Here is a 110,671-nt window from a genome sequence, read left to right on the forward strand (position 1 = left end):
CGTCTTCACCATAGTCCGAGCATTATTCTTTTTCTACCATAGCTGATGACTTTGCCCAATCTCCTATTGATGTCGGCTTGATGACAAAGCTGAAAAAATTGGGGTCAGCCAATATCTCCAAGTATGACGTTGCTCTGTATTTATTTTGTTTATCTGGTTGGGACTTGTTTTGTAGCTATGTAGGATGATTTTTGCAGGTGATTGGTGTGTGTTTGCTATCAATAGGAAGGACTTAGGAATTGACATTAATGAAAGAAAAGTATGAGGTAGATGAAATTACCAAGCTTTAGAGTGTGCTGAAGATTAAGGATGAGTTGTTGAATAGTTCGATAGAAGATTTGAAAAACAGGGAAAAGGAGTTGAAATCTGTTGAGAAGAAAATGGCTTTGTTGGAAAAGGAAGTGAAGGAAGGTGCTGAGGAGAAAGAAAGATTGGTGACCCAAGTTAAGAATTTGGATGTCTCATTATCTGCCAAAGAAAATGAGGTATACGAGGTTTTACTCAAGGATTTGATCGTGCAGTATTAGCACGATGTGTGATGGACGTTACGAAGGTCGCCATAAATGGTGAATTGATTGATGATGAGGTACTAGAAGAGAAGATTGATGATAATATTATTGAGCAACAAAATGATTGAATTGTAATAGTTTTAGTAGATTTATGATTATTTTGAATTTGGATGTGCTGACTATGTAGGTTGGTTTAGATTGTTATATGACTGTTATTTGGTGCATCGAGATATAGACTCGGTTTTAAAAATAGATTTTGAACTTTACAGTAGGTATTGCAGTATTTATTGTTGGTTTATGATTGCCAAAAAAGGTCATGGATATTATTAAAGGTTAATCCGAAAAATAGCAAAGGTACAAACAAATTTATTATGAAATATTGAAATGTGTTCCCGCTATAGTAGCAGGCAGGAGGCGGGATGCCTCGTTAAAACTCCTCTAATAAAAAACCCAGAGTGGGAAAAAAATTGGAGTAGAAAAAAAGTACATCCACAAACCTCCCTTTTAGTTTACTTAGTTGTAAATTGTAATACATCTTCAATGAGGACACATTCCATGTTCCACATACATTGGATTCTTCTAAAGCTTCCAGTTTGTAATCCCCCTTGCCAAGCACTTGTCTAACCCAGAGAGGGCCTTTCCATGTGGCTGCAAGCTTTCCTTGTCCCCTTAGTTTCCTTGCCTCTTTAGTTTTTTTAAGCACAAGGTCGTGAATTCAAAAATAAGGGTTTGACTCCTTAATTGTACTTTTTTGGATGAAGAGTTATATCGACCGTTGTCACAATAATGCAATGTCTCTGCCCTCCTCAATTGTATCCAACTCTGATCGTCTTAAGGAAAAGAAAAGATTGTTGACCCGAGTTATGGATTTGGAAGCCTCATTATCTACCAAAAAAAATGAGGTATACGAGGTTTTTACTCAAGGATTTGATCGTGCAGTATTACAAATTAAGACTTTGCTCCCCGAGGTTGATGTTACCGCGATGGACATTATGAAGGTCGTCATAAATGGCAAATTGGTTGATAATGGGGTACTAGAAGAGGGGGGATTGACGATAATGTTTTGAGCAACAAAATGATTGAATTGTAATAGCTTTAGTAGATTTATGATTATTTTGAATTTGGATGTGTTGACTACGTAGGTCGGTTTAGATTGTTATATGATTGTTATTTGGTGCATCGAGATATAGACTCGGTTTTAAAAATGGATGTTTGAACTTTGTAGTAGGTATTGCACTATGTATTGTTGGTTTATGATTGCTATGATTTTCAAAAAGGGTCATGGATATTATTGAAGGTTAATCCAAAAAACAGCAAAGGTACAAACAATTTCTTTTATGAATGTGTTCCTGCTATAATAGCAGGTGAGATGCGTAATGCCTCGTTAAAATCCCTCTAATAAAAAACCCAGGGTGGGGAAAAATTGGAGTAGGAAAAAAGTACATCCGCAAACCTTTTAGTTTGCTTAGTTGTAATACATCTTCAATGAGGACGCATTCCATGTTCCACATACATTGGATTCGTCTAAAGCTTCCAGTTTGTAAGCCCCTTGTCGAGCACTTGTCTAACACGGAGAGGGCCTTCCCATGTGGTTGTAAGCTTTCCTTGTCCTCTTGGTTTCCTTGCCTCTTCGGTTTTTCTAATCACGTGGTCATGAGGTCGGAAATAGGAGGTTGACTCCTCGATTGTACTTGTTTTGGACAAAGAGTTATATCAACCGTAGTCGCAATAATGCAATGTCTCTGTCATCCTCAATTGTATCCAACTTTGATCGTCTTTTGTTGTTATTATCGTCATTGTTGTAATTGTCGATTCTAAGAGATTTTTTGATATCTCTATAGGGAGCATTTCCTTTGCTCCATAGACCAGTCGAAAAGGTGTTTTTTTTGTTGTAGAATTTATGGTGGTGTTATAACCCCATAGCACCTTTGAGATCATGTCGGCCTAGAGTCCTTTGGCCTCATCTAATTTTTTGCAAAGAGCCTGTAAAAGTATTTTGTTAGCAACTTCTACGAGCCCATCAGTCTAAGGAGAAGTGGTGTTGTATATGAAATTGTTGTAAAAATGTTGCTATGTTTTCATCAGTAAATTGTCTACCGTTGTCTATAACTATTTCTCTAGGTAATCCATAACGGCATATAATGTATTTTCAAATAAATGGTTGTACCTTGTGTGAGGTTATTCTGGCGAAGAGTTGTTCTCTGATCCATTTAGAAAAATAATCGATCACTATAAGTAAAAAATTTTACCTGCTCGGCTACTACTGGAAATGGTATGAGAATATCTTGCCCCCACTTTTGAAAAGGTTAGCTTACCTCCAAGGTATGCAGGAGCTCGTCTGGTTGATGTATTATTATAGAGAGTGTTTTTGACATTGATCGCACTGTTTGACTTTGATGATGCAGTCTCTCTTGATTGTGGGCCAATAATAGCCCGCCCTTAGAATTTTGGATGCTAGAGTTCTTCCTCCTAATTGATTTCCACATACTCCTTCATGTGTTTCTCATATTGCTAGGTTAGCTTCCTTTTTCCTTAGACATTTTAGTAGGGGTCTTGAGAAACCACATTTATATAGTGTCATCGATAAGTGTAAACAAACATGCTCAGTGCTTGAAGAGTTTCCTGTCTCATACACTTGGTGGTAGGGCTCTTGTTTTAAGGTATACAATGTAAGGTGTCCTCCAATCTGCATCCTGTGAAATTGCAAAGATAGACATGGAGCTGATACTAAACTCAGCTAAAGTTAGTTGTAAAAGTGTGGAAGCATGTGTTGTCTCCCTTGTTGTTGCGAGTTTTGATAGAATATTAGTTCTACTATTGTCTTTCCTAAGTATGTAAATCATCTCAAAAGTTTTGAATTTGAAAGTAAGCATTTTACCAATGTTAAGTATTGCTCAAAGAGAGGATCTCAGACTTGGTATTTCCCTGCTGGACTACTAACAAAGAATCATAGTGTATTAAGATATGGTGAGCATCTAATTCACAAGCTAACCTTAGGCCGGCTAACAAAACTTCGTACTCAACCTGGTTGTTACTTGCCAAGAACGAGAATTGGAAGGACTGTTCGAGGATGTAACCATCGTCATTTTCTAATATTATCACAGCACTGCATCCCTCTGTGTTGGAAGCTCCATCTACATGAAGTGTCCATTTTAAAGGTGTTTGCAATGTCTCCGATGTTGTGAATTCTGTAATGAAGTTGGCCAGAAATTGCAACTTCAACGCCTTCTGGATTGATATTAGATGTCAAATTTCGACAATTTGATTGACCATTTTATCACTAGTCCTGCCAACTCTGGTCTTGTTAATACTTGCTGTAGGGTTGGTCAATTCTGACTATAATGGCGTGACTCTGGAAGTAATGGTGGAGCTGCGCGAGCTGTTATGAGCAGAGCTAACGATAGTTTTTCTAGCTTGGGTATCTAAGCTCGCCGCTTGCAAGCTTTTACTGATAAAATAGATCAGATGTTGCTTTTTATCTATTTTTGTGACAAGGACAGAGCTAACAACATAAGTAGAAATAGAAAGATAAACAACTTAACATATGGGTCTTCAGTAGGTGCCAAATGTTTCGTGTTGTTTAGAGCCTTTGAGGTATAGCTCGGCCACGAGAGCGATAACTCACCTTGAGCCGATCCTTCCGTCTAGAATGCGCTCTGAACTTCTCTGAACACCAGGCGAACGGGATACCTGAAAAAATGATTCTGAGACAAATCAATAAAAGAATCAATAAATTATTATTATCGAATGAATATTCGAGCTTATAGTGATTTGTTGAGTTGTGTTTTATGATTTATCTTTTCTCTGTGTGTGTTTGGATATATAATTGTAAAATTAATGTTATTTTGAGTGGCTTGCGCTTTATCAGGCGCCAAATTATTGGCGTAATTGGAGAGTGGACTTTGGATAAACGTTATCTACCTAGAATTGGTTTTCAAATTATACTGAGTTACCAAGCTAACAAGCTTATAGGAAAGGGATCAATTCTTATTAATCTCTTTTTCCTAGCTTTTTAAGGAATAAATTAAGACAATATGATATTATGTCATAACTTTAATAAAATTATTGAAAAAATTATTAGTTTAATGTACAGTAAAAAACTAAACATACATGAAAAAGCATAGAGTAATTTTTATGTGAAGATAACAATTAAGACTATTAGATAATTTAACATACTTAATTAAATTACTTAATATAACCTGTGTTTATATTTTAATTATTATTTTCACATTAAGATTACTTTAATCATTTTTATGCAGAGAGTAACCACCTTTTTCACTCTCATATTTCTCATTGATTTATTTTCCTCCACAACAAAATGTAAATTTTATACACATAAAATAAGCAGGGAGATATAATGTTTGTCATTCTTTCTGGTCACTTTTCTACTTCAGTGTTTCCTTCGAAGCCAGATTCATTAAAGTTTATAAAAGATTGTGCTTGTTCTTGTAGCAAATTGTGTTTGAAACAAAGATTTTTCAATTTGTTCGTAAATTGTGGTTTAGACCGAATGTACATTGTTTAAACTTTAAAGTCATAATTCTAAATCCTAAATTCTAAACAAAATCAAAATATAATATATATCTATCTTATTTTCAGATAAGAGGCAAAAATAAACTTACTCTAGATTGTTTAAGGACGTAGGAAATAAAATATTAGAGATGGTTATTTTTATGTAAAATTAATAGTTAAAAATTATTAAATAATTTAATATATTTAATTAAATTATTATCTAATAATTCTCAATTATCAACTTCACATAAAAATAATTAGATGTGAGTTAACAAAAAAGAAAAATGAATATATCGTCAAGTAAATAATGATCGCGAAACTTCGGAAGCTTTACAAATTTTTTTTATAGATATTGTAAATGCCTTATGTTTCAACTTTCAACAGATCCTAAAGTTAGGTGGTGTACTTGCAGTTCCACAGAAGATAAACTTTCACAAACGTTACTGGGTCGAGTCGAAAACCATAATAAGACCCAAAAAATTTAAAAAAGAAAACCATAATCAGCACTACAAAAATGAATTGCTATAACGAGTGGGTAACCAGTAGATTATGCACACGTAAAAAAAGATTCGAACCCCAAGCAGTGATTGGAAATTTTGTATTATCACCAAAACTATATTCTTCCAAACAAACACTAAGTTCTACATGCTATTGCACATAAATGAATATTACACTTGACATCAGAACCTAAAACATCCAATACTTGTTTATCTGATGAATCCATATGATACCAAATTATCAGCTTCTGCTGGGTCTACTTATATCCCCTGGGATCATGCTTATGCTTGAATCAATCGTTGATAGGAGTTGTGGCATTGACATGCCTCCAGAGACGACAATTTCTGCAATTTTGAAACAAATTCCAAGTTCACCTTAGCATATGTTAAAACTAGTGATTGAATTAGATCATCATTATTTTATTTAATGGCGGTAGGATTAAGGGCTTGTTTGGGTTGAGTTTCTAAAAAAAAGTATCTTTTTTCAAATTATCTTTTTTCAAAAGATTTTAGAAAAATAAAAGTAATTTTATGTTTGAATATCTCATGCAAAAAGTATTTTTTTATCTATCAATACTATTTGGATACAACAATATAAAAGTACTTTTTGTTTATTTATCATGTGAAGAACATCTTTTTTTAAAGAAAAAAAAATATAAATTGTAGCTTCTCAAAAAAGGTTTTTTTTTTTTTCATTTTTCTAATACTTTTTACTTTTACTACTAGAAATTTGCCAAACATACTAAAAGATGGAAAAAGATATCTTCTTAACTTAATAGCATCCAAACAAACACTAAGACGAAAGTTCAATAGTCTTGATTTTTAAAAGATCAAATTAATTTTTGACAAATCAAAAATGAAAGAATTATCATAACCCTACAAGGTTGCATGTTGAAAACAGGGTTAAACAAACAACAAATAAGTTTTATCTCACCCACATGGAGTTGAATACATGGCTTAGACAATGTCATGTTAAAAATCACATTTACATTTTGAAGATGGGAAAAATCAGTATTACATGATTAATACTATATTGTAGGTCTGAAACAACAAATAGTATGAAACAAAAAAGAAATCCGAAAGTGACAACCTATTATGCCATTGAGCATACACACAAAAGGTCATCTCCCAAAAGAAAAAGGCATACATGAAAATGTTTTTCCCTCTGCAACTGAAAGTACATAAGATAATGTAACAAATGATAGTTTCAAATGATAGTTTTATAACCTAATGCCATGTTAGAAAAAGTATGGAAGCAATATGTGACTGAGTGTATTTTTTACTAATAGTACTCATTTAATCCCTATCTTTAGTTAACCCCCAAATATTCCAAGGCCAAAACCCAATTTGCTCCAATTTGGAGGAATCATAAAGTAGATGGAGGCCCTGGCGAGGAGACTCGGAAAGATTATTTATATTCACAATATTTACGAAGTTCACTCTGAATAAATAAGTTTACTTGAGCTTACCTATTCCTTCACGAACTGATAAGTTTGGCCTGATGACATCATTGGTATTGACAAGAAATATATCACCAATATAAAGATGGTTTGTTGGAACATAGACACAGTATAGCTCTTCATCTCCAGAGTAGTTCTGCAAAAGTTTAGTTAAAGAAACAATCAATTTCAACAGGTAATATTGTGTGAAACCTCAGAAAAAAAAAGGTGATTTTTTATTATTGATAATAAACCAGTCTTACCAAAGTAATACAACCATAATGAAATTTTTGCAATTAGTAACTGTATATGGCTTACAAAACACAGAACAATAACCCAAAACAATAATTTGCAACTGACAAGAATAATGGATGTATGGTATGGCAATGATAAGGAGCAGTGATAACTGTCGCAGCCATCGAATGACTTCTTTTTTATATTTGATGGTCAAAAAGTAAAATACAAACACATATATTCACAAGTGTTAGCTATTCATGTTCAATATGATTCACAAAAAAATGATTAAGTGATCCTGTATATCATAAAAGCAATACATTGATTACCATAGGATATAACTGTGAAGCAACAAAAAATCTAACTATCCCATACAGAATGACACAGCATAATCAACAAATAACTAAACAGTATTATGTGCACTAGAATATTAAAGTAGTAGCAGCAAGGCATACATACAATACTCCAAGTCAAGCATTAGTAAAAATCTTTTATAAACCTGAAGAACAACAGAAGAGGTGATGAATCCAAACGCATATTCCCCAACACGTGGATGCCGAATGATGGCTACTTCTTTGAAGGCTTGTGTATTTTGATCTGTGAGAATACATGCATCAACAATTTATTTTTTTGGGATTGAATACATGTAGACTAAGATGTTGTCAAACACATACCCGGTGAAATAGCAGCGCTGATCTGCTTGGAGGCATTATAAATATGACGAACAAGTGGCATTCGCTTGATGAACCACTCCCCAAGGCCGAGGACAGATGCACCCACCCATGAGGACATGAAAACGCCAACCAGGAAGATGAAAGTTATGGAAGTTATGAATCCCAGACCTGAAGAAAAAGTATTAATATCGACGTGTTAAAAAGGTAGGGAAACAACAGCTAATGATAAATCTATATCCAATATATGCAATTGAAGTACAATAGAAGAGAAGAACTCACCAAAAATATCAATTCCAAGTTGAGCATAGATTGGAGAGAAAAATCCATCCACAAAATGAATAAACCACCATGTTATATAGAATGTGATTGCAATTGGAAAGAGAATGACACTGCAAAGTAACTAACAGTGAGCTATCACCAATTCACCATAAGAAATAAAGGATCTCTTGAATTTGAAAAGACCAGAGCAACAACTGGTCCTAATAAAATAAGGCAACCATGAAGCAGAAATGTAACTCTTGCAAAGTGCAAACGTTATATATATATACAAACAGAGTGGTCAGTGTTAGAAAAGATAACATTCTTTGTAGCACATATTCCACATAGAATTAGAATAATCTTTTTTTTCTTGGTTACAAGAGAGCATATAGTGTCACGATTAATAACATATAAATGATCTTTTTTCACATTACCTTATCTTTTCAAAACAGGCATTTAAGATAGTAACAAGATTATTACATGTTTCAGCTGTAATTATCTAGGACACAGTTGTAAGGGATCATAAATTACTTGGTTAAAAAAGTTATTTGAAGATTTATGGTTTAGAACTCAAATTTTTCATTTCAACATAATTTCTTAGTAAATAAACTGCATCACAAAAGGTGTAATGATTAGCATACTAAATATTCTCCTAAATACTAAATGAAGTAGATACTAACAACATTTACACCAAGATGGGCGTAGGAATAAAATATGCACAAACAATTCTAGAAAATACATTAATGTTTTAGAGAATGTAAAACATGCAAAAAGATGTTTGTCCTGAAAAATAAAACAACAATTATATGTTTGAATACATAACATATTGTTTGAATAGAAGAGATTGAATTGAAGAAAGAATTGCGCACCATCCAGTCATGAACTTGTGGGATGCCCAGCTCCTAATAACTTTGTAAAATGTCTACAAAATTGAACAAACAACAAACAGCAATCTGTCAAAGAAAGAATAGTTAGAAGGCACAAAATTCTTGCATGCAAGTAAAACAGAGATAACTCTACTTTTAGTATTCAAAGCCATGAAGAAGTAAGAAAATTCTCCCAATGTAAGTGATTCCATGTATACAAATCTAGATGAGAGCACACCCCCTGCCCCATTCTCAATTTACGGGTGACAATGAGTGTCCCATTATAACCAGCACTTCCTGCTTCCTTTTCTTACTATTTTAGCAATCCATCTTTCTTATTTTCCCTTTTTTCCTGGAACAAGCTAGATATATTATGAAATAAAAAAAGATGGTTTATCTATATTGAAACCAACATTGCTATCAATTTCTCAAACCAAGCTATAATGTCATAAGATAGCACGAGCTCAGTCATGCATTGCAAATCAAACTGAAATGATCATCCATCGCAATATATCTTCTGATTCCAGCTCCTACCCCATTCTTGATTCCTTCAGCATTCACAAGCAGCACCCCAAGAAAACATAACTAATCCCAATCTAGTCAAAGGAAGCTTCAACATTCAATCTCCAATTGCAACAAATTCAACCATAATTCCGGATAAATCAAATCAAGAACGGAATAAAGAAAATAAAGAACAACAACAATGACAATGATTCCACTATTTGAATCAATCATTTGAAAGGAAAACCTAATTGAGATGAACAAGGAGAGGGATGAATGACCTCGCGACCGGAATGGTGTTGGGAGGAGGAGGAAGAGGAAGGCTTGGAGGATGTTGCGGCGTCTTCGGCGTCGGGGGAATCGCCGACGGGGATGAGAAGCTCTCGATCTCTGTCTCTAGGTACCATCGCCATTGGAGGTGATCTCTCGTCGCCCATTTAGCAGCTTCAAAAACGCAGAAACAAATAACTTCTTTTTAATTCTCTCTCTCTCTCACACACTCACTCCCTTTTGCCGCCACCGTCACCGCCACCGCCACCGCCCTGTGGTGTATGTCCGTCGGAGAATCCGAAGAAACTCTTCAAAACAAAACACCAATGCCAATGGGTCTTCCCCTTCCCCCTCTCTCTTTTTTCTCTTTCTATATTTTTTTTGATAAATTAAGTTTAAGTGTTTAATTACCACTTAAATAGTTTCATCTGTAGCATTATAAAATATATATACTACTCTTCCGTTTTACCAAAAGAACTACACACAATAACATGATAATATGAAGCTCTTCTGTCTAGAAATTTAATTTAATGGATTTATTATTGGTTTGGTCTTCTAATCCTGTTTGATGTGATTAAGCTCATAAATAAATGGAAGCTAGTTTGTATATATGGTATAGTATGTACCGTTCTGGGCTATGAAAGGATGCATGTGTTTTTCTATTTATTTTTCTTTTTTGAATAAAAACCAAATTGAATATTAAAGAATTTTATATTGATCATTTTGATTTTTAGCAATTCTTTATTATTTAAAAAATTCTTCAGATGGATTTTTCTTGAAAAAATAATTATTTTATAATAATATTTTTATCTAACAAGTTGCCAAAAAGATATTTTTATCTAATTTTACCAACACGGTCAACATTAAACAAACTAATTTGTGACAAAAATGATTTTTCAACACTCTTATAGCAATAAAATTTAGAAAAAGTACGAGGAGTTAATGTATGTTTTATACAATGTATACAATGAGATTAAATTGAAATTAGAATTAAATTAGAGGCAATTAATTAATTTTGAATAGTTTCCAATTTAAAATTTGAATCAAATCATGATTCCGTCAATTATGGAATCAAATTAGGATTACCTAATTAAATTAGAGACAAGTAATTAATTTTGAGTAGTTTTCAATTAAAATTTGAATCAAATTATGATTCCCGTCAGTTATGGAATCAAATTAGAATTATTTCCCTCTTTCAATACGGTGTGAACTTCTTCTCTCACTCTCTTCTCGAAGCGAAAATCGGTACAATGCCGCCACGGTTACCAACTGCCGTTGCGCCAACACTCTTTTGCATGAATTTGCAAAATAGTTACAACTTACACCTTACCACAAGAAATTGCATATGGAAGTTGTTTCGACTGTTGATATTTAAGTTTTTCTTCATTGTAGCTTCTTATGCGAGAGTGGCTACATGTACTTGCACTTTTGGCAGGATTAATTTCTATCAAGACATTGATCATAACAGCAATCGGTCCTTGTGTTGGGCTTAGTTTGCAAGAAAATATGAGAATAGGATTGCTTCTATCCCAAGGAGGCGAGTTTGAATTCGTTGTTGACGTCTAGCGTCTCCGTCGCAGTCGGTTTGTGCCTTGTTTCCGTCGCCGGATGTTCACTTTCTCTATGAACGTGGATGGTTATTCTTAAGTGCTTAGTTATAGACAATGATTACTGGTTATGACTTATCTGACTATCATAGTTTCAAAATATTTTTTTACACGATCATTTGGTTGGTAGCTAGTCATTTTATAAGGTAAGTACGTTGTTATTTATACACGTTCACATTGGATGTTCGTTTTTGTATGATTTTGGATGTTCACTTTCTCAGTTTTCGTAAATGTTTATTTTTCGAGTAATTCAATAAGACCCAGGCAGCAGGCTGGCGCTGGGATGACGCGAGCGCGGGGGGTTCGGGGCTGCAACTCACGTCGGCGACACTGACAGTTGCAGGTCACGGATGTTCGGCCATGTGAGGAGTGACAGAGGTTTTTCCGGCGAGGGCGTTGGCGCGAGGAAGCGGAGCGCGACAGTTCCGGTCGGCAAGAATAGAGGCTACACGTCGCGCAGAAACAAAGCGGTGGGATGCAGGTTGCTGCGCACACGGCAGGGCGACGGAGAAAGGGGGATTTTTCTACCGAACAAACAATGGAGTTTTTTAGGGGGTAGGTAACGATGGGTGATGAAAGGTTAATGTGAAAGAATTTGGAGTAAATTGGGGGTAGATATCATAAAACTAAATAGGCAACTAGAAATTAGAGATAATGATGTTTAATTTACATTATTAATACATATTGGGTCAAATAAACAGTTCATTATACATATTGTATAAATATCTTATTGTCTCTCTAGTGGGACTCTAAAATTTATTAAAAAAAATTAATTTAAACTTCATTCAAAAATCAAAACCAATTTTAGTGTTTAATCATTTTCTAAGTAGTTAAACTGCCAACTTGCCGCATATACTCGATATGTTAATTTTTTTAATTTTTATTTTTTTGGGGTCGACATGAAGTTCTTCTTGTCAATTTTTAATCTAACTGTAAAATTTACTAATTTAGCCCCCTTTTTTGTAAATATTATAAAGTTATTTTTTCTTAATAAAAAACTGAATAAAACACTGTCATAACTTATTTGACTCTGTCTCAAATATTTAGAAAATAATAAAATAAGAAAGTGTTGGCTTGATTCATCCTTGGAGGCTAACAGCTAACCTTTTTTTTTTCTTCGCAATATCTTTTAATTTGGTAGAACAATAATTAATTCGTTGCGGATCTAAACTCTATTTAAGAATTTGTCATTGATCAATAAGTTGTTATATATACAAAACGAAATTTAAATTCGCAACACTTATTTAAATGGACTAATAAAATAATAAGAGAACAATTCAACTTGGTTAGACTAACAGCTAACTAATATACCGTTGTGAACACGCGGGTTTCTACAGCACATGCATGCCATTATTCAAGAAAGAGTCACAAGTCACAACAAATAATAAGTCTCCAAAATTGAGGAAACTAGAAAGAACTTTCATTCATTTAATTAAGAGAGGGACATACATGCTCCACTCCAATGGAACCATCCTACGTAAATCGTTATTAAATCAAAATAATAATGCATAAATTAATAGTCCAACACTATAGTTTTGTTAATGAGTAAAGTTTGGCTGCTACCATACCAAAGCCCCACATGCTAAAGTTGTACCCCCCACTTCTTTAATTCTTTAATTCCAATTAATAATGTAGCATCAACTTTTTTTTTTTAATTCAATCTGAGATGGCGCCTTTTTTCCACCTTAATTAATCTTTTACTAGTTCATATGTTCATCACGGTGTGCTATTTTCTCTGACCAGGTTGCAACATTTGGCTGCTCCAATCACAGTCAATTTTTTTGTCTATCAAAAAAATGAAAAAATTAAATGATACCCCCACTTTAAAGTTTAAACAAACCATTGCAATGGCACCGTACCATGCATGCTATAAGCTGGTCAACTCAAATTTGTTCTGTACATAATTTTAATGTAAGAAAGAAAATAAAGATTCTAATAATGTATGGAACTTTGAATTTTATGAGAGACTTACGAGTGAATGTAGGAAATTAAAGCAAAGGGACTAGACAAAAACAAAATGCAAATGTAGACAAGATAGGTGCAATTAAAATGTTGGTCTATGATTACGTGCCACTCTTAAAGTGCTTAGACTTTCTTAATCAATCACTTAATTCCAAATGCATCATTGTTGGAACGTGAGTTCCTGCTGCTAAAATCTCAACCATTGATTTCTCCACTATCCCTTGCTACATAAACCTTATATATACAACAATAATAGGTGTAGAATCTAGAATCATTTGTGAGAACCTTAGAGAAGAAAAAGCTAGTTAAGCAAAGATGTTGGAAGGAAAAGCTATGGTGAAAGAAACAGACATGCCAGGGAAGATGCAAATCCAAGCCATGTCCTTTGCTTCACAAGCCCTTGATCTCTATGATGTTCATGATTGCAAATCTATTGCAGGACACATCAAGAAGGTGCATATCATCGTCACTTTTATCTTCATTTTTTTAAATTTAATTTTGATACTAGTAAAAAATTTTACACTATCATTCAATTATATTCATTCGTTTAAATGATTTTTTAAATGATAAAAATTTAAAAATTAGTTATTTTTACTAATATGATAATACCCGATTAATTAGTTGTGTTTTACACTGATAGTATATGAAATTTTTTTTTTAACATGTGTTTGTTTTTTTAATATAGTTGCAAATTTAGGTTTAACCTAAGATCTTAGGTTAAACTAATACAGTATCTTGCCAACTGAGTTATGTGTTTGTTGGTTGATTCTATTTTTAGTCTGCTCTATGGTTTTAATTATTATTATTATTTGCCTTTTTTCAAATTGATTTCATAAGATGGTATATGATTTTTTTTCTTTACAGGAATTTGATAAGATGTATGGGAATGGGTGGCAATGTGTAGTAGGTTCCAATTTTGGATGCTTCTTCAGCCATTCACCAGGAACTTTCATATACTTTGCTCTTGAGACCCTTAATTTTCTCATCTTCAAGGGTGCTTCTTGAATATTTTTTTTTCCTTCATTTTATTTTTTTACTATCATATATAATTAACACTTCCTTCAACTGAGTTTCTTGTATGTACTAGCGGATTATGTTTGTTGTAATATTGTATTTTAGATAAAGTCATAAAACAGAGGAAATATTGCTCTAAATTTTGATCAACACATTTGAACTTTCAATTCACTGTATTTTGTGTCATTATTAGATTTTGATGCAACTCCTCTATTCTAATACACAATTTTCTCATTCACCTTTATATCTTTATAATGTTAAATAGACATCTACTTTGTGAAGTTCAAATAATATTACTCTATATTCTTTTGTATTAACAAATAACAACAATAACGGGGTAGCATTACCAACATCTATAAGTCACACAATTTTATTAAAATAAATAAATAAAACAGTAAATGACAATAAAGGTATTGCATAAGCTAAAACCCTTAGACCCATCTTTCTCAATCTTAATGTTATGTTTGGCACCTATGTCAAAACAAGGTAATGTTTACAAGGGTATATATATTTGATGATTTCAACTTTTGCATGCCATAAAAAGCCTAAAATAATTCCTAGTACTATTAGAAAAAACTGTTAAAAAGTTGCAATTATAAGTGGTGACTGGTGAGTATCTCAGAATCTTTTGTACCATTGTTATTAGCTGACTAATTATAGTTCCTAAGTACCTGACATTTTCATGATTCGTTATATCATAGTACTCATCATGCAATGTTCAGAATCTTCTTCGATGAATGTAGAAAGTATATTTTTGATTTCCATCTCTTGTGGTTGCAATTAGCATGCAAGGTCAAAGAATAAATGCACTATATAAACAATCCAAATGTATTGGTATTCTTTCCTAGGAACTATAGCTTTTCATAGCAAAATTATGTGACTTCTTCAGCCAAGTATTCTTTTCTTGCCCTTAATCCACATGAAGATGCTAATATCTAAAGGCTATGGATTCATAAATTTCCATGTCTCAAAAAATGTAATGTTAATCATAAATTTACAAGTACCTCCTCAATTAATCCACTTAATACCAAGCTCTCTACTTCACTCACAACTTGTTCAGCTTCATCTGCAGAAAATCCATGCCTCCAACCCCATTTCCATATTCCATTCATCATTCCATAATTGCAATTTATATCTCTTTCCATCATTGCATAGATATTATCCGAAGCAAGTTTCTTCCCAGGTTGAATTTCACTGTATGATGACAGATTCCGAATGGCTATGCAGATTTCCTCAACCAAACTTCCTAAAGAGATGTGAAATCTTGAGTTCCCTAAAGAGGTCAGCAACAACAAAGGGTGGACTACTTGTGATTCTTGAAGGCTTTTGCGCTCTGCGAGTTCATTCGCGCAGTCTAAGTAGAGTCTGGGATTGGCTATTCCATCTGTTTCAATTTTTGGTAGCATCTTAGGACAATCCAAATCAAGATTGAGGAGTTCCTCTGCATGGTTAATGAATGATTGATTGTTTAAAAGAAAATATTTCAGCTCAGCTTCCTCTTTGTTGTCATGCTTGTTGCTATCGGCTTCACTGCCATTTTCATGTTCAGACTTTAGCATCATAATATTGTCTGCTGAAGAACTCTGGCTCTGATTACAATCTTCTGCTATATATCCAAAAGGGAGGGGAAACAAAGCTGTTATTTCATGATTCATGCAGAAGTGACACAAGTGATTGCTAGAGTCTAGAGAGATTTACCTGTAATCTTATTTGTAGAGGAATCTACTTCATCTTCTATTGTAAGATCATCTGCTATGATATCGATGATTCTAATCTCGGTGCAGTCATCTTTATACTGCACATCAATGGTCTTTTCTTCTTCTTTCTGTGCTAGTTGTTCATCCTGTGCAGAAGAATAGTGAAATTAAACTCCAATTGAAGACCTTCCTTCATTCATTGATAGTTAGTTCAAAAAAACAATTACATGTAAGTAGACTTACTACTGGTTTAGCTGCTTCAGGCTCAGCAACAGACCTTTGCTTCTTCATCTGATTCTTAATCTGTTCTTTGGAACTATTAATTCTCTGATTCTTTGTTTTGGAGATGGAGTTTAAAGAAGTACTCTTTTTGCCAGGAATGTCATTCAGGTCAATTCTGGATCCACTTTGTGGCTTCCTCAACTTTGTGGAGCTGATTTCTCCTCCTTGATCCTGAGATTTTGTCACAATTTTATGTTTCAGAATCGCCTTTTCCGGTGGCGTTTTGCTAGCAGTCTTGGCCTTAACCTTTTTATCAACTGTTTCACTTTCCTGTGATTTGTGATTAACATTGCCATTCAGTTTCACCTTTCCTCTTGGAGCCTTCTCATTTTCATTAGGCTTGATCTCTTTTGCTTCCGGCTCCACGATCTCTCTGAGTAGCTTGGTTCTTTCTCCCTTGGATAACCTTTTGGACACATGTTCTTCCATTTCCTTTCCCATGAATGTTCCAGAAGAGACTGGTTTTGCTTTTAGTTTTCTGAGGGATAAATCTTCTGAAGGAACCGGCTCATGGACTCTGGCAAATTCGTGACAAGGACTACATCGAGGTTTGATTAGCACAATTGGGGGGTAAATCATCAAGTTGCTTGTAATGAGGCATTTGATGTTTTCTCTCTGTTGCAGGACTATTTAGAACTCCATTGAAGTGATTAGTCTCAAGGATTTCCCTCAGAGTCTTACTCTTATGTCTTTCTGGATGAACAATTGGATTAGTCTTTCTTACCTTAGGCATATCTACCTCAAACATAGGCCTTTTTTGATTCACAATCTTTTCACTCTCCAACTGCTTTTGCATCAGAGTTGGAAACGATCTTGAGGTTACTTCTTCTTCTTGTTCTAAACCCATCAGCCTCGCGACGAGGCTCGGCCCTTTTTCCTTCCTTGCATTCATTGGGGAGAATGAAGAATCAGAAAGCCTATCATTCTGAAACATCGAAGATTGGCTCGAGCTTGTTGAATGCATTTCTGATGCCGAATCCAGTGCTTCAGTGCTTGTTCCTGGAAACAGATTTTGCCTAACCAAACTCTCCTTAATCACTTTCTTAAGTTCCTCTCTGCTGCTACTTGAATAACCATCAGCACTAGGCCAAGGTCTTTGAAATCCTATTGAATTGCTTTGTTCACTGAATCTATTGGAATGTGCACTATCATCAATAATTCTCTCATTCTCAGGTTTCTCGCTCTGTTTTCGCCTTGCACGAGCCACATCTCGGGAAGCTTCTTGCACCTTCCTAAGCATTACCAGAGACTCTTGGAGATCAAGAGCACCTTTCAACAGATCTTTTGCAATATCTTCAGACCTTCCACCATAACTTAGGCCTCTAGACCATGAATCAATCATGTTGTTCAGCCTTTGAGCTCCTCTTGATACCTCCATGAGCTGCAAGGATGAAGAATCAAAAGTTCTCTCTATGGACCCTTTTGAGACCTTATCTTCTTTGTCTGTTCTGATTGTCAATGATTCCTCCGTGTCCTCGGCCGGCCTCCGGCCACTGGCTTTTGTCTTGTCCTTCTTCATCTTCTGTGAATTGGTCCTGTATTTCCTAATTGACCCACACTCCACAACTCCTTTTGGATCATCACATGAAATGAAAGGCCTATACATGACTGAGTCCTTGTTTTGGGATATTCTGTCACACAGGAATTTCATCAAAAACCTTAGAGGCTAATTAACTAAACTATATTCTAAGCAACCACAACAAATACCAATGCTTATATTTTAAAATAACATAGAATATATATATACTTACATGTTGTTTGTCCTCTTGGATCTCACAGTTTGTCTACATTAGACAAAAATAATACTTATTAATCCTGTTGAAAACATATGCAATTAACAAATTAGTCCACCAAAAAATTAGACAGATCAAGATCATGCACAGAGAGAGAGAGAGAGAGAGAGTAGAGGATCTGTAAATGATGTCAAAAACTCAAACTTTAATCAACACAAAAGTCATAATTTTCATGAGTACATTAAGGGAAAGAAGAAGCTGGAATATATTTTCTCATTCTCAGTGCCAATTTTCATTTCCAGAAAACAAAAAACAAAAACACATTTTGTTTCTTCTACTCCCCAGTCCCAAAAAATGGTTGGAACTTGAACCACACGTTCAGCATCCAATGATTTTTCACCTTCAGGGAAAAAAAACCCAAGTAGACAGAAGAATCCAAAAAAGAATAAACAAGAGGTGTCAAACTCATAATTCTTTTTTTTTTTCTTTTTCCATTTCTAAGTTTTCACACAAGAACATACACTCACCCTTGTTTTTCTCCAGCTGTTCATTCTCAGAACCAGTTCCAAAACCATTAAAAAGAAAAAAGAATAAGCACCCCAGATGAGAAAAGTTGAAAAAAAAAATGCTTTGAATTAAGTTTCAAGACATGCCAGTGTTATGTGGTTAATGGTGATGAGCCAGGAAGACTAAGGCTAATGAGAAGGTTGATCCATGGTGGAATGTGGTCATCAGATCCACGTGGGAAGTTCATAGCAGTCGGTGTGAGAAACTAAACGAAGAGGGAAGGGGAAAAAAGGATAAAAAAAAAGCAAAACAAAGCAGAAAAACTAGAAGTATAGCAGTAAAATAATAACACAGTTTAAGTGTGTTGGTGTTTGTGTTTGTGTTTGTATTTATTAAGTGGTTAAACGGTTTTGTTAATGAGAGACAGTGAGATCGTGTGTGATGTGATGAGATGAGAGAGAGAGAATGATATTATGGGATGAAAAAAATTGCTGTATTGTGTTATGGTGAGATAATGAAAAACAGAAAAGGGAAGTGGTGCAAAAGGCAAAGAACACTTTTGTTGAATTTCACAAAACAATTTTTGGAACTTTCCTGATGCTTCATTATTGTGTCATGTCATATACCCAACAAAACTAATCTAATGTAATCTAATTTTTACTCTCAAATCTCAATACTCACTGTTCAATACACAACAGTAAAACAATTTTGTTAACACATTCATCGTATTTTTTTTTTAAGTTTTGGATTATAAAATTAAAGTATCAATTATACGTATAAAATATATATTAAAATATAAAATATATATTAAAAATAAATAAAATAATATATATTTATACACATATATAATAATTAATTATATATATATATATATATAATATTTTTATAAAAATATTTAATTTATATTTTATATAAATAATTGATTTAGTAGTTAATTTATTTAATCTACTTTTGGTCTTTGGGGGAATAATATTGGATGCCCCACTTTTATATATATATATATATATGATGATGATGAGATCTATACACTATGTATTAAGATAAATAAAATAATCCCCACCAAATAAAGTTAAATAAAATACCTTATAAATCATATGAAAAATTGACATAAAATATTCATCCACAAATGATTCTTCTGAGATTTAAATGAATGATATTGCTGTATATAATGACAGAGAATTTATAAAAATTAAATTACTTTTAGAGAAAATTTAAGAGATATTATTTTTATTAAAATTTAACTAGTACTTAATCAACAAAAAAAAGTAAATAATTTTATATTATAATTTCACACTGGTAAAAATTCTAATAATAACTAATAAACATTCCTCTTATTTTTAAAGTGCTAAAAGAAAGTTAGAGTCTAGTCATCAAAGCAGTTACTGTTACGACAAATGCAGATGAATGACATTGGAAAAATAATTAATTAGTAATATTTAATTAGTTAATTGCTGACATACGTACTAATAAGCTTGGATTTGGAATATGACGTGATATGAGCCATATGCTAAATGCTAGTAGCATACGTTAATAGTAGGATTAAAAAAATATATATTTTTTTTAATAATAGTTGATTATTAAATGGAACTATGCATCGGAATACTTTTATTTCTTTATTTTATTCTTATAATCTTATGTGAACTATTATTATTAGAGGTATGTTATGTTTTGTCACGTAGCCTCTTCACTCATCAAAAGGATATTGCATATTACTGCTGATTGCTGAGAGTTGAAATAATAAAAGACAAAAAGCTGAGGAATTCTATAAATCCTAACTATGGAAGTAAAGACATTACTATTGGTTCAACTAATAAATAAATGTGTCACATATCAGTGTGATGTGAAAACGATGGTTTAAACATAAATTAAAATATCTGTGTTTAAATTTTGGGGTTTCAAGAGTACTTTGTTGTTTTAAATTTGAAATTTGAATGTAAACACATATTCACCGGAAGAATTTTTTTGAAATTGAGGTGATAAAGACAAAATGTTTTTGCAAATTGTAGCAAGAATACAGGGTCTCTTTAATACTTTGGCAACTATTGATTCATTTTTTACTCTTGTGGTATATAATGCATAACCATGCACATAGAAAGTTTAATTTCTTGTGTCTTTTTAATATATGTCTTAAGAGCGTATTTTGAAAACATTATAATAAAAAAAGATTTTACTAAAAATTGTTTAAAACATAAGTCCTTTTTGTTTCTAATGCATTGAAAAATTAAAAGATAATTGTATTATTATATTTTTACATTTGTTCTTAGGGCATATTTTACCAAAATTCTAGTTTATTTATTGTAAATTTTAAATTCTAAAATTAAAGCTAAATTTTGGCAATATCATATATATAGAATTATTCAATTTTTCAACTAGCTAAATCTTATTTTTTTGTCAGAGATCTAATGTTAATTTAAGTAGAATATTTTTTTCTTCTAAAAAGCCAAAAAATTTCTTTAAAAGTTATTGTACTCATTGTCTAACATTTCAAAATTTTGATATTGTATTTTTCAAAAAAAAAAAACTATAGGCAATTATTTAATGATGTATGGCTGCATAATTTAATTAGTTCGGCTCTTATTAAATTAGTATTTTAAAAGTCATAAAAACTGTATAAAAGATTTAATTGGTTAATAATGTAAAAAATTTGTTATCTCATGTTACTATATATAATGTAAATATCTAAATTTTGATAGTATACGCAGATTTTTAAATTTGAATCTCATTATTATCATCTATGTATGTCAAGAAAAAAAAGAAAAATAATATGAAGATCAGAAGATATTTTGAGCTGAATTATGTTGAAAAAGTGTGTAATAATAAAAACTTTTTAAAAGTAAAAAATATTACTGATTCGTATGAAAAGAAAAGTATGATTTTATTTACAAATATCAACTTTACACTATATATAGGTCAGTTTTTACCATATGTATCGTTGAGTGGGTTGAAGTGTTACTGTTTGAACTTTGAAGTAGTTGAATGGGCCTAGCTTTATGGGGTCACTTTCTGCTTTTGTTCAGCGGAAAAAAAGGAAGAACTTCTGTTCATTTTTCACAATTCACATATCTCATATGATATCTCTTAATATTAATTACAACTATTCATTATTCATTGAATGAAGGTAGAGCTATTAAGTATTGAATTTGTTGAAAGGCACATAAACCCCACCTACCTTTAATGTTGAAAAATTTCTGACTGCATGCATATGCTCATGTTTTCTCTTGGTTAGTAGCTTGGAAGTTGGAAGTTGGAACTATATAATTTCAACCTATGCCACTTGTTAATAACATAAGTAATATACAAAGATTTTATTAAAAGCCTAAAAGTTTATGATGAACCGTTTTAAATATTTCTATACTCTAAATATATAATTTAAAGCTAATTAGCTACTTCAATCATTTTGATTTTTTGCAGTGTGGGCATTGAATAGCAATTGGCAATATCATTTTTTTTTACGGGGTAATTGGTATCATCAATTGGCTAAACCGACCAACCAACTACATACGCATAATTAAATAAATATGATACATAGTATACCACGGGTAATTTGCCGGCCAAAGTCCCTTATTAATGCGAAGAGAAACGTTACCTAGTTATATATAATTTTAAAGTTTTTGCAAGATACATAATATGACTATATGATTGGTAAAGAATAGTTAAAAAACGTCAAATTTGTTAGATATATCATATGAACTATGAAGTGATAAATGATATATATAGTCTCTTTTCAAAATGGATAAAGTACTAAATTGGTCCTATGTTTGGGCGTATTTCTGTTTTGGTCCTTAAGGTTTAAAGTGTTCTATTTGAATCCAAAAAAGTTTCATTTAGCATCAATTTAGTCCACAATGAGGTCAAAGTTAAATAATTAACGAAATGTCCTACATAACAACATCACAAGAACAAAATCGTAATCTAGAGAATAAGTACAAGTTTTAGAGGCACAAAATCAACCGTGGATGTATTATCAAAAATATACTCGAATAATTTTGTTGCTAACAAAAATACATTCGAATTTTACTATCGACAAAAATGTTCTCAAATAATTTAAAAACGCAATAAAATTATCTAACATTAAATATATATTTCTCAAAAAATACTTTAGAGATTTAATTTTGATGCGATTTTTTACAAACATAGTTAGAAAAATGAGATATTATTATTCTTAAAATTTGGTGTTTTTTGCTAAATATATATTTTTTGTGATTTTTTAAAAGTATTATTAGTTATTGACAAAAAATATATGCTTAACTAAAAATCACCAAATTTTAAAGATAAAAATACATCATTTTTCTAATCATGTTTACAAAAAATCGCATTAAAATTCAATCTCTGAGACATTTTTTAAAAATACATGTTTACTGTTCAGCATTTTTGTCGCGTTTTAGATTATTTGAGGATATTTTTGTCGATAACAAAATTTAAGTGCATTTTTATCAGCGACAAAATTATTCGGATGCATTTTTTGTGATTTACCTTAATACTTATAAAGAGTATATATAGTTATATACTTTCACTATTAGCTTTCATTTTAATTTTATTTTAAAATTTACAAAATATTGTATTAGCATTTATGAGTATATTATAATATTAAATTTTTTAAATTAAATGTAAAAATTTTTAAATTAAATGTAAAATTTTTCATTCTAATATTTGGTCTTAATCTAATTTAAATTAAAAAGTTATTGAAAAAGAGTAGTTATACCAAAATAAAAACTTAATTGATTCTTCATCAAAATAAAACTGAAATTGGTCTCATGTCATTTATTATTTTTAATATAAATTTTAATTTCAAAACAATTTATTTCCATAAATGTCAGAAATAATATTATAAAAATAATCAATTAAAATTGTTCATATACTTTTTACTAAACTAACTCGTTTTAACTTTTAAGTTTTTGTAAGGTATATATCAGAAATAACATGGAGACATGGTGTAATAATCAAGACATGCATTTATTCTCTACAAATTCTATATTGTTTTATTCTAGTTTGAATTTGAAAATTTTAACCTTTTTTTTTTTTGGGTCCTAACAACTTTATGTATGCCATGCACTATATATATACACGCTAAGAGCCTAGTTTAACCTTAAAGCATTTCATGTGACTAGAATATCATAGAAAATAAATAGGAGAGAGAGTTGCATATTTTATCTTAATTTGAAATATTAGTTTCTTGGTTATGTTTGAGGGTGCCGGAACTTGCATGCAATTGCAAATATCTTATGAGTTATGACCACCATTTTTTTTAATGGTTTCCTTTGTAAGTCGCTATCTACAATTAATTCATAGTCTCACCCTTTAAGATAAACTTTATTTGTTTTTTACACCTGTCACTTGGTGTAGTACTTGCGAGTAAGTTAAAAAGAGAATAGCAAGCAGGAAGCTATTCAAAATGGCCTTTTTTTAAATGCATTCACAGGTCTCTTGTTGCATGTTATTAGCACCAATATACTTGGTTCCCATCAATATCATTAATGGTATTGAATCCTCACCAGAACTCTTTCCTTGTTTGGTTGTTAATTTGAATGAAGCTAGCATTTCATATTTGAAATAAATTAATGTTCATAGTTTTTTTTGGAGGCCAATGCTACCATGCTGAACATCAAAATTTTCAACATGTATGGAAATGAGGTGGATACTTTTTATGAAGGACGCGTGCTCGCGTTGATATGATAGAAGGAGACAGGGACTGAGTGGCAGTAATAGCACGCAGGAATTTGTCCAGTATTATGAGGCAATTAGATGAAAAAGCTTGTTTAAATTAAGTGCTTAATCATTTACCTAATTTTAAAAAGAGTTGGGTTGGTAATTTTTTATGAAGTTGGGTTTTTTTTGCTAAATACATGAATTGGGCTGATATTGTATGAAAATGATCCAAATTAACTTATACTCTTATATAAAATAAATAACTTAGCTGTGTGCCGAAAAAAAAAGAAAAAAAAATTAGCTCATAAATTCTAGAGGAAAAAAACGACTTACTTGATAAATTATTGTTTAATAATCAGTGGTAACATTATATTCAAATAAATTAAATAATTTATTCTTCAAAATATTAATCTGTTAACAATGATTTATTTCAGTTAACCAAATAGTAACATTGTCACTCATTTAAGTAAACATGATCTAATTTAATTTATTTTTAAATCACAAAATCAATTTTTTTTACGGTATTTATTTTTAAGTAATTTAATTTATAGTCAATATTTTCAATTTAACGTTAATATTCACTAATTTAATAAAGCAAATATTTTTTTAATAACTAAATACACATCACTAACAATATAAGCATATTACATGCTATCCCGTCCCACCAAGCAATGGAGACATAGGCTGTGTAGAGTCAGAGGATATGCAGTCCGTGTTAGAGAAAGAGATTTATGTGGTTAGAGTTATTCATCCTTAATAATGATGATTATGATGTTGGGTTTTTTGGTGTAGGCCAAGCAAATGAATTTTGTTATGATGTGGGATGGGCTTTATGGTTCGATTTTTCGGTAGTTAAAATTATGAGTAAAATTTTTTGTGAGTTGGATAGAAAAGAAAAGTTTTGGTCAAAATGATTGATAATTATAAAAGTAGAAAACTAAAATACAATGGTAGTTGCTAGTAATTGGTTAATTTAGGAAAGAAAATATATAAGCCAATTCCAAAAAAAAAATGAAAAGAAAATATGTAACAAAAAAAACTTAGTCAGAAAAATTATGATTAGAATTTAGAATGTTGTTCAGAGTCAGTTTAAATTTGATAATTCGAAAGTTGATAAGATTTAAGGATTTAAAAAATTAGAAAATGATAACTTTGATTTAAAGAAAGAATTATTTCAATTAAAATATAAGTAGATGTTTATTAAACCAAGTAGGAATGATAAAAAAAAGTATCTACGTATTTTTAGAGACGATAACAATAGTTGCCATTGTTAAGTATGAGTTAATATTTTTTTAATTTATAATTAAAAAATCCTTGAAGAAGTTATGGTTGTTGTCCGTGTATTTTTGTGTATTCTTATATACTGTTTATATATTTATATATTATCTGGAGATGGTGATAATGGATTAAAAAGCGGAATTGAAAAAACTTAAAGCAGAGTTTGCCGCGGGGTTAGGGGAACTATATAAAATTTATAGAGTTTGCCGGAGAATAGGCGAAGTTGCCAATTTTTATAGAGTTTGTCGGGAGTTCGGCGAACTTGCTTAAATGCCAGGAAAAAAGAAAATCGTATTTAGGGAATTAAAGTTCAGAAATCATGTTGGGAAAAATAATACCCTTTTTTCATTTAAAAAAAAAATCCCCTAGGATATGCATTTGGTTAAGCAAAATGTAACGTTCAACACAAGACACACCTGGCAAGTGATTTGTGATCATATTTCGCAAATGCCGTTTGTACCGTGCTGTAGCCCTTATATTTTAGCAGGTGATAAACTGAGCTGGCGGCATCATCTAGTAGACGCGTATTGATGTACTCCGCACGTCCGCCGTTCTCCTTTGCGGCCTATTTATGCTTGAGACTGCATATGGTGCTTGACGCTCCTCACCGTGCTTGACGCCGTCAAATTGAGCACAGACAGCAGGGATGGTTGGTGCAGCTAGAGATTGTACTGGAGCGACGAGTAGAGGCTGAACGAACTGCAGAAGGGAAGTTCGAATAGGATGGGAGGCAGAAGGACGAACAGGCACACTTTAAGCGGACCTACCGAAGCTACCATCATGGGAAGTAGCTGATGGGTTCAGAGAAGTGTGTTCTGTTAATCCACGTCGAAGGGGCAGCTAACCTCTGTGTACAAAGTACAAGAACGACCGACGAATTACTTGAAGGTTGAGAAGGTTGGCCGGCTAAGAGAGCCTGTCCGAAAAACACCTGTTGGCGGTCTTCTGGACGGAGCAGACAATTTTTGGTGCAAAGAAGTTACGGCAGTTAATTCGGTCAGACGTGTTGTGAAAGAATTACCTTTTTGCAACCTTCAATTCTAATATACGGTTTCGTTCTGTCTAATTTGTATTTACTTGCAATGATCAATTATGTCGTTGTTAAGACAATTATATTTTGATTTCACAATAGTTATGTTCGTACCCTGACCTGACACCTACGCGCAGGTCCAAGTAGGATAAAAAAATATTAAAAAATTTTATTAATATATTTTTAAAATGTATCTTTAAGGTACAAGTTAGTTAAATTTTTTTTAAAGATCTTATTGAAAAATAAGGTAATTTTATATTTAATTATCTTATGTAAAATTATTTTTTTATTTAATAATTATGTTTAGATATAATAATATAAAATTATTTTTTATTTATTTATTATGTTAAAAATATTTTTGTTTAAGTGAAAAAATAAAAATATATAAATTGTAACTTCTAAATTTTTTATTTTTTAATATTTTTATTTTTATTATTAAAATTTTTCCTAATAGTGAAGAAGAGAGGGAGACCCATGACCAAGAGACAAAAAGTAAAAAAACGAGCAAGAGATTTGAGTTAAAAAATAATTTATGATATTATACAATTTAAGATTTAGGGTTTAAAATTTATTATTATAGATTAGAATTTATTGTTTAATATTGAGAATTTATGTTAAAGTTTAGGGTACAATTATATAAATAAAATAAAATATAAATTTTTAATTTAAAATTTAAAATTAAATTTACTTAGTATATGAATGTTATTGTAAAAATATTTAATTCACACGGAGGAATAAGTTTAAAAATATGGTATTTAAGAAAAAATTCTTCTACCAATATTTTCAAGGGTCCAATGGCTTTTAATATAATTTTATAAAAAATAAAAAATTTAAAAAATTTTGAAAAATACGATGAATACACGTTTTTTTTTCGAGTGGTCTTCTTTAAAATATAATTGTTTTTTTAAGTAATCTTAAATCAATAAAATTATTTTAAATTTTAAATTTTTTGTTTAATCAATTGTTTGCTTTAAAGAATAAGTGACTAGTATTATTTTTAAATTAATAATTTCAAATTAAAAAATTTACACAAACGTAATGGTATTAATCTTAAAATTAAAAAATTTTAAATTAAAAAAAAATTATGTAATAGTAATTTATTGTTTTTCTGTCATGATCATCGTCATCATTATTATTGCTATTTCGCTAAGATAAAGGGGCAGAGCCCAAAGCCCTTTTTATTGTTGTTATTATTTTGAAATGGAGCTGAAAAAATTTTAGCCCATAACCACAACCCAGCTCATTCCAACTATGATATACCAAAACTTCAATTCAGAACAATAAAGCCCAACTAACTGATCAGAAGATTATGTGCTAATCAACTGCCTCTAATTAGCCTCGACAATTTCTGTCCTTTCTGCAATTGTCACACAACTTGTCCGGGTCAATGGGAACCAAAACTACACGCGTATCCTTTTGGTGCATCCACGACATTTCTTCAGGTGAGGAAAAAGTTTTACTTCCTCACAGTAGCATGACCCTTTTTTGGAAAGTTATGCTTATTTTGTTTTAGATTTGGTGAAGTTGATGTTGTTAGTTGCAATGAAATAAAATAAAACAATTTTTTTTAAGTAAAAAAAACAAAAAATTGCAAGCAAAAGTTAAAAGAATGAATAAGTATAGAAAATTATTTTTTAATTCTTATTTTTTAGAAGATTTAGAACCTAACATAAAAGATCATTTCAAGAACAATATTGACCGAAAAAATTGATTTTTTTGTTGAATTTTTTTTTAAGAAATAGGTTAGTTGCAACCATGATATATATATATATATATATATATAACAAACAAGGGAAAAAAGTTTGACATTTGAGTAATTGACTTTGTCCCATTTGTCAATTATGATGTTGAATCCTAATAACAAGTGAAAACTTGGTTGATGATACTTTTTTTTTTCTGCTTTGTATTGTTAAGGAATAATTGATCATTTGTATCCATGAGAGTTCAGAACGCTGATATTTGTATCCATCGTAGATGAAAATTGACTTTGTAACTATGAGAGATGGGCTTCGTGTGACAAAAGTAGTCTGGCTTGGGTTGGCACTTGCTTCAGGTTTTGTAGGACCCTACGTGACTCTCCGAACCTCCTAAAGCCCTGTCCACGTGGATCTGAACGTTTCTATATGAAGGTAATACTTGAAATGAAAATCCTAGCAACTTGTCTTGCCCAATTCGAACCATACCCCAAAATGAAATATTGGTGAAATTCAAGCGCACCCAGAGATAACTCATAACCCCAGCAATGTCACCACGCAGATTTAACTCTGATGCAAATTTTGGAAGTCGCAACAATTCTTCAAGTTCGAAGAAGATGAAGAAGAAGAAGCTCGAGGGCAAATGTTTCTGTGGGAGGGATGTTGTGTTGATGGAGTCTGGAATGATTACGAACCCTAACAGATGGTTCATTAGATGTCCTCTATGGGCGGTAAGGGCCAAATGCTGTTGTTGTTGAGGTGATACAATTAGTTCTGAGTTTTAGCTGACAATGTGGGGCTTTTTTTTTTCTCAGACAAGAGATTGCAGATACTTTGTTTGGGTGGATGAACTCGAACAAGGATGGGAGGGCCTGACAAGATGTTTAGCAAAGAGAAAGTTCGAGCATTGTTATGCAACGCCTGATGATGGATTGACTCTCACTGCAGGGGGAAAAATCAGCAAGCATCCTCAATGATGTCTAGGAAGATAGACAAATTTAGGGTTGAAATTAGGGGTGAAATTAGGGGAATTAGAGTGTTGATTACAACCGTTGCACTGGGGGTAGCGTTTTATTTGTTTTGTGAGTTGTATTTGGTGATGAAAACATAAGACTTGTAAAATTGGAGATCTTTGTTGGTGATAGTTAAATTTTCGAATGATATTGGCATGATATGGATTGTTTCTAATCTATACTGGTTTGCTTTACATGTGATACATTGATGTAGATACACAAGGTTTGAACTTGTTGCTGCAATCTGAAATGATTTTGATAACGTCTAAAAGTAGACATTGCTCTTGAAAATGGACATAAATCTCTATGTCTTCTCCTTAAGGATCAAACAATAAGCTGGAAATTAGTAACCTGATGGTTTTGCTATTCAATATATGAGTTCAAACCAAATTGGATGAACAAAATGCTGTAACAATAGTGATATAAAAAAAAGGCAAAAGAAGGCAAGTATATAAATGCTGTAACAAGACTTTGTTCCTTATATATATATAGATGTTGTAGGTTCCAAACATTATGAAATAAGACAAAGAAGCCAAGTATTGGTAACTGAAATTACACCCTCAAAAAAAGCATTACTTAGTCATATCTAAGTAAAAGCATGAAAATGCATAACAAAACACAAGACTTATGTATCTCACTGGTGTAAACTAAAAACAACAAAAAGCAACCATAACTAGTCTACAATATTGGGGTCGAGTTACTGCTCCCGCTTGATAGGCCATTTTTTTCTCCGCTTGATCCACGTATCCTGCCTCGACCTCTACCTTGACCTCTCCCTGTATCAGATGTGCCTCGACCTCTAGCAGTTAGAGTCACAACTCCAGGTGTGGGCATGAACTGCATGAACCGGGTGCTTGTTCCTGCACTAGCACCTTGCAGTGAATGAGGTGTAGTTTGAGAGTTGTGTGTGGATGGAGTTGTAGCTGGCTGATTGGCAGGTGGTGTCGTTGGCTGCTGTCTTTGTCCGGTCGGAGGCGGTCGTTTAACACTTCTCCTTATAACTTGTTTTCTGGTTGTTGCATTGTTTGTTGGTGGTTGTGGTCGTGCAGTTGGTGGGGGAGGCATTGGGTGAGGCTGCTGCAAGCCAAAGAACAACGCAGTCATTATCACACAAGGATTACAAGGTAGCATAGTGAAATGATTAAAACAATGCACTTACTTGCGGAGTGTGGGCTGTTGCGGTTCTGTTTCCCTCTTTAGTGACCTCTTGTTCAGCCTCTGCAGCTTCTAATGTCTCCTCATAGTACATTTCAGCCAACATATCCTCATCCTCATCATCTGCTTGTGCTTGCGGTGCAGAACTCCCTTCACCCATAGCTTCCTTCCGCTTTTTACAACTTCTCTTATTGTGACCAGCCTAATGAAACAAGTATTAGTCGTAAAGTCAACTAAAATCACATGAATCAATAATTATAGAATTTATAGAATTTCATTACAAATTGGTTTACCATACCTGGAGGCAGTACTTGTAGATAATAGTCCCAATCCTCCTCATTGTTTTATGAGGATCACTCTTCTCTTTAGGGCCATCATTTCTCTTGTCTCTCTTGAGTGTAGGTCGTCCGATTGGTTTTCTATACTGTGGTGGCAGAATGGGGAGGGTTTCAAGGTGCTCCCAGTACTCCTGGCTTGGAACTGGACGCATAGAAGTCTGATAGGCAGTGTTGTATGCACCCATGGTGAGCCAGTTGTGTGCATATTCTTCAAGCCTTCTGTTCTGGTAAGCCAAAGCAGCACAGGCATGTCTACATGGTAGCCCTGTGATTTGCCAAAGTCGACAGCTGCATGTACCTTTGCCAAGATCCACACTTACCTTCACTGGCAGACATTGCACCTTATACACATTCCCTGCATCATCTCCAGTAGGCAGAGGCCTCCATTTGTTGCTCTCTCGCTTCTCCCTTTCTAATCTGCTCTGTTGGGTTGAAACTAACCTTCTGCTGTACCCAATCAAAGCTTTTTTATTCCTAGCCATAATCCTCATTACATAGCACCTCACTTCCTCCAACATCATAATTATCGGCTTACCCCTCATCTTCTTCACCTTGGCATTAAACACCTCGCAGTTGTTGTTGGTGTAGTTTTCCAACTTAGGGTATTCACTAAAATGAGCTCTACTCCATTGTTTAGGGCTTATCTTATCCAGGTACTCCCAAGCCCCAGCATTGATCCTTTTTAGTCTCTCCATGGCAGCATTGAAGTCTTGTGTTGTGGTTGCCTTGGCACAAGACCACAAGCACATTTTCAGCTGCAAGTCACTCCATTTCTTGCGAAAGTTTTGCCATATATGCATTGCACAGAATCTGTGGTTGGCATTTGGGTAAATTTCTTGTACGGCCAGTATTAGCCCCTATAGGCATGCATGTAAGTAAACAGCTATTAGAAATCCAACAACCCAGAAACAGAATTCATTATTTAGCTAAACCAGATTCCAACATTCCAATATCAGTCCCATTACAAAACAGAAATTGACTATTTAGCTAAACCAGATTCCAAATAATAAAGTATCAGTTTCATTCCAAAACATAATTAACTATAGGTAAACCAGATTCTAAATAATAAAGTATCAATCTCATTCCAAAACATAATTGACTATAGCTGAACCAGATTCCAATTATAAAGTATCAGTCTCATTCCAAAACATAATTGACTATAGCTAAACCAGATTCCAACATTCCAATATCAGTCTCATTCCAAAACAGAATTCAGTTTTTTAGCTAAACCAGATTTCCAAACTGTAGAATAGAATTCATAAAATAGACTGGCAACTACTTGCATGTAAGACAAAATTCAATAATAATCTAGTAATGATTAAGTAATAAGCTTTCAATGAAATTCTAAAACAGAACCGAACAAGTCCATACATGGAATCTCAAGACAACCCAAAATCTTAACCAAATTTAGACCTAACATCAAAGTCCCTAAACACATGAATCAGACATACATCATTATAACATGTTTAAATGGGGCAGTGCTATGGTGCTGAAACTAATATTTTTCAGCAGGTGCTGAAATGAGCTGGTCACGCTATATAATGAACGCGTGTTGCTGTTGGTGTGATAGGAGAAGCGGTTGGTGTGACAAGGAAAAATCAGAAAGTAAGTGGAAACATCATAATACAGTAATTGGTCAGGATGGTGTCGGGTAATTAAACAAAAAAATTTGTATAAAGTGAGGTGGTTATAGATTGTTAATTTTTATTACAATTGGATTTTTCCTTTTTTTGTTACAGTGAGATTTTTTGGTAAGTAGGTAGACTACTAGACTGGGCTTACATTGTGTAGGAATTAGGAATGATCCAATATTTTGAAAATAAACATTTTAATACTAATACATTAACTAATACTCTTACATAAATTAATTAGCTTAGTTCATAAATTCAAGAAAAAAAAATTACTTCATAAATTCTTATTTAATAATAAATGGTTAAATTGTTATCAAATAAACTAAATATTTTATTTTTCAAAATATCAACTGAAATAATATATTTACAAATCAAATTTTTAATTTTTTTAATATTATAAAATATTTTTTTACTAATTTAAATTGGTTATCCTCTAATACACATTGAATCAACCTGTTAACAATGATTTAATACAATTAATTGAATAATAACATTCTCGCTCATTTAACGAAGCACAATCTAATTAATTTTATTTTAAATTATAAAATTAATTTTTTTTAAGTTCTTATTTTTAAATCATTTAATTCATACTCAATTTTTTTTTATTTTAAATTAATATTTATTAATTTTAAAATTATAAGACAATTTTTTTTTTCAAAAACCAAATATACATCACTAGCAATATAAACACATTGTATGACTATGTTTATTTTCATATTGCGTACTTACTGCATATTACTAGTTTTAAATATTTATTTTTTATTTAATTAAATAAAAAATAAAACATAACAAATATACATCACTAACAATACAAGCACATTGTATGGCTGCGTTTATTTTCATATTGCACTTCCATTACACTATACACACTAAATGTCTTTGAAGGATTACGAGGACAACGTGAATGGCTTGTAAGTATATATGCCATATGCTCCTCTTTTTAACACCTTGATATTTATATAGTTGTAGTATTAATTATAAGAACAAAATTTAGAAATTTGATGAAAATTATAAATTGACAACATAGTTATTATATCACTCATTTTCTAACATAGTTATAATAAATCCTTGTAATGCTTCAAATATTTGTTATGTTTTATTTTTTATTTAATTAAAACTAGTAATATATATGCAGTACGCCAGTAAGTACGCAATATGAAAATAAACATAGTCATACAATGTGTTTATATATATTGCTAGTGATGTATATTTGGTTTTTGGAAAAAAAAGTTGTCTTATAATTTTAAAATTAATAAATATTAATTTAAAATTAGAAAAAAATTGAGTATGAATTAAATGATTTAAAAATAAGAACTTAAAAAAATTTAATTTTATAATTTAAAATAAAATTAATTAAATTGTGCTTCGTTAAATGAGTGAGAATGTTATTATTCAATTAACTGTATTAAATCATTGTTAACAGGTTGATTCAATGTGTATTAGAGGATAACCAATTTAAATTAGTAAAAAAATATTTTATAATATTAAGAAAATTAAAAATTTGATTTGTAAATATATTATTTCAGTTGATATTTTGAAAAATAAAATATTTAGTTTATTTGATAACAATTTAACCATTTATTATTAAATAAGAATTTATGAAGTAATTTTTTTTTCTTGAATTTATGAACTAAGCTAATTAATTTATGTAAGAGTATTAGTTAATGTATTAGTATTAAAATGTTTATTTTTAAAATATTGGATCATTCCTAATTTCTACACAATGTAAGCCCAGTCTAGTAGTTTACCTACTTACCAAAAAATTTCACTATAACAAAAAAAGGAAAAACCCAATTGTAATAAAAATTAACAATTTATAACCACCTCACTTTATACAAACTTTTTTGTTTAATTACCCGACACTATTCTGACCAATTACTGTATTCTGATGTTTCCACTTATTTCCTGATTTTCCCTTGTCACACTAACACCTTCTCCTGTCACACCAACAGCAACACGCGTTCATTATATAGCGTGGCCAGCTCATTTCAGCACCTGCTGAAAAATATTAGTTTCAGCACCATAACACTGCCCGTTTAAATGAGACAGAAAAGGTATAAACTTGCCCTAACAGACTTAACAAGTAAATATGCACAAGTACCTTCTGCATATCTGACATGAAGTTAAACCCATTAGCTTGAAAATCTCCCACATCCTCCTGGAGTATCTCCAAAAATCACTTGCAACTTTCTTTGTTCTCTGATTCCACAATTGCGTAGGCAATAGGATAGATATGATTATTTGCATCCTGTCCTATTGCTGTCAGTAACTGTCCCCCATAATATCCTCTTATGAATGTCCCATCCAACCGTATAAAAGGTCTACATCCACCCACAAACCCCTTCTTGCACGCATCAAAGCAAAAATAGATCCTCAGAGAAATAGGATTCGAATCAGGCATGGGATTCATGTGGATCCTTACTGTCGACCCTGGATTAGTCTTCAGTATCTCGTTAGCATAATCACGAAGTTGTGCATACTGTGCAATCTCAGAACCCTTGATCCTCTCCTTTGCTTTCTTCATAGATCTATAAATTTTTCTTTCATTGATTAGTACATCATACTCGGATCTGAAGTATTGGTCAACCTCCCTCACTGTCAAGTTTGGCTGCACCCGTATCCTCTCCTGTAACTCATCTATGACCCATTTTCCATCTGCTGACTTACAGTGATTGTCCCTGCTGCAGGTATGTTCATTTACGAATGTCTTTACCTGATAACTTGCTGGAAATGTTCTCTTGGCATAGTATATTTACCAAGGACAGTCCTCATCATAGCATATAGCCTTCGATCTTGTAGAATCACAACGAACAAAGAATATGCTCCTTCCAACATTGATATTAAACTTTCGGACAGCCTTCCTGAAGTGGCTTAGAGTTTCAAACTTCATCCCAACCTCCAACCGCACCTGCCTCACTGGGGCATCAGCATTGCTCTGAGGAAAAACTGGCGTCTGGTCAGTATCCTCGTCACTTGCTATGCTATGCAATTCCTCTGATTCATAGCAATGATGTCCATCAGAGAAATCATCCTCATCAACGGGAACGTAGAAGGTTGGAAGCTTGTCCAGATCGGGGTTTGGGATGAAAGACTGGCATGTAGGGGGCCTCTTTGTTGATCTCCTCTTGTTCACCTTTGGCCTTCCTTCAACCTCATCTGAAGGATTGCTCTGATAATTCTGGGGAGTCCTATTGGTCTTAGAGGGTGGGACTGTCTGAGGAATTGATTGTGAAAGTGGATTCCCATACGGATGTGGGGTGTATTGGGTTAGTTGTTCTAGTTCAAGAGGTGCAGAGACATTGGGTTCAGAAGAAGGGACTGAGTCTGAACAAGTAGTGTGTGTTGGTTGCTGATCTTCTTGAATAGGTAGCTGGGAAGGTTGGGACTGAGTTGATGGTGGTTTATCTGGTATGACAGGTGTTGGGGGAGGCTGAGAAACCTGTCCTGCCTCATCAGATCCTGAAAGTAATGGGTCTGCTGTCTCCTGGGCCATACTGATATTGTCCTCTTTTTGGGCCTCAAAACCAGCCTGTTTATGTGCTTCATAGGCTTCTTCCCTGCTCTGGGCCTCACTCCTTTTTCGGTCCTCCATCCCAACTTGCACGTTACGTACAATTTCAGCATCATCCTCATCTTCCACTACTATCAATCTTCTTTTTGGACTCTTTTTCGGAGTTGGAACCCTTTTAGCACAGCGCTTTACTCTCATCTTTGATGGAGTCATGTTGTTCTCCTCAACTAACACGGGCTCATCCACCAGATGCTCTGTATATACATTTATTCCGTTACTGTTCTTCACAGCTGCCTCATACATTCTAACTATATCCATGTCAACCCTTAGGTCCCTCAACCCCTCATCAAGCTCCTTCCCAGGTTCCAGCAAAAAAAAAAAATAGTAACAGATGTATATCCTATGTCCTTCAGCAAATCAGATACGAAAAAACTATTCAAGGTATCAACATTAACCATCTCTATCTCTGTGACTTCACCACCCACGTAACTAACCTTTCCACACGGCCCTCTCTCAAACCGTCCTCTATGATTAATACACAGTGTTATATGGATGGTGGTCATTCCTGAAAGTGAAATAAACCAACACATTCTAAGAAAACAGTACATGTTACTACAACTAACACAAACCATAAATCAACTAATTTAGCACCTAACATAAACCCTAAATCAACTAATTTAGTAATTCTCAAACAGGATTTGATATGGTAATGTAATCTGTCTAACTAGTCTCAATGACATTTGAAATTAATCAACATTGCCAACGACATACCTCAGCTCTCTGCCGACCAAAGGGAGTGACCTCTACACCGTTGACGACGAAATCCCTGGGTTTGAGCTCTGCGACCTATTCCTTGCACGTTCCTCTTTCACGTTCTCGTTCTGATGGCTTGCTACTGCTCCGAATGTCTTTTCCGACTTGGGAATGACAGTGTTGAAAGCCATAGCTTCAGGGTGATGGCTTGGGAGTGTTCCAGACGTCTTCTCCGACTTGGAAACAAAACGACGATCTTTGCTAGGGCATCAGCAGAGTCTCGTGAAATTTTCTTCAATCTCCCAGCCCTTACTAAAAAAAATTGTTTAATTTCACGTAGATTGGACTTTGGGAGGTTCGGAGAGTCACGTATGGTCCTACAAACCCGAAGCAAGTGCCAACCCAAACCAGGCTACTTTTATCACATGGAGCCCATCTCTCATGGTTACAAAGTCAGTTTCCATATTAAATATTGTGACTAAATGCATTACCACCGGCATGATATTATTACTAGTTTTAACAAATCCTGACCTTCACTGCAAAAACTTACCTTCCATCCATAAATAAATAGGGTATACTAGAAGAAAAGGAAAAATCATTGTTAGTAGTATTTAAATATTACTCATCTTATTTTTTGTGGAGACAAAATTTTAGTCGCAATTTTAATAATTGCCAGGAAATAATTTTTTGATAGTGACGAAAAAAAAAAGCCTCTATAACTTCTCATTAGTAATATATAATAATAATAATAAATATATAATTATTATAAAAAATTAAATTAACTAACAAATTATTATAATACTATTATCACTAAAAATATATTATTAAAATTATATATATATATATATATATATATATATATATATAACCTTATACATTTTGCTGGTTTTTAAATTTTTATTATATATCTAAACAAGAAAATATGACTCATTTAAGTTTAGTTCAAAGATAAGAACTAAAATGTTATGCGTGGAATAGGAAAAAATTATATATAATTTTTTTTAATAAAAATTAATTTGAACCAAACAAACAATCAAAAGCCAATTTTTTTCTTAATTTGTTGACTAAGGTTTTTTTATTTTTTTTGTAGAATAATATTTTTTATTCTTTTTTTTTTCACATAAAAAAAATATTGAAATGGATTAAATAAAAATAAATAAAATGAAAAAAATTTATAAATATTGAGTACATACAGTAAGGTACTCATGAATAGAAATATTTTGTTGAAAAGATATAATTATTTAATAAATTATAATTTAAAGGAACGAGATAACTTTTTAAATATAATTTATTTAGTCTATTTATATTTGTATACGTTTATTAGTATGTATGGTCAAAGTATTTAAATGAAAAAAGAGTTTAAATAGTAATGGGGTTTTTACTCGAACTTTTAAACATAACATTCTCATTGTACCACTATCATCGAGTTGGTATACGAAGAGATTAAAAAACCGAAACCAAAATATTCTAGTTATAATCGTAAATTTTCTCTGCTGTAAAGGTAATATACATACGATATGTAGTTTTATTTATTTTAGTGATTGATTATTTTGTTAAAATAATATATATAGCCAATATGTATAAATATATAAATGCATACAACTATTTTATACATACTCATAGAATTATTGAAATTACAAAAAAAATGTTTGAAATATTTTAGAAGAAATGAATACATGCAACAACGTATTTAATTATTTAATGAATTGCAAACTTTTAATAAATTATAACTTTTTTAATAAATTACAATTCATGAAAAGAGAGAATATTTTCAAAAATAATATATGAGGAGTGTTAGAAGGTTAAATTTATAGCCATCAATTAGTCACTATTTTTAATAGTGTAAAATTATATCTAATAGTATATAATTTTTTTTACTAATTAAATACCGGTCAAATTTTAATAAAAATGTGACCCAAAACTTTTTTATAATATATATCTTACAGTGTCTTCTTTATCTCTCTCTATCACCAGTCAGTCTCATCTTCGTCGCCCCTCAACTCCCAAACATATTTAACTGGGAGTTGATCCAAAGAAGAATAAATAAAAGATTTTCTTTTTCGAAAATTAAATCCCAAGGATAAGCCATGAAAATGAGAGAGATTTTTCTTTTTCATTTTTGCAAACAGAACTAGCAAAAATGAATTAGAAAAAAGTGAATTATTTTTGTTTTCATACGCAGCAAAATTGAGTTCGTTAGAATAGGTTGTTACATTCAAAATTTTAGGTTTATTTTCGTTGGTTTCATGTCCGAAAATGGGTGATTATTTTGTGCCACATCTTTGCAGTACCAAGGATTAAAAATTACAAATCACAACTCATATCAATTGGATTAAATAGCTCTAGGAGCGTTCTTTTTTCCCATGTCAAGTTGTAGCATCAAGAAATGCCTCCAAGTATTGGAGAAATGCAAAAGCATGAACCAACTCAAGCAAGCACACGCTCAATTCTTCACCAATGGCCTTCACCATAACACCTTCGCACTCAGCAGGCTCCTCGCTTTCAGCACCCACCATCACGGAATCCTTGCTTATGCATTTAGAGTTTTCCAACACATTCACAATCCCACACTTTGCATATTCAATACTGTCCTTAACGCTTTCTTCATCAATGGCAACCCTAAAGGCACAGTATATTTGTTCATTGACATGGTGCGCCGTGGATTGAACCCTGATCACTACACCCTTCCTTGCGTGTTGAAGGCGTGTACCTCGCTTGAAAGTGTTTCCTTGGGGGAGATTGTTCATGGGTATGGATCAAAATTGGGGCTTTTATGTGATGTCTTTGTGGGTAATGGTTTGATTTCGTTGTACTCTGCCTGCTGTGATCTTGTGGCTGCACGCAAGGTGTTTGATGAAATGCCTAATTTGAATGCTGTGTCTTGGACTATGATGATCGCAGGGTATGCTAAGGTGGGCGACATTGATTCAGCAAGGCTTTTCTTTGATGAAGCACCTGAGAGGGACAGGGGAATATGGGGTGCCATGATTTCTGGTTATGTGAAGAACAATTGCTTCAATGAAGGACTTCATCTATTTCGTTTAATACAGTCTACTGATGAGGTGCCAGATGAGTCTATATTAGTAAGCATTCTTTCTGCCTGTGCCCATTTGGGGGCTTTGGATATTGGCATTTGGGTACACAGATATCTGAATGAAGCAAGGGTTACATTTAGCATTCGTTTGAGTACCAGTTTGTTGGACATGTATGCAAAATGTGGTCACTTGGACATGGCTAAAAGACTATTTGATTCCATGAAAGAGAGAGACGTTGTGTGTTGGAATGCAATGATTTTTGGGATGGCAATGCATGGAGATGGAATAAGCGCACTCCAGTTGTTTTCGGATATGGAAAAGGCAGGGATAAAGGTGGATGATCTAACATTCATAGCCATTTTTACAGCTTGTAGTTATTCCGGTATGGTACTTGAAGGTCTGAAATTGTTAGATAAGATGTGTAATGTGCACAAGATTAAGCCGAAGATCGAACATTACGGTTGTCTAGTTGACTTGCTCAGTCGAGCTGGTCTCTTCAAAGAAGCCATGGTTATGATAAGAAGAATAAGAGATTCAAGCAGCGGCACCTCTGAAGAGGCATTGTCTTGGAGGGCCTTTTTAAGTGCATGCTGCAACCATGGACAAACTAAAATTGCCGAATTTGCAGCTGCCAAACTCTTGAAGTTGGAGAACCACAGTGGTGTCTATGTTTTGCTTTCAAATTTATATGCAACAACCGGGAAATACAGTGAAACAAGAAGGGTTAGGGATATGATGAAGAATAAAGGATCAGAGAAAGCACCAGGTTGCAGCTCAGTTGAGATTGATGGGGTTATTAGTGAATTCATTGCCAGTGAAAAAACTCATCTACAAATGCATGAAATACACTCAGTTTTGAAGAAAATGCATATGCAATTGGATTAACATTTCTCGTTGACATGAAACATATTCTGTTGGCTAGTTGACACACATTATATATTTTGACCACTCAGACGAATAAATAAACGAAGAGGTTTGTTAATAATTAGATGGATATAATCTAGTATTTTTTAATAATAAATATTTAAATAATATTATATATTAAAATTTGAATATTTAATTTAGCATATAAATATAAAAAAATTAAGAGTACTGTACTCTAGGATAACATTAGGATTCACGTAATAAGTAGTACTAAAGATTTTGAAAGAAGAAAAAAAAAACCATTTATGCCCGCAAACCTTTTCAATTTGTTTAAGAACACCAATTTAGCAAATTCCATAACATAAAACCCTCAATTTTCCTAACTATGATAGACCACTATGATAGACCACTGTGCAAGTTTGGATACTTTTATAGTTGACTTGACGTATCTTGCGGTAGGTAATTTTCTTATTAGAAGACACCATCTTCAGACTGAAGGAAAATGTTGTAATCAACAGACGCAAATGCAAATGAAATTGTGAGCTCAGTTGATATTTAAGTACGCAGGAACTTGATATTTTTTATAAGGTGGCTACTCCAATGAAAATTTTATGATTGTCATCATGTGAAAATATTTCATTTTGACCATTGGATGATAGATTGTAGGGCTTGATTTTTACTTGAAGTAAAAGTGTTACCTTTATTCAAAATGTTGCTAAACAAATAAGTTACACTTTTTAAACAAGGATCATCATGAAAAGATGTTTTTGGCATCTTCATGGGAGTAGTTGCCTTTTTATAAATAGCCACTTCTCATGAGTTATCGCCATCGCTAGCTTTTCCTTTCAGGCTTTCGCATTGAGCTCCTTCAAAGACTTCTAATTAGGTCTAACACCTTAAATCAAATATATTTTAAAAAAAAATTTTAAATGAAGTGTCATTTATTGGGAAAAACATCTCTTTTAAGCATTATACAAAATAAAGGAGAGTACATAAAGATACTTAAGCATTATGTATATGTATTTGCAAAAGAAAATTCAAGCATATATAAATTTTATAATAATAATAATAATAATAATTTTTGAAGAATGCTAGGGGCCAGCAATTTTGATATTTTGTAATCATCAATTGACCATCAATAGTATTTTTAATGATGTGAGATTACATCTAATGGTGGGAGATCACTCACTTTTGTTTTGATGATTAAGTGTTAGCCAGAAAACACAAAAATTGCTGGCCCCTAAACTTTTCCTAATAATAATAATACATAAAATATGTATGTACACACTAATTTAAATACTTATATGTAATATAATAATGATAACAATATTAATAACACAAATAAAAAATCCCGTGTAGGATCATATTTTTATGCAGGCACATGCTCAGGTAGAAGCAAGAGAATATTTGTTTTCACAAAAATTTTGATAAAAAAACATAAATATATATAAAATTTAATATTTATCTTTTTGTTATATTATGTTTATCCTAAAATAAATAAATAAATAAATTAAAAAAATAATGATAATTAATTTCATGATACTAGTTAATTAGAAGTTATTTGGAATATGTCTTAAAATATCAATAGTTTATTTAAGTAAGTGTCAAAAATTTAAATTTTATTTTGTATATATAATAATTTATTGGATAATGACAAACTCTTAAATGAAATTCAGATCTACAACAGATTAATTCTTGATTTATTATGCTAGCGTATATTATAAAAAAAAATAAAATATCTATACATAAATTTTACTTTATATATTTTTAATAAAACGGAAAGAGTATGTAAGGATAATAAAATTGTGAAAGAATAATGAAAGAAAAGAAAAAATGAAGAAATTTTATTGATTGTTGATTGATTGAAATTGTAAACTATAAAAGTAAAACTAAATATATATAGAGTATTGACCTATGAAAGATAAAAGCAAATAAAGATAAGATAAGGATAAACAAAGATAACATAATAATAAAGACTAAAATTATAACTGAATTTGTGTATTCTGTTAGGCTGAATTTGTGGGTCGTGAGACTTTTTTATTGTTGTCATGGGCTAAGGTGGAAGAGTGATTTAATACGCTCTCGCAAGCTAGAGGACTAAAGATGTTAAGAACACCAAGCTTATTCAAATTAAGATGGAAGGGTTGAGAAGACAAATGCTTGGTAGTTGCCTAGAAGAGGGAATGGGGAGGAGTTTCATCACTCCAACTTGAGCTTTTTGTCAAACCAAGTGACAATCAACCTCTAAATGTTTGGTCCGTTCATGAAAAATCGGGTTAGCAGCAATATGAAGAGCACTCTGAGTATCACAATATAAAACTGGTGGACGGATAGGAGAGATGCGTAAAAATTGTAATACATTTAGTATCCATTGAAGTTCACAAATTGTGTTAGCAAGTGCACGATATTCTGCTTCAGTGGATAATCGAGTAACGGTGGTTGGTGGTTTGTTTCTTGTCTTCTAAGAGACTAAAGAACTGCCTAAAAAAAATAATAACATGTTAAAGATCGTCGAGTGTCAGGACATCCGGCCCAATCAGAGGCAGATTTAGGGGACCAGCATGGCCCCACTAAATTTTCAAAACTTAAAATACATTAGATATAATGTTTAAAAGTCGTGACAAATATACTTTTTAGTTCAGTGGTTAAAGGGAGGCATTATATACTTCAAAGCATGAATTCAAGTCCCATATCATGCATTTAAAATTTATTTTCTTTTGTTCTTTCAATTATTTTTTTATAATTTTTCTATTTATTATTATATAAAAATACTTTGATTTTTATAATAATTTTTAATTGAATGTAATAAGAAAATATATACATAAAAATAAATTAGATTAAATTTTATTTTGTATAATATTAAAATCAAAATATATTAAGTGAATTATTTATTAATATAAATATATCTTATATATTATATTCATTAATTTATTTTAAATACATATATTAAAAGTATTAGAAAAATAAATTTATATTATTTATGCTATATCTTTTATAATAAGAATAAAATTCAATTTTTTTTATAATTCTTCTATCTATTATTATATAAAAATATTTTAGTTTTTATAATAATTTTTAATTGAATGTAATAAGAAAATATATACATAAAAATAAATTAGATTAAATTTTATTTTTTATAATATTAAAATCAAAATATATCAAGTGAATTATTTATTAATATGAATATATCTTATATATTATATTCATTAATTTATTTTAAATACATATATTAAAAGTATTAAAGAAACAAATTTATATTATTTATGTTATATCTATAAGGTCCCACATCGGTTGGGGAGGGGAATGAAGCATGCCTTATAAAGGTGTGGATACCTCTCCCTAGCGTGACATGTTTTGACGAGTGAGTGTGGGGGGTTTCGACTATCATCCCTATCGTCAAAGGTAAAATCGTGAGGCCTTGTGTGCCAAAGCGGATGATATCGTGCTAGCGGGTGGTCTGAGCTGTTATAGATGGTATCAGAGCCGGAGCCCGGATCGATGTGTCAGCGAGGGCGCGAACAATATCGTGCTAGCGGGTGGTCTGGGCTGTTACAATATCTTTTATAATAAAGATAAAAATTAAAATTTTATGGAAAAACACTTTGATATAAATAATTTTTTTAAAATTAATTTTAGTTTAAAATAATATTAAAATATACAATTTTTTTATTAAAACTTTCCGTTTTAATATGGCACTTTTAATTTTTTTATTTCCGCCCCCTCTTTATAAGATTTCTGGATCCGCCACGGGGCCCAATCAGAGTCACTGAAGTCGAGAAGCTAAATTTCCGATTCTCTTGAAAAAAAAAAAAGTCTTTTGCCGAGGCTAGTTTTCAGATATCGTAACACATGCTTGGCAGCTTGAAGATGAGATTTAGTAGGAGATGCCATAAATTGACTTAATTGTTGAGTGGCATACATGATGTTCGGTCGAGTAGTGGTGAGATAAATAAGACGCCCAACCAAACGGCGATATACAAAAGGGTCAGATAGCAGGGGATTTTTGTCTTGATATAGTCTTGTGGTACTATCCATTGGAACAGAGGCAGACTTAGCACCTAATAAACCAGAATCCTCCAAAAGATCAAGAAAATATTTTCTCTGAGATAAGCAAATTTCCTTCACTGATTGAGTAATCTCAATACCCAAAAAATATTTTAATAGACCCAAGTCTTTAATTCAAAAGTATTGGTGCAAAATAGACTTAATGGCAGCAAGTTCAGAAATAGAATTACCAGTGAGAATAATATCGTCAACATAGACTAGAAGGATAGAAATTTGAGCACCAGTAAATTTAGCAAATAAACTATAATCAGATAAGGTCTGCTGATATCCATGAGATAGCAAAAGATGAGAAAGTTTGCCATACCACATACGACTAGATTGTCGTAAACCATACAGTGATTTTAGTAGCTTGCAGCATTGATTCGGTCGAGGAGATGTAAATCTGGGTGGCAGAGTTATATAAACATCCTCAGAAAGATCCCCATGTAAGAAAGCATTATTAATATCCAACTGATGTATGGGCCAATGCTTCATAGAGGCCAATGCCAAAACTAATCTGGTGGTGGCAGGCTTGACAATAGGGGAGAAAGTTTTCAAGAAATCAACACCTTCAGTCTGAATGAATCCTTTTGCCACAAGTCGTGCTTTATATCGATCAACTGGACCATCAGGCTTGCGTTTTATGCGATAGACACATTTACAGCCAACCGGCTTAACGCCTGCAGGACAATCAACAAGACGCCAAGTTTTGTCCAGCTCAAGAGCATCTAACTCATCTTTCATAGCACTACGCCAATTAGAGTGTTGATTGGCGTCCTTAAAAGACGTTGGCTCAATGTCAGAATGTAGAGATAAAGAAACTTTTTATGTGAAGATGAAAGAGAAGAAAAAATACATGACTAAAGATAAAGGATACTTCCACTTTGAGGGAGATTGATTTGTAGAAATGAGAGAGAAATTGCACAAGTAATCAGAGAGATATGCTGGAGGTCGGTGAGGTCGGTTGGAATGACGAGGATGGAGTTGCTCAGGTGGTGAAGAGGGTGACGGGGGATGAGGAGGTGATGGTGGACTGGTGTCTAGTGCGGAAGGAGAGATGGGTGTGTGTGTTGAAAGATATTGGATGGTCATGGGTTCAACTTGGTTAGGAAATGACAGTTAGGAAGAAGGAGAGGTTGTTAGAGAAAATAAAAAATTAAATGGAGTTGGGTCAATGGGTATAGGTGAGGGTTCAACTGGAAGACTAACTAAATCTTGTTTTTGAGAATGTGTGTTTGGTAATGTTGGGATGAGTGTATGGAATTGGACATTTTTTGTGACTAAAGGCAAAATCATTTCATAAAAAAATCACATTTTTAGAAATTTCAATTCTTTTATCTTCTAAAACATAAACAATATATCCTTTAAAATCATGTTGAAATCCAATAAACACAGCCTTTTTGGCTCTTGGATCAAATTTTGATCTGTTTGCCATTAGGGTAGAAACAGAACATAAGCATCCAAAAACTTTAATGTCATGATAATTTGGTGGATGATTCAATAAAATCTCAAATGGTGTTTTAAAATTAATGGCGGATGATGGAACTCTGTTAAGTAAATAAACAGCATGTTTAACAGCATAAGACTAAAAAGATGATGGTAAATTAGATTGAAACATAAGAGCACGAGCTATATGCAAAATATGTTGATGCTTGCGTTCTACCCTTTCATTTTGTTGAGGAGTTTCAACACAACTACATTGATGAATAATGCCCTTTGAAGCATAAAAATCATGTAAAATAAATTCTGGTCTATTATCGGAACGAATAATTTTGACTTTAGAGTTGAAATGTGTTTCAACTAAAGTAATAAAATTTTTTACATGATTTTGTACTTCTCCTTTTGATTTATTAAAATAACCCATGTAAAGCTGCTAAAATCATCAACAATAGTAAAAAAATATTTATGATTATGAATAGAATTTTGTCGAAACGGACCCCAAATATCAAAATGTAATAAATCAAAACTTGCATTGACTTTGTTAAAACTTTGAGAAAATGAAATTTTTTTTTGTTTAGAAAGATGACAAATGTCACAAGTCTCGTCATGATGTATAGAGATAAAAGGAAAATATTTATGTAAATGATTAAATCTTTGTCTAGAAAGGTGTCCTAAACGAAAATGCCATATATTTGAAGGTGTAATGGGTGAAGATTGGATGAAATTTATAGAGTGTGTAGTAGATGATTTTTACCGAAATTGAATTTAAAGACATATAATCCCTCTCTCATTTTTTCCAAATCAATCGTCCCCAAATTGTTGCTCTGTAGAGTGCAAGAAGAAGATGAAAAAGTGAGTTCACATATGAGTGTTCAAGTAATTTTTGAGACGGAGATAATATTAAAGTTGAAATGAGGTAAATAAAAAACATCATGAAGAACCAAGGATTGTGAAAATTGAACAATGCCTTTATAAGAAATAGTAGTTTGAGAACCATTTGGTAAATAAACAATAATAGGAGAAATTTGTCTGTAAGAAATAAACCAAAACAAATTTGATGCAATGTGATCTGTGGCACCAGAATCAATGATCCAAGTATTCAAGAATGAATCTCGATTTAAAAAATTGTTAACAATAGAAAAAGTATTGAAAGAACAAAGATAATGAGTAGTTGGACTTGACAAAAGCTCAAGTGAATTTGAAGGACGAGTTTTTTCATTGGAAGGAAGTGCCATGAAAGAAAAGTGATGAGCTAACGAAAGATCCAAAAGAGGTTCCTCATGAAGTTGCTCGTGTGCCATTTTTCCTTGACTTAGGATAGAGTAGGGAGGTTGATTATTTATAGTGGGAGGGGAGGTTGAAGGGGTTTTAGGATCTGAATTGGGTTGGTTTATCCATGAATGTCAGTAGAGCTCAAGAGGAGCTCTGATATCATAATAAAACGGAAAGAGTACATAAAGAGTATGTAAGGATAATAAAATTGTGAAAGAATAAGGAAAGAAAAAAAAAGATGAAAAAATTTTATTGATTGTTGATTAATTGAAATTGTAAACTATAAAGATAAAATTAAATATATATAGAGTATTGACTTATGAAAGATAAAAGCAAATAAAGATAAGATAAGGATAAATAAAGATAAAATAATAATAATAAAGACTAAAATTATAACTGAATTTGTGTATTCTGAGTTGAATTTGTAGACGGAAAAGTCTACGGGCCAGCAATTTTGTTAAATTCTGGCCAGCATATAACCAGCAAAGAAAAGTGAGCCATTTGATGAAATCTTACACCAATCTCACACCATTAAAACCATCTTAATAGCTATTTGATGACTACAAATCACAAAAATTATTGGCCCCCTAGTATTCTTTTTTGTAGACTGTAAGATTTCTTTATTATTGTTATAGACTAAGACGAAAGGGTGATTTAATAATTTTTGCCCCATTATTAATTTTTTCTAAGTCTCTGTTTTTATGTAATATATTAATAGTAGTAATGATGCAAATCAAATAACTATATAAAATCATAAATTTGCATTATATATCGTGTACATTTGACAATCGCCTCAATAAAACTAAATTAAATTCACTCACATGCTAAAATATATGCGAAAAGAGAAAAGTCTAAAATAAATAATTTAAAATATGAGAATTAATAGAATAATCTGTTAAATATTTCAATGTTATTTATAATTTTTAAGATATGTCAAAAACTAAATACTAAAAACAAATTATTCAAATCTATATTCTAGATTCTGATAAATTTATGATTTAATAAACAGGTTAATTAAACTTATATTTCAAGGCAACTTTAAAATATTTAATTCATATATATAGTCATGTAAGTAAAAAAAATATAAGATTACTATATATATATATATATATATATATATATTGCTGGATTTTAAATTTTTTACTATATATCTAAACAAGAAATGATGAAAAAACTATATATAACTTCCCCTTTCTAATAATTGGTAGCACATTAACATATATATTGTGTCCATAAGAGACAAAATTATAGTGTCAACATTTTTTTTTTCTTTGAAGAAAAAAGAAAAACATTTTTCAACAGTGCCAATTAGCAAGTAAAAAATTGGTAAAATACTTATATAAATCAAACCAATGCCAATATTACATAAATCACTTAAATCAAATAACGTTACACGAATCTCAAATCATACTTTTATATAAATCGAATTAAGTTAATTCAAATTATACAATATAATAGTAAATCAAAACACATTGATTCGAATTACATGAAATAATATTGTTTGAAGTATAAATTGAATTGGCTAAATTCGAATTATACACTATAGTACTAAATATGATTCGAATTAATATGAAATAATATAAATCAAATTAATTTTGAATTAGTAAAGGTCAATAATCTGTTACAAGTAGTAAATCGAATCAAACATTGTTCCATATAATTCGAATCATACTTATTTGATTTAGTACTATAGTATATAATTCGAATTTAACCAATTCGATTTATACTTCAAATAATGTTTTCATGTAATTTGAATTAATGTGTTTCGATTTATTACTATATTATATAATTCAAATTAATTTAATTCAATTTATATAGAATTATAATTTAAGACATTGATATAACGTTATTTAGTTTAGATGATTTATGTAATGTTTTACCCTAAAAATTTCGTAACATTTTAAATTCATCGCTGGCAATCTGGCATGAAAGATGCTGAAGGAGAATCCTCAAACATATGGTCCCACTGTAGATTAGAGGGGGAAAAAAAAGGATAAGAAACAAATGCTAGTTGCTGTTGTCATTTGTATTTTTGTGGTCACTTATAAATGTTAGGCTTCATAATGAGACATCTTTTTATCTTGTCCTCTTTTTGTGTTTCATTAGTCCATTAGATATTCCTGTAATAGGTTTATATTGTCTTTATGTGTTGTGTGTGGATATGTCATAATATATAATATAAGATATTAAACTTACTACACCTAGCTAGAGTGAGATTTGAGCATTTGGTATCATGAAGGAAAAAAAAAGTAGTGAGATTTGGCACAGTTCCTTTGGTTGGTTCATTTCAAAAGCAGTAAACCATATGAAAGAAATAATTTAAATCAAGGGTATTAAAATAATGATAGTTAATAGAAGATTAGAAATTTCACTTATGACAATTCACAAACTCAGATCAACATGGTATAAGTAGTGCATGTCATGATTTTTTCAACATTGGCAGTTATATATGTTCGAACGGATTTGCGCTATATTATTTTTAAGTAAAATATAAATGAATATAATATCTCACACCCTAGATATATATGCTCATCATAAGAATTTTTTTATTGCAAATAACGAGTTCCCTGTATCCTAAAGAGATTGACCAGCGACCCAGATAAGATTATAATATCTGTTAAGCTTTTTGCATAATAATAATAATAATAATAATAATAATAATAATAATAATAATAATAATAATGTCTATTTCATTAACTTTTGAAGCTTAGTTAGCTTTTTGTGTTAAGGTTTCTGTGTACACTTTATTCTGATGATGAGGTTGGACAGAACATATATACAATAAGATTGCCTCAGAGATTTGTAAGAGAAATATTTTAGGTACTATTTGGAGGATGTAAATTTTATTGTAACGTACAATATATATATAATATTTTGTCACCTCAATTATGTGGTAATCAAATATTAATAGCGTTCCAAGAAACACAAAGGACCAACTAGTCTGACCAGTTGGATTGAAAATTGACTAATCGTTGCAGAAAGGTTTTCTATATATATATATATATATATATATATATATTTGGACAAGATTTAAATTCACTTAAATCTTTAATATTTTACAAAAGAAAAATCTAAGATTTTCCTTTACTTTCTTTTTGCCTTTCTGGTGACAATACATAAGTTGTTTTATATACACATAAATGTAATTATCTCATATATGTTCAGTCTTTTTTTTTCCTAAAAAAAGTGTAAATAATTTCTTTATTTTCTAATACGTAAATTATTACAATCTAATAACAAATGTTAGTTTTATTTATTTATTTGACGAAAAATTGCACTTGTAGACTATAATATCATTGAAAATATGAGAGGGTAAAACTGGGAGGACAACGTAAGCCTTTTTGGTAATACTGGGCCACAGGGCTTCATAATTGGGGCTATCAACTTGTTTAGCAGAAATTTAGCCCAAGGTCTTAACTAGACAAAATGGTTTTTGTCACATACTTTTCTCTATTGAAATTTGTTATGTTCTTTTTCGAGTTAAGCTTCAAAGTAGTTCCTAAAGTTGCACTCGAGTCTCAAAGTGATCCCTGAAATTAATAATTTCTCACATTCGACCCCGAAATTGCACTCCGGAACTCATAGTAGTCCCTGAGACATTTCTCATTCATCAGAACCTTAAAACGACGTCATTTTGAACAAAAAAAAAAAAGGTGCAGCATAGACCCCCCAATTCCAACAAAAAAAATGGAAAAAAGAAAAAAAAAATGTAGCGTAGAACCACCCCCTCCCTTCCCAATTCCCAATCTGTTCCATCTCCATCTCCAACCTTCCCCTTCCTCTTCTCCTTCCCCATCCCCATTCCCATCCCCTTATCCTTCCCCTTCCTCTTCCCCTTCCCCATTCCCATCCCCATCCCCAACCTTCTCCTTCCTCTTCTCCTTCCCGTTCTCCTTCCCCATCCCACTCCCATCCCCTTCTCCTTCCCCTTCCTCTTCTGATTAAATGGGTCATGCAACTAGCTTCATTCCAAAGCATCCAACTCCTCTATTTCAGACCAAAAAACTCTTTTAAATTTTTTTACTATTAATTACCACCACTGCAAACAAAAAAGAAATAGCAAATTTAATAACAAAATCCTTGAAATCAATTAAATCCTGAACACTATTCTTTCCACTCTCATCATTGCTCTCACACTCTGTCCGCCGCTCAACCTCCGTCACGCAGCACCAACAACCACCCGACTCTCACTCCTCGTCCTTTTCCATCTTCATCTTCTCATCTAGCAGCGACAACAACAACAACCAGAGCATATATGTGAAAGGGGAAGGAGAAGGTTGGGGGAAGCAGAAGGAGAAGAAAAAGGAGAATGTTGAGAAAGCAGAAGAGGAAGGAGAAGGAGAAGGAGAAGGAGAAGGAGTTGGATATGGGGATGGGGAAGGGGAAAGGGAAGGAAAAGGGGTTAGGGATGGACATGAGGATGGGGATGGGGAAAGAAATAGATTGGGAATGGGGTTTGGGGGAGGGGGGAGGGGGGAGGGGGTGGTTCTACGCTAGGCTTCTTTTTTTTTTCTTTTTTCTTTATTTTTGGTTCGAATTAGGGGTCTACGTTGCACCCTTTTTTTTATTTTTTAATTTTTGGTTAAAACGACGTCGTTTTAAGGTTCTGATGAATGGAAAATGCCTCAAGAACTATTATGAGTCCTGGAGTACAATTTTGGGGACGAATTTGAGAAATTATTAATTTCAAAGATCACTTTAAAGATCAAGTGCAATTTCAGGGACTACTTTATAGCATATCTCGTTATTTTTCACTTGAAATTTGTCAGTTTGGTTAGTAAATAGGAAAAGCATTCTTTCAAGCCCTGTGTGGATATGGCCCATATGATTAAAGCCCAAATCTCAAAGGCTAGAAAAGCCTTTCGGACTACCAAAAACCCCAAAAGACCAATTTTATTTTCAATTAAAAGCCCACAAAAAATTAACCAAACTTAGATTCTGCTTAGCTACTATCCCAAAAAATAAAAAATTCAGAATAGCCATTTGTTTGTGTGTCCCAAAAAATAAAAAAACTTCTAAGTTTTACACTAACCACGCCTCCACAAAATCTCTATTATGAATGATAGAAGAGGAATAATTATTTCAGATAGTTAGCTTTGTTCTCTCTTTGGGCCTTGGCCCCGATGGTTCACCAAAAATATATGTGTCATGTGTGTTCCAAGTGAATAACTAAATAAAACAAACTAAATCTTATAATATTAGATAGATAAAAGAATCAACACTAATAATTGTTTATGTATCAACATAACACCGCACAATATTTAATATATGTATTCCTACGTTTAATTTATTGATTATAATTAAAATCTTGAAAATTTATCATAATTGTAATTTATGATAGAGAAAATATACAGAAGTATAATTTATTATAAAATGTAAAAAATAAATTTGATTTAACAGGATAATATTAAGTAATTTTAAAAACTTAAACTTTGGAGATGAGTGATTTTATGATAAAGACTAAAAATTTTAATTTATAAATAAATATTAATCAGTTTATTTTTCATATACAATTTTTTGTATATAATGATTTCACATAAATATAAAAAAACGACGATTAATAACTTAATAAAATCTAACGAACAAAAAATATGTAAAATATACGTTATTTAAAAACAACTCTTCAAAAAACAAACAAAATTTTGTTATTTATATATAAATTTTTATGTACATATTACATCGAGTATCAAACTAAGAAAAACAAAATTACGAGAGACAACCTGCACTTTGGGGACACGCTAGTAAATATTAAGAGTTTAGGAATTCAAATTTTATTTTGTGTATATAATTACCAATGAAAATTTCTCAAATGTACAATTATATTATATATATAACAAATATTGTTGATGCTTAAAAAGTAAAAAGAAAAAATGTATTTACTATATTAAGCTAATGATATTTTCTCATAGCAGTCCAAAATATTTTTCGTTTTGATGAGATAGCATTTCAAAGTATACAACTCCCTTTTATGTAAAATTATGTCCTAATTAATAATTACTAATAGTTAGTGTCAGGTGTGCACGTAATCGAAGCCACCTAATTAATATTATTATGTACAGTATCAGGGAGTTACAATATCAATAGCTTGTTCTAATTATAGTCCAGCTCAATTTGAGGCTCTCCGCCAATTAATCCAATTCCCAATCCAAATTAACAAAATTATTATGACCCTTAATGTATGCCATTTTTCCGCATTCATTCATTCACTTTATCATATACTTCTTTTTCTTCAATATGTACCATTTAATTTCATTTTTTCAATTTTAGACAGTAAGTATATATCTTTGATAAGAACAAAGCAATTATGGTAGAGAATTAGAGGGAGAAAAAAATGGTTCAGTGATTAAGGGTCTATGGTTTTTAGAGTCAATTATGGTAAAAGCAAAAGGCTAGTATTAACCTCACATTTCATTCATTCATGAAACAAACTCAACAGATTACTTCCCATTTCTTTCAACCATATCAAAAACATGCACACCACATGTTCAATGAAAGTCCATTGTGGTCCCTAGACTCCCCCAGGTAGTTTTGTTTACAACATCTTATTTTGTTTGAAGGTTTCTGTTCTATCTTTCATTGATCAAGTAGTACTTTTGGTGTTGGTGCTATATCAAGAAGAAGAAGCAGGAAAAGGTTTCTTTTGACTTTTTGAATCTAATCAACAATGGTTCGCCATTTCGGTCATTCACACAGCATGCAGAAGTCAAAATCTTTTCATTTCAGGAGGATGTTTGATATCCCAAAGAGCCATATTCATGGCTTATTCGATAGGGATAACGACGAAGATGATGAAAACAATAAGATTTACTCGAGAAGCTACGAGTCAAGAAATACATTCGAAGTTAAGCCAATTGGACGTGTCCTCAATAATGATCAAGCAACAAGTTCAGGTGTTCAAATACCAAAGATTCCTCCCAGGCCCCCAACTGGTATATATAACATTATTACCCTTTACCTTTTATGTCAAGCTTGTTATTGGTTCTAGATTGCAGTTAAATCAATCTAGTATAAAGTTTTCTTTCTTTTTTGTTCTATTGTTCAGAAGCTGACATGATCAAGGATAGGTTTGGTAAGTTACTTTTAGGAGAAGACATGTCAGGTGCAGGAAATGGTGTTTCTTCAGCATTGGCTTTGTCAAATGCCATAACAAATCTAGCTGGTATGTAAAGGACATATATTTTCAGATTGTTACCAATTGGATCTGTTGTCTCATGAAATGTCCATTTTCAATAATCCGGTTGTGGTTTTTATGCTATGCAGCATCTGTTTTCGGAGAAATATCGAAGCTGAAGCCAATGTCTCCAGATAAGAAGGCCAGGTGGCGAAAAGAAATCGAGTGGCTTCTATCGGTGACTGATCACATTGTTGAATTTGCTCCATCACAGCAGTTAGCTAAAAATGGAACAACCATGGAGGTGGGCACCCCCTAAGCCTAACACGACCTCCTCTTTTGTGTAGCTTTAGGACCGGCTATGTTAAGCTTAGTTATAAAGTTTAACTCCGAGTTAACTTATAGTAAAGATTTTATTTTCAGTGGTTCATACTTCATATAAAATAATATGTTATGGCTTCATGTAGATCATGACGACACGACAAAGAGCAGATTTGGTCGTGAACATCCCTGCCTTGCGCAAACTTGATGCAATGCTCATTGTAAGTAGCTAACTATATGATCCTTTTTTCTGCATAACTATTCAAATGGCTTTGTTTCAATCACTTTGAATTAACTACTTAGCAATGGAACAGGATACCTTGGATAACTTTAGAGATCACAATGAATTCTGGTATGTTGATAAAAGCGACGAGAAGGGCGACGATAAAACCAGCAATCAAAGGAAGAATGACAAGTGGTGGCTGCCAACAGTTAAGGTTCCACCAACAGGTTTGTCAGATCTAGCTTTGAAATGGATACAGTGTCAAAAGGACTCTGTTAACCAGGTTCTCAAGGCAGCCATGGCAATAAACGCGCAAGTGCTAGCAGAGATGGCAATCCCTGATAACTATATGGAATCTCTCCCCAAGGTAATGTATAAAATTAGACCAAAAGAGTCTAACTGGCTCATATACTTCGTCAGAACTAAGAATTTCAGTTGATGTTCTGCTTCACTCCTTTCGCAGAATGGCAGAGAAAGCCTTGGTGAATCAGCATACAAGATCATTACTGAGGATTTCTTTGATCCTGGTCAATTCCTCCAAACAATGGACATGTCAACAGAACATAAGGTGCTTGACCTGAAGAATAGGATTGAAGCTTCTATAGTTATATGGAAAAGGAAGATGAACAACAAGGATAGTAGCAAATGGAGTTCAGCAGTGAGCATGGGGAAAAGGGAACTCTTTGAGGAGAGAGCGGAGACGGTATTGCTGCTAATCAAGCAGAACTACCCAGGACTTCCACAATCTCAACTTGATATTTGCAAAATCCAATATAACAAGGTGAAAACAACATTCCACCTAAGCACATATTTGGTTTGCTTCTCAAATTGTTTGTGTTCAGGATTTCGTGAAGAAATAAAAACAAAACTTTTGTAGATGCCACTATTGTAATTAAAACGTATAAACAGAAACTTGGAAATAGAAACTATTTGGGTACTAATGAAGTTTGATTCTTTCCAAATATGTGCAGGATGTGGGACACGCCATTCTAGAAAGCTACTCAAGAGTAATAGAAAGCCTAGCTCACACAGTTATGTCAAGGATTGAGGATGTCTTATATGCTGATTCATTGACACGTAATCCGTCATTGGCAGTGAGTAAAAACAGGAGGTTCTCACCTGTTTCTTCGTCTGCAAGTGGGGAGAGATCCCCAAATGCTGAGGAAGAAGAGGCAGGAACCTCACAACATTCTGACGAGACACCAACGGCATCAATGACTCTCTCAGACTTCATGGGTTGGAGTGCATCCAAGGAAGGGAGTGATCATGTAAAGACTACAGGAGACTTAGATGAAAGCTTAGCAACAACACCAAAGAGAGCATACTATGTGGATAAGCTTGAAAGCTTGACTTCGATGAAAAGTCCTATAGGCCGAGATTGATGTTAATATCAAAGAAGGAGCAAGGTAGAACACAAATAAACAACATTTACAGAGCAGATGTAGACACCCAATATAGAGTCTTATGCTTCTTAAATATCAGGCTTGTACATTATTTCAGTCAGGCTCTTAGGTTTTGAATTTTCTGCACTGCTTGTAAATTCTTTATTCCTTTACTTCTTTAAGGTAGTGGAAGATTTGTGCTGCTTCTGGTGTATATATTTAGTATTTCATAAGATAATTTTGTTCATTTGTCAGAAATATGAAATAAAACTAAAGCAAAACATGAGAATCTAGCAGCTTTCTGGGAAATAATGTTTAGGACTATTTGTTTAAAACTTGTGTTAAGCATAAAAATGTCTTGTTCCTAAGTTCACAAAAGAGTAAGACAATGTTTGAGAAGAGCCTAAACTACATAGTAGCTTTTAGTGTTTGGTTCTTGATTACCACAGATAACATTAAATTGCAACATATGCACATGAGGAAACAATTCCAGAAACAAATGAACAACCAAGAGTGATGAAGACTAGAAGATGAAGCTATACATTGTTAACAGTCTAGTTTTCAAAGGGTTCGTTTAGTACGCCGTAGAAGCCATAAGATGTCACTGCCATGCAACGATCTTCTATGACGTCCAATCTTCGGGGTACCCTACAAACAATCAAGCAATGCACATTAAGAAATCTATGAGAAAGAGAACCTGGTTTAGTATGCTGCTAGAGTGTTGAAGACAAAACTCACTTGGAAATGAAATGTGGGATTTGAAACTTTGGTTAATACTGATAAACCATCGCGAACAGGTACTACTGCAGCTTTAATATGAAAAGAAAGTTACATTAGAACATAAAATTATTTTGAATAAGGTTTATTGGGCATTAAAAGAGCATAAGGTGCTTACCTATGGCCAAATTTTTATGGTCACTAACTGTAGTAGTGGTTGACTTCATATTCTTTGATGAAAGTGGTTTCTGAGTGTACATAAAAAGAGGTAAATCTTCATGTGTCTCCAGTACATGTTTATCTTCCAGTTTTGAAGAAACTTCACTTTCAGGTCTTCTGCATTGAATGAGGGGAAAAAATGTAACAACTATCGAACTAAAGTTTACGTTATTTCACTTTCATAATGAAAATTCTGAGAATCAGAAAACATATGTTCAATTTTATTGAGGAATGAAGAGGTACCTTGATTTTTCACTGCTTGATCTCTCAAGAGTGATTGCTGATCATGGAAAGTAATTAAAAATATAAAATTAGGGGGGGAAAAACAAGATGATGGAACAACAGTGATAATTCAATGTAACTGATTTGCAAAGTTTGTTGTGCCTATCAGGGGAAAAAAAAAATCAATGGATGACATGAAGTATTTACGTGTCGATAAATATCTTGAATGGAATCTTGGCAAGTTCTCCCTCCATTGCATCTTGGTGAGGGCAAGCTTATCAGCATATTGTTCACATGAGAGAAGTCTCTGTCAAAAAGCACCATCTTTAGTAACTGTGTTGAATATTTTAGAATTTTGTTTATTCTTTTATCAATTGAACATTTATACACAAGTTGTGGTACCTACTAATTGCTTATAATGTGGTTAGAAATTCTTCATCATTGAATATAAGTTATGTTACTGCTTAGCAGTCAAATAAACCACAGATTAAGGCATTAAGCAACAAAACAAAAACTACTAACTAAAATAAACAGTTCTAAAATTAATATATCAAACTGGTGTGAGAATATTAGTACTGTTATGCATAATTTGAGCTAAGTGCAAAGTAGAATACTAACCTGTTTGAGGCATTGGATTCTTAACTCAGCATCAGAAAATGCATTTGTTTGAGATATAAGGGCATCAAGATTGGCAGAAACATTTCCAAGATGATCAACTACAGTGACCACTGCCCTGCATATGTATTCTTTTGTGTTCTCCACAACACTGCAAGAATGTAACAAGTTCCAATTTGTCAGTGTCATGTTAACATGTGAAGCAACCAAACAAACTTTCTCATAGAAAAAAAAAACTTAGAAAGTGCATGTACCAAGAAAGATAGAAATTTTTAAATGGGTTACCTGGATAATCCAAATTTAAAAGTGTTTTGCAGCATGTTCTAGATTTATAAGCAAAATATGTGGGATTCAAAAATCCCACAATAAGATATGGTTAATATATTTGTGTTTAGCCTAAAGAGGATAAAATTTTCATTACCCTTCCTCATATAGTCCATTTTCCCTACTAGTTTAGCAAACATGTTAAAGAAAAGAAAAGAAAAGGCTCATTGATTTGTGGGATATTCCAACAGTAACAGAATCTGTGAGTGAGTGGTCCCCTATTATACAAATGCAAAAAAATGTTTGATATATATATATATATATATATATATATATATATTTTTCATTTCTTCGTTAACAAAAAAAAAAAAAAAAAAAAAAAAAAACCTTAATATGTATTATTGTCCGTGGCTATACACTATGGTATATGAATCTAAGACCAAGTTTGATCTGATATAGGCGCTGCACTGTGTTAGAAAATTCTCCATCAAAAGAATTATTCATAACAAAAAAAATAAACTTAAAGAAAGAAACAGAAAATCTTGGCATATGCATGAACCTCCACAAGGTGTATGAATTCTCCAGAAGGCTGAATCCAAAGGCAGAGAATAACTCTGACATTGGCATATATATATATAGCAGCATCAGTTACTGAGTTTAGAGGACTCACTCTTTCTTTGATGTGCCTTTCAAGAATGTTGTTTCACAGAAATCTGCAGCATGGTGAAGCTGAGACCTTAGTTCTCTTAACTCCTGCCAAAAAAAAAAAAAATCAACAATGCATGAAACTGTTCCAAGGAGAAAAAACAAAGATTACAAAAACAGCATGTAATCGTAAATAAACCTGAAGAGACTTGTAAAATCCCATGCCTTCTTCTGCCTCAGCCTCAGCCTCATCTTGTTTCTCAAGAGAAAAGGACTTGAAACTCAGCTCCATGCTCTTGTTACTGATATCAGTTGAAGTGTGAACAAGTTCCTTATCTACAAGTCTGTTTTCTGAATGAGACCTGTGGATATATGCATTGGTTTTGTTGCACCTTATAATAAGATGGTGACCGAGAGGTTGAAACAAAACAAAACAAAACAAAACTCATTAAAATGACACTTTGTCTTCACCTCATTACCAATCACTCAAAATATGTTGCAAAATGACAAAATAAGTGAAATAGCAGTTTTCATTTTTAAGTCCCGTGACATTCTGTTCTTCCCTTTTTGTGAGTAGCTTTTTTGTAAATTTAAAAAGGCACGCCAATGATTCTGACACACATGGAATGGCAGAAAGCATTTAAAATATAAGTATGGCAGAAGCACAAAAGAGTGAGATTATCATCTGAAAATTCTTCTGATAGAAGACAAGATATTAGTGGTGTACAATTACTATAGTTATTATGAGATAAGATCATAATCAATAATCAATGGTTACATTAATGCAAAATGAATGGCTAGAAATAAGGGACTAGTTTTGAGTTTCGTTAGTGTTAAACAGCACATGCAATTGCAAAGGTTCATGTGAAAGTTATGCATGTGAATACAAGCTTAATTCCAACGGATGCCTCATAATGAAGAAAGGACAATGTGCTTAAGATTAATATATGGCGTGAAAATATGAAAGAAAAGAAAAGGGGGGAGAAAATAAATTTATACTTGGTTCTCCCACTACATTGACCACTATAGAAAATAGAAACGCATGTTGCTTGGAAATGCAAATTCTTAAAGTACACACAAAGGTTTTAACTTCTAAGGACGTTTAATTTTGTATATTTAGCTACGGGTGCTTCATGCATAGCTTCTCTCTTTTTTTTTGGGTAGTTGAAATTTTTCTACTCTTTTAAAAGGATAAAGTACTAAATTGGTCCTGCGTTTGGACGTAATTTTGTTTTGGTTCTTAAGGTTTAAAATGTCCTATTTGAATCCAAAAAAGTTTTATTTAGTTTTAATGTAGTCCCACCGTGAGGTCAAAGTTAAATAATTAACGAAATGTCCTACATGACAACAATACAAGAACAAGATTGATAATCTGGAGAATAAGTACAAGCTCCAGAAGCACAAAATATTTCAATAGAACTAAGGAGAATGATAAATAAATGTATTGATACATCCACGGTTGATTTTATGTCTTTGAAACTTATACTTATTTTTCAGATTATCAATCTTGTTGTTATGTATATTTTGTTAATTATTTAACTTTGACCTCACAGTATGACTATATTAAAACTAAATGAAACTTTTTTTGGATTCAAATAGAACACTTCAAACTTTAAGGACTAAAACAAGATTACCCAAACGCAAGAACTAATTTAATATTTTACCCCTTTTAAAATGACATTTAAAAGAGTAGTTTTGACTTTTGAATGACTCATGAAATAGGGAACCATGCCAATTGCCAAAGCCATTTTTCTTAGCAATTCAGTTTCTGCCACATGCATAACAAAAATTTTAACACGTTATCCTTTCCTCAAATCACAGATAGAGAACTCAACATGTTGAAACTACTTCATAGATAGAATTGTGCAAGCTTTAACGTAGTTAAGTTAGAAAAATGACTTTTGAAATCACAATGTGGATGAGTAATATCACAAAGTAGAGTGATATTTCTTGTTCCAGGTTATAACATAATAGAATATATGTGTTTAAGTTGATGTACATTTTGCACAAATGAACATTAAGCTTATCTTATACAAGATTATAAGTATACTTGTCATTTTAAAACGAAACATTCAAATATTTACAAAGCAACAAAACCAGAGGTCTTGAAACGATTCATTTAAGCATCCATCTAAGTTTAAGATTGAGCCTGTCAATTAGTTTGATCCAACTGAGTGGCCAGGCGCAAGATTCAATGTTTAATAATGCAATAGAACCCACCAAATTCAGAGTTTTGTTTATATTTAGGCCAATACAAAGCCTTCATCTGCAATAGAGCCCACCAAGGATTCAGCACAGTATATTATCAAATAGTTCATTTTAGAAATACATGAAGATAGACCGAATCAGTCGAAGAAATCACCAACATCAATTTGTCCTGCATTCTCCTCAAAGATAAAGGATGAAGCCTCAAAATTGCAACAAAAGGAAAACATAACATAACCCTAGTCTGTGAGTCACTGTAACCTGTCGATCAACAACCCAGATAGGTAACGTCATAAAGGCATGGAAATACCTGTAAAATTTACAAACAGAAATAGCATAGTAAGTTATATTTGTTAAATTGCCCCCTAATCAGATGAAAGAAAAGCAACTCTAGCTCAATTTATCAGCAATCAAAACAAATTTTCTTGCAGATTTCAAATTGAATATTGTATGGTATAAGATCATACTTAAGCTTGTCAATGGGACAAATCAAATTGAGAGAATACATTCCCAACTCAATCGAATGTCCAATCTCAAAATAACTCGACGCTTTTACAGTTTTACCTCCTCCATTCTTCCACCTTGCCGCTTTGAGAAACACACTCCCAAGTACACTTACTAGCAACTAACTAATATCATAACTAACAAAGTTGGGGGAGAAAGTGTTGCCTTAAGCTAACACACTCCAAAACACAGTTAACAGCAATCCAAATCATCAAAGCATAATTCATATGTGTACCTTTAACATAGCTAGGTTACCAAGTACCAACAGAGAAACTCAACCAGAGATAACAAGTTTTGGATTTTTCCATAGGTGTATGAGAAAAGTATAAAACCCCAATAATTCAAGATAACATACCATAATAAGTGTGCACTAATTAGGTCTATATGCAGCTAAAGGTGCTTTCTACAAAATCAGGTTCAACCTCACATATGAATATGTTAATATGATATGAGACCCAACTCACCTTGAGGAACTAAACACCAAGTCTGAGATTCAATGCACAAACTTGATACTAATCGAGCTGAAGCTACCGCATTATGCAAAGGCATCATCGATCCAATGCTACTCAACTCCACCGGTAACCTGACCAAATCACAAACAGAGCATTACCTCAAATGAAAACCCAGAAAAATTCCGTTAAAAAGGAGCAAAATTTACGTACATGATGCCTTAAAAAAAAAGGCAGTTTTTTTTTTTTTCATATGGGGTAATATAAAAATAAATAAATAAATAAATAAAAGAGAAGCGAGAAAGAGCAGACTCACCGCGAAGTGGTGCGAGTAATGCGTGGTGCAGAGGGAGAAAGTGAAGAGGAAGATGATGGTAACTTGGGGAGCTTAGCATGAGAGAGAAGCTTCAGTCGACATGACAACCTGCACAATACCTTTGAGGTTGTTGCCATCGTTGTTGAAGATCAGCTACAACTATCTCTGCCTGCAACTCCAAACAAAACCTCCAACATCACCTACTGCTATTTGTACTGGGCCTATTCATTTGTGGGCTAGGCCCAAGTTAAAGAAATGTTGACTCCTTACCCAAAAGAAAAAAGAGATGACAGGAAAACTAGAGATAGCGAGTAAATATCTTACCATTAAGCTCTCTCTAACTTGATTTTAAAAGCATCCAAGTAGCAGCCCAAGGCCTGCATCAGATGGCAGATTTAAATGTCTCTTAAAGACAAAAAAAAAATGTCTCTTAAAAAGTTCCAATAGATTTAAATCATAGATAACCAACTTAGGTTGGTCGAGTGGTCAGCTCACTCGTCCGCTTAAGCGAGTGTTGGTCTATTATCTATTCAATGCTTTATTTTTCATTTGGCTGCACCTGTATGAAAAATTTGACTGAGAAATTTGTTTAAAAGTTTTTTACTAAAACAGAAAATAACAATTTGGACTTTTTTTTGTTTAACAAGTATTATCATTTATTTGAAAAAAAAATCTTATATTATAAGCTTTATAAATATATTTTTTTAGTAATTATAGGTATAAATGATTTGTTTGACATAGTGATTAGAAAATAAAAAATAAAAAAATTATATTTAATGATAGATTCGATGGCTCTTTATTCATGACTTGACAAATTATTATAATATATACTTAAAATTTTAATTTTAATATATTAATAGAATAAAATATTTTATATAGTCTTTTAATTATATCCATTTTCTTGGATAACATATTTACATAATTAATATGAAAGAATAAATTATTTTTACTAATGTAAACAATTATATAATTAGAGACACTTATAAATTATTTTACATCAATCATTAAATAAAATACAAGAATACTTATTTTTTTATTTTATCTTATTTTATTTTTAAAATCAAATATAACCTAAAAATATGTGAGTATGATAATGATAAAAAGGATAACTACCAAAATCACACTCGATTTTTTTGATAGACTAACAAAAATAACACTCACTTCTTGGTAATAACAAAATGTACTCAAAATATTTTAAAATAGAATAAAAATACAATATTAAATATACATTTTCAAAAAGTATTTTAGAGATTCAATTTTGATATGATATTTTATAAATATAATTAATAAAATAAAACTATTTTATTTGATAAAATTAGTGATTTTATATCAAGTAAATTTTTTTTTATAATTTTTTTGTCGACGAGGACTAAGATTACTTTTAAAAAATGAAAAAGTTTTAGAGATCAAAATGTATCCTTTTTCATGTATTCTAAAAATAGTTACCCAAATATTATTACAAAATTTTAAATCAAATGCATAATAAATTTTTTAAATACAAAAATCACTTATTGCTCATAAAAAAATTAATTTTTTTATCTTTTATAATATTTTATAACGTTTTAAAGATATTTTGTTGTTATAAAATATAAACATTATTTTTGTCAGTGCTTAAAGAATAAGTACAATTTTAATAATTTACATAAAAATAGTATACAAGTTTTATTCTATGTAGAATATGTTAGTCATCCTTGTCAATCACCACAGCTATTGTCAATTAATAATTCAATCATCACAGTCAGTGTCAATCTCTCTATTGAGTTCTCATTCTCTACACTCACCCTTCTCAACCTAAGTTAAGGGTGTTGAAAAATATATGAAAAATTATTCAGTTTGATTCTTGAATTTATATTTAAGTTTTAATTTAGTATTTCAAATTTTAATTATCTTAATTTAGTCTATAAACTTTTGAATTGATTCTGTAATGAAAATCACAACAAACTAACATTATTAAAATTTTTAACAAAATATCTACAACGGTCAAAAAATAAATTTATAATTCTTGAAATTCTATATTAATTATCTATTTTGTTAGATAGAATAAATACCTATAATTGGAGTACGAAAAAGAGAGTATTTATGTGGAGAGAATATGAGTATACTTAAATGTGATGTGTACTCTTTTTTTATTTGATTTTTTTTCAATTTAATATTAGCTTTATTAATAGAAATATACTATTTAAATGTATTACTAATTGATTTTAAGAGCATGTACTACGAGAATTTAAAATCTAAAACTGTTCACTCATCGTCTTTCCTTTTTTGGAGATTATTTTACCAAAAGATAAAAACGTCCGTAGTGAAAATAATGTGCATTTGCTTTCTGGAGAGGAGATATGAAAACATGGTTACATTAGTTTTGCCAACTCTGTTTAAAAGTTATGGTCTAAAATGTGTCAATGGCATTATATGTTACTATGCACAACCAGGTCGTGATGTAATAATAGGACTTTGAAATCTCAAGACCGATGAGCGTAAAATTATTCCTCCATGATGAGCCCGACTTTGATAGGCTTGTAAGTGTTCATGGATTTGGTTATGACAATGTGAATGATGATTATAAAGTGATTGAATGTGTATATTAATATATTATATTTATGGTCAAACTTTATTAGAAGAGCTTGTTCTAACAATTTGGCAAATTTATAATATAAAAAGTAATTGTTGGAAGAAACTTGATTTTGAAATGACTAAAAAGAAAAACGTAAGTAAAGCTTTATAACATACTTGAATGGAGTATGCTAGTAGAGTCGCGAGTTTGCCACTAATGAATTCGAAGAACAAGTACTTGTGTCATTTAATCTCAACATTGAAACGTTTCGAACACATCAATTGTTTGGGTACAAGAAAATGATGATAGTCCTACCAGAACTTTGGTAGTACTCAACAAGTCTGTTATTCTAATTTCCTCTTTTACTAAGAATAGTCCCATTGAAATATCCATTTTGGGTGAAGTTGGTGTGAAAGAATCTTGAATGAAGCTTTTCATATTTAGATTTGGACATTTTCTAAAATTTTGTGCATTCAGAATGGGCAATAAATGTGATGTAATATTTTATATCAACCGCGATGAATTGGCTTCCTTTAATGTCATCACATGCAAAATAATTCACAATATTAATATCAAAACAAAGAGATTTAGTACATGAATTTATAAAGAAAGACTCCTTTCTTTTACGAGAAAAAATAATTGATTAATAAATATACAAATTTAAATGTAAGATGTACTTAAATAGAATATAAAAAGAGTATGTAAATTAATTTTAATATTCATGATAGTTGAAATTGATTTGATAAATTAACTTATATTATATTCTAATATTTTAAAATAGTCAATTATATTTTATATTTTAAAAAATAGGATTTTTGGTGTTTAGAAAATAATAAATTATATCACACGAATCAATTTTGAATATCTGAAGTATTAATAAAAACAAATTAGATAATTGCCCATTATTCAAACTTCCACTTGTGTATTCTCAAGTTATTTTTGTACTTTGATGTGGATGCGATAAAGAGGAGTCCATTGAAAATTTGCTAATAACTATGTATGCAAGATGAATATTTAATTTGATTTTATCAAAAAGAACATTTTCTCATTGATCCTATATGATCATGAAGATTGTAAGTCACAGTAACAAAAAGTCATGCACACCATTACGGAAGGAAAATAGAAGAGATGAGTTCAAATGTAATTGGGAGCTTATAATTTTCAAATGTTAAGCGATGCAGACATTTTCTCATGGATTAATATCAAGCTTCACCGCTCACACTCAACTACCTCTGCCACCTTTGATTATGCAAATCTATACTTTAGTTTGTTAGTATTAAAAAACTGAATAAAATCTATATACAAATTGTTTTATTTAGTAATAGAAGTACAAAAGAAAAACTAAAATATTTGTTTCAATCATTTTTTTATTTGAAATAAAGTTACTGTGATATTGTATTTTTTTTTCAACCATGCACTTTCTTTAAAAAATCATTCTTAAGTGTTGTTAAACATAATATGTACTCAATAATACCTATTAAACATACCCTTGTAATTCAATTCTATAGTAGGTAAACTTTTAAAAATAAAATTAATAAAATTAAAAATTTAAATATTCAAATGGTTAATACAGATTCGATTAAAGTTCAATCGAACATAATAAAATGATATATTTATATTTTATTTGTTTTTAATTAGTTTCGACTAAAAAAATCAAACTGCTTGAATAAATTTATTAGTTTTTCTTCTACACTTTTATAGGTTTTACATTTTGCAACAAATTATTTATTCTGAATCTAATAGTTAATTTTTGGTTAATTGAGTTCAACCAATTTATAGAAAAGTGTGATAGTCATCTGATTTTAATGATTGGATAGGCAGTATATGGCTTGCACGTAGGTTTTGGACTTTCTAATAATATTTATTTAGAAAAAGAATGACTTTTATTCTTTTTGTAAACTCACCTGGTTATCTTGGTGAATAGACCAAACAAAGAAATCCCAACAAATAAAAAAAAAGGAATGTATTACTAATTGATAGAGGAAAATTTAGGATTAATATAAAAATATTTTAAATAAATGAGTTTAGTTAATTTGTGTCTAAAAATACATGTTAAAGTTATAAATTAAAAATTATTTTATTAAAAATACAATTATAAATTTTTAATAAATTTATTTTGTATTTATTAAAAAAATAAAATTTAAAAATATGTTAGTTAAATTCTAAATAAAAATTCACAAAATGTTCATTCCTTCCTTAATATAATATTGCATTACATAAAATAATATATTATTTTGCGTATATTAAAAGTAGCAAACATTTCTCTTTCCTTAATACAAGTTTTTAATAGGGTGAGCACGGGTAGAGGGTACCCGATTACCCGTCCGATTCTAAATCAAACCAATTAAATTGGTTCTGAAACCAACGGGTAATCGGATCCAACCCGAACCAAATCAATGGCTTTTGTTAGTGATTGGTTCGGGTATCGGTTTTGGGGGTGCGGAACCTGAACCAATCCGCGAACCCGATCATATATTAATTAAATAAAAAAAATAAAAAAATACATATGATTTTTTCATTAGACAATGATTTTTCATTATTAATATGTTTGGATTTTAATGAGTTTAGTTTTTAATGTATTTAGTGTTTAATATGTTTGGATTATTTCTATTAATGTTACATATTTATTGTACTGGTTGAATTTTTAAAATAAAAATTTTGTTTTTTTTTTTTATGAATTTCAATGTCATCGGGTACCCAATTACTCGAACCGAACCAATCCGTTCTTAATCGGTTTGGTTTGGTTCGGGTACATATATAAAAAAAATGTAAATCCGAACCAAACCAAACCAATTACATTTTGATCGATTCAGTTCTAATTTTACCATAAATTCGAACCAAACTGACCCGTGCTCACCCCTAGTTTTTAATGTCAAAAGAGAAAAATACACCATTGTCTTCATACATGTATCATTTCAATGCATAAATAGATCCATATTCCATTCGGATGCACTATATAATAAAACTAGGCACTTTGAATGATTGACAATTATTCAATCGAACTACAGATATCAACTTGCATTTCAATTTCACTTAAAAATCTTCAAAAACTATCTAACAATGCTTAGAACCTCGAGGAAAACCTTCGATCATTTGTCTCAAAAACTTTAAATTCTCTAGTCCGTGATGGAATTCACAAGGATAGTAACGAATATAAAATTTAGAGCAATGCTAAGGAGCAGCAACTTTAATATTTTGTAACCATCAATTGGCCATTAATAGTGTTTTTAATGGTGTGAGATTATATCTAATGGTAAGAAATCACTCACTTTTCTTTTAATGGTTAAGTGTTGGCCAGAAAACACAAAAGTTGCTGGTCTCTTAGACTTTTCCTAAAATTTATCCAACACGGCGCTAATTGCAACAATTTTTTTATTGCACGTAGCTCATGATCAGACCCAAAAAAATAATATCTTTATGGTCTTCAAGTGTGTCCTAAAGCAAGTACATATCGAATCCAATGAAGAATCTTCAAGTTGAGGCACAAATACCTGCATAGTTAAACACAGAAAAACTATATAAAAAAAACATATAATGTAGTAAAAAAGAAAATTTCTGATCTCAGAGGGAACTGGGAAATTACTTCTTTAAGGTTAAGGACTTGTAGAAGTGGTGATTTTTGTAATATGGTCAGGAATGCTAAATCAGGAGTACTAAAGAGTCAGCACATTTTGTAATCATTAGTATTTTTAATGGTATAAAAGTACATCTAATAATGTGAAATTACATTTTTTTTATGGTTAAATACAGACTAAATTTTAATGAAAGTGTTAGCTCTAAATCTTTCTCATGCTCCATTACAAAACTTTTTGGGATATGGTGGCTCCGATGAGATCAGACAAAGCTCAGCCAACTGAGGAAACGAAGATGTACCCAATAACTTTATACAGAACTGCAGAGTGATAAATTTAGAATTTAATCACTGCATAGAGATTATTTTATGGAATTAAAAATTTTGATTGTTTTGAGATCAAACCTGAACAAAACTATCAGAAATTGAAAGGCGCTACACATATATTCATATTTGTGCGACAATTATGAACAAAAAATGGCCACGTATAAGTTTATCCGAAGTATTAATAGATGCTTCAATCACTGAGGGTGATCCATATAAGAAATATTCATTCGTGCACACACCCTCAAATAAAAATGTCTTCAAGTTAGTCCCATTGATCAATAACTCGCACTTGTATCGTCTTTCCATATTGTCATCCCCAACCAGGCAACAACTATAAGATCATGACTGCGGCGGTAGTCTTCTCTCGACTCCCTTATGACAATTTCCTGCAAAAATGGGCATGAAATATTTACAACTTTCATATTCTCCCAAGCAACAATCCATTAGGTTGCATTTGATTATGAGAATAAGACAAAGCACTGAAGATAAGACACAAAAATGAGTATTTTTATATTTTATTTAGTAATAAATTAAAATAAATTATGAAAGTTTAATTTATTTTTATTTAAAAATTTTAAGAAGAAAAATATAATAATACAAAGTATAATTATAAAAAATTAATAAGAATAATGAAAGAAAAAATAAAAAACAAATTGTGTTTCTCATTAGTGTCTTAATGTTTTTCCCGTTAGAATGGACACAAAATACACTAATTTAATGTTTCTAAATACAATATTTCTATTTATGTCTCATCTGTCAAACATAATTTTATATTTTTGTATTCCTGTTTCAATGTCCTGTCTTTATAAACAAACGCAACCTTAGGAACAACTTCTCTAAGGATGGACAACCAGAGAAAAACTTGTTCGATGAACCATAGTCACTATATATAACTTTTAGTAGCATAAAATTAATTATAGAAATTAATTATTGATATCAATATCAATTTGATACTATATTATACACACGTGCATTAGAGTGGATATTAACAAAATTATTAACAATTTCAATCATATTTATGTCTAATTATGTTTGATTAAAAATTTATTATAATGATTGATGATTGATATTAAAATGATTGACAATTAGTATAATAATTATAATTAAAGGCTAATTTTAGATAATTATAAAAAAATATTTTTTTAAAATAAGTTTAAAAGAGAAAGATAAGCATACTGATATCAGAACATATCATATCAATATTTTTAATACTAAAATATTATCTGTTGTAAAATAATATAATAATTAAATTTTTGTAGAATAATATAATAATTGAATTTTAGTCCTTAATCATTTAAATAAGAAGTTGGTTAGTGTTTATATCCTAGCGGCCTAATCTATAGCATAGCCAGGTCTATTAAAGATAAATGCCCAACAAGGGTAGCTTATTCCACTCATCCGACCTCCTAAGGAGTCGAACGCGACAAGAAGGTTTAATTCTACTTATTTACATAAGTAACTGCCTTTTCAAATATTTCTTAGACTACTACTATCTCTATCTCTCTTAAAAGATAAATCTCAACAAATTTCAAAGCCAATAAAAGTGGAACTACTCAAAAAAGGTGATTATCTTTCTACTATAAATATACTAAAAATTTGTTTAAAGCCCTTGCTAACTGCCTAACTTAAGCATTCGAGTCTCTTGCAGTTACTACCCCCTCCTCACGAGGAACTCACCTCAAAACAAGTTGGACCTCAGGACAAGTCGGATGCTGTCTCAGAAGAAGTCAGATGCTGCCTCAGAAAAAGTTTGTACCTCACGTTTGGGCCAAAACCACTATTTCTGGTAATTTCTTCAGAACAGTTAGACAATTATTTAGATGATTGGGAACCAATTATAAAATTTTAATTGTGGAAGACGTTACTCACAAAAATCTTTTCTGCTTATTTTTTGGTCTGTTTGGGCACTATTCTCGAAAAAGATCTTTTTTAAGTGATATTTTTTTAAAAGATCTTTTATAAAAGTAAAAGTGATTTTATGTTTGGATATCTCATGTAAAAAGGTCTTTTAATCTATCAATTATGTTTGGGTAAAATAAGATAAAATTATTTTTTTTGTTCATTTATTATATGAAAAATATCCTTTTTTTTTTTAGGAAAAAAGATCTTTTAAAAAAAAAATGTAAAAAAGATCTTTTTTTAATGCTTTTACTTTTACTATTAGAAATTTATCAAACACACTAAAAAAATAAAAAAGGATATTTTTTCATTAAAACAAAAGATTTTATCTGTTAAGAGAATACTTGGTTTCATTAATTTTTTTTTAGTGTAATCTTAGTTTCACTTGTAGTCCTTATGAGAATACTCTCTTCATTCATAAAAGCAAACGTGGAGTTGTTCTTCTACTTCTGTATGTTGATGACAAGATCATTACTAGATATGATGTTGATGGTATCTCTCATCTCAAGGCGTCCTTCAGCGTACTTTTGAGATGAAAGATCTTGGTTGTCTCAGCTATTTTCTCGGTCTAGAAGTCATATCCACCGATGATAGCATCTATCTCTCTCAAGCTAAATATGCTTCAGATCTTCTTGCTCAAGCCGGAATTACAGATAGTCGCACTGAGTCTACTCCTCTTAAGCCTAATGTTCGATTTACTCCTATGGATGGCACTGTTTTGGATAACCCTACTATTTATCGACAGCTAGTTGGAGGACTCGTCTACTTAACTGTCACCCAACCAGACTAGGGGTGTCAAAAATTTCCAGGAGGTGGGGATCCTGCGGGGACCTCCCCGAATAGGGCCCCGATGGTGGAAAATTTTTTCTGTGGGGATGGGGATGAGGAGCAAAATTCTCTCGAGACTGGCGCGGGGACCCGAGCAGGGATCCCCGCCCCATCCCTGATAATTCTCCGAATTTTTGAACTTACTTAAGTACCCTTACTTTATTTCTAACATAGGGGTTTTTTAGTAATTTCACCCATTAAAAAACCCTAACCCTATTATTCAATGTCTTCCCTTCTCACTTTGTTGCTGCGCCATCTACTCTCTATTCCCAAGCCCCAACTCTCTCCACTATCCACTTTGTTCAAACTGCAAAACTTTCACAGCACCATACGCCCTCGTCGGTCGCCATTTGCCACCGGCCACTCCTGCGTTGTCACCCTGACAGCTTCACCATGTCGTTCTCTCTCTTTAGGCACGGTGTCCTTCCCCTCTCCACTCCTGCGTCTGCGTATTTGTTTCCATCTCTTCGCTACTCGCCACGTCTCATCCCACTGCTCCACCATCTCTTCACTGCTCGTCGTCTATTGGAGAGCGTCGATGCTAACGCTGCAACAGCCACCGGTTGCCCCCTCTTCCATTCCTCTTTCTCCTTCCCATCAACTTGACTTCAGGTTTGATTTTTTCTCCTTCTATGTATCTGAAGAAATTAAACATATAGGGTTTATAATTATGAAATAGTTAGGATTTGATTTTGTTAATTATAATTTCTGTGATTCTGAGTTGCTAGATTTGTTTAGAGTTTTGTTAATTTCTGATTTTTTGCATGTACTTATTTTACTTGTTTTGAGTTGATTCTGTGATTCAATTTGAGTTGAAAACTCTTATTATGTGGTTCTGGGTTGTTGGGTTCAAATTTTCTTGTTTTGCTTAGTTCAAATTCTCTGATTCTCTGATTTTGTGATTCTGAGTCGATTTCTGGTTTTCTATACTTATTTTGCTTGGTTTGAAATTTTGTTAATAATACTGATTACTGAGTTTGTTTACTGATCTTGTTAATTTGAGTTTGCTTGTACTGATTTTGTTAATTTATTTTTGCTTGTACTGATTTTGTTAATTTAATTCTGCATGTATTCTGATTTTGTTAATTTAATTTTGCATGTATTATAATTTTGTTAATTTTTATTTGATGTGAAAAATTCTTGTTTATGATGTATGTTAACATATTTATGTTTGTGTTATTTTAACAGAAAACATGGAGATGTTTGTTGGAAGTTGTATGCTGACAATGAAAGAATACTTGATGCTAAAGACTTTATTTTTATTGTTTTTTTTTTTTTAGAATGGAAGTTGTATTTTAAGATTTTATTTTATGGACTATGATTTGCTATGTTTTATTTCTGGACTTATAATCTTGGATAAGATATGTTTGTGTGTTTGTAACAGTATTTTGTAGTCTGTTTTTTTATTTTTTTTAATATTTTTTACTATAATTTTCATATGAATATTAAATATAAGGAGATGGGGAATGAGACCCGCGAAGAATATGGGGAACGTAGGAAACGGGGATGGGGACAATTATCCCCCATGGCGGGGATCGGGGCGGGGATGGAGATTAATTCTGGGGGCAGAGACGGGGAGCAGGGAGGCATCCCCCGCCCCGCCCCGCTCCATTGACATCCCTAGACTAGACATCGCCTATCCGGTTCATGTTCTTAGCCAGTTCTTGTCAGCTCCTCGTACTACTCACTATACGGAAGTTCTTCGCATTCTTCGCTACATCAAAGGCACCTTATTCTATGGCCTTTATTTTCCTGCCCATTCATCTTTATCCCTTCAGGCGTACTCAGATGCTGATTGGGCTGATGATCCCACTGATCGTCATTCCACTACTGGTTATTGTTTATTTCTTGGCGACTCTCTCATTTCTTGGCGAGCTAAGAAGCAAACATTTACTGCTCGATCAAGCACAGAAGCTGAATATTATGCTCTCGCTGACATCACTGCTGAAGTTATCTCGATTTGTTGGCTTCTCGAAGACTTGAGTGCTCCTCAGTCATCCCCAACTGATGTTTTTTGTGTCAACCGCAGTGCTATTCAGATTGCCCATAATGATGTGTTTCATGAACGCACCAAACATATTGAGATTGATTGTCAATTTGTTCGGCAACGTATCCTTATTGATGCTGTTCGTCTCATAGCTGTTGGAATACTAGATCAGACTGCTGATATCTTCAGCAAGGCTCATCATCTGACTCGTTTCCGGACTCTGTTATCCAAACTTAAGATGGTATCTTTAGCTCCCACTTGAATTTGATGGGGGATGTTAAGAAAATAATTAGAATCAAATTAGATCAATTAATATCATTCATATTTATATAGCGTATGTATATTAATTGTAGGATTTTATGCTTTTCTTACTTTGATTCTACTAATAGCTATATATACCCTTTGTATATTGTACTTTTCCTCAATTTAAATAATACGCTATTTCAGATTACTCTCTTATTTCTAACATTATCGATTCAATAACGCCTAAACAAATACTTTATTTTTTAAAAAAGTTACGTACTAATAATTAAAAGCCTTTTTTGTTTTTTTTTTTTTTCTGAAATTGTATTGATCATATTTAAAAAGCATAAACCATACATAAGCAATTCAAATTTTGCATACATAAGCATAACGGATTCAAATCAAACATAAGCAATTCATGTTTAAATTTTACATTAAAACAAATTTTGATTCTTAAAGAATAAGGGATCACGAAAATTCAAACACAATTGAGAATTTGGCTCACATGTTTCAGGCAACTACTCAAACAATGAGACAAAGATTAAAAAAAAAACACTAAAACGGAAGAAAACCCTTAAAAAAAGTTGGTGGCTTCTGCCTTCTACCGATTTGTTTATTGGTTGAACCATTTTGATGAATGGAAAGGAAAAAGAACAATTATTAAGATACAAAAGACATGAGCTTGAAAATTGACCTGTGGGAATAGTAGAACAAACTATGAATCTTTTTTTTCTTTTTTGCTGATGCCTCTCGTTTTTGTTATTTGGGAATGCTTCGATAAAGACGTTTACATGCTGCATTAATGTATTATTGGACGTATTAATGAATCGGTTATTTTTAATTTTTTTAACAAATTTGAATAAAACCTATTTTTGTATAATAATAATAATAAACCTAATTTTTTTTAGGGATCCAATTATATTTTTAAATTTTTAGGAATTTAAATGTCTACAAAACAAAAACTCAGAGATATATTTGTTATTTTATCAAAAAATTTAAAGATATTCGATGTAGATTGTATAATTCGATCGGATCAAATCGGATCTAATAATTATAATGCAGACAATTGGGTTTATTATTGTTGATATAATAAACCGATTTTGTTCTGATTTATTAAAAAATAAATTATTAACCGATTTAATAAAAATGTCTAATAATAACCTAACACATATAAATATCATTTAAAAAAAGATATTTTTAGTATCTTTATTAAAGTAATCTCTTTGTTATTTTATATTCGAATAGAGCCTTAAAACGCTTTTTTATTATAAAGCTATTTTAGTTTTAATTTTATTTTAAGTGATAAAATCTTTATTTAACTTAATTTACTAATTTTAAAATGATTTGATTTGATGAATAAATATAAATATTGGAGTTGATCTGATTGAGATTAATTAATAAAATTTATTTATCTTATTATAATTTGATGATTATTTGACGTTCAACGCAATAGTAATTTTTTAAAGTTGAAAACTAATATTTTAAAATTTTTATTATTTTATAAAATTATATAAACATATGAAAAACTAATTTCCTTAATTAAGTGCGGCTTTCTATAGGTTAAGAAGTGTAGTTAGGGACTATTCAACGGTAACAAAATGCATGTTTAGAGAAATAGTCATAACTCTCGACGACTCATGTATAATGACTAATAAGATCTAGTCAATCATATTTCACGTTTCAGCGTCTTACTGTGGTCATGCCTCCATGTGATTAACTTATGTATTCTCAGTTCTCACACGCGGATGCGTGGTGGAAGTGTGAAACACAACGTGGAAGGTTGGTGAGTCAACGCTGTCAAGGTTTCACTTTCATACCCCAAGTCTCCATTAACAAATTCAAGTTATTTTCTCCGAAGTTGAGGTTCCTTTTCCTTTCCAATAAAAATAGTAAACTAATAAAGTAAAAACTAAAAACACAATAAATGCAAGTTCTTCCTAAATCTTTTTTAATTTATTATTTTCTTAAAAAAAAAAGTAAAACATAAGGTGAAGAATATATATTCTTTAATTTTACTAGAGAGTACTCATAAAAATTCAATAAAACTTAGGTATATATTATCCTTAAAATTTATTTATGTTCTCGATCCGGCTCCCAGTTCCTCTTCGAAATAGTCGACAAACTTGGACATTCGGAGTTGGATCACCCACACAATCTAAGCGGATTAATAATTTCTAATATTCTAGTCTAATATTTGAATTTAAATATTTTTTTTTCTTAGTCAGATAAGATAAAATAAGATATTTACCATCCATTATATAAAAGAGAGACAGAAACCTTTCAAATACATTATTCATTTCACTCACATAAAACTCTTAAATTTATTCGACTCGAATTTTATAGTGTCTTTACAGGTATTATTTCTACTCTAATCAAACAATCTAACAACTATTTTATTATTATCATTAAAAGTCAAAACATATTTTATTCATTTTAAAATATTCCTCGTTTTAATTTTTAAATACATTAAAAGATTAATATTAAATCCATTTTACATATAAATATATAATTTTTTAATATATCAAAATAGTTAAAATAATAATTATTTTAATATAAAAACTAGAAGAAATAGAATTATAAAACGAAATAATTATTATATTTTGATAATTTAAATCTAATTTAATATATGCAATAATTTATTCACTAGTCATAAATTGTTAAACAAAATTTTGATCCATGTCAGATTGGCGAAAACCTAGGGAAAAGAATACAAACAACCATTCTAGCCAAGATGTGTTCCCAACTTTATTAATTATTAGTTATAGTTATAATTATTAATTTTCAATAAAGCTTAATTATATATGTTAGGTGCTTAGGTCCACATTCCACAACTCCCATAAAGGCCATTAGTCCATTACAATATATATTGGCTCGCTATAGTCGTGGGAATTGGACTTCTTTATCTGAAACCCACTGTACTCAGTTTATTTCTACTCCCAAAAGATCTGATTTTGTATAATTTTTATTCAAGAAAGGAAGAAACTTGGCGATTGTTTTGTTGCTGTGAGAGATGGGTTCTTCCGTGAAGGTTGATTTTGAGGTTGGAAATGATGGGGTTGCTATCATCACCATGTGCAACCCTCCGGTTAATGCCTTGGCTATTCCAAGTATGCTAGCTACTTCAATAATCATTGTTACTGTTACTTATTTATGTATTTCATTTTGAATTTTATGTGATGTGTGATGTTTTTTTCTTCTGTTCATGTTCTGTTTCAATCAGTCATTATGGGATTGAAAGAGAGATTTCAGGAGGTAGCTAAAAGGAATGATGTCAAAGCTGTAGTTTTGACTGGTAATTCTTCTTTTTTTTTTTTTTAAATTTATTATTAGAGATTTTTTCTTGGTAGTTGCTTTGCTTCATGCAGCAGTGTGATCATTTGATTGTAATAACTAAGACATTTGCAAAGTGTTTTGATTTTTTGTTCATGTTATGATCAGGCAAAGGTGGAAGATTTTCTGGTGGGTTTGACATCAGTGTTATGCAGAAGGTTCACCAAACTGGTGAGTTATGATTATACTGATGAACTTAGATACAAAATTAAAAATTAAAGCTAAGGCACTGAGTTTTCTGCTTTTTTTTCTTAATAGGTGATGCTTCAATTCTCCCCGATGTCTCTGTGGAACTGTTGGTCAACTTAATTGAAGGTTGTAACATATCTTTATGCCCAACTGAAAGTAGAAACTGCTTCGATTTTTATTTTATGTAAGTGTGATCATTGCAATATTATTAATTAGCTTTCTTGATCACCGTAGATTCGAAGAAGCCTGTTGTTGCGGCAGTACAAGGGCTCGCTCTTGGAGGTGGCTTAGAGCTTGCGCTGGTTAGTCTTTGGACTTGAGAATGAGAAGCATGCTGTTTGCATTTAGACAGGCATTATTGTCGATGCGTCTTAATTATTGTGTGAAGTGTGACATCTTGATATGTTGTAGGGATGCCACGCCCGCATTGCTGCTCCAGCAAGTCAACTGGGACTGCCAGAGCTGACACTTGGAATCATTCCAGGATTTGGAGGTAATCAAGCATTTGAATTTATGTGTGTTCTGTAGTCTCAATTAGGATTCTTGAACCTACCTTCATTTAGTTGTGCTAACTGAAATGTTAACAAGACATTGTTGATTTCGTAAGGCACACAACGTCTTCCCAGGCTTGTTGGGCTTCCTAAAGCTATTGACATGATGCTGGTACGATGTTGACCATTCATTTTAAATTGTTTGAGGTTCCATATTATTTGCTTGTCAATGGATGAGACGTAGTTATAAGTCTTTTGAAAAGAAAATTAATAGAATAAACTGCTACAGAAAATTGAAAACCTTGCCTTTTTTGCCTGAACTTGTCATGTATCTGTTATTTCTTATATTCATTTCAAAATGTTTGTGTATAAGTTGTATTCAATATTTCTTTCTTACAGAAATCGAAGCCAATAAAGTCAGAAGAAGGGAAGAAACTAGGACTTATCGATGAAATTGTGTCTCCTGAGGAGTTACTCAGGGTTTCCCGACAGTGGGCACTTGAGATTGGAGAGAGGCGTAAGCCTTGGATTCGAACACTTCATAGGACCGATAAAATTGGTTCCTTGTCTGAAGCACGTGAGGTGTTGAAAACTGCCAGACAACATGTCAAGAAGACTGCACCGCATTTGCCTCAGCAGCAAGCATGCTTAGATGTGATTGAGCATGGAATTGTCCATGGAGGCTATAGTGGAGTTCTAAGGGTACTTATCCTTCTGTGATTTTTGTTGTTCAGACGGAAATAGATGCATTTTCATTGTTAAGTCCAGCATGTATTATTATTCACTGAGTTTCATGTAGTATTGCTTTTGAGTTCAACGTAGATCTATCTTCTTCTCTGTTAGGTTCATCATGGTTAGCATTCACAAGTATCTTGCTATCGATTGTGTGAAATTGTGATTAAGGTTACTCAGTTCACATATAAGCTAATTCATAGAACATTCATTGCAGGAAGCAGAAGTATTCAAGCAACTAGTCCTATCAGACACCGCAAAAGGATTAATTCATGTCTTCTTTGCTCAGCGTGCAATATCAAAGGTACGAGGATCGATGAGTAGCATAGTTGAATTTTAGTCCTTTGTTTCCTGTTCAAGTATTCAACTCTTGCTGCTTGTGTTTGGAAATATATTTTGGTCAACATAGATTAGAACTTAGATAGCATTTTGCTTTTGAGCAAAACATAGCATGAGTGGCTGAGGGCTGTACCACGTGTGAATGTGTGGAAGTTGAAGCTATGCTAATTTTTTGTTTGGAAGATAATCTTAGTTCATTTTTCTATTGTCCTACAATTATCAACTATTTTATTTTAACGTTTTTTTTGTCTTCTAATTTAATGTGTTTGGGAAGATTAAAAGTGGTCTAGCTAATTCTGGCCCATAATTTTGTGCTGTGGAGGAGCCTTTTCTTTTGTTTTCATTGAGTGTGCATGAAAAAAAATATCATTTCTATGGTTCCACTGTATGTTTGAGTGGTTGTCACTGTATTTGATGACAAATTCCATTAGTAACGGGTAACAAACATTTGAAGTGGTTGTTTTTAATGTGGATTTCTCTTGCTGAAATACAGAAAACTGTTTGCTGACAAGAACTGTTTTGATGCAGGTGCCTGGTGTATCTGATATTGGGCTTAAGCCGAGAAATTTGAAAAAGGTTGCCGTTATTGGGGGAGGTTTAATGGGTTCTGGAATTGCTACCGCTCTCATTCTAAGCAACATTCATGTTATACTCAAGGAAGTCAATTCTCAATATCTTGAGAAGGGGATAAAAACGGTTGAAGGTGATTATTATTCATTCATCATATATCTAGTTCTTGGAGCCTTTGAGGAGATGAAGACCTTACTTAGCTTAGTTCAAATTGTTACCGTCGAAACTTACAATGCAAGAAATTTATTTTATAACGACTTTTTAATGTAATTTTGTTTTATTTTGTATGGCAGGTAATGTTCGAGGCTTAGTAACAAGGGGAAAGTTGGCAAAAAATAAGGCCGATGGAGCATTGTTGCTGCTTAAAGGTGTTCTTGATTACTCAGAATTTAAAGATGTGGACATGGTCATTGAGGTTGGTTGCCTGCCCTAAAGTTTTTTTCACTTTACTTGGAAAGTAGTTAACTTTCTTCAGTATTTTTGAATGTTTGATTCTCGATGGAAGTTGGTGAAATGTTTTCATTATAGGCAATTAATCTAACAGTTCTAACTTCTTTCAGGTATTTATGATGTGTTATTTGATATTGCTGGATGTAATTAGTGTTAATTTTTCCTCCCTGCAGGCTGTAATTGAAAATGTTAATCTTAAACAAACTATATTTAGTGATCTTGAGAAGATATGCCCTCCTCATTGCATCTTGGCAACAAACACTTCGACTATTGATCTTAACGTCATTGGTGCTAAGACTAGATCTGAAGATCGCATTGTGGGGGCTCATTTTTTCAGGTAATAATAACCTCATTTAAAAATGATTACGAGTCCTAACTCATCCACCTAATTTCTAAATAAAGTTAGTTTGAATTTTTGTATCTTTTTGATGTTTTCAAAAAATAACATATATTTGAATTTTTACTTATTTAAGTATTAGGAGGAAAATTAGGGAGATGAATTAGGACTCTTAATCACTACTCATTTATGGAATTGATGTGAATGAACAGAGATTACTTATTCACTCATATAGTTCAAAGAAATTTGACTTGCCAGGATGCTAAATCTTAAGCTGTTATTTCATTTAAAGAGAATTTAATTGAGCCATAGTATAAATTGGTTTCTGAATTCTGAGAACAATTCCAGTTGAGTTTATGACTGTTATTTCCGAATATGTTATTTCCACTGGAATGCATGTTCATCGGTTTTATAGTTATTTTTGCATATTTAATTATCTCTATTGCCATATTTCTGCTTTAATGAATTGCCGGTTAGTGTAATCAGGCTTAGATATTGAAATGGCATTCATGTTATTAAAAATTGTTTGGACTTTGAGCACATGTGTATATGGTATTTGCTTTCTGATTCCATTTCTTGATGTACAGTCCTGCTCATATTATGCCTCTGTTGGAGATTGTACGGACCAAGAAAACTTCAGCTCAAGTTATTCTTGATCTTATTACTGTTGGTAAAATCATAAATAAGTCTCCGGTTGTCGTGGGCAACTGCACTGGCTTTGCAGTGAACAGAACATTTTTCCCATATTCACAAGGTGCCCATTTATTGGTCAATCTGGGTGTGGATATCTTCAGGATCGATAGATTGATAAGCAGTTTCGGCCTTCCCATGGGTCCTTTCCAGTAATACTCTTTTCTTGGGTTTATTTATTTCCATTATATATGTTCACCGAAGTGTTAGATATTTATCGACTCTGTAACCTAAACTGTCGTACTTCCAACACAGAAAAAGATTAGTTTGCCAGTTAAAAAACATGCTATAGAAACTAGTATTTTTGGAACACCTTTTGAATTCTCAAGTAATCTAAAAGAGTGGCATAGATAAAATTTACATGGTTTTGTTTTGTTAGTATGTGTGCCACCGTGTAAATTCTGTGGTCTGTTTGACGGAGTTAATCTTTCCTTCGCCCGCAGGCTTCAGGACTTGGCTGGCTATGGAGTAGCTGTAGCCGTTTCCAAAGAATTTGACGGTTCATTTCGTGGTCGCACATATAAATCTCCACTGCTTGATCTTATGATCAAAAGTGGGAGAAATGGTAATACTTATTTTTCAGTTAAATTAAGCTTTCTTTGTGCTGAGGACATACTTCAATTTTCATTTGTTTACATAACACATTCTTTCCTTGATCACTTGTGTCCTTTCAGGCAAAAACAATGGGAAAGGATACTACATTTATGAAAAGGGTAGCAAGCCAAAACCCGATCTTTCAATACTACCAATTGTTGAAGAGTCGAGAAGACTTGCCAATATTATGCCTGGTGGAAAGGTGCTTTTCTTTTGAAAATTTTGTATTGCAAGTGATTGTTTGATCATAAGCTTCCTCTCTCACTAGATTGAATCTATATCTTCTTGAATTTGCTCGTCGGCATTAGCTTGTGTAGTGAAGCTGATAGCATTTATTCCTTTTGCAGCCTATATCTATTACTGACCAAGAGATTGTAGAGATGATCCTCTTTCCAATAGTGAACGAGGCATGCCGTGTATTAGATGAAGGAATAGTTATTCGAGCATCAGACCTTGACATTGCTTGTGTTCTTGGGATGAGCTTCCCAAATTACAGGTGGGTTTACCCTTTCCTTTTTCTTTCCTCTTCTAAAATATTGAAGGGACTAAAGCTAAGAAAAGGAATTTATAAAAGAAGCATTGCAAAACCATTTGCTTCCATGTAATAATTTATAAATTATTTGAACTCTTAAATAACCATCATTTATGTTACTGCCCCTTTTGTACTTATCTAGTCCAGCATGTTTTATGATCAGCTTTGATGATGTATCAGTAACATTCTTTTAATTTTGTATCTCATTTCCATCACTTTCGCGACAGGGGTGGCGTTGTTTTCTGGGCGGACTTGGTTGGGGCGAAGCATGTATATAACAGCCTAAAGAAATGGTCAGAATTATATGGTAACTTCTATAAGCCATCAAGGTATCTGGAGGAAAGGGCAATTCAGGGCATTCCTTTGGTAAGACTCTATATCTGTTATTATCTATTTGAATTTCATGGAACTTAGTATTGTCAATTTCCTTTGTACATGAGACAAAAAAATATGTTAAATTGACATAGTTACCTTAGGATATTTGGATACCTAAAGTTGAAAAACCAAGAAATTTTTGAAACTGTAACTGATGCAAATAAGTATTTTCCTTATAGTAAACTTAATATGTTTACTTTAATTTTCGCTTCTAAATGATACAGCAATGATAGAGAGACAATAATCAATAGTTACTTTATTTAATTTAATATTCATAATTTCATGCATGTAACATCTATAATTACACACTTATTATATCTAATATTAACCAATTATTTCAGCAGTAATTAAGGAACGCAAAATAAAATAACTTTGGATTGCTATGGGTTGGTTTTCTATTGTCTCCCAAACATTTTTTATTTTTGAAATGATATAAGCAAATAAATTTAAAACATTTCATTTCTGAGTATAATTTGAAACAAGTTTGAGTAATTTATATACTAAGTACTAAAATTGCAAGCGTGACTCATTGTGAAGAACAAGATTGAGTGTTTGTGTTTCTACATTGCTTACAGAGTGCACCTGCTTCTGCTACTCCAAGATCAAAGGCACGTCTATGAAAATGTAATTTTCTCAAAGGCCCTTGGATATGTAATAGCAAAGTAAATTTAGCTTATAATATTTTGCTTCCTTGTAAGTTGAATGATGATAAATAAATAAATCAATCGATCTTGGTTTTCCAAGAACATATTCTTAATTATACCCTAAAACATAAGGTAAAGATTTTTTGGGGTCATGAGCTTCTTTATGAACAAGGCGTGTGTGAATTCAATTCAATGTAGTGATCAAGAATATAATGTTACCTACTTTATGGACAACATTGTATTGGTGTCATGGTAATTTATATTATGTAAATTGTTTTTCACGGCTCTGAAATTTCACTTTTGTGTTGTTTATTCTTTAAACTTTTGAAATATAGAACAGTTCCTTAACGATATTAAAAAAAATAATCTCGTGTGATACGTTTTATTAGTATATTTAACCTTTAATAAAACAGTAGTTATGGCAAAAAAAAAAAGTTAAAGTTCTTTTCGCAGTTTGATAATGTGAGGAAGTTAAATTGTGTATATCAAAAAGTTTATTTTGGAGGTGGGGTTGGGTTTAAACAACTGCACATGAATCAAGATTTAAAGTACTTCTGTATCTTATTCTTTGGTATCTCTCAAATTTCTTAAACAGATAAATTTCTAGAATAGTATTTGAAATTTTAAATGGATAAGTTAAAATAGTATTTAATTTTTTTAATAAATGGAAAATAACTTTTTCATTTAGTAAATGGTTTGTACATTTATTCGAATTTTCGTTAGAAAACTTTGAATAAGTAAAATTCAATGACTCTTTTTATTTTTGAAGAAAAAAATTGATCACTTAAAAAAAAAGACTTGGCATAAAATTATTAAATTTTAAAGATGAAAATGTGCAAAAAAAAAAAAAAAAAAAAAAAATCAAAATAAAATCACTAAAGCTCTTTCTGAAAATTACATATAATATTTGATTATTTTTGTCGAATTTTTAAATCTTTTAAAATTTATGTATAGTTTATATTTTTTTTAGAGTTATTTTTGTTAGCAATATAAATTAAATACCGTTTTGGTAATTTATTCTTCTTAAACTAACTTTTAAAAACGAAAATATTTTTTTTTAAATGTTTTGCCAGTAGCTATCGACAAAGAATATTGAAAAGTAAAGTAGTAAACAATTAAGTGTTGAAATATAATGTACGAAGGGTGTACCGTGTACCGAAATAAAAGAAATAATTAGCATTTATTGCATAAAATATTAAAAAATATATATTATAATTTTGAAAAATTTAATCTGGCCATAAGATACATGACAAACGACCTATAGACACGTTAATTTTAATTTTTTTAATTAGATATGAAGATACATATACCATAGTCCTTATATATAAAATTCACAGAATTTTTTAAACAGATCATAATTTATTTTAAAAATATAAATTAATAATAAAACTGAACATGTCCACATATAATCTTATTTTGATATATGTTCTAACATGCCGAAATATCTTTCTATTTTGTTATTAAAACGTAATTCTAACACAAAAAAATATATGTATCAGATAAATATCAAATAAATGTCGTATCTAAATTCAACACTGCGAACAAGAAAACTCCACAAAATATATGTGCATGTTGATCACGTAATATGGTATGGATGAACAGAGGGAGAGAGGATAAACTTGAAGGATTATTGGCAATAAAAGAATATGGAGTTATGCTGCATATTTCTATCCTTTTGACTTTTGAGGATGCACTAATTTAAAGATATAATACCAATTTTTTTTTTAATGATATAAAAACATAAATTATTAGAAATACTGCATTGACAGAACTATTATTAAAAGATGAAAATGACAAATATGCCTTTAAAAATTTCAGAGACAAAAATAGGGCAAGCTGTATGGCATCATCATATCATTATCTATCTATATGTTTATTGTTGTATATAAAATTGCAAAAATATAATGGAAAAAGAAAATGAATATATTCTAAATTACAAGCTATAAAATTCATTGAATGAAAAATCTAAATGACATTTTTATGAAGTTACAACTCTGCAATTTACAAGCTTCGCAATCAAGCAATGTTGAAGCTGAAAAATTAATTTAAATTATGTATGAATAATGACCAAATTAGAAGAAAATTGATCCTACTTGGGTGGACTAATGTTGAGGCTTGTACCCTTTAACAAGCCACTTCAAAGCAATGTTTTTACATTACATAGAACTACAGAAAGTTCTAACCCTAGCATACAGTGTAAGAAAATCTTCTCAATTTTCTTTTCAATGGTATATTTGCACATCCTTGGTTAGATAGATAGATCACTTTCATAGCTATTTTTCAGTCTTCATCTTATTTTCTCCATTTTCAGGAACATTATTATGACCGGGGACTGGTGAAGCCGAAGCTGCTGCGGCCGTAGGTGGAACAATCGATTTGGCAACACCATTGCTAGTGGCACCCTGCTGATGCAAACTCTCGGTAGTCATATTTCCAGTGCCGTTATTGATTGGATCCTTCTGGCTCTCCAATTCACTTCTAGCTAACGACGAACACTTTGTTTCTGAAATTGGAAAAAGAGAGTTTAGGTCATGCAAAATTCATGCTTTTCTAATAGCATACTACATTTTGATGTTTATGCAGAACTCTTGATGGGCATAGTAACAAAGGCAAAATACACTAATTGAAGATACTTCAAATGATATGAAAGGATCATATGAATGTTTTAGAAAGTAAGTTATAACTGAAAATGAGGACAAAATAGTAACTTGCCATTTATTTCTCCCATGGTGATAACTCTGTTGAGGAAATCTCTAAACTTTGTTAAGACAATCCTTTCTTGCTCGGCGTAGACCTCTGTCATTCCTTGTCCGTAAGGAAATTCCGAGGATGTGTTGCAGCCATGAGCCATTGTGCCAACTGGAGAGGCAGCTGTCATGAACGTATCTTGCTCGTCACACATCAAAGCTAAAGTCCCAGGAGACATTGGCCTCCCTTTCGGGATGTCAGCACCATCTGAACTTGAATTGTCCGGGCTGATTTTATCTGCTTGGTTTGCGCTCGAACAATCATCAGCCATAGCTTTCTCAACATCACCTTCCTTTTGATTTGGTAATTGTGACTGATTTGAAGAAGCAAGTGAAGTTTCTGTCTGATCTTCTGTATGCTTTTCCATTAAATTTTTCTGGTCTGAACGTTATTGATAATTAAGATTGGCAAGAGAAAGTTTATCAGCATATATTTAAAAGGGTGATTTCACTTGGCATGTAGCTAAAAAACATTAAGAAAACATAAAATAGAAGCTTGTGTATATGACTACATAACATTCTCAAGAGCATATTAGGGACCTGCAATATTTGGGTTGACCAAAGGAATTTATTTTGCCCCCCAAATTCAACAGTTATACATGTGCATAATGCACAAATATAGACTAATCTAGTAACTAAAGGGAATCAAGGATTAGCCAAATACATAAACACCAACAGATAGTAAGAAATCTGGTCAGGGAACCGTTATTTATATTATTATCACGGTATTGGAATTTTTTTGTTGAAATAATCATTTAAACAGCAAGAAATAAACTTTCTTTGATAAGTATGTTGCTATTGCCAATGCCATTGGGGACGGGTAGGGGGTGACGGGCTAAAAAATAATCTTAACCTTAAAGGTTTAGTTGGTTTAGATTGATATATAGATAAATTTGGAAGATCCTCAGAAAGAAAAACACAAACATTAAGCCTATTCATATTGTGCACTCATTAAATGGAACTACTCATTAGGAAAATGAGGGGAACCGATAAAAAGGCTTTCTAAATGACTACCAGTGTTTTGAAAAAGTGGTTATGGCGGCGCCATGACGCTATGGCATGGTAGATTTCTTCCTTGCTGCCATACATGATAACGCAGTGAGTTTTTCGTGGAGGACGAAATGGCGGAAATTGCGGGGTTTTTCTTTTTGGAATTTCAACAAAATTAGAGGGATATTTTGGTAATTTAGGATACCCTAAATGCTACAACTCACCTTCCTCAGCCTCCTTTCTTCAGAAACTGCCTCTTCCTCTCTGACGGTCCAAAAACTCTTCTATCTCTCCCTCACTGCTCTGGGCTGCACCTAGCCAGAAGAGGCAGCACCTTCTGGCTCCAGTTCCTCCTTCTCCGTCTTCCCTCTCTGCCGTTCTCTCTGCGTTCTGGCCAAGCCGCTGCTCGCTGCCGCTGGAAGCCGTTATTGACTCGCTACTCGCCGCCACTCGTTGCTGTCGCTTCTCGCCACCGCTGCAAGCCACGGGTTCCCTCTCTCTGGTTCGTAACTTAGTGTTCCTACCCTTCTTTTCTTTCCCCAGTTTCCCCTTTTATTTACATAGGTTCAATGTTATAAATTATAAACCTCTCTTTTCCTTCCCCCCCCCCCCCCCCAATTTACATAGGTTCAGTTCATAATAATTGTGTTGATTTGGATGAAGTTGATGAGAACTAGAATTTAGATAGTTTATTTTGTCATTTGTTAGTTTAAGAACACGATAAGGCAATGGCTTTGGTTTTTCTTGTGAATTTTTAGTTTTTAAGTTCTCTGTCTTATGTTTTATGGTGTGTTATGACTTAATGTTATGTTTATTTTGTTGAATTTGCTACTGCATTTGCAGAATTAATTGGATGCCTTACGAGGAGAAAATTGCTTAAATTGATTAGATTTTATAATTTATTACATTTGCAGTTTTTCTGCATTTTTTGTGCATATATATGTATTTTTTCGGTAGTCCGTCATTTCCCGCAACGCCATCCGCCATAGTTTTATGGTGGATTTTTAACTCACCACCAGGAGCCGCCATCCACAATAAAAAAAACTATGATGACTACTTAATACCGCTAAATTCATACATGGAAGAATAAAATAGAAGACCTTCACATGACATACCAATAGCATATAATTGGTGATTAGTGATTTAGATAGTCAAATACCTGTAAGTGTCTTTGCAGCTTGTCCAGATAGCAGCACCAAAACTGAGCAAAGCTCTTTCAAGTGCTGTGGTTGTATGATGTCTGCTAAAAGAGACCTTCAAGAATAATAATGTCAGTAACTAAAATGTGATAAATTTATCTTCATTTCATATATATGACCAAGTTTACCTGTATGAAAATTTTGAAGGACCAAGTGTTGCAGTTCCAACACGAGTGCCCGGAAGGGAGGGCAAGGATGGGGATGGAGCTGGACTTCGGACATGGTTTACCTGGTGAACAATAAAAAAGCATTCCATGATGATAGTGTATATAAGTCCAGCAATAAAACAGATACCAATGAGTAAATTCACTATAAACAGCGGCTAGGCAATGCGAATAACTTGTATATGGTTGAGCTTTTGGAGGAGTTGTCAAGTTATCAGGGTATTGAACCAAAAGTTTCAACCTCACTTAGTTTGATTCTTCTCATTCGAATTCTAAATTAGAAATTTCACACAATAAACTAAATCGAACTTGGTTATGAATATACTAATTTAACTAGCATTGGGAAAACAATTGTGCGACAAAAAACAGCTGTGCCAAATGAAAACATTAAATAATGTAAACTCAGCTTCAGTATGTGCACGTGTTAGGTTATGAGCAAGTTTTACCTGTTGTCCCAACTTGCTAACAGATGGTTCCTTGGCTGTTTGCCCAACGAAGATTTCCTGGCCTTTTCTTTTCTTGGATACCGGAGGTGATGAATAACCAGATGTACCAATTGCTCCAGTTATTGCAGCATTTGCTGCCTGCTGAATATATGTCATGTTATTTTGATCTCCATGAAACAAGGCCTGTCTCTCTTCGCTTCCCTCAAAATTCTTGCAGTCCATGCATTTACAATTTTCAGAACAAAGGATGTTGGCTTGGAAACACTCACAGTACTTCTTGAGACACCCTGATTTCTTACAGTGGCAACCCTTGTTATGCTTTCCTAATATTAAAACTTCACCAGCTTCCTCCTACATTTGTTTTCAAATTTAAACACTCAACAATAGAGAAACCAAGGATTTTTAAGTATACAATAAAAATTTATCCAACATATTTTTCTTGTACAAGGAATATACAGAGTTTAAAACACCTTTATTCGTCATTTATATAGAACATAAAAAAGAAACTTGCAAGTAATTTACTACGAAGAAACTCCTGTCGTTACATATACCATGAAAAGTCAATCTTCTTGCAAAGACACATTATTGTATCGGCATCGATTGAAAAAGAGTCGCTATGATTCAATTTAGCATTCTATATTGACTTTAAGAGTTTCTAAATAATTAAGGATGTAAAAAATAAGTAAATTATTTAACCGTGCCTAGAAAAGGAATAACCAATTAAAGTTAAGTTTTGGAGAAAATTAAGTCAACACAATGAAAGAGAAGGGGAAGAAGGCAACCAACGGAGACGGTAAAAATATTTAAACACGCTTGTCTAATTCTGTATTAAGAAAATGGTTTGACTCCAAGATTATGGATGACGCAATAGCTTAGATTTTGTCTCGGAAAAGAGCGTCACATGATGAAAAGTGATCTCCAATCAGAATATAGAAAACATACAGCCATAAAGCCAAAAAGAATGAAAAACATAAAGATAACAATGACAATATCTTGCGTCAGCAACAGAGATATAAACGACAATGTCATGCATCAGCATAAAGTTGCAATATGCGTCCAACCAAAAAACATTTTAATTAATAAAACCACTATATCTACCACAAAAAACATCAGATTACACAATACTTGACAAAAAAATTAGACCTACATACCCTGCTATCACGGGTTCCATGGGGGCTGCTTGCAATTTTCGGCCTAAATGCATTTGGATTGCGCTCTAAAGTAGCTTCAACAGCTTCTCGTCTAGCAGCCTCATTTTCAACATTGTTGAAACAATTTACACAATTGCAACCGTCGCAATATATTCCCGATGCAAAACATTCGCAATATCTGCTCAAAATATTGAAAAAAGTTAGCTCCATTTAACATTGTATTGCAGCCAATATGGTGCAATTGTACAATGAGCTCCAATAAAGGGAAATATGACTTAAACAATAGATATTTTGATATTCTGGAAAGGAAAGTATATTGCTGGACAACCAAAATTCAGATAAATTGAGCCTTTGACCATGGAACCAGCAATTTCATATTAAAACTACCCCATGCATAATAAATACATATGATATAGCCAGGGGAGTAATCATGGAAATAGAACAAGGAAATACACATAATATTATCCAGAATTATGCATTTAATTGTTATGCTCATCTATCAATCAAGGAAACTGATGAAAATCCAAGAAAAGAATGGAAGGTAACAATAAAAATCAAAGTTCTAGAATAAAATTAGTAATGCCTGGGCATTAACTCTGAGCACAAGAATGAAATCAAACAAAATAAAGAGTACGAAAAATGATAACCCGGTCATTAATATCTCTTTTGCATTAGTATGTAAGAAAAAAGAAAACCAATTTCTGACAATTAGTGAGCTAAAAATAGCAACATATACAAAATTAATATGAGCTCTTAAGAACAATTTTGTATTTCGTAGTTGCAACATAAAAGTGAAAAAAACAAGTATCCAAACATGCATACGTCTACAGAAAAAGCTTTCATAGGACCATCCACAGAGAGAGAGAGGGGGAGAGAGAGAGAGAGAGAGAGGGAGGGAGAGTTTTGCTTACAGCTTTAAACATTTAGAGTGTTTACAATTGCACTGCTTTTGCTTCTTTGGAGTAGCTTCCTTTATATCAAAGTTAGGTCTTGATCTTGATTTTGGAGATTCTGGTTTCCTGAAAAGAAAAGAAAAGAAAAGATAAATTAATACGAGACCAAAACATGTAGCTTGAGCTTTTCCTAAGGCCATTTGCATGCAATGTAGTCAAAGTGCATATCTTTGTATTTATTATTCACATATACATCAGTTCAATCAGAAACCATAATACCAAACGACCTACCATTTTACCATAATTGAGAAATACATGCTTCAATTTTCAACAAGTAACTTATGAAATTACACTGAATGAAGATCAATCAGATTGTATGAGAAATACTACTGTAAGACACAAAAACATAGAAAACTTGGTGTAAAAATTAGGGAAAATATTAGCAATAGAAGTATATTATTAAATAGTCAAAAAATTCTAATAAAATATTCGCCTTGAAAAGACATCAGGTAAACCTTAAAGTAAAGAAAAACATGCACGGATGCACCATCCCCGGTTACCATAACCGTTGCTCCCAGTCAAGAGGGAAACAAACCGCATTAAATGACCGGGATTTCGGTGTTCAAAAGTACTAACACAGCCACGAGACCGGAAAGTTTAATAAAATCATGTCGCTGATATCTCATAATCGTAACCCCACTATTAAAAGGCTAAACAAAAATAAAAATTACTATATACAACTTCAAGCTTGCTTGGTTCGTAATGCAGACATAAAAACATGAATTCAATGCACTTTGGCACTTTTATCAAAAGCGAGCTACTTTTCCCTCAGCTCTGCAGCTGTTTGCATTGAGAATGAGAAGTATCTTAAACAAGCATACACTTCATAATTCGGAAATCACTGTCGCAAGAAAATTATAATTTTGAAGTTACTAACAAGCTACTTAAAGTAATATTCAACTACCACCACCATTTCGTTTCACACAGAAACAGACCAATATAAGTCAATAAACAACTCGTTAAGCAGAGTGGAACTAAGAAAGAAACACATCAAAGCTAAGAGATGTGCATGAGGAAATTGCAAAGTGCAAACCAAAACATTGCACATGCATTGGTACCCCAAACAGAAAAATCAAAATCTTCCTCACAAAGCCACGATCCCACCCTGATACAGCCACACAAATTAGTTAGCTCAGTTAAAACAAATGCAACTCAAAAATACAAAGAGAGTGAAACCCAACATCCAATCCTATAATTAAAAAATACCACTTTCTTAACACAAATTCAAACCTTGTAAGAAAACACACAATCCAAGTTCTACAGTAAAAAACCTTCAGACATCAGAAACAGCACTGAATTAGCTCAAACAGCTTTAATCACAGTAATAACAAGAACTCACCCCACTTTCACTGCAGGTGCCTGCGGCGAAGGAACCGGCTTTACAACCACCGACGGCTGTGCCATAATCTGCGGCTGCGCCGCTATCACCGGAGCCACAATCTGCTTCTGCTGCTGCACCTGAACCTGAGAATGCAATCGTTGTTGCAATTGTTGTTGCGATTTTTTCTCCGGCAAGGCCGTAAAATCGAGCTGTCGGGCGAGTTTCTTCCCCGTAGGAGCCTCCACCGGCGTCGTTACAGCAGCATCCACCGATGACGTTGCAGTCTTTGAACCGCCATCAACCCCTCCTCCTTCACCTTCCCCCATCACACTCAGAACCCAAGAAAAGCAAAAAGATGTAAGGAAGAAAATCAAATTTTTCTCACACCCCAAGTCCCAAATTCCTCCCTTTCCTCTTACCCGAAAATCTAAAAACGCCAAAAGATGAAAACTTCACCCACCGATTCCGATTATTACCTCAGAAACTGAAAGAACAAAAAAACCCTAAACTAAAAAACTCTCACACCAGAGATTCCGCAGCTCCAAACAGAAGTCCCCCGATAAACTGCAAACAATTCGACGGAACCTCGATCCAAACACGCCGCACCAGAAAGTTCTTGAGAGAGAAAAACAAAGCCTTGAAAGAGAGAAATGGAAGAGGAAAAAAAATTGCGATTTTCAGAGGGAAGGGCTTCGAGGAAGAAGAAGAAGGAGGAGGAGGAGGAGCTGAGAGAAGAGAAGAACACACACTCCCTCTCTCTCCGAAGCTTTTGAAAATTCAATTTTTGTTTGTAAATTTTCAATGGTTAGATCTTCGCGTTTGTTCCATCGCACGGTTCAAGATGCGGAAATGAAAGGAACGGTCTTAATTCATAGAAGGGTTGTCCAACTTTTGATCTCGGCCGTTGGATTTAGGAGTGATTAAAAATAGTTTTGCAGGGCCGAAGCACGAGCGGGGTATTTCCCTCACGTGAGGGTTTATCGGGTGCGGCTGCCACCACCGGAGGTAGCTAGACATGACACGTGGCGTTTCTGCGATGCAGTCTTGTTTGGGTTACGTGGCAGATTTTGATTGGCGTTAGTATCTTGGGTTGAAAACGAGGGATTCCTTTTGTAATTTTTCATTGTGTTATTGTATTGTGGAGGAAGAGGGAGAATTATTATTATTTTGTTGAAAAAGATTCCTATGTTTTTTCCTCCGTTTAAAGTGAAAAATAAAAAGTCACCAAAAAAAAAAAAAGTGAAAAATAAAAAGAAGTTGGCGCTAAAATAAAGGGATCCCAACGAAGTTGTTGGTAAAAGTGGTAACTTCGTCTAGTGACTAGTGAGTCAACGCAAATATTATGGTGTAGCGTAGGGTGAGCACGGATCGATTTGATTTGGATTTATGGTAAAATTAGAATCGAATCGATCAAAATGTAATTAGTTTGGTTTGGTTCGAATTTGTATTTTTTTGTACATGTACCTAAACAAAACAAAATCGATTAAGAATTGATTGGTTCGGTTCGGGTAATTGGATACCCGATGACTTCGAAATTCATAAAAAAAATCAAATTTTTATCTTAAAAATTCAACAAGTACAATAAACATGTAACATCAATAGAAATAATTCAAACATGTTAAATACCAAATGCATTAAAAACTGAACTCATTAAAATCCAAACATATTAATAATGAATAATCATTGTCTAATGAAAAAGTCATATATATTTTTTATTTTTTTCTTTAATTAATATATGATCGGGTTCGCAGATTGGTTCGGGTTCCGCACCCCCAAAATCGATACCCGAACCAATTACTAATAAAAGTCATCGGTTTGGTTCGGATTGAACCCGATTACCCATTGGTTTCAGAACTAATTTAATTGGTTCGGTTCGGATTCAAACGGGTAATCAGGTACCCACTACCCCTGCACATAATATAATAAGATAAGAATTTCGTTAGGAAGACAACGAGGAATAATGTGTACAATAGATTTTAAATTTAGTCCAATACTAAAAAAATAATCCAAACAGTTATTTTAAAAAATTAATCATCTCAACCTTAATTTACCAATAAAATTTACTCAGATACATTCTCTCCCAACCGTCTGCTACCCCATCATCATCAATTATCCCAGCTCTCCCGCGTTAAAAGCTTCATCATCGACCATCAAACAACCATCCATGTAGGTTAAGTATTTTTTTTGTTCCTAAGGTCTGGGGCGAAAATCAAATTCGTCACCTACCTTTTTTGTTATTAAAATCATCCTCAACGCTCAAAAACGCTTTAAAATCATCCTCCCCATCCATTAGACAATTTTTTCGGACACCTTTGCCCCTGAAGCCCTTAACGCTTTTAACGCTTTGTTTTCATTCCCGTGAAAAGGCTTCAGTGTCTCATTTACATTACACACTTAAAAACTGATCTTTCACCTTCAATAATGCCCTAACAGAGGTTCATCATCACCTGAGGAGTAGCGTTACTGCATTTGAACTGCGTTGGCAAGAGTGTGGAAGGAGGTCGTTTCGCTGTTCTCATCTCGAATCAAGTATATATTCACCATTGGTTTTGGTTTTGTGGAGCTTGAACTTAATAATGTGTAATGGATTTCGTTAGTTTCCAAAAACTGGTGGGGTTTGATTTAAAGTTTTTTGTTTTTTCGTTTTAGGGGATGGGAAGCTTTAATCTGAGTGTGTCGATTTGGATATGACAATGGAACATTGCAGTGTATAGGGGGATAAAAGACATTGGTCGAAAATATTGAGAGTGATTGCTGGTCCGTATTTGAGGCATATGTAGAGGTGAGACAGTTTAGGTACACGAAGGAAAACATTTCAGCTTTGTGGTATAAGGATCCAAGTATTGAATGGTTAGAGAATGATCTGAAGTTATTTGCGGGTGACAAATATTCACTTGAGATGTGTAGAATAGCGGAGCTGAGGAGTCATGTTGAGATGTTTGTGGTGCATAAGGTTGACGATGCTGAAGAATTTCCTAAAGTAGGTATAGTGATGTTGGAGGCCAAAAAGAGAAAAATCATAGGAATCAGTTGGTGGTTATGAGGGTGAATAGGGTCTACAGGTGGAAAATGATAATCCGGAGCAAGTTAATGAAGGAGATAACTTGCACCCAGATGTGGCTGCTGAAAATGCACGGGTTGAATCAAACAGTGATTATGTCCAAAGCATATTTTCTTTGGCACAAAAAGATTCTAGTCGGAGATCTGACAACCTCAACTCCCAAGAAGTATTTCAGTCGGCCTAAATCTTTCATGTAAAAATATGTGTGTAAATACTCTTTAAAATGTTGAATTGCAGCACCATTATTTTCTACAATTACAAGGTCATCAACATATACTGAAGCTACCAATTGCACGCTATTATGGCGAAGGCTAAACAAGGAATGATCCTTTGGGATTGCTTAAAACCATATCGAAGGAGGGCAGACGAAAATTTTGCAAACCAGCAACGTGGGGCCTACTGCAGTCCATAGAGAGACTTCTGAAGTTTACAGACCAGTCCTTGTTGAGGCACGTGAAAACCAGGGGGAAGCTTCATGTAAACATCCTCATCAAATTTTCCATGAAGAAATGCATTATGGACATCCATCTGGTAAAGTTCTCAATCTTGGGCTGCTGCCACTGCGAGTGTTGTGCAAATTGTTACCATCTTTACCATTGGGAAAAACGTTTCATTGTAATCCAAGCCTTTCACTTTATTATTTTTCAAAATTATCAGTCTTGCTTTGAACCTCTCTATTGTCCTATCAGAATTGTATTTAATTTTGTAAACACACTTACAGCCATGTGCTTTTTTTCCTGGGGGAAGGGTTGTGAGCTTCCAAGTGTCATTGAGTTGAAGCGCACGAATTTCTTGGGACATCGCTTTGCGTCAACGCTCATCTCTAACTGCTTGAGAGAAAAATAGAGGCTCCTGTTCTATCTGGAGAGAGGCAAGAAAACTGTGGTGTTATTTAGAAAAAAGAATTATAATTCACAAAATTTTATATAAGATAGGACACACCTGAGGATTTTGATGGAGAAGGAGGTTGGTCGGTAGGACTTATTGGTATTGTGGCAGCAGAGACAAAATCGTGCAACCTGACTAAGGGTGTCTTCATGTGGTGACCCCCACCAAGTGGAACGTCCAAAGTGACTAGTGGTAAATCAGAAGTAGGTATTGTTTCTGATGCACTTGGTTCCGATGCATCGTCAGCACAGTCATTTAAGTGTAAAGTACTAGGCCCAAGTGTGGGTGCTGAACTTGTCCCATTGTGTGTGTCTTCTTCAACAATTGTTTCCGTCACAGGAGATCCAATATCTTCAATCCTTGGTTCTAAAGCCTGATCCGCTTTAAAAGGGAACATATCTTCAAAAAATGGACGTCATGAGAGACAAAGAAAACTTCTTTTTCCAAGTCAAATAGTTTTCATCCTTTTTGTCCAAAAGGATACCTGACAAACACACATTTTTTGCTACGGCTGGCAAATTTGTCCCTTCGTCTATTATAATTTTGAGCATAACACAAAGAGCCAAAAACCTGCAAGTGCTCATAACTTGGAATTGTTCCATGAAAAACCTCATATGGAGTCTTGCCCTTCAGTATTGAGGATGGCGTACGATTAATTAAATAGCCAGCAGTTAAGACACATTCTCCCCAAAACTGAATAGGAAGATTATCTTGAAAACGTAATGATATAGCAACATTGAGAATATGTCGATGTTTGCACTCCACTCGTCCATTTTGTTGCAGTGTATTAACACATGATGATTGGTGAACAATGGCTTGTTGTAGGAAGTATTGTTTTAAACACATGAATTCCGTTCCATTATCAGATCGCACCATTTTAACATACTTGTTATATTGCGTTCAAGCAAAGTGAAAATTTTTTTCAATGTGGTTGATACCTCAGCCTTTTCTTTTAACAAATATATCCAAACTGCTCGTGAACAATCATCCATAATAGTTAAGAAATATGAAGCCCCACACGAGGAATGAGTTCTATAGGGTCCCCACAAAGTCACAATGGATTAAATAAAAAATATTGGAAGCTTGATAGGCGCTTAAAGGAAACTTATCTCTTGTTTGTTTGGATTTCACAAATTTTACAAATCTCATTGGTTGTATATTTCTCACTTGCATTGCAGAGCATTTGCACAATTTTAAATGATAGATGCCCTAGTCTCTTATGCCAAAGCGCTAGTTGATTCTCTGTTCTAGCATGACAAGCTTGAATCTTGTGTGCCCCATGATACCAATAGAGCCCATCTTTCTGCTCACCCGCTCCAATCAGCGTCCTCGAAGTGCGGTCCTATATGACACAAAATTTATCAGTGAATTGTACTAGACAGTGTTCTTCATCTGTTAATTGAATAACTGAGAGTAAGTTTTATTTTAATTGAGGTACATAGAGAACATTTTTCAATTCAAGTCCTCTTTCAAGTATCACTGTTCCTTGCTTGCACGCTATCACCTGCTCTCCATCCGGTAAACCGACTGGACACCCGTGTATAGTTTTCTTTTCACACAAATTTTTTCAGGATTTCCGTCATGTGGTTGGAAGCTCCACTATCAATGATCCATAAATAAAAAATTCTCTTACCAGTCATTTTCTCAGAGTCATTTGATTTTTGCTTGTTGATCATATCTACCAATACTTTTCATTGCTCATTGGTCAATCCTGACATCTCACGTCTCATGTCTTCCGTGTTGATAGCATGACTACCACTTCCATCGGTGTGTGCTAACTGCTACATGTGCACGTGCTGGAATTCCTCGAGCACATGTGGCTTGTCATCTGTAATCTTTGCCACCGTCTCTTCCTTCATTCCTTGGCCGATCGTCCCACCATTCTGGTTACCCTACAATCTGAAAGTATCTTTTAACATCATGCCCACTTTGACACAATTAGAGCATATTGTTGGTTTTTGACTAGGATCTCCTCGTCCTTTCGTCCTATTCCTTGCCTACATCGCGAGTCCCACAACCAACCCTCTCTCTTCTGATGCCTTAGCCATCGTCTTCACTCTCTCCTCTTGGACTAGCATTGCGTACACACGATTCAGTGATGGCAAAGGATCTGTTGACAGGATATTTGACCGCACTGTTTCATAACTCGCATCATCTAGGCCCATCAGAAATTGGTGGACCCTATCTTCTTCCCTTCACTTCTCAAGTTGAGATCCAATCCCGCACTTACATCCACCACACGTGCATTTGGAAATTTGCTCGCACTGTGCTAATTCATCCCACAATACTTTCAATTTCCCATAATATGTCGTCATGGCCATTCCTTTCTGCTTGCATCTCATCAAATCTGACTTCAATTGTTGTATTTGTGGTCCATTCACAGCGAAAAACCGCTCTTTGATATCTTCCCACAGTGTCCGTGCATTCCGAACATACGGAACGGTTGATCGTAGGCTTGGTTCGATCGTGTTCAAGATCCATGATACAATCATGGATTGGACTGTCCACCAATCCTCAAGATCAGATGCACCTTGTTCTGGTTCTGTGAGAGTTTCATCGAGGAATCCCCATTTTCTTCGAGCCCGAAGTGATATTTTCACAGCTCTGGCCCATTCCTCATAATTTTCTCCACGCAGCTGCACTTGCGTGATTACATTTCCTGGGTTGTCACTCGCATTGAGGTCATATGGCGAGTAAGTTTTTCTTAGTTCCTTTTTGTGAAGCCTCTATTACATTTGGACAGTGGTGATCTTCGCGGCATCAGTTTCGGAGAGAGTGGAAGAGACTGCCGAAAAGGAAGAAACTGTAGCAGGTTCTTCGCACACGTAAAATGGAGAATTGCGTAACTTCCCCATAACCAAATTCTTATGTTTCTAAAATTTAAAATTCGAAATGATTAGGGATTATTAAATTATTATTAACTGATTATAATTTCAATTTTATCCCTATTGTACACATTTTACACTAAACTCATGGTCTCTTCATACTTTCTCATAAGATAAATACATCTGTGATTTTTTAACTAAAAAATAAATAAATATAAAAATAGAAAAAAATTCCTTATTTTAAAAAATGTGAGAAATCTAAGTTTTTTATTTAAAATATACAAAGACAAATAAATCTTTTAAAAAATCGAAAGACTTAAATAATTTGATGTCTTGCATTTAAAAAGTGATATCTAAATTTTTTTGTCCAAAATATACAAAAATAAATAGGTCTTTCAAAAGGATTTAGATGTCTTATATTTTAAAATATAGAAAATATTTTTGTATTTTTAACATAATTATCAAAACCGAACTGTAATTAAACTGATCAAATTATTAGTTCACTTGTTCAATCAATGATTAACTAGTTGAACCATTTAAATTATAATTAACAAATATAAATTTTAAAAATATAATTTAATTTGTATATGTTATATATTTAAAAAAAAAGACAAATGTAATAAGGCCAAGCTGCTGCAAATACAAGAAGACCCAAGTTCGAACTTAAGGAGAAGTTTTTTTTTTGTTGATTGTTGATTTGTAATTTTATCTAATTTTTACCGATTTTGTTTGGTTTTTATCGATTTTCTTCCTTAAACGATCAAAATGTGTAGACTGAACTAATTTAAGATATTATTTGTCAATTTTTAATCAAATCAGTCAATTCGATTCGATTTTAATAACTATAATTTTTTATTAATCAGTCATTTATTTATCTTTCAGTTAAAAAATTTAAAATTTATTTATCTTTTTCTTAAAAAATAATTAACATATGAAGTATTGTTGGTAGTAGTATTTAAGAGTATATTTAAAAGATATAATGGGTGATTTTATTCTGAAATGAGACTCTTTAAATAATATAATTGCAGAAAAACTCTGCATACAAGTCATTAGGGCTTGTATGCTTTACAAGTTAATTAACGAATAAACCCCCAAAATGCGATGCAAGGTACGTTCTTCTTCTTTTTCCTCTTCCTCTTCTTCTTCTTCTTCTTCTTTTCTTTCGTTTCTTGCCTTCTCTTTCTCCTCCTTCTTCTTCTTCTTCTTCTTCTTCTTCTTCTTCTTCTTCTTCTTCTTCTTCTTCTTGCACGTTCTTCTTCCTCTTCCTCTTCTTCTTCTTCTTCTTTTCTTTCGTTTCTTGCCTTCTCTTTCTCCTTCTTCTTCTTCTTGTTGCACGTTCTTCTTCCTCTTTCTATTCTTCTTCTTCATTTACGTGCTTTTCTCTCTGTTTTCTTTCTTCGTTATTCTCGATTTCCATTGTTTTTTGACATCAAGCTCTGAAATTATTTTTGAAGAAGAAGAAGCAGTAGAAGATGAGGAGGAGAAAGAAAAAGAGTTCTGAAATATGCATAAGGTGTACTTCAACGAATTTTGGGTGTATTTCTTAAATCTTTTGGGTGTATTTTTGTAATTCTTTGGGTGTATTTCTGTAATCCTTTGGGTGTATTTCTATAATCGTTTGGGTGAATTTCTGTAACCATTTGGGTGTATTTCTGTAATTCTTTGGGTGTATTTATGTAATCGTTGGGGTGTATTTCTGTAATCGTTTGGGTGTATTTCTGAAGTTCCATTATCTTCAAATTTGGCAAGAAAATTGTTTTCATGGAGGAAGAAGAAGAAGAGTCGTTCATAATGCATGGTGAGTAGCGCGCTTTGGAAACAGGAAGTTGTTGAATAACGTGCGTTTTATTTACTCTTGAATGTGGAAGTGTGTAATGCGTTAATTAAGTGTAATGCGTGTGTTTTATTGGACTTGTAAGACTTGTAAGCCAAAAAGACTTGTATGTGTAGCAGGCCTCATATAATTGTTATCCAAGAAGTCTTACATTTTTATAAAATAGGCTAAATCTTAAAAAATAGTTTTCTCTTTTAAGATTGATTTGGAGAGTATTTATAAAAGAGTCTAACCGAAACATTTTGAAGTTTAGGGCTTTTTTTCCATGTAGTGTATTCACTCTTTTTTTTTTCTATTTTTGGAAGGGGAATAGATTAGAATGCTTCAATCTATTTATTTTATGCATTGAATGACTTTGTTGTTTCATAATACAAAAAGTGAGTTCAAGATTATGGGACTTGATGATGAAGATTTCAAGAGGTGGACCATTCATTTATCATTTTATGTTTGCAATCTCATTCTTAACTTCTTTGTGAGGCTAAGAAAACTCAAGTATAATAGGTTTGGGGCTATGAAACATGGACACTCTTTTATTTATTGTGTTTATGTGTTGGATATATTTTGGATACGATACTCATCGATATTCGTTTGACACATATTCATTTGACACATATATCTGCTGCCCACGGGAACCGGATGAATGCCACGCTCCTTGCCCAAGGGGAGGGGGAGGAGGTGGAGGAGTCGGTCCCGTAGGTGAAGCGACACTGTGAATTGGGATGTCACCCTCATCCTCCTGGTGGTTGTACTCTGCCTCCTCCTCAGACTCTGCATCACCCCTAGCCTGTCGAGGCCTGGCCCTCTCCCTCCTAACCGGCTCACCTGGTTAACGCTCTTTACAGCCCCGCTCCCTCCTAGCTAGCTGTTGAGTGTCCTCTCTCACCTCCCTCGCTCGTCTCTTCCAATCTGGTACGCCCCTCGGGAGGGTGAGATCGTCTGTCGGCTGGCTGGCAGTGAGCTGGACATCAGGGGGCAACTCTACCATCCTGGGGTCCTCCAAAACCTACAGTCATATGACTTTCAAGAAATAATCAACCATTCATACCTGTCAAGATTCATCGGAGTGCCTAGCACCTGCTGCTCCCCATTGAACTGCCGTTTCACCCGATCAACGTGGTGAAACTGGACAATGTTGAAGCAGACCAGCGGGACGACCGACAACCAGGTACCCCACTCCTCCTCCTCACGGAACCAGTGCGGGCACAGGGCTTGGATCGCAGGGTCATCGTAGACTCTCCATGCAAATTGAATAAAAAATATGTCCGACATCAGTAACCATAGTCTATCTATCTAACTGTCCAAAATATACCGTAATATAACACATATAGTAAATAAAATCATAATATATTTTTTCATGACTAACCTCATCAAATCGTAACCGGTCGATTGATACCCTCCAAAGCAGGACCCTGGCCTGATGCTAATCCCTACTCTGCTGCTGCAATCCAACCAACCTGACAGTAACGGAGATATATACAATTCGTTAAGTAACAAACCATATGAATTGGCAACAAGGTTTAGCGCAAACACAAAAACAATATTTGGTTACCTCGCAGCTAGCGGATACTGGTAGATTCCTCTATCTGGTGGACACCACTGAGAAAATCTCTAATAAATCCAGCTCATCAAAAGCGGAGTGCAACCGGCGATGTCCATGACGCCACGCTGTGCCACCAAACAGAGTGACTGGTACGTCCAGGTCAGCACAGCCGAGCCCCAAGATAGCGCCCTACACTCCGCGAAGTCCCGGAGAAGCGGTAGCCAACGTATGTGCACCAGGTTGTTGGACTTGTCTGTCAACAGATACCCTCCGATCAGTAACATAGTATAGCACTGGGCATACTGTCGGAGGGTCTCCGGGTCGTCGGTTGGGGCATTTGACGGACTCGATCACGCAACCACACCAGCTTCAGCGTGAAGGACTCCTTCCTCTGTGCAGCTTGCTGTGCCGCCACCGGAGGCCTGGCACCAAGCAGCTGCTCCACCATGGCCCACATCTTCGTGCCGTACCACCTACCGAAGTCACGAAGGCACCTCCCAACGGAATTTCCGTGTGCGCGTAGGCCTAGGTGGTACGCCATGTCCTGCAGGGTGATAGTGACCTCACCCCACGGGAGATGAAACGTGTGCGTCTCTGGACGCTATCGTTCCACGAGTGCCGAAATCAGGAAAAAATTGTCAAAAGTGAAGTCCCTGAGGGGCACCGTGTCGCCGAATCCGGCCTCAACCAGATACGGGACGATGGCGTCCGGTGGAGGAAGGGTATAGCTGACTCGTCGGGGCAGTAGAAGGCAAGGCCTCTGTAGAATAAATTTTTTTTAACTTATATAAGAGATAATCATAATTTTTTGTAGTCTACCTAAGAACATAGAGCTACTTCTACTTAAAAACTTACTTCCGTGTCTAGTCTACACATATCTTTGAATTATTCATGTCGGTAAGCAAATCCTAATTAAGTCATAACAATCGTACACAAGCAAATACAGTTCTAAATTCATCATACAGTCTAATCCCTAAAGCATTTAATTCAGTGTTTGTCACTAAGGAACTACCCTAACAATGTCCACATACTAAGATTAACCGAACAAAACACAACTAACATTGAAGTCGGCCTCCCTGGCATAATGCGACGTCTCGTTCAGTCTGTTGATGTCCGCGTCGTTTCTCGCTTACCGTGCCATTATCGTATCAGTCTCAAATATGGTAGGAAAGGGTAAAAAGAGGGGAAAAAGAGGTTGACTAAGTCAAAATGGGGCCTAGATTCACACTGTAAACGACTTATACTTATAGGCACGATACGGTCATATCTCGTTTACAGTGTAAACGAGATAAAGGTCTATCTCGTTTAGATTGTAAACGAGATAGACGTGGTTTGGCTGGCGTGTCATATCTCGTTTATACTGTAAATGAGATACACGAAACTTCATCTCATTTGTAGTGTAAACGAGATATGAGTAGAAAATGCAAAACGGTAAATATTTTTAAAATTATTTATTTCGGTAATTATTACTTTTATTTTATTTATTTAAATAAAAAATTCGACATTAAGCCTATAACACAATAAATTAAATTAACTAGTGTATGTCCTGTACACTGTACGGAATAATTAATAAAAATATATAATTTTTTTATTAAAAGAAATTAAACAAAAGATATATATAATAATTATCACTATAAATATTTTACAAAGTTATAATTAAAATCAAAATTTAATTATTTTTAATGTTAAAAATATTAAAAATAATTAGTATTTGTCTTAACTGATTTGGATTGATTGAGTGTTCATCTCACTCGTTTACCTAAGTAAGTATTAGAGTTTCGAATTCTGCCTTGTGTATGTAACAACTCATTGGCTAGCGGCAGATCCTTAATAAATGGAGCTTCAATCCGTGGAGGATTAGTTCTCGACCTGCCGAGTTGAAAAATACAGGGAAAGAAAACAGTATTTGTCTTGAAAGTAGAACAATTCTCATTGATGATAGCAATACTTATGGAGATTTTCCTTTGTTGAAATTTAACTGTGACGGTTTTATTTATTGGTATCATATTCATTCAGGAAGTCAACCAATATGATCAACGTTATTACCGGTTAAAATTTTATATTTTATGACATGATTTTCAAGCTTCTAAACTTATAAACTTATGTTATTAAAAAAGCTATTAGATTGATTAATATTTTTTGGTAATATTACCAAAATACCGTAGTTGAGTATATTAAATTGTGTAAAAAGAAACTATAATAACTTTTGTTATTTAATATATAATTTATTCTATTGAAAAATAAATTATTATTTCTAGATTGGAATATTTTTTCTATTTTTATATCATTTTATTTGATAATAATTGCCATTAAAAAAATGAATGACTACACTATTTTATAATATGATATACAAAATAATTTTTATTTCAAAATTAATTCTGGTTAGTGAAAAAAATTTAAAATATTTTCTTACACAAATTTAAATTTAAATTTGAATTTAGAATTGATTAACAACTCACCTTTTTTAAAATTTTAATAACAAAAACAAAATTAGTTAACTGCAAAATATTTAGCATTTAATAATTTTAATCATTTAAATTTTAATTACCAAAAATTGAGTTAGAAATTAATTATAACTTAATATCGATAATACATACATATAATATATATATATATATATTAGTACACAAATAGTAATATCTAATATATCATTTATTTTTTTTAACAGAACTAATGTATAATTTATTGAGGATTGATTTATTGTCTAAATTTTTTCTAAAAACTTTATAGTATGTGAAAATAGTGATATTATTTTTTATTATTATTTAAAAAATCATTTATAATTTATTATTATGTAATAATTAATAACCTTTATTATTGTTTTTCTGCAAACAAAATCATGTTTATATTATTTGTATATTTTTTTAATACTAATAAATATATAGGTATTTGTACTATTATATTTATTATCTTAAATAATTGGCTTAAGTTACTTATTTCGTATGTTAAATAATATAAATTATATTTTATATATTAAATTCATCAATTTATCCATATTAAGAGGAGAAAAATTATACAATAGATCATATGTTATAAAGATTAGTTAATTTACATATAAATTATCTTTAAAAAAATAAAGAAATAATTTATCACATATAATAATCTTTGATATATATAGTGTCATGTGTATATTAGAATGATCTATTTTAATTATGTGAGTGATTATTATTATTTACTTTTTCAATAAGATAGTAAATAATATTTAAAATTAAAAAAAGATAATTAGAATTTTTTTAGTTTGATTATAATAAAATCTATTATAAGTATACTTAACCTTTATATATACTAAATATAATCATATTTAATAGTATAATATTTATTACAGTAATGACTCAAAATATTAAGTCAAGTGAGTAAGATCAACCTAGGTCTATTGTTAGGATCCTAAATTCGAATTAAGTTCATTGTCTTAAAACACGATGCAGATAAAGTTCACGTGTCCTATCTCAAATCGGCTCAAATTGAATTTTCGTTGTTAATTAGATATAGTAATAGATACTCGTGTGGGCACAGCGACGGACCCCTTTTTCCGTCCTTCGCTCCCATTTAAAAAAAAAAAATCCCCGTTCGTTCTCCATTTTCGTCGCAAGTCCCCCTATTTAATTATCTCCTTAGCGAATGCAGATACCCACGATTATTTATGGATATTCTTTGAAAATTTTTGAAAAAAAAAACTATAAATAATAATAATAAAATAATCAATTCAATATAATTGAACACAACTCATAATATATTCATTATAAAAAATAATATTTAAAAAAATATAAAAACATCTTCCAACATAATAACATAATATAATATTTTAGAGGGAGACTGAGCGACATAATGACGAACTTAAGAGGCAGAGAAAGTGAGTTAGAGGAAGAGTAGATACAAAATTAAGACTAAGGATGAGTCTAGACAGAAAAAAAAAAGAGTTTAAATTGGAGACAGAAATTAGAATTACCAAATTTAAAAAATGAATATATATATATATATATATATATTTACATTCACGTAGATTTAACGGGTCCTTAAAGAGGGTAATACCTATCAGGGGCGGAGCTACCTATAAAGAAAGGGGGCAATCGCCTCTAATTTTAATTTTTTACATGTAAATTATATGTAAATTTCAGTTTAGCCCCCTTTAAAATTTTATTTTAATATTATTTTATTGTGTAAATATTTTTGGCCCCTTTAATATTTTATCTAGCTCTGTGTCCCTGGTACCTATGTCCCCATCCTAGCCTATTTCATGTGGACAGGTCTTCACCTGTAAAAATTTTACCGATCCCCATTTAGTCCCCAATTGGCTAGTCTTTTTTATCATTCCAATTGCTAGCATTTGTCGGTTTGTGGTGTTAAACTACTCTAGCCACTTAGTAAATTCCTAAATAACCAAAGTTCAAACTATATCATTCTCATAAAATAGTAACACTCTTAAAAACTATTAATCAAAATACATAAAAAAATATATAAAATAAAATCATAGAAAATTTTGGCAAAATAAAAAAATTACAAAGATTATAACGGAAGTACAAAAAAAAGAGAAAAAAAAAGTATAAAATGCATTCTAATTATATATATATATATATATATATATATAATAGGTAAAAAATTTAAATTAAATTCATTTATTTTATTTTCTAATTCATTATTTATTAAATAAGTTAATATTTATTTTGGTCAAATCAAATAATTAGTATAATTAATTATTTATACTTAATGTTATTTATTTAGTAGTATAACTGAAACATGTTAAAATATTAAGAATGAAACTAAAACTAAATTTTAAGGATAAAATTAAAAAATTTATATTTACTATTTTATAATTTTTTAAATAAAAATAGGAAATAATATATTTATAAATAAATAAAAATTATTATTAAAAATTAAATATTCAAATAAAACAAAAATAAATTATAACTTGTAAAAACAATTTATAATATTTGTTACACAAATATTAAAATGTATGAACCGTCGTGATGTCACTAACACAAATACAAACTATACAATATAAATAAATGTATAAAAGTAAAAATAAAATCTTTAAACTCAATCAATGTAACAATAAATGAAAATTTTGTTATTTATCTACTAAACGCAGTAGTAAATACTGGACAAAATAAAATCATATTTTTATAAATATATTTACACATAACTAAAAAAATTAAAAACAAACACGTTAAACAATATAGAGCATCAATGGTAAAATATAACCTAAAAAAGTTACTTAAATTCAAAAAGAACATGCATGTGATGAATTATAATAAATTTATAGATGAGGAGTAAAAATAAAAAAAAATTAAAAATAAAATAAAAAGAACAATTAAAAGAAGTAAAAGAAGGTAAAATAAATAATGTGTAAAATAAAAAAAAATGTATTATAATAGAAGATTAATATAATCAATGAATATAACAGATAGAGGAGAAAAATTAAAATACAATCTTATTAAACAAATTTTGAGAAAAAAAATTTTTGAAGAAAATTCTATTAATCAACTTTTATAAAAATATTATAACAAATTTAAAACATCTTTAAAAAATAATTCTATTAATCAAAATACATAAAAAAATAATTGATATAAAACAAAATTATAAAAATATTTAGCAAAATTAAGATAGAAAAAATAAAAATAAAGAAACAAAATATTATACTCGAAGCACAAAATAAAAAGGAAAAAAGGATAGAAAGCCCATTCTAATTATATATAATTAAAATATATTATTGAATTATTAAATTAAAGAAATTGAATTGATTTCTAAAAATAATTACTAAAAATAATAAATTTTGATGACTAAAAATAATAAATTAAACTAAAGAAAATTTGAAAATATTATCTAAAAATATAAGAATCATAGAATATATAATATAGGAGTATATATACATTAATAACAAAATAAAATCGTAGCATATAAAATTGGAATTCTTCAATATTTTAAATGAATTAAATAAATTTATTTAAAAATAATAAATATTCATTCACTACAATGATTAATATCCGTTTTATTTACTGGACCGTACTAATAAGAGAGCAATTAAAAAATATATGTGACCAGTTTAAATAATTTATTTAAGTATCTATTAATTAATACAAAATATAAACTCGTTACCTTCTCAATAATTAATACTCATTTTATTTAAGCATCAATTAATTAATACTCGTTTTATTATATATATAATAATAATAATAATAATAATAATAAGATAATAAATTAAATTAAATAAATTTATTTATTTCATCGCCTTATATATTATTTATTAAATCATTTAATATTTATGTGGTTTAATGAATCAAACAAAATTTTAAATAATTTAATATCTATTCTAATTAAATTAAATATTTGATTAGTTATGATTGATGTAATTTAGTGAATCAAATAAAATATTAAATGATAAAATATTATTTATTTTAATAAAATTAAATTAAATATAATTAATTAGTTATAATTAATACAGTTGAATGAATCAAACACATTAAATTAAAAAATAATTTAGTTAAGTTATCTCTTAAGGACATATTTTAAAAATATTTATTTTTTAATAATTTTTGTAAAATATATTTTTTATAATATTTTTAGCTTATGCTCTAAATAGCAGAGCCCATAAAAAAATACTTAATTAGTTAATACAAATAATTAGTATACTTGATTTGGTTCAATCAATTAAAAGAAATAAATGTGAAAGGAAGAGATAAAGAAAAAGTGAACGAATAAAAATGTGTAGTTATCAAAAGACAATAAAAAAAGTTTTTATTTATTTATTAATTATTAACTTATTATAATTAATTTCACTTAATTTATTATGTGTTATTCATCTTACAAATTAACACAATCAATTAGTTTAATTATAGATAATTAATTATAATTGATATAACTCATTTTATTATACTTTCTAAAAAAATAATTAAAAAGGCACGTTTTAATTTTTTGTTAAAGTAAAATAAAATAAAATACATAAATTGAATAGATATGAATATGAAAATTATAAAGTTTTATTAACAATTCAAATAAATTAGTACTATAAAAATAAATTCAATTTCCATTTAAAATAATTACTGACCTTTTATTCTTTTAATTATTAATAATTTAAATAAAATAATATACTATAATTATTTTTTTATTTATTTTAAGTAATTACTAACATTTTATTTTTTTAATTATTTTTTTTGTCTTATTTATTATTCATGCTTTCGATAAAAAATATTAATAAACAAATAAACTAAATTAACTACCTCAATTATACTTGGACTATTCAACAATTCAACAATTTTTTTTTTAATTTGAAATTAACTACTAACCATAAAAAATAGACAATTTAGAATAATTTAGTATTATGAACATTAATTATGTATGGTAAAATAACAAGCTAAAATCATAATATAATTTATTTTTATAAAATTAATCAAGTATTATTGTTAATTATGAAATAACCTAAAATTATAATGCATTTTATTTTAAAGAAACAATCAACCATTAACATTAATAAATAAAAACTATCGTCAAAATGCTTTGATTAAAAATATGAGGGGTTAATTACTATTCATTATTAATAATATATCGATTATATAAAAAAATAAAAATATAATTATCCGCATTTACATCATTAGAAGAATTAGCATCACAAATAGAATTTTATCATAAAAAAAAGTAAAATTGCATATATATATATATATAAAATAGTGAATTTAAAAAATAAATATCGTTAAGTAATTAAGATTTTTTTTTAAATAAATAATAAAAAAATAAATGTTATAAACTATATTCTTTCGTAAGTAACCCTTTTAAGTTGTAGGTTATGTTTAGCATGATTTATTTGTATATCATTTAAATTGGCATTGTTTTTATAACGATCATTTATTCTTAATAATTGTTAGAGTTTTTGATGTCTTACAATAATCTATTCTAAAAAAGTTATTAAATAAATTTATTCTTTTTGCCCTATTTTTATATTAAAAAATTTTTGTTCTGTCCTTTTTTAACTATTATAATGTTATTATAATTGTTAAATAATATTAGAAAAAATCTTTAAAAATAGAAATAACGATGACACTTCAAATAATTAATTCAATAGAATTAAACTTAAATGAATAAGATAATTTAATTAATTATACAGATAATAGTATATTTATAAATATTAATAATAAAAATAGTCTCACTAATGTAAATGACCAATACAATAATTATATGAAAAAATAAATAATTACATAATTGCATGATTTTTAATATCCTATATGATTGAATTTAATGGACAAATTCAAAAATATCTATACGATAATGTCCTAATATTTTAGCATACTGTAAATTATACTATAATTTTATATATCATATTATAACTTTAAGTTAGTTCCTTAAACACATAAAATACACATGATAAAAGAGAATATTACAAAACAAAATTATAGTAAGATTATTTAAAAATATCGTAAAAAAGA

General features: G+C 31.9%; 8 protein-coding genes, 2 long non-coding RNA genes and 1 pseudogene across 15 annotated transcripts; 6 read left to right on the top strand and 5 right to left on the bottom strand.

The window, feature by feature from the left end:
- Positions 1-5,587: 5,587 nt before the first annotated feature.
- LOC112751209 (protein LIKE COV 1) lies at positions 5,588-10,480 on the bottom strand. The gene is made up of 7 exons (XM_025800270.3): positions 9,772-10,480; positions 8,993-9,045; positions 8,145-8,254; positions 7,866-8,033; positions 7,691-7,788; positions 6,988-7,114; positions 5,588-5,863 (listed from the first exon to the last, which is right to left on the bottom strand). The coding sequence occupies exons 1-7, from the start codon at positions 9,925-9,927 to the stop codon at positions 5,760-5,762; spliced, it is 816 nt and encodes a 271-aa protein (XP_025656055.1). The 5' UTR covers positions 9,928-10,480; the 3' UTR covers positions 5,588-5,759.
- A 2,906-nt stretch (positions 10,481-13,386) lies between these two features.
- Positions 13,387-14,514, top strand: LOC112751213 (dynein light chain 1, cytoplasmic). The gene is made up of 2 exons (XM_025800276.3): positions 13,387-13,782; positions 14,194-14,514. The coding sequence occupies exons 1-2, from the start codon at positions 13,645-13,647 to the stop codon at positions 14,332-14,334; spliced, it is 279 nt and encodes a 92-aa protein (XP_025656061.1). The 5' UTR covers positions 13,387-13,644; the 3' UTR covers positions 14,335-14,514.
- Positions 14,515-15,136: 622 nt separating this feature from the next.
- On the bottom strand, positions 15,137-18,949 carry LOC112751211 (uncharacterized; annotated as a pseudogene).
- Positions 18,950-39,028: 20,079 nt separating this feature from the next.
- Positions 39,029-40,531, top strand: LOC112751214 (pentatricopeptide repeat-containing protein At1g08070, chloroplastic-like). The gene has a single exon (XM_025800277.3). It carries the CDS (start codon positions 39,029-39,031, stop codon positions 40,529-40,531), a length of 1,503 nt encoding a protein of 500 aa, XP_025656062.2.
- A 12,591-nt stretch (positions 40,532-53,122) lies between these two features.
- On the top strand, positions 53,123-56,636 carry LOC112751215 (rop guanine nucleotide exchange factor 9). The gene is made up of 7 exons (XM_072217193.1): positions 53,123-54,195; positions 54,309-54,425; positions 54,527-54,681; positions 54,845-54,919; positions 55,013-55,288; positions 55,385-55,702; positions 55,893-56,636. The coding sequence occupies exons 1-7, from the start codon at positions 53,931-53,933 to the stop codon at positions 56,301-56,303; spliced, it is 1,617 nt and encodes a 538-aa protein (XP_072073294.1). The 5' UTR covers positions 53,123-53,930; the 3' UTR covers positions 56,304-56,636.
- LOC112751216 (probable protein ABIL5) lies at positions 56,602-59,593 on the bottom strand. 3 transcript variants are annotated; one of them, XM_072217195.1, is made up of 9 exons: positions 59,457-59,593; positions 59,185-59,347; positions 59,011-59,093; positions 58,080-58,227; positions 57,669-57,768; positions 57,483-57,519; positions 57,199-57,353; positions 57,042-57,112; positions 56,602-56,951 (listed from the first exon to the last, which is right to left on the bottom strand). In XM_072217195.1, exons 1-9 carry the CDS (start codon positions 59,459-59,461, stop codon positions 56,865-56,867), a joined length of 849 nt encoding a protein of 282 aa, XP_072073296.1. In that variant the 5' UTR covers positions 59,462-59,593; the 3' UTR covers positions 56,602-56,864. The 3 variants fall into 3 exon arrangements, with proteins under 3 accessions (XP_072073296.1, XP_072073297.1, XP_072073295.1); XM_072217196.1 differs by having other exon boundaries at positions 57,042-57,106; positions 57,199-57,356; XM_072217194.1 differs by having other exon boundaries at positions 57,199-57,356; positions 59,457-59,582.
- Positions 59,594-61,197: 1,604 nt separating this feature from the next.
- Positions 61,198-62,815, bottom strand: LOC112751217 (uncharacterized). 3 transcript variants are annotated; one of them, XR_011872530.1, is made up of 4 exons: positions 62,460-62,815; positions 62,159-62,277; positions 61,352-61,500; positions 61,198-61,251 (listed from the first exon to the last, which is right to left on the bottom strand). XR_011872530.1 is itself a non-coding variant. In XM_025800284.3 (3 exons), exons 1-3 carry the CDS (start codon positions 62,594-62,596, stop codon positions 61,481-61,483), a joined length of 276 nt encoding a protein of 91 aa, XP_025656069.1. In that variant the 5' UTR covers positions 62,597-62,815; the 3' UTR covers positions 61,198-61,480. The 3 variants fall into 3 exon arrangements, 1 of the variants encoding a protein (XP_025656069.1); XR_011872531.1 differs by having other exon boundaries at positions 61,348-61,500; XM_025800284.3 differs by having other exon boundaries at positions 61,198-61,500.
- Positions 62,816-76,547: 13,732 nt separating this feature from the next.
- LOC112751218 (peroxisomal fatty acid beta-oxidation multifunctional protein AIM1) lies at positions 76,548-83,430 on the top strand. The gene is made up of 18 exons (XM_025800285.2): positions 76,548-76,972; positions 77,086-77,157; positions 77,304-77,366; positions 77,454-77,510; positions 77,619-77,686; positions 77,796-77,877; positions 77,992-78,047; positions 78,275-78,577; positions 78,825-78,911; positions 79,475-79,649; positions 79,810-79,931; positions 80,140-80,303; positions 80,891-81,145; positions 81,437-81,558; positions 81,668-81,789; positions 81,935-82,083; positions 82,347-82,485; positions 83,070-83,430. Exons 1-18 carry the CDS (start codon positions 76,876-76,878, stop codon positions 83,112-83,114), a joined length of 2,178 nt encoding a protein of 725 aa, XP_025656070.1. The 5' UTR covers positions 76,548-76,875; the 3' UTR covers positions 83,115-83,430.
- A 1,632-nt stretch (positions 83,431-85,062) lies between these two features.
- LOC112751219 (protein tesmin/TSO1-like CXC 5) lies at positions 85,063-92,888 on the bottom strand. 2 transcript variants are annotated; one of them, XM_025800286.3, is made up of 8 exons: positions 92,128-92,888; positions 90,747-90,854; positions 89,836-90,013; positions 88,685-89,035; positions 88,203-88,303; positions 88,035-88,129; positions 85,851-86,267; positions 85,063-85,641 (listed from the first exon to the last, which is right to left on the bottom strand). In XM_025800286.3, the coding sequence occupies exons 1-8, from the start codon at positions 92,433-92,435 to the stop codon at positions 85,412-85,414; spliced, it is 1,788 nt and encodes a 595-aa protein (XP_025656071.1). In that variant the 5' UTR covers positions 92,436-92,888; the 3' UTR covers positions 85,063-85,411. The 2 variants fall into 2 exon arrangements, with proteins under 2 accessions (XP_025656071.1, XP_072073298.1); XM_072217197.1 differs by having other exon boundaries at positions 90,747-91,893; positions 92,128-92,865.
- On the top strand, positions 85,196-85,861 carry LOC140179015 (uncharacterized). The gene is made up of 3 exons (XR_011872532.1): positions 85,196-85,334; positions 85,450-85,559; positions 85,722-85,861. It is a non-coding gene; the product is annotated as an uncharacterized lncRNA (long non-coding RNA).
- On the top strand, positions 87,116-88,554 carry LOC140179016 (uncharacterized). The gene is made up of 2 exons (XR_011872533.1): positions 87,116-87,377; positions 88,222-88,554. It is a non-coding gene; the product is annotated as an uncharacterized lncRNA (long non-coding RNA).
- Positions 92,889-110,671: the final 17,783 nt, after the last annotated feature.

This window comes from Arachis hypogaea, chromosome 15 (genome assembly GCF_003086295.3).
Source record: "Arachis hypogaea cultivar Tifrunner chromosome 15, arahy.Tifrunner.gnm2.J5K5, whole genome shotgun sequence".
In the NCBI taxonomy this organism is placed as follows: domain Eukaryota; kingdom Viridiplantae; phylum Streptophyta; class Magnoliopsida; order Fabales; family Fabaceae; genus Arachis; species Arachis hypogaea.

Excerpts from the sequence above, each read along its gene's own strand:
- LOC112751217 (XM_025800284.3), bottom strand. The coding sequence starts at position 62,596 with ATGGCAACAACCTCAAAGGTATTGTGCAGGTTGTCATGTCGACTGAAG. Across the intron at positions 62,278-62,459 it reads ATTACTCGCACCACTTCGCG|GTTACCGGTGGAGTTGAGTA; the intron begins GTGAGTCTGCTC and ends TGATTTGGTCAG. Across the intron at positions 61,501-62,158 it reads TTGGTGTTTAGTTCCTCAAG|GTATTTCCATGCCTTTATGA; the intron begins GTGAGTTGGGTC and ends TAAATTTTACAG.
- LOC112751216 (XM_072217194.1), bottom strand. Across the intron at positions 57,520-57,668 it reads TTCAAGATATTTATCGACAC|CAATCACTCTTGAGAGATCA; the intron begins GTAAATACTTCA and ends TTCCATGATCAG. Across the intron at positions 57,113-57,198 it reads CCATAAAAATTTGGCCATAG|CTGCAGTAGTACCTGTTCGC; the intron begins GTAAGCACCTTA and ends TTCATATTAAAG.
- LOC112751214 (XM_025800277.3), top strand. The coding sequence starts at position 39,029 with ATGAACCAACTCAAGCAAGCACACGCTCAATTCTTCACCAATGGCCTT.
- LOC112751215 (XM_072217193.1), top strand. The coding sequence starts at position 53,931 with ATGGTTCGCCATTTCGGTCATTCACACAGCATGCAGAAGTCAAAATCT. Across the intron at positions 54,682-54,844 it reads AAAATGGAACAACCATGGAG|ATCATGACGACACGACAAAG; the intron begins GTGGGCACCCCC and ends GGCTTCATGTAG. Across the intron at positions 55,289-55,384 it reads ATATGGAATCTCTCCCCAAG|AATGGCAGAGAAAGCCTTGG; the intron begins GTAATGTATAAA and ends CTCCTTTCGCAG.
- LOC112751218 (XM_025800285.2), top strand. The coding sequence starts at position 76,876 with ATGGGTTCTTCCGTGAAGGTTGATTTTGAGGTTGGAAATGATGGGGTT. Across the intron at positions 78,578-78,824 it reads GCTATAGTGGAGTTCTAAGG|GAAGCAGAAGTATTCAAGCA; the intron begins GTACTTATCCTT and ends CATTCATTGCAG. Across the intron at positions 78,912-79,474 it reads CTCAGCGTGCAATATCAAAG|GTGCCTGGTGTATCTGATAT; the intron begins GTACGAGGATCG and ends GTTTTGATGCAG.
- LOC112751209 (XM_025800270.3), bottom strand. The coding sequence starts at position 9,927 with ATGGGCGACGAGAGATCACCTCCAATGGCGATGGTACCTAGAGACAGA. Across the intron at positions 7,789-7,865 it reads CAGCGCTGCTATTTCACCGG|ATCAAAATACACAAGCCTTC; the intron begins GTATGTGTTTGA and ends GTATTCTCACAG. Across the intron at positions 7,115-7,690 it reads CCTCTTCTGTTGTTCTTCAG|AACTACTCTGGAGATGAAGA; the intron begins GTTTATAAAAGA and ends AAACTTTTGCAG.
- LOC112751213 (XM_025800276.3), top strand. The coding sequence starts at position 13,645 with ATGTTGGAAGGAAAAGCTATGGTGAAAGAAACAGACATGCCAGGGAAG. Across the intron at positions 13,783-14,193 it reads TTGCAGGACACATCAAGAAG|GAATTTGATAAGATGTATGG; the intron begins GTGCATATCATC and ends TTTTCTTTACAG.
- LOC112751219 (XM_025800286.3), bottom strand. The coding sequence starts at position 92,435 with ATGGGGGAAGGTGAAGGAGGAGGGGTTGATGGCGGTTCAAAGACTGCA. Across the intron at positions 89,036-89,835 it reads ATGGAACCCGTGATAGCAGG|GAGGAAGCTGGTGAAGTTTT; the intron begins GTATGTAGGTCT and ends AAACAAATGTAG. Across the intron at positions 88,304-88,684 it reads TTAGCAAGTTGGGACAACAG|GTAAACCATGTCCGAAGTCC; the intron begins GTAAAACTTGCT and ends ATTGTTCACCAG.